Here is a 144,179-nt window from a genome sequence, read left to right as displayed (position 1 = left end):
ACACCTTGGAGGGCGATTCAAGGAGTGAAAGATGAAAAAATTATGAAAACAATATTATCTCGTGTGAGTTCAGGGGAATTATCATTAGAGGAAATGTCTGAAGAATTTCAAAAGTAAGTTTCTTGAAATATTTTTATTTATTTCTAGATTATAATTATATTTTAAATAAAACATGTTTTTCTTGGTAGTATTTGTTATACATATCATTATATTAACTTTTTGTTACTTTATCTATGCAGTCACAAAGTTTACATGAAAATTCAAGAACAAATGGTTAGATTGTTGAATGAAGATGGTTGGGATGATGTCGTACGCAACTATCCAGATTCAAGTTCTACATCAACATTACAAGCCTTTATCTTGCATTTAAAATGGTATCTTGATTTATACATTCATTTTTATTCACCTGTGTACTATTTTTAATTTATAACTTACACATATATTTGTTTATTTTATAAAAGATGAGGAAGGATGATAATGGAGTGCCAGATAGTTTCAAAACCTTTATCGAAAGAATAAAGATCGAAAGTCTGAGGAAGCAACGTATTAAGGATATTCAACTTGATCCAACTCTTAATCATTTCATTTGGAATGGGCTAGACACCATTCAATATCAAGTAATACAAGGCGATTGTGAAGACATTGCTAAACTCATACCTAAAAGGGATTATGACCTATTCATTGCAGATATTCCCCATGGTTTCAATATTCCAAACATTGACTATGATAGTGACCCTTATACTTATCAAGCTTTTATTAAAGTGGTTGCGGGATTTGTAGAAGTCACGTCATCACCATTATGGAGATTTGTTACATTTCATTCAGACACACAATTGGCAATGATATTGTCAAGCTTCAAGGGGAAAACAAATTCAAGGATGCACCTTACATGGTAAGACGTTTAAAATGTATATTTGATTAATGTTGAAAAATTTATTTATGTACAAGTTAATTTAACTTTTACTATTTCATGTTACAGGGAAAAGTCAAATCTTCTTCACTATGAATATCAACAATTTATAAATGATTGTGAGTTCATTCATATTGGTAGTTGGGCAAAAGATGATAGCCATATGTCTATTTTTTTTAATCAAGTAGACAGAAAGAGTCATAGCCAAATACTGAGTTATGATGCTGTTGTGAGAAAACTAACATATGAAGACAAATAAGCAAAAGGAGAGATAGTTAACATTTATCAAAAACCACAATTATTGATTAACTATCTTATAGACATTTGTTCAAATGAAGGAGATAGGGTTCTGGATTTATTTTCTGGTTGAGGTAAGTTTTATTATATGGAATTGAATTTCAATATGTTATTTTTTTAATTAATATGTCATTATACTAATTTAGTTCATTATTTCTTTTGTGCTTGATAATTAGGTACAACACTAGCATGTTGCCTTCAAAAAGGAAGAAATTGCATTGCAATTGAAAAAGATCTAGTACAGTGCAATCTCATTCAGCAAAGAATTAATGCTCTTCAATTTCTTCCAGATGTAATGCAAGAAATTGGGTTGAAGAAATGGGACTTTAGTGAATCACGTGTGGAAAAAAAGGCAAAGGAACCCCAACCACCATTACATGGAATGTTTGGAAAGACATACATTGGGAGTTTCACAAACATCAAAGACCCATTAGAAGAGGAAAATGAGCAAAATGAAACAAAAAATATTGTCGAAGAGGACAATGATGAAACTCTAGAGGACGAAGAGTTTGGATTACGTGAGATTGTCGATTAAATTTAAGTTATGCTTGTAAATCAAGCTTTTCAATGTTTTGACTTTGACATTATATGAGAAGAATAAACACTCAATTAGGGTTGTTATACATTCAATATTGGTAATATGTGATTTTTGCATTGATTTTTAAGTTAATCATTATTTTTTGAAAAAAAAAGTGATTTTTATTATTTTTTTGACATGAAATTCATAGAAAAAGATATTATTTAACCATTTTTAGTTAAAATTATCGTATAAAAATTGTGATTTTCACATGTCAATTCTAACAAAAAATTATCAAAATGTGTAGTTTTTTAGTTATATTTATGTTAAAAATTGTTATTTTTATGTCCATTGTTAAAAAATATTGTTTTTTAGAAACAATTATTTCATGTCGATTGAAAAATTAATTATGTATAAAAATGTAGAATATTGAAAAGTCTAAATATCGACCTTCTAATTTAAAAATGCAAAACAGTAAAAGCCTCACGAATTTTTTTTTTTTTAAATTATAATAAAAAACAAGAAAATGTGAAGAAAATGACCACTTCAAAAATGATCAAATTTACTAAATAATTATTTACATTTTATACATTAAAAAATTTAAAGCCAAAAAACAAGGCTTCTAAAAAAGGAGTGTGATGCAGAATGCTCACTTTTTAAAATCAGCATGAAAATCACTACCATTCTAAAACGTGATGTACATAAAAAAAACTAAAGTGCCAAAAACTATGCTCTAAAAAAAACATGTGTGTTCTGCATCACCCCTTTTCAAAATCAGGTCACTTTTTAGCTATCTCTCCGAAACGGGTAACAATATCAGTTCCCGTTTCAAATAGTACATTGTTTGTAGCATAAGGAAGAGATTTGAAATTCTTTGAGAATGCCTTTTAGAGTGCAATTTCACTGTATATCAGCGAAAGTTTTTTTTATCAGTAGAAGTATTTTTTACATAATGCATTCAATCATCTCTATGGTAGGAATAGTTCTCACTGGCAAGGAGAACTATCCTGAATGGTCTCGGATGATAAAACACACCCTCATCTTCAATGAGTTGTGGAAAGGAGTGTGTGTCGGAGAAGGAGACAATGACCTAGTGCAGCCTACATCAGACAAAGAGCTCGTCATTTAGGAAAATAAGAACAACAAAGCCTGTGCATTAATCGCAACATCTGTAAATGAAGAGGTGAGTCGCCATACTTCATCATATTCAACTGCCTTTGAAGCTTTACAAAAGCTGAAAGAACTCTATGACTCACATTCTGCACTTAAAGTTGTTCAGCTCATGATTAAACTCTTCACTCTTGAACTGAAAAATAATGATCCTCTTGCTCTTGCATCTGAAGTAAAGTCTATAATGCATGATATCAAATCCACTAAGGTTGAGATGGATATCCCTCTTATTGCTTTTCTCAAGGCACTCTATCATACCTACTCAAATTATCTTGAGTCTTTACAAGCAAATGGAAATCTTAAAGATATAACCTTTGACTCTCTTGTGAAAAAGTTTGCTGAAAGAGAGAAAGCCTTTGGAAAGAAGACAGCCCCTAAATCTTTTGAAGAGACTGTGTGCCTTGCTCATAAAGAAAAGAATTCTGTTCAAGATTCTATAAGAGGAAGAGGTGGACGAAGAGGAAGAGGAAGATACTTCAGAGGTGGGGGGGCAGACATTCTCAAGGAGAAAAGGCAGATCTGTATTGCATTCGCTGCAAAAGAAATGGATCACATGATGCTTCTACATGAAAGCTACCATGGGAAAAAATTGAGCAGAAAAGAAACGAGCAGAAAGGTAAAACTGATGATACAGACAAAGGTAAAGCACCTGATTCCGCTCACTATATTGAGGCACAATGTAACATTGGAGTAAATGAAGATTTGTTTAATGCTTCACTTGTTTCTTCGAAAAATGATTGGTTGCTTGATTCATGAGCAACCTGTCATATGACTCATAGAAAAGATTTTTTTGAAGATTTCACTGACAATGTTGATGGAGCAGTATACTTTGAAGATCAGTCAAAAATCAAGCCATCAGAGCTTGGCACAATCAGGCTTAAATTGCCTGGTCTTCCAGACATTCATCTGGATCATGTTCTATATCTCCCACAGCTCAAGAGAAACTTGTTGTCCTTGGTCCACATCCGCCAGCAAGGTCACTCCATTCATATGTTTGATGGCAAGCTTGAGGTAAGAAAAGCATCTGACCACTCACTTGTCATGAGGGGAATAGAAGAAGAAAGACTTCTCAAACTGCAAGGAACCTCTGCTCATGCACAACATTTCTCATATATTTCTCATCATGAAGAAGGTACACTTCCATCAAGTTTATTATGGCATGCTAGATTTGGACATTTAAACTATGATAGTCTCCTCTTATTGAAGAAAAATGGTGTTGCTGGTTTGCCTACAATTCCTAGGAAACATAAGCAATTTGATGCTTGCATTCTAGGAAAGCATAGGAAATAGTCTTTTCATGATTCACATTCAAGAGCACATAGGAAGCTTGAACTCATTCGTTCAGATTTATGTGGTCCAATGCGTATTCCTTCTGCAAATGGAAATAAATATATCATGACATTTATTGATGATTACACCAGAATGTGTTGGGTTTATTTATTGAACAACAAATCTGATGCCTTTCAAACATTCAAGAATCTTCATAAATGCATTGAAAATGATGCACAATATCATATTGGGTCTATTCACACTGATAATGGAAAAGAATATACATCAAATGAATTTGAAAACTATCTTCGCCAACATGGGATCGAACATCAAACAACTGTGCCTTATAATCCCCAACAGAATGGTGTAGCTGAAAGAATGAATAGAACAATCTTGAATATGGTATGATCCATGCTTTTCTTCAAAAATGTAAAGATAATGTTTTGGGTTGATGCTATTCTATGTGCTGCATATATAAAGAATAGATGTCCATCTAATGCTATAAGAAACAGGACTCCTTATGAATTGTGGTATGGACATGTTCCTTCGGTAAAACATCTCAGGATCTTTGGTTCCACCTGTTATGATTCGATACCAAAGGTACATAGAAACAAACTTCGTGCTAGAAGTCATAAGTGTATCTTCCTAGGGTATTCAAACACCTCCAAAGCATACCGCCTCTATGATGAAGTAAATAAAAAGTTTGTTGTATCTAGAGATGTAATTTTTCTTGAATCATCCAAATCTTACAATGTTGTTGAGCGACAACTTGATCGCTTGGATAGATTCGCAAAAACGAAATCATTTCAAGAGTTTGATAATCAGTTTCCACATCTTGAAGGGGGGATTCCTATACTAGATCAACATTTGGAATCTTCTTCTGAATAACAATCTCCTCTACATGAAACTCCAACAACGGATGATGCCTTAAGTGATGTAATTGATAGAATTGGGTGAGTCAATCTTGATTCAGTCCCAACTCAATCAACAGAGCAGCCTGGACCATCTCAGAAAGGTCCCCCAAAGTGGCTGACAAAGACACTTGAAAGTGTTCATCCTGATGAAATTGGAAAAACAGGAACCAGAAATTCAAACCAACAAAATGGAGGTGATGTAGATGACTCTAGTTCACCTGTTGATATGGATGTTACTTATGATTGTGAATTGAACTTGTCTACAGATCTTGAACCAGCTTCCTTCAAAGAAGCTGCTTCTCATGATGAATGGAAAGAAGCGATGCAAGAGGAGTATGATTCTCTCATAAAGAATGGCACTTGGAAGCTGGTTGATTCTCCATTTGGAACGAAACCAATTGGCTGCAAGTGGGTCTACAAGAACAAGTACAAAGGTGATGGCTCACTTGACAAGCACAAAGCTAGGTTTGTGACAAAAGGTTTTGCATAGAAGGAAGGGGTTGATTATGAGGAAACCTTTGCCCCCACATCAAAATGGGCCACCGTCCAGACACACTTTGCATTAGCAGCTCAGAACGGTTCGAAAGTCCATCAAATTGATGTAAAAACTGCATTCTTGAATGGAGATCTAAAAGAGAATGTTTATGTCCCAGCCTAAAGGATTTGCTGTGAAAGGACATGAACATAGAGTATGAAAACTTGTGAAGTCCTTGTATGGCCTCAAACAAGCACTGCGAGCCTGGTATGAAAAACTAACTGAGCATCTTCTGAAACTCAACTTCAATCATTTTGATCTTGATGATGTAACTTTATTTATCAATAAAGTTGGCAAAATAGTTGTGTATCTTGTGGTATATGTAGATGATCTTTTAATGACAGGGAACAATGAAAGCTACATTGCATCCATAAAGAAGGAATTGGGGAAAATTTTTGAAATGACTGATGTGGGCTATGTTCATTACTATCTTGGCATTGAAGTAACCCAACATCCAAAGTCCTTATTTCTTTCTCAAAAGAAATACATTGGAGATTTGTTAAACAGATTTGGCATGACAGAGTGCAATCCTCTTTCTACTCTAATGGAACAAAACTTAAAGCTCACATCTATTGAAGGAAAGGAATTTGAGGACGCAACAAAGTATATAAAACTTGTAGGAAGTCTCATCTACCTCACTACTACCAAACCAAACATTTCATTTACTGTTGGAATCCTCTCCAGGTTCATGCAAAAGCCTTGTGGGGGACATTGGTCTACTACAAAAAGAGTTCTATGGTACTTTAAGGGAACTCAAGACCTTGGAATCACATATACACAGGTGGACGACTTCAGCTTGATTGGATACTCTGATTCAGACTTCAATGGAGACAAAGAAACTGAGGTATCTACTTCAGGATATGCTATGAGTCTTGGATCAGGAGCTGTCTCCTGGAGATCATGCAAACAATTAGTTCCAGCATATTCCACAACAGAAGCAGAATATGTGGCAGCAGCTGAAGCAACGAAAGAAATTGTGTGGCTCACGGAAATTCTTGAAGATTTGCAGGTAAAACAAGTACAATCAACTCCACTCATGATTGATAACACCTCTGCAATAAAGTTGGCCAAGGATCCAAAGTTCCATGATCGAACAAAGCATATCAATACTAAATATCATCTGATTCGACATCATGTTAAGGCCAAAACAATCCATCTCCATCGTTTTTCCAAAAATGAGCAAATTGCATACATCTTCACCAAATCACTTGGAAAGGAAAAGCTTGAACGATTCAGAATGATGCTTGGACTCACCAACATCCCTTCAGATTAAGGGGGGGAATGTTGACACCTAATCTTTGTGATTGGGGGAATTTGTAAATAAATAAATCAGGAATGTGAACAGTCATCAAGAGATGAACTGAAAAATCGCTCCTAATGTATATAACAATAACCTACCTATGGAATAATTAGACGAATCAGTTTTACTTCCTTTGGAGAGTTACTGCTTGGCCTGAAAAATTGAATTTGTCTATAGATTTTGAACCAACTTCCTTTAAGGAAGCTACTTCTCATGATGAATGGAAAGAAACGATGCAAAATGAGTATTACGCCCTCATAAAGAATGGCACTTGGAAGCTGGTTGATCATCCATTACGAACCAAACCAATTCGCTGCAAGTGGGTCTACAAGAACAAGTATAAAGTTGATCACTCACTTGACAAGCACAAAGCCAAGCTTGTAGAAAATGGTTTTGCATAGAAGGAAGTGGTCGATTATGAGGAGAATTTTGCCCCCATAGAAAAATGGGCTACCATCCGGACACTCTTTGCCTTAGCAGCTCAGAACAGTTGGAAAGTCCATCAAATGGATGTAAAAACGGCTTTCTTGAATGGAGATCTAAAAGAGAGTGTTTTTATGTCATAGCCAAAAGGATTTGTTGTGATAGGACATGAACATAAAGCATGCAAACTTCTCAAATCCTTGTATGGCCTCAAACAAGCACCACGAGCCTAGTATGAAAAACTAATTGAGCGTCTTCTGAAACTCAATTTCAAACATTATGATCTTGACGATGCAACTTTATTTGTCACAAAAGTTGGCAAAACAGTTGTATATCTTGTGGTGTATTTAGATGATCTTTTGATGATAGGGACAATGAAAGCTACATTGCATCCATCAACAAGAAATTGAGGAAAAGTTTTGGAATGACTGATTTGGGCTATGTTCATTACTATCTTGGTATTGAAGTAACTCAAAATCCGAAGTCCATATTTCTTTCTCAAAAGAAGTACATTGGAAATCTTTTGAATAGGTTTGGCATGAAAAAATGCAATCCTCTTACTACTCCAATGGAACAAAACTTAAATACCACATTTATTGAGGGAAAAGAATTTGAGGATGCAACAAAGTATAGACAGCTTGTAGGAAGTATCAACTACCTAACTACTACCAGACTAGACATTTTGTTTGCTATTGGAATCCTCTCCAAGTTTATGCAAAATCCTTGTGAGGGACATTGGTCTACTGCAAAAAGAGTTCTAAGGTACTTGAAGGGAACTCAATACTTTGGAATCAAGTATACACAGGTGGATGACTTCAACTTGATTGGATACTCTAATTTAGACTTCGATAGAGACAAAGAAACTAGGGTATCTACTTGAGGATATGCTATGAGTCTCGGATCAGGAGTTGTCTCCTTGAGATCACACAAACAATTAGTTGCAACAGATTCCACAACAGAAGCAGAATACGTGGCAGCAGCTTCTTTTGTGTGGCTCATGAAAATTCTTGAAGATTTGCAGCTAAAACAAGTATAATCAACTCCACTCATGACTAAAAATACCTATGCAATAAAGTTGGTTGAGAACCCAAAGTTCCATGATCGAACGAAGCACATCAATACTAAATATCATCTGATTCGACATCATGTTGAGGCCAAAACAATCCATCTCTGCCATTGTTCCATGAACGAGAAAATTGCAGACATCTTCACCAAAGTGCTTGGAAGAGAAAAGCTTGAAAGATTCAGAATGATGATTCGATTCATGAACAACCCTTCAGATTAAGGTGGGGAATGTTGACACCTAATCATCAGGATTAGGTGAATAACTGAAATTGATGTAAATAAATAATAGAGAATATGAAATAAATAAATGAAATCAATGAATTGTTCACATTAGTTATTGCCTTGTCTGACAAAGCCAAGCAATTTTCTCAAGGCATTTTCAAATGTCAACACAAGAATGTTATATATATCTAAAATAGGTTCAATATGGAAAAATATAAACCAATAAAACACTTATTACAATATGAATAAAATTGAGCAAGCATGATAGGCTAGTAGTTGATCAACATTGTATAAGGGACTTGTAGGAGGTTGAATATAAAATGAAATGATGTTTCGTATGTACTTAGTTACATTCCTAAATATGCACTCTCCTAAGGACTTGCTAGAATCTTGGAAAATTACTTTTCATATGTAATGCATGTACAACTAACTAAGGATTGTGGTAATAGGTTCTGAAGACAACACAGCTAGAGGATACACAAATAGTGACTTTGATAGTAGTATTGATGATATGAAAAGCCCTTGGGCATATGTTTTTAATTGTGTAGAAGCTTGATCTCATTGCCCTGTAAACTAATCCCATTCTACCAATATCTTACGGGAACCTAAAATATGTAGCAATTGATCTCACAAGCCTCTAAAAGAATCCCATTATGTCAATATCTTCGAGAAACCCAAAATATCTAGTAGTTATTAGAGCATCATGCAAATGAGTATGGCTAAGAAGACTCTTGAAAGATAGTGCACATGTGGAGGAGTCAACTACCATATTTTGTAACAATAATTCAACAATTTCCTTGTCCAAGAACCACGTGTTTCAAGAGAAGAGAAAACATATTAACATTAACTAAAAAATCCTTTGCAACGTTCTCAACAATGATGACATTTCCCTTAAATTTTGTGGATCTAGAAATCAAATGGTAGATATCTTCAACAACCATTGGGAAGATTTTTTTTTAAATTTGAAAGATAATACTTAAGCATTGTTGATGATAAAGAATGTAATCTTTTAAAATTTCAAAGGTAACACTTAAGCATTGCTAATGATAAAGAATTTAACCATTAAAATTAATGAGTGTTCAAATAATTTAATCTCACATGGTGATTTAATATGCATAGATTAGTTATTTGGGTAAAAAGTTACTGTATGAAATATTGTTAGTTAATTAGGTAATTCTTATTGTCATATATTTCGTTAAAAAAAGGGCTAGTCATGCTATACATGAATTTTGATACCTCTCTACTTATAATTTAATAATGCTGGGCTTAAAATTAATAAAACTCATTTTTATGTATGGCCAATAAATTCATAATTTTTTTTATAAATTATTCTTTAATATGATTTATGATTTATTCACATAAAATCATTTATGTTTCTAAATATGGACTTCAAAAGTCCATTCGTATCTTCCCTTTAGTAATATTATTAAGCATATAATATCAAACTCTAACGAGTGACGGTCTAATTTTTTATTTAATTAGGGTTTTTTAACAATGAAATTATAAATATAAATTGTTATTATTATTCTTTTTAACTAGATTGAGTGTAGTACATGAGAGCATCATTGCTGAATGAAAAAAATGAAAAAAATGAATGGTTTGATTGCTTAATTTAATCACTATCGTGTGAAGCTCAATAAAGGTTTTTTATTTCACGGCAGAGTTTCTTCTCGTCAATAACTAGTTAATACCCTCAACCCCTTATCAATGTAATTTAAAACCCTGCAAAGGGTAAATCCCGAAAAAATGAACTAATTCCATTTTCATAAAAAACTAATTACATTGAATAAACCAATTAAGCCCCTTAACAAACATTAAGGAAGAAAAAATATATATATAACCATACGAGGAATGTGTGCAAAAGTCTCCGCATCAATTTTATTAAGCATAAAATACCAAACTCACAACAGCTTTAACCTCTGTTCCAATAAGGATTGCCCTCTGTTCCAATAAGGATTGCCCAGCAATCAAAAGAGAAATCTACACCATAAATTCTGGGATATTTAAGACAATTCACCTGCACCATCCTTTGAATAAAGAACGCGTTCCGTGGACTTAACTTTGGTATCCTTGGATCACCCTCAATCGAGCAGTTCACACTACGAAGACTAAGAAAAAGCATACAAAATTAATGCAACACATGGTCAACATTGTAAAACATGCGCATTTAATCGCGAAAGGGAGAAGGAGAAAATATGGCTTAGTTTATATGGTGTCGTGATGCTCCCCTTGACTTAAAGGTAGATGAGCATTACAAATTTGACACCGAAGGGGCTTCGAAAATTGACTCGAATCGAAAAAAAAAGAGTGAATAAACTGGCAGGGGCATGTCATTTCAAAAAGTGGAACTTGGAGCAGTTCAGAGAATACTACTAAAAGGTTGTAATGATTATGTTCACGAAATGTGCAGTGATAACAGCACGCATTTAAGCAAAATGTGACACTCAAAGCAAAAGAGACCCCATGGTAGGGTACCCACAACAGTGAGAAAAAGGATATAATGCGTTTAATGAAACAATTTTATTTTAAAATCCTCTAGATGAGGAGGTCCTACTTCCCAAAACGTGAGGTAGCGGGATGCGTGATGACAGAGCTACCGAGTGGCCATGAACGAACTAATGGCATTACTAACCTCTACGTAACATTCTTCGTGTTCATATAAATTAAAACGTCCATATTCGGCAATGGAGATTCAAAATCAGACAACACCGTCCAACTTCTGATTGGTCACCAGGGTTTATGCGGTTTTGCTGTCAAAGGATATTCTGAAATTTGAAATAATCGTTAGACTGCGAAAGACCAGTATCATACGTAAAAATTTTAGGAGGTCAGTGATGTCCAGCTTGCCTCGAAATTTTCTTATCGGTTATGGAATTGAACGTCCAACTGAAGGGAATCTGTAAGGAGAAGATATTGTGGCAGGACTGATGAAAAAGTCCACGGAGATATTGCACCCCTGTCCATGTCAGAATCTAGTCCCTTTTTTAGACTCTTGGCAGTGAGAATTTTGTTGGGGAGTTGTCTTAGTGTAATTTTTTAGATGTTTTTTGGATGGTTTTTTTTGGTTTTCTAAAATCTGACAAGAATTTATTGAAATTACAAAATTGATGAGTAATCTTTTCACATTTGAAGTGCCATAGAGGTTTTTCAAAGTGTTGAATCTATATAAAATCAAAAACCCATTATAAAAAACACAAATCAAGAATTTAGGTTAAATCTTTCCACCTAAAAAAAATAAAAAAAATCACATTAAGTGTATAAGTTTTTCTTAACCCTTCCTTTTGAGATTCTCTTATCTTTGTGTTCTTCTAATGTTTAATTTTCTAGCGTCCAAATATTGTTCCCATTTAATTATTTTATTAGTTGGATTAATTCATCTATTTCATTTTCATCTTATTAATTATATTGTTTTTAAATTTTTAATGACTATTTTTTATCATTTATTTTTATTAATAATATTGTTTTTAATTTTAATAGCTATTTTTTATTATTTATTTTTATAATTTTATTATAGTAATTTTTTGATATTATTATTTTTAGTGATTTTGATGATAGATGGAATCTCTATCAGTGGCGTCATTAGAAATCGTTTAGCAATCTTTTGCAAATATTCTCCATAAAAATCAAGTTTCCAAATATAACCCATAAATATTCAAATAGATGAATTTGTTTAAAAAATGTTCACATTATTTTGAAGATTAAAAAAATTAAATAATCAAATCATAAAAATTGACTACTTTTAAAATATATGTGGGTAATATAGTTACTAATTAAATAAGATAATTATTTTGTACTGGTTTGGTTTTATTGATTTAGCAAAAAATTATATAATTTTGAAAAATTGTGATTTAGGATACATTTTTTCTTTTAACATATTTTTGGCACAATATTAATGAATTTTATTAGAGAGCTTTACACTTTAAATATTTTAGGTGTGAACATTTTATTTTGTTGATTTTGGTTTTGATTTTGAAAAGTACGAGCATCAACTTTTTTTATTTACACATCTATTTTTTACACTTTAAATTTTCTAAGGTATTAAGTGTGGATATTTTTTTTTAATGTTGGTGATTTTCATCTTGGTAAGAAAAATAAAATAAAAATAAAAAACATGGAAAAAAATGTATATAAAAACAAAAAAACAAAAAACTTATAAAAATGTAAAAAGAAACCAAAATTCACTTGTAAAAAAAAAAAAAAGAATAAAAAGTTAAGTGAAAATAAAAAGAGTTTAAAAAAATTAAAGAAAAACAAATTAAACCAATTTTTTTAAGTTAAAAAAACAAATAAAAAATCAAAACCTCATTAAAAAAATAAATAATTATATAAAAATAAAATAAAATAGAAAAAAATTAAAGAAAAAAATTAAGTTAAATAAAAAAATTAAAAGTAAAAAATAAAATAAAATAAAAATTTAGGAATTATTTTCTAAATTAAAATTATAAAATATAAAAATAACATAAAATAAAATTAAATGAAAAAAAAATCTAAAAAACATAAAAAAATAAGAAGTAAATTAAAATAAATAAATAAATTCAAAACCATTAAAATAAAAAGAAAAATAAAAATTAAAAAGTAGTGAAATTAAAAAAAAAAAGAATTACTATTAAAAAAACATTAAAAAAAAATTCCCCTCTCTGGCCTTCTCAACCCACTACACTACATGCCTCCCACATCCCTTCCCCACACCCCCTCCCTTTACCCCCACCTTACCCGAGCCCCATCCTCCCTTCATGGCACACAACAGCCCCCTCACCCCCTACACCTGATGTCTTCCACTAACAACAGGCTCGGGTTTGCTTTGGCACAGGAGTTCAACCCTTCCATCGATTCTTCTTTTGACTCAGGAGCTCAACCTTTGGTTAATGTGGCTAAATGCATGGAAACCATGTATCGGTGGTATTTTCCCTTATTAAAACATTTATAAGGAAATACATACGCAAACACTCCTTTTGGCATATAAATCAGGCTTTGCACACTTACCGAGGTTAGCTTTATCGCTAATTGGCATTGCTCCCTTCAGAGATCATATTCACATATATCTTTACCCATTGGATATGCGACTATCATTTCCACATTACACTATCAACGCTTAAATCCATGCTATCATGTTTACAAAGGGGACATACTCCAAATAGGGGCAAACCCCGCTGAAATACAAATTTGGACTTCAAGTTTTATAAGCCAAACTTGTGTGTAACTTCGGATCCGCTGCACCGACCTCCAATCTCCGAACCCTCCGATGTGCGATCACCAATTATCGGCTATTGGTATCGCTACATCGCGATATCGCAAGTTGGTTTATCCTAAGGTCGATACCCCGACTTAATAAAACTCCAATGCAATATAAAACTTTGATGCGATTACACTCTCAGACCTGATATGATATTAGACCTGCTTCATAAGATTTTGGGTCCAGTCTTTCCTGTCTCCGTTTTGTGCAGATTTTGGGTGTAATTTTCGTTTCCCCTTGCGGCCCAAATTACTGAAAAACTTTGTCGATCTTATCTACACTGTTGATTTCTTAGAACTGATGGCCCCTCAATCTCACTTCTTTAGCCTTGCGTCCCTCTGTCTACAAGCCTTTTCCTTGCTTTCGTTGTGTTATGAGCAGTTTCTTTTATGGAATCTTTCTTCCTCTTTGGTTATGCCGAATTTACTTGTAAGAATATATGCATTTAGTGAAGTTATAATTTGTATTAATTTCAATCTTTCAACCATTCAAAGTCATAGAAATTGGACTTTGTGCATAAAGAGAAACAAACAAAAACACAGAGAGGTACTTTTATAGACTCAGACTCTCTCTGTGATCTGCTCACCTCACACCAGTGGCCTTCCTTACAGTCTGCCCATAGGCTTACAACTTTTCTCAATTCGGCTAACCCCCTACTCTACATTATTGTGTCCTTTTTAATACCTCAGTGGAAGTTCCTTTCACAGTTCAAGGAACTATTTTTCTAGTTTTGAGATTTTTTTCTTAACTAATCCTCATCTAAGCCTATCTTGTCTAAATCAAAGCTAAAATGGCTAATATAGCCTTTATTTTCAATAACACAAAATGAAACTAAATAAAATAGGAATTTGAGATGTCTCCCTCTCTATTTGTCAAAATAGAGTGCGAAAACGAACAACAAACAAGGACCAACTCCCAGCTATTGCCTCTTCATTCAAGTGCTACCGCATTAGGTTCCTGGGTGAATAAAATTCATGGCTCTTGTCCATGAACTCTTCAATAAAGTACCCATCATTCTGAATCTCGCCAGCATCTATCCAAGAACTATCCTCAATAGGATGACCCTTCCACTTGACTAGGTACTGCAGATATTCCTTCCGTCGAGTCTGTCTAGCCACCTGGGTATCTAGGATCTGTTCGATCTCTAGAGGCTTTCTTGTGGGAATTTTTTTAATCCGCATGTCACTCTCTTCCAAGGTGTCCCATGTTCTTCTTTCTGAACTATCTTTATCCTCTACTACAATGTAGTGGTACAGGTCTGATATATTGAAAATGGGTGAAATTCCAATACCTAGGGGTAACTGCAACTCGTAATCATTAGCAGAAAATTTCCGAAGAATCCTGCAAGGCCGAACCTTTTTCCATTTCAACTTGTTGTACTCACCTTTAGGAAACCTCTCCTTGCGTAGGTGTGCTAATACCAGGTCTACTACATTGAATTGTACTCCCTCCTCTTCAAATATGCCTTCTGCTTGTATCTTTGGCTGTTGTTCTATAATTTTAATTTCACCTGTTCATGGATATTGTTGATTTCCTTTGCGACATTGTTATGCTCTGAACCTGCAAGACGATTACTAGAATACCAAATATGCAAAGAAATATACCCTAAACATAGAATAGTGAGAAACAAGAACAAGTATTTTATTATTTAGAAAGCAATGCTCACTTGCCTCTTCGAGGGGGCAACCTCCAATAGAGCAGAGCTCGATTACAAAATAAGACATGATGCTCCTCGCAGGGAGTCTCTATCCTTTATATATGACTCATACATGCAATACCATGGATCAATACCATGGTTCTTATTAATACCATCTATCTAATACCATGGCCCATTTTCAACTAACTGTTGTCCCGTCATTAATTACAGGTTAACCACTTACAATTATTAATATGGGCTTTATTGACTCTTTACTTAACTATAACTATGACTCGATCCTACTACATAAATAAGGGGGTTAGGGTGGGACCCTAACATGCCCTCCCCCTTAAGAATAGTCTTGTCCTCAAGGCTGAAGCTGCAAAAACTGCTGAAGAATAGTGATGGTTCCCAGGTTGCATCTTCGAGAGAGGTGTCTTTCCACTTGACGAGGACTTCCCTGATCATGCGGCCATGTAGGCTCCATTATCATGTGTCTCGGACCTGTTGAGGTTGGAGCCAAATTGATCCTTCTTCATCCAATTCAGGTAGACTGGTTTGAATTCTGCAATTTCTCCAAATCACTTTCTTGAGGCATGAGACATGGAAAACTAGATGGATTTTTGCAGTGGGCGGCGAAGCTAGCTTGTAGGCCACTTCTCCAATGCGTTGAAGTACTTGATATGGTCCATAGAATTTTGGAGATAGTTTATGACAACCCTTGTCTTTGAGTGAAGTTTTCTTATATGGTTGCAACCTCAAAAATACCTGATCCCCTTCTTGAAATTGGCGCTCTCAGCGATGCTGATCTACTTGTCGCTTCATGTGGTTTGGAGCTTGATAAAGATTCTCTCTAAGATGTGTGAGCATGGTTGTGCGGTCTTGTAGGAGTTGATTGGCTGCTTGTACCTTTGAGCACCCCTTGATATAAGAAGTAGTGGAAGGAGGGAGTTGACCATAAACTGCTTCATAGGGAGTCACTTTGGTGGTGGCATGATAGTTGGTGTTATACCACCATTTAGCTCGAGGCAACCACTGTACCCATAGATGTTGTTTTTTTTAAGTGAAACACCTAAGGTAGGTTTCGAAACATTTGTTGATGGCTTCAATTTGACCATCCGTTTATGCATGATAGGAAGTACTGAGCTTTAGTTGGGTGCCTTGTATCCTGAATAGTTCCTGCCAAAAATTACTGGTGAAGATCGGGTCATGATCAGACACAATAGAAGTGGGCATGCCATGCAATTTGAAGATCTGATCCATGAAAGATTGAGCAACCAAAGTTGGTGTAAACGGGTGGGGTAGGGTGCAGAAATGAGCATACTTAGAAAGTGGGTCTGTAACCACCATGATGACTGACTTGTTTCCTGACATTGGAAGACCTGTAATGAAATCCATAGAAACCTCCATCTATATAGATGTCAGGATGGGCAAAGGTTGTAATGTACCTGGTGCTTTGACTATCTCCCCTTTGTGGCGTTGAGAGACATCGCATTCCGCTACAAAAGTAAGGATGTCCTTTTTCATGCCTGTCCAAAAAAATGATATTCTAGTGCAAGCATATGTCTTCTGAAAGCCTGGATGTCTTGCAATGGGGGATGCGTGCAATTCTTCCAAAATGCAGCTTTTGAGGGTGGATGTTGGTGATATTACGACTCTATCCTTGTACCGAAGAATCTCATCCTGCCACGAGTAACCTTTGGTGGAATTTAGATCCACCTGCAATTGAGTAATGAGTTGGGAGAGGCAGGGATGTGAAAACCATTCCCTGCGAGCCTCTTCAATCCATTCTGGAATGGGAAGGGAAATTGCGAGCAGGTTAGTTTCCTCCTCAAATTGGCGAGATAATGCATCTACTACACTATTTTTGCGCCCTTTCTTGTAAATGATCTCATAATCATATCCTAGCATTTTGGCGACCCATTTATTTTGTTGCGGGGAGGGTAGGCATTGCTTCAAAAAATATTTAAGACTGTGATGGTCTGTGCGGATTTGGAAATGTCGCCCTAGTAAGTAAGGTCGCCAAGTATCTACTGCATGTAAGATGGCCATCATTTCCTTCTCATAGGTAGAGTGTCCCAGATTCTTCCCACTTAGTTATTGGATTGCGAAGGCCAAGGGTCAACCTTCCTACATTAAGATCGTCCCAATAGACATACCTAAAGCATCACATTCAATGACAAAAGATTTGGTGAAATTGGGTAGTGCTAAGACTGGAGTGGAACACATGACATCTTTGAGAGCTTTAAATGCTTGTTGTGCATCATCATTCCAGAAGAATGAATTTTTCTTGAGGAGTTGAGTGAAGGGCTTCGCAATGCGACCATAATTGCGGACAAATTTGCGATAATAGCCCGTGAGACCCAAAAATCCTCTCAGGCTCTTCAAGGTCTTATGTTGAGGCCAATCCTGCATTGCCTGGATCTTTTTGGGTTCCACCTTGACACTTTCACACACCACAATGTCGCCCAAATACTCAACTTCTTCCATGCGAAAAGAAAATTTGGACATCTTGATAGATAATTTATGCTTGCAGAGCAGTAGCAAGAGCAGATCTACTTGCTGAAGATGTGTGGCCCAAGTGCAACTATAGATGAGGATGTAATCAACGAAGACAAGGAAAAATTTCCTGAGATATGGTTTGAGAAGGTGGTTCATTAGGCTCTAAAAAGTAGATGGGGCATTACAAAGACCGAATGGCATGACCAGGAACTCATAATGGCCTTCATGAGTTCTGAAAGCAGTCTTTGGAATGTCGACTTCCTCCATGCGAATTTGGTGGTAGCATGAGCGAAGATCCAACTTAGTGAAGAATTGAGCCCCATTGAGTTCATCCAGCAAATCATCAACAACCGGGATGGGAAATTTATCTTTGACTCTCAACTTATTGAGGGCCCTGAAGTCTGGAGACATCTGCCATTCTCCATCTTCCATGAGCACCATGACCACTGGTGATGAATAAGGACTAATGCTGGGATGAATGACACCTGCTCCCAAAGGTTCCTTGATTATTTTTCTATTTCATTCTTTTGGGTGAACAGATATCTGTATGGGCACACATTTGGTGGTTGGGCCCCTGGAACCAAGGTTATGCTATGATCATGTTCCCCTATCGAGGGTGGAAGCTCATGAGGCTTGTCAAAGACTGGCAGATGGTTATTTAAAATCTATTGCATCCTAGGATGAATCGGCAGAGAATTGGGTTCGATAGCGTGGATGGCATTAGATTGAGCTATAACTCCATGATGGTCCTTTTTTAGCAATTTTTCCATCCTATGTCAGCTGATGATAGTGGGAGCTCCCGCCTAGAGTCCACGGATGGTATGTGTGGAGTTGTTCTGCTTAAAGCTCATATATAACTCCTGGAAATCCATTGTGATTGGCCTAAGAGAGTGAAGGCATTCAGCACCGAGGACAATGTCGCACCGTCCATGTGTATGGAAAACATGTGGGTCTTCAACTCATAATCGCCCATTTGAGGTTTGACATTTTCACAGCGGCATTCACATTTCGTTGTTCCCCCATCCACAATTTGGACTTAGAAGTTAGAAACTACTCGTACAAAACAATGCACTGCTTCTGCGACTTTTTGATGGATGAAATTATGTGTACTCCCACTATCAATCAAGACTACTACTGGGCGATGTTTAATAAAACCTATGATTTTGAGAGTTTGAGGTGAAGAAATCCCTGCCAAAGCATGTAGCGAAATAACTGGTTCATTAGTGACATTTTCCTTCTGGTTGTCCTCTTCTAACCTCCTCCAGTTCCTTAAGTGGTGGGGCTTCCTCCGATGAGTTGTAATCAATGGCATCAATTTGAAAAAATTTGGGCTCCTTGAATTTATGACCTGGGGAGTATTTTTCATCATTGTAGTAACATAATCCCTACTTTCTTCTTTCGGGCATTTCAGCAGGTGACGCCTTTTGAACCTTAAGTGTTGAGTCGTGCTATGAGCCTATGGGGGTGATCGTTGGCAGTGAAATTTGGGCGAATGGACTGGGCTGCTAATGCACATTACACGGTACGAGCTACCTTACAAGCCTTCGACCATGTGGGAGAGTGGTGTAGTCAGACGTGGGATTGTATGGCCTCTTTAAGACTGTTGATAAAAGATTCCGTGTCGAACGCATCTAGGAGATCCCTAGTGCGGAAAGCTAAAGCTTAAAAGAGTGTAACATATTCATCCACTATGCCAATCTATCGGAGCTTAGTGAGATGACCCAAAAAAGCAGATTCTTGGTCAAAGCGCTATGTAGGAGATTTTTTGAAGGTGGCCCAAGTCATAAAACTTCCATTGCAACGTTGATGCCATTCCCACCATTGCCATCTTTCATTGTCCAAGTACATTCTCCCCACAATAAGTTGAGTCTCATTATCTAAGATGTTATTCAGATTGAAATATTGCTCCATTTTGTGCTACCCATGCGGCTGGGTGAGAACCATCAAATTTATGCATATCCAGCTTGGGAGGTCGCGGACAGGATTATTGGTGGGTGCCCTAGAGGCGAAGAGAGTGGCTAGACTCACCCTCACTATGTCCATTTCCAATATATGCCTCCTCGTGGGCTTCCTCCTTGCCCTTAAAGAGTGCATCAGTTAGTCTGTCAAGCTGAGCTTGGATCGATTACAAGGATTGTTGAAGTTTGTCGATCTTCGCATTGGCCATAGCTTGAGCTCTAGCTGCTACCATGCACCGACCTGATGTACTTGAAATTTGGGACTGCTCGAATTTTTTTCACTAACAATTGAATGGTACCACCTTGCTCAGCTCGTCGTCCTAATTCTATTGGCTAGATCACTAATAACCGCCCTGGGGGGTCTCATAATTTTTTTTTTTTGGAAACTCCTAATGGAGTTTAACTCCTTCCTTAGGAATACTGTAGTAGCCGAATCCTCAAAATGTCAGTGCTGCCAAAAGTCCTGGAAAATCATGCCCCGATAGAGGAACCCCGCACCACTACTCATATCTAGTGGATTTGAGAGATCTAAATGGCTGATCGGATAGCTCTAATCAGCGGAAAGATTGCTACTATGGATCTGATGGATCTAATAGATCGGAAAGGATGGTCTGCTATCTCGGAATTGCGGGATTGATGTCTACTGTTGCTGCAAACCCCCTTGCGAGATTTGATCTGGCAGAGATTATGCGTGATATAAAAGCATGTTAATGTGTCTCATTATATGGCAAAAGCAAAAAAGAACTCAAATAAAAAAAGATAAAAAAATAATATAAAAATATCAATTAAATGAGTTGAGTTTCATACTTGTTAATTATAAAAAATAAATGCTAAATTTGTAACAAAGCTAACTCACAATAAATTTTGGTAAAAGCTATAGTGAACCTATTTAATGGGTTTAGAAAATATAAATAATGTTATAAAAAGCAAATACTAAATTTGCAAATAAGTCAACTGATAGTAAATATTGGTAAAAGCTATGGTTAATCACTCACAAAATATAAGTAACTTGATGTAAAGTTAAATGAAATTCTAAAACTCTTTAAATATATATATATATATATATATATATATATATATATATATATATATATATATATAAGTAGAATTTCTAAACAAATAATTTTATATATTATATTTTGAATAATATAAAATACGGTATTATAATCATAATTAAAAATTTTATTATAAAAAATATAAAATATTTTTTAAAAAATTTCAAAAAATAATTTTAACATTTTGTTATATGTTATTTTGAATTTTCTATTAAAAAAAAATGATTTTATAAACATGAAAGGGTAGTTTCTTGGGTCGCGGTTTTATATATACGAAAATATGATCATTTTTACTAGTATTTTAATAATAATTAAAAAATATGCTTACTTTTTATTTTTAAATTTGTTTAGCAATCTTTACAATGTTTACAACACATCTCTTAAAGAAATTGGAATTAAAAGACATAAATCAATAGAGAAATGGGGGGTCGCGGTTTTGTCACTACTTAAAAATTTATGTAAAATATTAATGATACCTTTTAAAGAAAATGAATAAATTAGATAAAAATTATATATTAAATTTTAGAAAAAATATGACATGAAATTGAATTTAAATTGACATGTTTTGTCTTCTTTTACCACCACCTAGTTTTTGATGATTTTGTGAATTTAAGAGTAAACATTCCAACTCCATTTATTTTTATAAAACTTCTTTGCCACAAAAAGGGAAAAAGTGATACACATTAAGGGTTTGATATCTGTAGCACCTGACCATGTTCCCCTATCGAGGGTGGCCTCTCTATTATGTTTCCAAGCAGAGTTTTTACAACAGTGATCTTGATTCGACACTCACTAAATTGAATGATGTGAGTAGGAATGGAGTGCACAGACTCTCCTTATTGAAGCTCGAACTATGAGGGTCACAGTAGTATGAAAGGCCTATGCCGAGGAGTTTTCTTGAACCTCTCAAGCCTTCAATTGAGTACAAAGACTCTCTCACTATCTATGGCTCTGTCTGGGTTGATGTTGCCTTTAGGTCAACTCATCTTCTACTCTCTATTCTCTACTATTAGCTTCCTGCATCTAGCTAACTTTTTTCTGCCTCTCTCTATTGTTGCGTCTTCTGCTTCTATCATTTTAGGGCTTTAAAGTCAGTCTATTGTTTTGACTGTTCATTTCCACTTCCCGGACTTCCGGTTTCCTTACCTCTATCCGTTCGAATTCCTCTGCTTTGAATCACCATCACTGGGTGACGCCTCGTAGGGAGGTGGCCACCTCTTTCCCAACGAACTGGGTGTCAAATTCCTTGAATCATTTTTGAATGGTTGTTAATTCCATTTGCTTCAAGATCGCTCGTGAATCATGAATCATTTGCCAACTCATCATCCACGTCAAACATCAAATCCCCTATCATCTTTTTTTTTGACCTGTTAAATCCAATCAATCATCGTGACGTATCTCCGCCATTGATATGGGCCCCCCAAATCCTACAGTCATCCTTCATATTGGGTGATCAAGTCACACGATGTTTACCCATCCAATGCGGGTGGTTTTCTCTCTCATCCACTGGATACGTGTCACTCGATGTGTGGCATCGGGCGAGACTCAGTCAGAACTACTTACCACGTCAAGGCCTTCTAATATCCTTCCAGTTTTTGGAATCCCAAACTACAGAACTAAAATAGTTACTTTTCGATTTTCATAACGTTTTTGGGTTTGGGCACTTGGGGCTTCCCTTCACTGAGGGGGACATCTTGCGATACATGATTAACACCTTAGCATATGAGAAACCACCCTCCTTTCTTGATTTGACCTCCAGCTTTTGCAGTTTGTGCCAGTGTGCGTTACCATGGGCCAATGGTCTGCGTGCTTGACTGAGGGTCCTCGTTACTCCACTCTGGACGCAACTACAAATGTTACAAGGATTCCTTCTGATAGCTTTGATTTTTCTAGGACTTGAATCTTTTAGCATAATTTGAAATAGACACGAAAACTTAGAGAGTGTTTTAGGATCCGATTTGGATCATGGCCTTCCCACTAAAAAAGTTTTTGGACCACCAAAAGTTGGTTTAAACATCAATCAAGTGAGGGTATTTCTTCCTCGCTTGCTCAATTTCTATTCATTTCACACTGCTGGTTTTGAACCTTTGAGTCTAATCCTGAGGTACTCAACATTCCCTCTACGTGTAGTTCTTGCCTTCCTGTCCAGAACTGTATCTCCCTACAAATCACTAAGATATTTAGGTAAAAAATCATCATTAGAAGGCAATTGACTCCGCTCTTCGGGATCTTCAATTAATGAAGGTTCAAATAGTCTCAAGCTGTTTGCATTAACAACTAAGTAGATGTGAATGTAAGCTGGTAGATCAAGATGAAAAGCATTCTCACCAATTTTCTCAAGTATCTTGAAAGGCCCATACCTTATTGGCTTTAGCTTCTTAACTTCACCTTGCATTCTGTCTTTGTTGATATACAGCTAGACTTGCTCACCAACTTGGAAACTATGCTCCAACTAATGCTTGTCATCCCTTGCCTTGTACTTGGCTTGGCTCTTTTCCAGCTATTCTTGTACTACCTGGTGAATCTCTTGGATTTGTTCAATGAACTTGGTTGCCTTGTCCACATCAATGTGTCCATCAACTGCTATGTATTTACCAAAGAAAAAATCCAAGGGAGACCTTGGTGTGAAACCAAGATAGGTCTCAAAATGAGATCTCTATGTAGAAGAATGTTTAGCTCGATTGTAAGCATGTTGCACATAACATAAATGTTCATCCCAAAGTTTGGGATTCTTGCTGCAATAACCTCTGAGCAACTGGATCACTGTCCAGTTGACCACTTCTATTTTGCCATCTATTTGCAGGTGAAAAGTTGTACTCTTCTTCATTCTGGTGTCCATCGATTCCCACAAACTTGACCAAAATTTCCCAACAAATCAGATATTTCGATCAGATATTTGGAAGTGGGTAATCCAAAAAGAACCCATACATGCTGGAAGAAAAGCTTTTCAATTTGTTTAGTTGTAATTTGTTTGTTATAAGGTATTGAAATACACATTTTGTTGAACCTATCCAAAACAACATATAAATAGTCATGACCTTTCCTAGATTTAGGCTATCCTCCAACAAAGTCCATGGAAACACTTTCCCAAGGATGAGAAGGAACTGGTAGTGGAGTGTACAAGCCTAGTTTTCTATTGTTGGGCTTGCTTTTGGCACACATGGTAGACCCTATTACATATCTAGAAACCGTCTCATTCATTTTTTGCCAATAACAAAATCTTTGTAGTTGTGCAACAATTTTACACCAAAGTGACCTAATATTAGAGAAGTGTGTGCTTCTCGAATTATATTTACTCTTTAATTTGTGGAATGCATAGCTTTCCAAAATGATACAAGAGTTGGTCCTTAACATGATAATCCAATTCTTGTACCCGTTTTCCTTGACTTAAAGTTGCATATATATTTTTAAAATCTATATCCCGAGCATATTGTTCAATGTATCTCTCATCAATACTAAATTATGCTTAAGTACATTAAATGCATTTATAATTGGTCTAGATAACATATCTACAACTTTATTGTGTATTCCCTTTTTATATTTGATGACTAAATGGAATTGTTGTAGAAAACCCATCCATCTATAGTGTCTTGATTGCTCCAACTTAGTTTGGGAGTGTAGATATTGAAGTGGTTGATGATGAGTGTGTATAACTATCTCTTTTCCCATTAAGTAATGTTTCCACTTTTTCACACTCTGTACTAATGCATACAATTCTTTATTGTATGTGGGATAGTTAACTACTGCAGAAATAAATGTCTCTGAATGATAAAATATGGGTTTCCCGTGCTACACCAACACTGCTCCCGTGGCATAGTCACTGGAATCTGTTTCAATCTCAAATTGTCTCTGAAGATCGGGCAGTGCTAGTACTAGTGTTGTACTAATATTTTCTTTCAAGGTGTCGAAGGCTTTCTACTATTTGGCTCCCCACTGAAACACCTTGTTCAATCCTGTTAAAGCATGTAAAGGAGCTGCAATTAAGGAAAAGTTAGAAATAAACTTTCTCCAATATTGTGTTGCTCCTAAGAAGCTTCTAAATTCTATAGCAGATTTGGGTTTAGGCTAGTTTACAATGACTGCAAACTTAGAGGGATCTATCTTCAATTCACCACCCCTCACTATATGTCCCAAATAATTCAAAGATGTTTTCTAAAATTCATATTTTGAGAGTTTAACATAAAGATTTTCTATTTTGTAAAGATATAAAGTCTACTTAACATGCTTTAAATGTTCTTCCCACGTTTTTATAAATATAAGAATGTCATCCCAATATAAAATAACAAAATCATCAAGAAAAAGTCTGAGTACATCATTCATTATTCTCATGAATGTAGCAGGAGCATTAATGAAGCCAAAAGGCATAACCAGCCACTCATACAACACCTGCTTTGTTTTGAAAGTAGTCTTCCATGCATCTTTCTCTACAACTCTGACCTAATGATAGCCACTATGCAAGTCTAACTTGGAAAAATAAGCGACTTCTTTCAAATGATCTAATAGATCATCTGTGCGAGGAAGCGGATAACGAATCTTAATCGTTATATTATTCATTGCTCGGTAATCAATGCACATTCTCCACGAGCCATCTTTATTTCTCACCAGAACAATTGGAGACCTGCATGGTGATGTGCTAGGTCTCATGAATCCCTTATCGAGTAGCTCCTGTACCTGCTTCTTGATTTTTGCATTCTCTAAAGCAAACAACCTATACATTCCGATGTTATCCAACAGAACATCTTGCTGCAAATTAATATCATGCACTATTTATTTTTTGGGCGGCAGACCTTTAGGTTCTTGAAACAATATATCATATTTCGAAACAACTTTTTCTAAATCAGCTTGCTATTTATCATCACAACCCTCAAATACATTGGTTTTATCAGATTTATTTTCCTTTACAACCATTAGTAAAAATTGTTTGCACCAATTTACATTTCTTTTCATCTGCCCTGAGTTTATGAGAGTATAATTATTCTTGAGCTTATGAGCTTTTACAATATATTTTATTCCAACTTTAACGAGTAGATACTTTTTCTCAGCTCTATAGAAAATAGTTTTTTTATCATACAAGTAAGGACTTCCTAAACCAATTCAACCTCATCTACAAATGCTGACCCAAAACATAAGTTTACATTGTCTAGTCACTTGTAGCTTTGCTTTATCACATAACCAACCTAATGGATATGGTTTCTTATGAGGTGTGGTTAGTAATCCCAACTTCTTTACAGTTTCTTTAGAAATTAAATTTACTTGTGAGCCACTCTAAAAAATAGTATTAACCTTTTGATGATCAGAAATAACTTGACTATGAAAAATCTCAGGTCTTTTTCTCTCATTTTCTTCATTATCAGTAGATTATGCAGAATTACTAATAGATGCTTTAGAATTTTTACCTTTTATACCTTTAGCTGTGATTATTGCTTCATCTCCTGAGTCTGACCCCAAATCATTTTGAATAGTTTCAACATTGTTCTTCTTCTTGCCCTCGAACTTCTTAGGTTTCAGCTCCAGATGTAGAATTCAACAATGTTCATCATCATGCCCATCCTTCTTATAGTGAGTGCATGAAGACATTCTTTTCTTTACAGTGTTTGTCTTCCTCTCCTTCCATTTCTATTTTCTTTTCTCCTTATTTTTCCTTCCAATGGGTTTGGATGATCCCCCAACTTCTAGGTTCCCATTCCTACCTCTAGCTTCTAAACACGTAGCCTAAACGGATACCTCATCTATACTGGTGGGATTAAACATGAGGATAGTGTGCCTTTCGTAGCTGTGTAGACCACCTATATACTTCAACAAAGTCTCAAGTGAGTCTAAAGAAATTCCTAGAATCAAAGCTCTTTTCCTAAATTCTTGGGTGTAACCTTGTACACTTTGCCCTTTTAGTTGTCGAAGAGATTGCGAGCTCATCATGGCTTGCTACATGTAGGCTAGTGGATAAAATTTCTTCTTAATTGCAGAAACAAATTCACTCCAGAAAGAAAGAATCTTACCATGTTTCTTCATGTCATCTTGTGTCCTGCCTTCCCACCATACCAAGGCAGTGCCTCCAAGGCGTAGGCTGGCTAGCTGAATCTTACTCTAGTTTAAGTCAATGCTCTTGACTCTGAAATAAACATCTATCCGTCTAATACAATTATCCAACTTCTCTGTATTCAATTCTCCATCATATATTGGTAAATCAAATTTAACATCTAATTTAATCAAAGATGTTTTATTTTTATTTTCAGGGCTATTAGGAGGCGTGAGAAATTTTTCTTCTTTCCTTTTGCTTTTAGAGTGGTCATGGAGGAGAGGTTCTTCTACTCCTTTGTCTTGTTTAGAGCTTGATGAATCCTCATCTCCATGTTTCTTAAAGTCCCTATACATTTCCTCCACCATGGATCTTAGGGTCATAAAACTATCCATGAACTAGGGGTCTAATTCCAAGGGATTTTCTTCTGAAATTTTCCTCTTAGAATAGATTCTTCCGATTTCCAGGTTAGTTTCAGCCAATTCTCCTTGTCCTAATTTAATCTTTGATCTAATTATCATTCAACAAAAAAATCCAGCACAATCTTTTCTAACCTTAGTAACCTAGAGCTCTGATACCACTTGATCTGGAATTTATCCAGGACAAAGAATTAAAGGTATTACAGACTCATGTGCATGGATGTGGCTATGTTACTTATGCAATGGATCGATAAGATTGCTATAATACATAGACATTGAGGCAATCAAAGAAAAAATAACAGTCAGACATGTAAATAAAACAAGTTTAATAAGGATTTCATCGAATGCTCCTGGGCTACATCTCCTGGTCTAGCCTTTCAGTGGTGGGCTCTCTATTATGTTTTCAAGTAGATTTTTTACAACAACGAGCTCGATTCAAGACTCACTGGACGTAATGAAGTCTAAATGGAGTGCACAAACTCTCCTTACTAAAACTCGACTTCTGAGGGTCACAATAGTATTGTAAGCCTATGTCGAGGAGTTTCCTTGAACCTCTCAAGTCGTCAATGGAGTACATAGACTCTCTAACTCTCTCTGGCTTTGTTTGTCTCAATGCTGCCTTTAGGTCAACTCAGCTTCCACTCTCTATTCTCTACTATTAGCTTTCTGTGTCTAGCTAACTTTTGTATACCTCTCTCTGCTGGTGCCTCTTCTACTTCTGTCAATTTATGGCTTTAAATTCAGTCTGTTCTTTTGATCATTCATTTCTGCTTCCCGGCCTTATAGTTTCCTTACCTTTTTCCATTTGAATTCCTATGCTCTTCATCATCATCAATGGGTAACGCCTCGCATGTAGGTGGCCACTTGTTTCCCAGTGAACTAGGTGTCAGATTCCTTGAATCATTTTTGAATGGTTGTTAATTCCGTTTGCTTCAAGATCACTCATGAATCATGAATCATTTGCCAACTCATCATCCACATCGAACTTCAAATCCCCTGTCATCTTGCTTTTTGACCTGTCAAATCCGATCAGTCATTGGGACGTATCTCTGCCATGATTTAGACCCCCGAGATCCTACGATCGTCCTTCATATCGGGCAGATGAGTCACATGATGTTTACCCGTCCTATGAAGGTGGTTTTCTCTCTCATCTGCCAGACGTGTGTTTCTTGATGTGTGGCATCGGGCGGGACTCAGTCAAAAATGCCACTCGAGGCCTTCCGATATCCTGCTCGTTGGCAGAATCCCGTGCTATGAAACTGAAACAATTACTTTTCCATTTTTCATAGTGTTTTCGGGTCTGGGAACTTCACGATTTTCCTTCACTGAGGGGGATGTCCTACGATACATGATTAACGCTTTAGCGCTAATCACGTATCAGAAACCACTCCAATTTCTTGATTTGGCCTTTGATTTTTCCAGTTTGCACCAGTGCGCGTTACCATGGTCCAACGGTCTATGCACTCGATTGAGGGTTCTCGGTTCTCTACTCTGACAACAACTGCAACTGTTACGAGGATTCCTTCTGATAGCTTTGATTTTTCTAGGACTTGAATCTTTTAGCATAATTTGAAACAGTCATGAAAACCTAGAGAGTGTTCTAGGATCCAATTTTGATCAATGATGGAATCGAATCCCCATTGTGTCTTCGGCAGAACTAAGACAAAGTCTAAACTGACTAAGTCCCAAGGTCTGCTCGGAATGGGTAAGGGTGCATACAACCCTATTTTTTGGCTGTGTCCCTTGTCAAGCTGACACATTTTTCATCTAGCTACAAACATTTGTACATCTTTGTGCATCTTTAGCCAATAGTAAAAGTGGCTCAACTGATCCAAAGTCTTGTATAGGCCAAAATTCCTGACTCAACCTCCACTATGATTTTCCTAAATTAAGTTCTCTCTCATAGAGCGTTCCTGAATACATAATTTTCCTCCTTTGAACAGAAATCCTTCTTACATGTTATAGTCCAGCCATGAACTGCTATCTCTCAACAATGGATTTTTGCAAGCTTCATAAGCTTCCTTAAAATCTAGATCTACCTCATACATGTCCTTAAGATGTTTGAATCCTAACACTTGTATGGTACTTTCCTGTAGGATCAGATTCCTCCTGCTTAACGCATTTGCCACTTTGTTGTCTTGACTGCTGATATATTTCAACAAAAATGTAAAAGTCTGCAAGTACTCCACCCACTTCGCATGTTTATGGATCAACTTATGCTACTACATAATATACTACGACAAAGAATTATCTGAAAATAAGACAAATTCATTTGCCAACAGGTAATGCCTCCAATGTTTTAGTGCCTGAACCAGCGCATAAAATTCCTTGTCATAGGACGTGTATTTTTGCCCACTTTCATTTAGTTTCTCACTAAAATAGGCTACCGACTTGTCCTCTTCACTGAGTACTGCACCAATGGCTGTCCCAATGGCATCACAACAAACTTGGGAAAGTTTGTTAAAGTTCGGTAATCTTAAAATTGGTCTTTTAGTAATTTTCTTTTTAAGCAGTTGAAAACTCTTCTCTACCATTTTTGTCCAATGGAAATGCTGATTTTTTTTCTTAATGGTGTCTAGCATAGGTGCACAAATCCCACTGAAATTTTTAATAAATTTCCGATAAAAACTCGCCAATCCATCAAAACTACGTACCTCAAACAAAATTTTGGGAGATGGCCAGCTAACTATAGCTGCAACCTTTTCCAAATCCATTTCTAATTCATTCTCAACAATTACAAACCCTAAATAAATTAACTCTTTCTTGAAAAGAAGAATATTTCTTCAAATTTATCAGCAATTTATGCTACTGTAATCTTTCTAATACATACCTCACGTGTCAGAAATGTTCCTCCTTCATCTTGCTAAATAGCAGTATATCATCTAGATACACAATCACAAATTTCCAATGAACTCCTTGAGCATCTCGTTCATCAACTGCATGAATGTACTAGGAGAATTACTTAATCCAAATAACATAACCATCCATTCATACAAGCCTTCATTTTGTCTTGAAAGTTGTCTTCCACTCATCACCTTCTCGAATTCTAATTTGGTGGTACCCTCTTTTCAGGTCTATCTTTGAAAAGTATGCTGCTCCACTCAGACAATCCATCATATCATCCATTCGAGGTAATGGGAATCTGTACCTGATAGTAATGTTATTAATAGCCCAAGAATCTGTGCACATCCTCCACTCACCTCCTTTCTTGGGAGCTAAAATGGTCGGTATTGCACAAGGGCTTAAACACTCCCAAATCGGCCCTTTATCCAACAACTCCTGCGCCTGCTTATGAATTTCTTCATTATCCTTTCGACTCATTTGGTAGGTAGTCTTGTTAGGAAAAATGGCTCCTGGAATAAAATCAAGATGGTGACTAATTCTCCTCTTTGGTGGTAATTTGTTCGGTACATCATCTACCACAATATCAGTAAATTCTTGCAGCATCTTCTCTATCTCTTCTGGAAAATCAGTAAAGTTGGTATGCACTAATGTTTCTCTTGGTCTTCTCACTACCACATAACCCATTTCACTCTCTTCTATTTGTTGCAGAAACTCCTTTCCTCCCACCAGTAATGCTTTCGTTCCGCTTGTTTCTGATGTCTCCTTGCCTTCCCTGGCTTCTTTCATAGGTACCAAGGTATGCTTTATCCCATCCTTGATAAATCTGTAGCAATTTGCCACTCCGTCGTGGACTACCTTTTTATCATACTGCCATGGTCTACCCAACAGAATATTACACACATCCATTAGCATTATGTCGCAAGTCACTTTATCCTTGTACTTGCCTATCTGAAAATCTACCTCGCATTGTTCATCAACTAACAATTGGTGTCCCATCTGCAACCATGACACCCTGTATGGAGTTGGGTGTTTTAATTTCTTGAAACCGAGTTTCTCCACCATCTCCATAGCTACCAAATTATCGGTATTCCTGCTATCAATAATCAATTTACAACATTTTTCGTGTGATTTGCATATAGTCTAGAATAACGCTTTCCTCTGTGTTTAATCATCTACTTCATTAGCTAGTTTTAATAACACGTTGTTCAATACAAGGCTTCCCTGGTTTCTGGCATATTCTCCACTTCCTATGGTGGTGCCTATGCTTCATTGGGTTGAGCAACATATGCTCCCCTCTACCCAGTTTGCTGATTTTCAAGACATTCAAAGGACATGTGTCCGCACTTGTGACACTTGAAACAATGATAGGAATTTCCTTTTCCTGTGTCATTGCCTCTTCCTCACTATTATGGCCTTCCTCCCCTGGTGTTACCTTCCCTTTCGCTCTGTCACAAAGTCTTCAGACTTATACCCTCTTCATTGCTACTCGTAGTCTTACCTCTGCCAAAGGGCTTTCCTCGAACACTACCGTAACCACGTCCTCTCTTGACATTTTGTTTCCTAGCAATCTTTTCTTCTCCCTTCAGATCACTCTCATAAGCTTCATCTATGGTTTTAGGGGAAAGAATGCTAATTTCATCTAAGATATCCATCCGCAGGCAACATACAAACCTCGTTGTCTTCTCAGGAGTATCTTCAACATAACTAGCTCTCACGTTAATTTTATTAAATTCTTCTGTATATTCCTTCACAATCATCGTTCTCTATTTTAGGTTTTGTACCTACCTGTAAAGGAAAATCTGGTAGTCTTTGGGCATAAACTTACTCTTCATTTTCACAACCATCCTGTCCCACATTCTGATCAAGGGTTTGTAAAATATCCTCCTTTCTGCCTGTACACTCTCCCACCATAATGCTGCATTCCCCTTCAATTTGGTGACAACAAACCTGACCCTCTTATCTTCACCAATTTTGTCATAATCAAAATATTTATCTAATTCATTTATCGAGTCCAACAGTGCCTCTGTGGGTAAATTGCCATCATAATTAGATACCTCTGGATTTGGATTGCTTCTAGCCAACAAAACTTACTTTAAGAGCTTAATTTTTGGCCCTTCATCATTTGAACCATCTGTCATAATCACATTTTCCTCTTCACTATCATCTCCCTCTTTTGGCATTCTACGCCTCCCTGCTTCCAATGCTGCCAATCGTGTAGTTAGGTTTGTAATTTCTTCTCTTAATCCTTCATCTACTGCTCTTTTGACGACTCTTCCTTGACCCCTTCTTCCTACCTCCATCATTACTGAGATGAGGTAAAACCTACTCTGATACCAAAAGTTGATGTTGTCGATTAACAACAAGCATGGGTTTGCTTTGGCACAAGAGTTCAACCCTTGCAGCGATTCTTCTTTGACTCATGAGTTCAACCTTCGCTTAACACAGCTAAACACATGGTAAAAATGTATCAGTGGTATTTTCCCTTATTAAAACATCTATAAGGAAATGCATGCACGAACGCTCCTTTTGGCCTTCAAATCAGCCTCTGCACACTTACCGAGGTTATCTTTATCGCTAATCGGTGTCCCTCCCTTCGCAGATCATATTCACATATATCCTTACCTGTCCAATATGCAACTATTGTTTCCACATTACACTATCGGTGCTTAAATCCCCACTATCATGTTTACGAAAGGGACATACTTCAAACAAGGGAAACCCTGCCAGAATACAAATTCAGACTTCAAATTTTCTAAGCCACACTTATGTGTAACGTTGGGTCCACTGCCCCAACCTCCACTCTATGGTCCCTCCGATGTGTGATCACCGATTATCAGCTATTGATATTGCTACGTTGCGATATCGCATGTTGGCGTATCCTAATGCCAACACCCCAAGTTAATAAAACTTTGATGCTATTACACTCTCAGACACGATATGATATTAGATCCATGTCATAAGATTTTGGGTCCGCGTCTTTCCTCACTCCTTTTTTCTCCAATTTTCAGTGTAATTTGGATTTTCCCTTGTGGCCCAAATTACTTAAAAACTCTGCAAATCTTATCTACACTATCAATCTCTTAGATCCAATGAGCCTTGAGTCTCACTTCTTTAGCCTTGTGTCCCTCTATCTACAAGCCTTTTCCTCGCTTCCGCTATATTATGAACAATTTCTTTTATGGAAGCTTTCCACCTCTTTGGTCGCGCCAAATACAAAGAAGCTATAATTCATATTAATATCAATCTTTCAACCATTTGAGATCATAGATACACAATTTCTAAATTGGGCTTTGCACATAGAGAGAAACAAAGAAAATCACAGAAAGTGTTTTTTTATAGACTAAGACTCTCTCTGTGATCTACTCGCCTCACACCAGTGGCCTTCCTTACAGTTTGCCTGTAGGCTTACAACTTTTCTCAATTCGGCTAACCCCCTACTCTACATTATTGTGTCATTTTTAATACCTTAGTGGCTCTTCCTCTTGCATTTCGAGGAACTGTTTTTCCAGTTTTGAGACAGTTTTCTCAACTAATCCTCATCTAAGACTATCTTGTCTAAATCAAATCTAACAATGACTAGTTTAGCCTTCATTTACAATAACACAAAATGAAACTAAATAAAATAGGAATTTGAGATGTTTCCCTCTTTATTTGTGAAAATCGAACAAGAAAACAAACAACAAACAAGAACCAACTCCCAGTTGTCACCTCCTCATTCGGGTGCTCCTGCATCACCCACTGCACCTGAGCCCCCCCTCCTCACCTCGCCTCATCAAACCACCTCACACCTCCCTCACTCCCTGACCAACCCCTACCCCCCCCTATCCCTTCCCCTACGTTCCCCACCTCCGCCTACCACTTCCCTCCCCTTGCTCCCCTCCACACTCAAGGTGGGAGAGGGTAAGAAAGGAGTGAGTGTGGGGTGGGGTGGGATGTGGTGGGATGGGGAAGAGGGGGAGGAAGGCTAGGATGGGGCAGGTATACGATGGCAGGTTCGGGTTGGGTCAAGCAAAGAGGGGGGTTGGAGAAGGGGTGAGAGGTGGTTTAGTAGGGGGAAAGGGAGAGGGAATTCTTTTTCTATTTTAATTTTTTTAATGCATTTTTAATTTTGTTTTTATTCTTTAGTTTTTTTAATTTATTTTTTTTAAATATCTATTTTATTTTTTTTAATTTAAATAGTTTTTTATTTTTATTTTTTTTTGGTCATGAATCGTTCCCTTGCCACCCTGGTCGGTTGGGCCTCGGGATGGTGGGGGAAATTTTTTATTTTCTAAGTTTTTATTTTTTTTTAATGTTTTTTTTTGTAATTTTTTTAGTAATTTTTTTTTTTTTTAATTTTAATTTTTTATTTTCTTATGTGGTTTTTATTTTATTTTACTCTTTTCTTTTTTCTTTTTTCTTTTTTATTTCTAATTTTACATGATATGGTTATTTTTTTTTACATTTAATAGTTTTTTTTTTATGTCATTTCTATATATTTTTTCTATTTGATTTTTTGACATGTTTTTCTATGCTTTATTACTCATTATTTTATTTTTATTTTTTGTTCAATATTTGAAAAATTTTATTTTCTTTTGTATTTTTATGTTTTTTTTTTTATTGTTTTTTTATTGCAATGCATAAAGTTGTCTTAGGCTAAGACTCAAAAATCAGTAGACATTTAGCATTTAAAAATAATTACTCTTCGTATAATAACTCTTTCATTCAGGTATTCATTTTTAAAGTTTTTTTAGTCATAAATTTTTTCCATAACGTCATGCTTGAAATATCTTGAAATCTTAAGATCATTTTGTAGCCATAATCTTTGGTTTTAATTCCATGGTTGAAAAATTATCAAGATATTAATGGGTTTGTAAGTCGTAATATTTTAAATTTAATGCTATGGCTGAAAACAGTGATAAGTATTTTTTCTTAGCACCATGGTTGAAAATTGTTGTAGTTTTAAGATTTTTCAAAAAAGTAATATTTTATCTTTAATGTCATACTTGAAAATTGTTGGAAATTTAAAGTTTTTGAGAGTCATGATATTTTGTTTTTAACGTCATTATTAAAAAATGTTGAAAATGTACCCTGAAAAAAATGTTATTCTTACGTAAACACTTTTCGGTTTCAAGTTGTTTTTTGCACCAAACAAAATGATTTTTTATTGTTTTTTACTGTTATTTTTAAAAAATATTGAAAATTTAGTTGGAAAAAAATGGTGATGTAGAATGAACACTTCTTATTTTTGGATTGCTTTTTCATGTTTTCTTGGAGTTTTTGAGCTCCAACACCCATTATGTTTTCATGAATTTGACTTTCAAAATATATGTTATTATGTTTTGATGATTCTCTTTTTTTGGGTGCTCTATGCTACATTTGAATGAAGTTAAATAGATGTACAATTTTACTTTAAAAACATTTCATGCGTTTATATGAATATTTATAATTTTCAACTATATGATATAAATAATTATTTAAAAATGTAGTTAATTTTTTTTCCATAATTGCTTATTTTAATTTATTTTAAGTGGTTTTAGAATGAAACATTTTTATAGAAAAACATTTTGAAAAATAAGATATGCATATATAAAGATGCATATTTGTTATGACTCTTCATTCTAAATCAGATTTAGAAGTAGTGTTATTTCTTAAAATATAAGTTGGTGTGAATTGTGTGTTTGTTTTAAAGAGGAATTCTTGACCTTGCATATGAGTAATAGAGTGAATGTATATCCTTTTAAGTGACATGGGTGTTATTCAGAGGTTTTATGTTTTAGGGATGGGTTATAAGGTCTTGAACAGGGTCTCCAAAGGAGAAAAAATGGCCATAGGTAATGGATTCTCTGAGCTACAAACTAGGAAAACATCTTTGAATTACCACATATGACTTCTTAATTGGATCTTAGGATTCTTAGTGAGATTAAGGTGAAATTGGGAGATTATCAGTCGAATATTATGTCCTTTCAAATTTACCATGATTAGGGGAGAGCCATAGGACAATACATGAATATTTTAGTGTTTATGGACATTAATGATAGCTTAACCTATCATAGAGGATGTCTAAAATATATATTGAAACTAACACGATCATATGAAAATACTTATAATATTTATAAAAGCTATGTATGTGCATCATTAATTTGATTATGGTTAAGGGAGGAAAAAAAGCTCCTTAGGCCATAGATTATTTATCTCTTTCCCAAAGAAATGACCTCAAACAACCACACAAGCTCTCCAAACAAGATATTTTCCCACCATTTAGAATATGGTGGCCATTAGAAGGTTTTTATACACTACGGATATGTACTAGGGCCTTAATTGTTGTTTATGTATGGGACTTTAAGTATATAATGGGATTCTAGAGATCACAAGACATGGTAAAATATGTTATTAATGTTTTCTATGAACCATTACAAGGTTATGGGACATTAAATATCTATCTTAAGGATTTGGACATTTTCATACGAAGAAAATAAAGCCTTATCATGTAAATTAATATTTTAGTCTAATGGCCATGAACCCATTGACAACCATCAAAGAAATCCTTCTATTAGGGTTATTCTGAGATATTTCAAGTTCATTGAGGTTTCATGTACTAGGGATGGGTGTCAATTTGAACCATTTAAAACATAGGAAACTAAATGAATTAGACACGACACAAAATTGTATTTGCTTAATTATGCATGGATAGGAAATGAAGAAATCACACATAATGTTTGAAAGGGACATGTGTCCTTCAAGTGGGAAATAAATATCATTATGAGGTTCTACATAGTTTGGATTTTTATTGGGGTTTCGAAAATGGTCTCTAGAATAAAATAATGGATTTACGATATAAAAAAATTCACTAGGACACATGGTTGATGAAGGAGTCTTCAAACTATAAGATAATCCCTTTAAAGCCTCTCTCTACATTTTGTGTACTTATGATGGGTCTCACGGCATTCACCATGCTTATGATAGGATAGTAAGGAAATTATGCCATAAACAAATATTTTTCAACTCATGTTAGGTAAGAGGCTTTAAGCACCACTAAAATCCTATTTCTGTGATCTTTAGGCTTTTAGTGAGAAATGTGTGCCATAAAGTGGTTTATACATGTGGTGGAGGTCTTCAATCTTTGATCATGGCGAGGAGAGGATAACAAGGGTTTAATAGGGAAGTTAATAAGGGACTGTAGGAATTAAATGTATCCTTCAACCAACATAAAAGTTCTCAAGAGGGGATGTTTGGCCTCCATTTGTATATAAGTTCCATTAGAAGGTTTTATGTACAACTGATAGGTATCAAGGTATTGATTGTCCTTATGGAATGAACTAGAGAAAAATAATTTCTAAAGGAATCTTTGGGGGATATAGTCCATCAGCAATTCCTTAAATCATAAAAGAGGTATTCAAAGAGTATTTTAATCTATCTTACTGGATATGGGAATTAGTTTAATGTTTTTTGAAACAAATGTTAGTTCCTGGGGCTTAAAAATGGTTCAGAGAGGAATAAAATGACCTTATGATTATAGTTATGTTACCATGGCTCATTAACTGTGAATAAGGCTTCCAAGAACCATAAATACCTTCTAATCGATACCTTTTGAATCAAAATGTGATAGACTCACCACTAGAAGCATTTGCATGTGATTAATGACTTTTAGTCCTCAACCATGGTTGAGGAAGAAAAAAAAATCTTACACAAGAAATGATGCTTCTAGTGCTCATGAGCCATGAACAAGGATGTAAAATATTAGACATGTGTTGTGGAAATGATCGCCTCTAATTAAAGCATAGCGAAAATTATGATTATTTTAGAAACATGGGGGGGGTCTTGAGGAATTAACCATGGTCATTGAAGGAAACAAATGGTATTATCACTTAAATAATGGTCTTAAAGTTTTTCTTTTTTTTGAAGCTATGATTGGGACATACATGTCATAAGGAGTTTTCTCACACCATGGATGATGTTTAGGCTTCAAACATGGTTATGATATATCGGTAAAGGATTTTTGACCTAACGAATATTACAATGTCCATGGGCCATCATGGAAGTTTCAAACCAACACATGCACACTTTATAAAGGATTTTTTTACCCCAAAGTGAGGTCATGTACACCACTAGGAGGTTTCTTACACCATTGGTGGGTTGCAAGATCTTTGTATAATATCTTAGTATTGACCCCTCAAATGTAAATAATAATGCGCTATTTATATCATAGAATTTACTATATTAGACTCAATACACACTCTATGAGTTTTAATGACTCCATGATTTCATTTTAATAATTTAGATAATGGAGCTTAAGGTTAAGGCTTCAAAATTTAATTAATAGGAGTTAAATTGTTAAGCTAGGTTTAAAATGTGGTGGGTATATTTGCCATGATACTATCATGTGTACATAGGAATGTGTATGAAAATGGATGATAAAATTATATCTAGTAAATCAATGGATCTAGGGATAAATAAGCAGAATTTGATACAAAATGAGCATATTAGGAAAAATGGTTGTTTCTTAATTTGACATTGTCACTATTGTTTTGAAGTATTACCCTTTATTTCCCACACTTATTTACATCCTTCCCATCAATATTTTACTTCTGTGTGGCGTATACTCATTTGTCATATCTTTCATTAAGTATACAAGGAATTGTTATAATATTGTTGAACCCCTTAAATTGAATTTATATAATCAATCTAGAGACATTATTCTTTATTGAGGTATTGTGCATTATATGTGAAACTATGGTAGTACAACTTAATTTATAGACTTGAAGTGGAATATGAATCCTAAGCATAGTTTGAATATTGTTTCCGCTCTAATTTAAGTATGTTTTCTCATTATCATCTGTATCCTTGTCTAGGAGAAGTAGGAGAGGTTATAGAGTCACTTTAATGGTTACAATAAAGATATTAATAATGGATAAGTTCATGTGAGATGAGATTAATATCCCCCTCATTATCATGTCCTTTTAGTTAAATATAAGACTTTATTTCCCTTTTCCTATATAAACTATCTAGAACAAGTAATGAAATGACTCTAACACTAGGATCACATTTATTGGCTTTTGTCTCAGTTGATTTTTCAGGACGATGGGATAGTTTTATGACAGGACACATAGACTATCAAATTGAACGTTATATAGAAATATTCCATGCAACCTTCTAGTAAAGTCTACGTAAAAAATAATCAAACAAAAATGTGGAAATTAATTTAACAACAAGAAATATGCTAAATCTTGTATCTCCTATCCCTTCACCTTGAATGGTTTGTGATCTAAATCCTTAGCCCTCAATTCAAAAGCATCAACACTAGGGGATATTGTGATTGCATACCATTGTTCTATAGATGAAGGAGATAACATGAATAAGGCTACTTCGTATCCAATAATGTTAATTAATGGTCACTACAAATTTCATGAGATAAATTGAGATATTAAACATAAATAAACATGCATTGAATAGAAAAATAAAGAAGTGAAATAGAACAATTGAATTGAATAAAAATAAAATGGCATGAAGAGAATGAAATTGCTATACCAATAGAAATATATTGGATGGAAATGCAATACTTTGAAGCAAATGAGCTTGCTACCATAATTTGCATGAAATTTATACATTGAATATAGGATACTATAAAAATAAATGATAATAGTAAATATGATTCTTTTTTATAGAATTTAGTAGACCCTACTAGAGGTCTGTATGCAGACTCATAAGAAAACCACCAAATGGTTGAGATTTGAAAATACAAATTTTTCATTTGAAAAACCCTCATAACAATAGAATATTTGTTAGGTCCCTATAATAATGATATGAATTTTGGGAAAATTTGTTAATGTTATGCAAGCTCCCTCATCAGTATTAAAAAAAATGTGTTTAGAATCATCTCAAATTAACCAAAATGTGAGGAATTATGTCAAGTGTTGAGTTTCTTTTATGAGAAGTTTATGAGTTTAATTAGCTATTTAAAACACATATACAATAAGTAAATTTCAGAGAAGTAAAACACAACAATTCATAACACAAACTTGATAAAAGAGTTCACCCCTCTTGGGCTACATCTCCTTGGACCTACTTGAATGGCTAGGCCCTCTTTGGATAAATGGTCAATTATATGATTACATGAATCTGTAGTTACCCAATGGCTTTGCAACATGATACATTACATTTAGTAGACCCAAAACCCCCAAAAAAAACTATCCAAGCTCCACAATTAGACTTCAGCTAATATAGGCTTGACCTTCTCTCTCAGTGGCCCTTGGCTTCTACAAAGTTCAACGTAGTAAAATCACAAACAAAAGTTCCTTTCTACCTCTACAACCTATTTCATTGTGTTCAAAACATCCAAATCATCTAAGGATGACTCTTTTTTATCCTTAATTGGTCGCATTTATCAAAAGATATGGTCTCTTCAGGTTTCCTTAGGAAAACTCCACGAAATCGAGAGAAACTCCTGTTAGCCCCACCAAAACTGGAGCAGCGTCGGATTTATCGGTTCTACTAAAACCACCACCAACTTTCAGCTAGCACCCTATTTGTTCATCACTGGGTTGTATGGCATCCATGTAACCAAGGCTGGTCACCTTGGGCTGACCTTGTCCTCCCAACTCATTAACATTAACATTTAAATATTAACGAAAATGTTTATGGTTAACTCAAATGGTCGTGGCATTATGGTAAATCATGGGGCTTGTGTGGGTGAGGCCATGGGCTCAACTCCATCATCCTGCCAAATAACATTTTCCATTACCTTTTAGAGGGCATGTGGCGGCGTCCGAGCTTGCCACATGTAAGTGTCTGATTGGTCCACCTCAAAGGCCTTTCACCAATATCATTTTGACACTTGTCACAATCCGATTGAGCCACCTTTTAGAATATTTTGAGAATATTCAAAGGAATATTTCTTAGAATATTCTTTTTCTGACAAGCTATATAGATGCCTAGTGAGCATCCCAGTCATCCATGTACCCAAAATTTTGCCTGTTTGAAAAAGAGAACAAAAGTCTCTATCTTTCTCATACAAGCTCCCTTTTGAGAGAAATGAGTTACGTTGGGATTGTATCACTGAGATGGACGTTGTCATTCTATTTTTGAGTGATTATGAGAAGTTTGATTTCCAAGCAAATTTTTGCCCCTAATCCATATTTCGATCACTCATTCCTGCTGATAGGATTTTGGACCCACAAAATCTAGTTACTAATGAGATAAATACTCTTCTCCTTCCCAATTTTATTCTACTTTGGAAAATCTCCACGACAACCACTTCGGTTCACTGACATACCTTGCCTTGCAAATGGCTTGGTACTTCAACAAATGTTCTCCTTTTGCTGCTGACTCAATCCAATGCTTATTGACTACTTGTTGATTAAACACCCTATTGTACCAAAGCGATCCCTCGGTGCTTAGAAAGTTGACTAATGGCCTTCCCACTAAGAATCATTTTCCTCCTTTGCAACACATGTATTCAATGCAAGCTTCTCCTTGGAAACCACTTTTCCAAGTTAAACCCATTTGAGTGAACTACAACAATGATTTCCAATATCAATAATAACAGGAAAATAAATGAATATTATTTTACCACCACGATTCCAAATTCCACATCTGGAAGTCTTCCTTCACCATCTCTTTCACTTCTTGGTGTCAACACATCAAAAAGTCTATAATGGTTGCAATTGTTTTTGGAATTTTTGTCCACTTTCACTTCTTGATTCCATCATCCCCCAGCATTAACATGTTTGTCATGTCATGATTTCAAAATGAAGGTTAATCATAAGCCCCTTGCTCAAGCGTGGACCTTCCAAAATCCCATGACATCTTATTAGAAGAAACACCATTAACCTTTAAAAACACTCATGCAAGAATATAACTTTACGACCTCTCCCTTTTGCTTATTCAAAGAAACAAATGTCACATCATGTGAGCATCACCATGTACTCTTACATCTTGGTGTATAAACCATCAAATAAACACAATTTGACAAAACATGCTTCCTCAAACAATTGAATTTCGAATCAAGCAAAAGCATGTACAACAAATTGATGATTTACAACAAAAGTTTCACATTCTCATGAAATAATTCATAACATCTCCCTTACATATTTTGACACAAAATAAATTCTTCCAAGTCAATATAACATAAATGTAACAATCAATCGACCACAAAATTTGACACTCATACATGTGCAAACGATCAACTTTCCCAGATTGTAAACATACATGTTAACAATGCAATCAATCAGCACAAGTCAATCACTCATGCATCTTCAAGCACACTGAAATTATTAAAAATTCCACTGTTCACAAACACAAACTCTCATTCATGTATAACAGTTCTAAACCCTCTCACAAGTACAATCACAAGTACAAGAATCCCATTGGTATGTATGAGTACTTAAAGAACTGAAATGAACAAATTTGCTGCAATAAAGTGACTCAACATATTCCACTTTCGAACACCTTCCTGGTGTAAACATTAATGTTAAAGAATGCAACACGAATGCAAAATTGTAGTTGAAAATTTCTATCTTTTATGCATCTAAGTGAGTCAACATAACTCTACTTTTCCAACAGCTTTCTTCATGCAGTATGCAACATAATTTTAGGAGAAAAAAATGCATCCAAACAATAAGACAATAGTTTCATCAATTATCAAAATAAACGCAAGGCATTAATTGGTTAAGAAATCTAACCATGTCTTTCCAAACCATTTCAATGGCACTTCTTTTAGTTTCACTTCATTATCTGTATCATCTCGACCCACATTAATTATGAAATCCTCTTTTCCATTCTTGCCAAAATCTCTCTCCACCTTCTTCAAATGTCGTGGATGACTTTTTGGATGCAAAGTCTAACACTTGTCTACAAGATGACTATGCTTATGGAAATGAATGAAAAGTAATTGCATATTCTTTCCAACATGCTTTCCATTATCCTATGGACCTTTGGATTTCTGCTTTTTTGTTTTGAAATTTTCCTATGTATGGATATCCTCTTCTAACACCTCGAAATAGTATGGTTATTCAAACCACAAAGGAGCATGTAAATTTTCTCCAAATCTTATGTGAAGATTTACCATCTTTATCATAACCAAAAGAAACTTGATTTAAGGAAAATTTATACCTTGTAGATTCACCTTTGTCACCTTCTTGAAGAGGTCAATTTGATGAGGTAGTGGCTCTCTTCAAAAACCAACAATGGCTTCAATGACCTTACATATTTGGACATTCTCTTGCTTTCCATTTCCACTAGTTGCATTCTTATGAGCATCTTCTTGCAAAGTGGGTGTTGTAGCATCCATTGTCATTTTAATTTTATTTTCAGTTTTATTACAAAAAATGAAAAAATCAAATATTATGTTGTAGCGGAAATAAATGGAAAAGTGGAAATTTAAAAGGAAAAACTTATTTTATTTCATTGATGACTTTTGAATTTAGAAACCCGCGCGAAGATTTGGGTCGTCCAATCAACAGCTCACAGATCCAACAGTAATAGTGCGTCAACTAGAATAGGGTTTATTTTAGAAATCAGATGTGATGATGTATGAAATATAGGGTAATGCGCTGAATTTCGGGCCAATCGCAACTGTCCATTGAAAATTATGAGATCCAATGGATATCACGTCGAAAAGTAATTTAGTTTTACTTTTATAATCAGACCTGATAAATCACTAACTGGAAGTCTTATCTCTTATCATGTCCATACTGGAGTCAAAGCAGCGTTGAAAAAATGGATGCGATAAGGTTTTGTTCAACAGGTTTAAAGTTTCATGAATTCTGAGGGATCAGACCGTCCATTGAAGTGATGATCAGATGGTGATTGCGTACACTCAGGCTGAGGTGATAGGTTTATGAATCAGAGTTTTAATTCTTTTGAGTTCTGTGGTAACCAAAGGTTTGTCATATTCTATGTAAATTAATCAATTTCGATGATTTGGAAAAATAACCAAAGTTAGAGGCGGATGACTAAATCTCCAAAGAAAAGGTGATTGATCAGGTTTCTTAATGTTTCCGACAATCGAAACACTCTCGACACATATGTGGACCCATGTCCACGCACAGGGTTTTGTCAAATATAGTTTTTTGTGTTAAAACAATTTAACCATTATCAAAGCATCTACAGAGAAACTTTATCAATAGCCAAGCCACAAATATGAAAAGCAAACAATCACCATCAATTTTCTAAATTCTGTTACCTCTTTTGATTTTATTTTCTTGAGAATGAGGTGTCTTTCACCCTCTATGTAATATTATGTAATAACTTTTAGTTTAGACAGTTAGGCCAATAGTTAAGTAGTTTGACATTTTTAGTGATTACCAACTGTCTCATAATGTATAAAAAGAGGAAATTTTACAGAGAAAGGGTTCAAACTTTAGAGAACCTTGAGGCTAGGCCACTATATTCTTTATAAAACTGTTGATTAATGAAAGAACCAAAAATTTTCCAGACATTGTTGGGTATGATTTTGTGATTTCTGTGTTATGTGTCATTATATGTTTTCTTCCTTTAAGTATGGTAATGAAGCTGCAGGTATTTATTTTCTTGCGCAAATAAAGTTAAAATTTCTTAAAAGAGAGCTCCTATACTTGAAATTCCGACCTCTGCAATTCTTCTAAGTTACGGATAGTAGATTATGTGCAAGACAACATATTATATTTAACTTCTCCAAGTGTCACATATAGTAGATTCTGTGTGAAACAACATATTTCCTATGACCTCTTCAAGCTTTCTTCATTCATTATTTGTATTCAGCAATCAAATGGAATTCTAATATTTTCATCTCACCTAAGTTTTGAGAGTTCAACACCAAGTCTTTCAAGTCCTTCATTTGAGAATACAACATACCATTAAGTGAAAAACAAGTGACAATAATTATAAACATTGATGTCTTAAGAAAAATTTATACACATCCAAGAAATTGGTTTCTTAAGGGACAACATTAAATGGTACCATAGCCGGGGAGAGAAGACAAGAACACTTTTCGCTGGGTTTTCAATATTTTCCTCTGGTTGTTCAGTGAGGAGGAAATTATTTTGAACAAAATCAATAACTCTGGTTCCAAAGAGATCCCATACAAGGTCAGATACCTCGCAGCAAAAAGTTCAAGCACTTTCAGATCCTGAGAGGCTAGTTTCCAAGAGGGTTGGAAGGCTTAAAACTCCACTCACACCAAGTCCTACACTATTTGCACCATGTAGTAGTTTGTTACATCCTTCACATTCATATTTTATTGACCAACAATCATCTTCTACGTCAAATTCATTTCAAGAACCCAACTTTCAAGAATAGTCTTTAGATTCTACTTATTTTTCACTATCTACCATAGTTATTAAGCCTGAACATATAAATACATTACCACCTCTTCACACTCCATTTACTCCTCAATCACATTCCACATCTGCTGGTAATCAATGTTTAGTAATTTCAAGAGCAAATATGGTTTCACCTACATTTTTTTGAATAGGTATGTAGCGATTCAATTGCCACAACAATTGAATGAAATGGCACAAGAATACCTGAAGATTGTTCCTCATTTCACAGGGGAGGATGAATAAACAACAAAGAATCACAAATCAATATTTTGTAATTTCGCAAAAAACCTAAATGTTAAACACCTGAATGTTGTTCTAAGACTTTTTGTCCAATCCTTGGATGGAGAGGCAAAAAAATGGTTTAAATGGCTTCCTAATAACTATATTACAACATGATACGAGATGGAGTGGTTGTCCACCCAAAGATGGGGAGAAAGAAGAGACCATGGGTATTCACTCACAAAGTTTAATTCTATCAAGAAGAAATTTGATGAAGGTGTTGTTGAATTCATGAGAAGGTTCAATAAATTTTACAATAGTCTTCCAATGTGGTTTAAGCCCCCTCCTGCTAGTGCAAAAATAAATTTTACAAGGGCTTTTCAACCAAATTTTGGATTCACATTGAGGGAGAGGAGATCCCAAGCACTTGATTAGATCCAAAAATATGCATTAGAGATAGAAGCAAATCTAGTGGCTGCAGGTAAGACAACAGATACACAACCTATCCAAGATAAGGGAAAGGCTAAAGTTGAATTCTCTTAAAGTCAAACACTAGAGGATATGAGTAATGTAATTAAAACTTTGTCAAATAAATTAATTAAATTAGAGTTCGAAAGTAAGAATTGTCAAAGGCAAGCACAACAGAACACAAACTTTAATCATTAGTATAGAAGACAACCTCTGCAAATTTTGCAGAAGGAGAGAAAAGATCAAGATCATATTCAAGCACCATTGTATATAGAAGAAGATCTCGATGAAATATGGGACAATTCTAGGGACCATGATGATTAGATTTCCACGTTGTATGTAGTAGATGAAAATGAATTAGGTGTTGATGGAGAAGAATATGAATATGATTAAACATATGTCATTTATGGTGATAATGAGATTGATGAGTATTGGAAGTAATTCTTTGATTTTATGTAGGTAAAACTACATAGGAAATATGACTTGAGATCAAGGAAAAGGTATAGAAGCCAAGAAGATGAAGGTGAGCAACAAGTTCCAGCTCCCTCACAGAAGGTGACTCCAAAAGAACCACAACTTGTAAAAAAATTGAATAAAGGAAAGCATCACCAAAATACAAGTAGAAAGACTCAAATGCTTCATGGTTAGTCTTCTCAAGACAAAAGTGAAAAAATTCCTTTAGAAAAACATGTTTCCATTCCACAAGAGATTTCAGTCATGAAGAGAGGTGAAGATGAAAATGTAAAGAACACTAAACATAGTCATGTGTTCATTTTAACTAAAGGATTAGAGAAAATCAGAATTCAAGTGCCCCTAACAGAGTTAGTCAAAACACTCATTTATCATATAGAGATCGTTGAGTTTATCAATCTAAGAGAGAATGTAAATATAAATGACATTGTGAACCTACAGGAAGATAAACCAGTAGTGGTTTTTGGTCCACATGTGGAGGAGGTAGATTCTTCAACCCCTCCTTCTACATTTCTCTATTGATTGATGATTTCTGCTTGCACAATTTTATGTTTGATTCACGAGCTTCACATAATCTTATGCCATTATCAATGATGAAACAACTAAACCTACAAGTCACTAAACCTTACAGGGACTTGTATTCTATTGATTCAAATAAAGTCAAGTGTTTGGGGATCACTAAGGATATGGTGGTGTCACTAGCCCAAATCCCAAGTAGAAGCTTGGTAATGGATGTAGTGGTAGCATATATCCCTACTAGGTTTGGAATGTTGCTATCTACGTCACGGGGAGCCAAATTGGGTGTTGTTTTGAAGCTATATTTGGCATATGTTGTTATACCAATTTTTGGTGGGGAAGAAAGGAGGTTGTATAGAGAACCTAGACTTGTAAAAAGAATTACAAAAAATGGAGCAAGTAATTCACCTGTATATAGTGAAGAGAAAGACAATTTCTCTTGCTTCATGCTGCATGACAATGTAGAGTTGGACGAAGGTAACCATAGGCAGCTTACTTTATCTAGTGTAAATACAGAGCTGCAATCAGAAGAGGTGTGGAAGTGTTTCTTTTATGGAGCTTATTCTAAGGAAGGAACAAGTGCTAGTTTCCTTCTAATTGCACCTAGAGGTAATATGTTCCCCTTTTCTTTTAAATTGGAGTTTGAAGCAACAAACAATGTGGCATAATATCAGTCCTTGATCATTTCTCTCCAAACAAAAAAACAAGTGGGAGTCAACTCAATTTCTATCTTTGGAGATTCAAAGATAATTATAAAGCAACTAAAGAACCACTATCACATAAAACAACCTAGGCTTAGGGCATACAGAAACGAAGTATGGAATTTAGTTGAAAACCTTTTTGAAGCTTTCAATATTCATTTCATTCCAAGGGATGGAAACAAATTGGCCGACTCTTTCGTTGTGGCTACTAGTACTTTTAGGCTTCCTATTAATCCAAAGCTGAGATATGAGGTTGAAATGAGGTACAGGCCTTTTTTTCCTGATAATATAAATCACTAGTAGATTTTTGAAGATGATCAACAGATTAAAGAATTTTTTCTTATGATTGAAGATTATCAGGGCACATAGATTGATGAAGATGAAGATGAAGCAACTGAAGGTTCAGAGGCAAGTGGTTTTAAAAACTCTATAGTTGATCAAAAGATTATTCAATTGAAAGATAATACTCTACCAAGGGGACTTGTCCCTCTTAAAAAGATTTTCAACTCCAATGATGTAGTTGTTAGTTCAGAGAAAATTCAACATGATGAGCATATTCTAGATCAAAATATCGGAACTCAGGAGGAGCCCAGATTAGTCAAATTATTCAATGGAGTTCCACCTAGTTTTAAGGAGAGATATATTAAACTTTTCAAGAACTATGCTGATGCTTTTGCTTGGTCCTATGATGATCTTAAAAGATATGATGTAAGTATTATTCAGCACAAGATTCCCTTGAAAGAGGGGATTAAACCATTTACGCAGAAGCTCAGACAGATAAACCCTCTAATTTTACCATTGATCAAGAAAGAAGTCAAAAAGTTGCTTGATGCCAAGATTATAGTTCCACTCAAGTACTCTAACTAGGTGGCTAATTTAGTGCCTGTAAGGAAGAATAATGGAGACATAAGGCTATGTGTAGACTTTAGAAATCTCAACGGAGTTTCCTTGAAAGATAACTATCCATTACCTTAAATGGATAATGTGATGTAGAAGGTAACAGGATCATTCATGATGTCAATTTTGGATTGGTTTTCTGGGTATAACCAGGTGGTCGTGGATAAAGGAGATCAAAAGAAGACATCATTCACAACTCATTGGGGAACCTTTATGTATGCTAGAATTCCTTTTGGGTTGATGAATGCAGGTGCTGCCTTTCAGAGGGCAATGGATAATGCTTTTTTTGGAGATAAGTTTGTAGTCATATACTTAGATTACATCACTATTTTCTCGAAGTCTAACGAGGGGCATCTGGACCATCTTAAAAATGCTTTTGAGATTTATGTAGAAGATTTGGGCCTTCCTTGAACCCTAAACAATCTCTTTTTGCTTTGGAAGAGGGAAAATTGCTTGGGCACATTATTTCTAGAGATGGAGTGAAGATAGATCTAGCAAGGGTGCAATGTGTAAACAAAATTCCTTTGCCCAGGAGTAAGAAGGAAATTCAGAAATTTTTGGGTAAAATAATTTTTTTAAGGAGGTATGTGTCCAATTATGCAGAAATTGTAAAAGAAATTACTAATATGTTGAAGAAAGAGAATGAATTGCATTGAACCAAGGAAGCCAAAGAGTCATTCTCCATGATTAAAGAAACATTGCAAGCTGCTCCAGTCCTAATAAGCCCTGATTATCAAAAACCTTTACAACTTTTTTCATTTGCATCACCTAATTGAATAGGTGTTGTCTTGTTGCAGAAAAATAATAAAGAAAATGAGCAGCCAATTGTTTTCTTTAGCAAGATTCTCAGAGATGCTCAACTAAAGTATAATATTCTTGAAAAAAAGCTATATGGTTTGGTAAAAGCCCTAAAGGCCTTTAGGACTTATGTACTGCAGTCCCAAATCATTCCTTATGTGCCAAATGCTACAGTAAAGGATGTCTTAGTCCAAAGCGATGTAGAAGGCAAAAGGGGAAATGGATAGCCAAGGTCTAGGAGTATGAATTGGACATAAACCCCACAAAGCTAGTGAAAGGGTAGGGATTGGCGAAAGATGTTGAAAGAGTCAAATTCCAGGCATTGGAAATCAACTTGTAGACACCTATGAGTGAGGAGGCAATTGAAGAGGGTGAAGAGTCATATGACTTAGGTATGAAGATCAGGTATATGTTTTTATCTTTTGAATGGTACAAGCACAGTCCATTATTTGTGTTTTCTCTCTTGTCATCAATCTTTGGATGGAACAAAGTATAGAGCATTAAAGATCAAAGCTCAGCCATATGTGATTGTTGAGGGTAGATTGTATTGGAAGGGTCCTGTAGGAATTTTGTTGTCATGTTTAACAGAGGATGAATTTACAGAGACCATCAAAGATTATCATGAGAAGTTATGTGGAGGAAATTATAGTTGGAAGGATTACTACACAAGAAATCCTCTAGGAAGGGTTTTATTGGCCTACATTATTTGGTGATACATATAATTTTGTCAGAAGTTGTCAGAAGTGTCAGCTTTTTGCTAAGAGGAAGGGGTTAGCTCCCTCTCCTTTGATCCTAATCTTCATAGAGGAACCATTCGGACGATGGGGACTGGACTTTGTTGGAAATATTAACCCACCTTCAAGTGGATAGCACAAGTGGGTCCTCACTAGTACTAATTACTTCTCCAAGTGGGTAGAAGTTATACCCACTAAAATTGTAAATTACCAGGTGGTGATGAAGTTCTTAGAGGAGAATATTTTCAATAGATTTGGATGCCTTGTCAAAATCATAACAAACAATGCTCAAGTCTTCAATTCAAGTAAGTTTATTTCTTTTTTTCAAAAGTATAATGTTATTTTGTCCCATTCAACAACTTATCATCCACATGGAAATGGATTAGATGAATCCACTAACAAAAAATTGATGAAAATCCTTAAGAAAACTATTGCCGAGAATGAGAAAGACTAGGATTCTAAGTTAAAGTTTGCTCTATGGGCTGCTAGAGTGACTACAAGAGGGTCGACAGGAAAATCACCTTTTGATTTAGTGTATGGAGCTCAAGTCTATTCCCAAGCCATCTTGTGAAGCCTATGATTGCAATGATTCAGGTGTCAAAAGAAGAGCTCAATGCTCTGATAAGAAGAATGAATAAGGTAGTCGAGTCGAGTGAAAACAGGTATAAGGTAAGAGACAACTTCATCATGTATCAATGAAAGATGAACATTATTTTTAACAGAAAGGTTGGGGAGATTGATTTTAAAGTTGGAGACCTGGTATTAAGGAGGGATACTAGAAGAGAAGATAAGTGCAAACATGGAAAGTTTGACCCCCTCTGAAAGTTCGACGCCCTCTGGTATGGCCCATTCAAAGTTATAGAAGCAAGGAAAAATAATACATTCTTCCTAGAGTATCTTGATGCTGAATCTTTACTGCTTCCTGTTAATGGGCAGTACCTCAAACATTACTTCTAGTTCTGGAGCATAAGCATCCTGTTACTATAGATACCAAAGTGAAGGCATTGTGCAAATAACATAGAAGTTTAATTGGCTACGAAATATGTGAATCCATGCCCAGAGTGATGGCACTGATCTGCGGTTCTTAGTGCTTCTGTGGCAAAAGCACTATCCCTAGCTGGAGCCAAATGTTGTAGCATTCATTTTACTTTTAATTTTATTTTTCAGTTTGATTACAAAAAATGAAAAAATGAAATATAATTTTGTAGCGAAAATAAAGGGAAAAGTAGAAATTTAAAAGAAATAACATATTTTATTTGATTGACGGCTTTTGAATGTGAGAAACCCATGAGAAGATCTAGGTCATCCGATCAACAAGTCACATATTCGATGATAATCACGTGACCAACTAGAATAGGGTTTATTTCAAAAATGGATGAGATGATGTATGAAATACAGTTTGATCTGCTGAAGTCTGAGCCAATCACAGTCGTCCATTGAAAAGGATGAGATCTGATGGATATCGTGTCGAAAAGTAATCGAGTTTTATTTTTAAAATCGGACCTGATAAATCATTAATTGGAAGATTTATCTCTTATCGGGTGTGTATGGGAGTCAAAGGGGCATTGAAAATATGAATGCGATAAGGTTTTGTTCAACATGTTTAAAGTTTCATGAATTTTGAGGGATCAGACTGTCCATTGAAGGGATGATCAGACGTTAATCACATACAGCTCAAGCGGATGTGACAGGTTTATGAATTATTGTTTTAATTCTTTTGAGTTCCGTGGTAACCGAACGTTTTTCATATTTCATGTAAATTAATTAATTTTGTTGTTTTGGAAAAATAACCAAAGTTAGAGATGGATGACTAAATCTCCAAAGAAAAGGTGGTTGGTCGGGTTTCTTAGTGTTTCCGCCAATTAGAACACTCTCGATACATACGTGGGCCCAAGTCCATGCATGGGGTTTTGTCAAATACAGTTTGTTGTCTTAAAACAATTTAACCATTATCAAACCATCTATAGAGAAAATTTATCAGCAACCAATGCACAAATCTAAAAAGCGAACAATCATCATCAGTTTTCTAAATTCTGTTACTTCTTGTTATTTTATTTCCCTCAGAATGAGGTGTCTTTTACCCTCTATGTAATATTATGTAATAACTTTTACTTTATACAGTTAGGAGAATAGTTAAGTAGTTGATAGTTTTGGTTATTAGCAACTGTCCCATAATGTATAAAACAAGGAAAATTTAGTGAGAAAAGGTTCAAACTTTGGAGAACCTGGAGATTAGGCCACTGTATTCTTGATAGAACTGTTGATTACTGAAAGAATCAAATGTTCTCCACACATTGTTGGGTATGATTTTGTGACTTCTATTTTATGTGTCATCCTATTCTTTTTTCCTTTAAGAATGGTAATGAAGCTATGGGTCTTGATTTTCTTGTGTAAATAAAGTTAAAATACCTTAAAAGAGTGCTCCTATACTTGGAGTTCCTACCTTTTAAATTCCTCTAAGTTACAGATAGTAGATTCTGTGCAAGACAAAATATTATCTTTAACTTGTCCAAGTGTCACAGATAGTAGATTACGCGTGAAACATCATATTGTCTATGACTTCTTCGAGCTTTCTTCATTCATCATTTGTATTCAGCAATCAAATGACATTCTACAATTTTCATGTCACCTAAGTATTGAGGGTTCAAAACCAAGTCTTTCAGGTTCTTCATTTAAGAATACAACAAACTCTTAAGTGACAAACAAGTGACAATAATTATAAGCATTAATGTCTTAAACACAATTTCTACACAGCCAAGAAATTGGTTTCTTAAGGGGCAATAGTGGGTATAAAACTTTTTCATTCATCATGAACACAAACTTCACAAGCTTGAGGTATTGAAAATGTAATGAAAGTCCTTCTTGTAACACCTTCATGTGCCTCCTTGGCTTTGTAGCATTCTCCACCATGTTTTCTATAACCAAGAGCCAAAAACCTAGGCCTTTCCTCAATAACAATTGGCTCAACTATGCCTTGTGCATGTTTGCCTAACCCTTTACCTTCATAATCAATCTTCATCAATAATTTGGACCCTATTCCTATAGTGTGTCTTTCAAAAGAACCAAAACATTCATGTTGTGAGGAAATTGAAGATAAACATGAATTGCATACCTCATTTTCATGCACATACTTGGCTAGTGTTTCCTTCGCATCATGGAATTGAATCTCCATCTCATGCATCTTTTCAAGAACCTATTTCTTCTCCTCCATGGCCATCAAATCCTCTTGAAGTATATTTTTCGCCTTCATATCTTCATTCATCTCTTGCACCATATCTCTCATGATCATAAGCGCTTGCAACATCTATAAGTCAAAAAGTCTTGCTAAAGAGGATGGATTAGAAACATCACTTGTTGAAGCTTCCATCACACTTGTAATGCATCAAAAATTTTCACAAAGCTTCAAAAAATTTCTCAAGAAAGAAGCATCTCAGACCATCTCCCTTCTTCAACTTACACACATAAACTTCCACACAATTTTCTTATTGAGGCTTGACCTAGGTTCATAATTGTTTTAGCAAAACAAATGCCAAAACTACCAGCCCTTTTGGCAACAGTGCACAGAGCGCGGACTGAGGTCTCACTAGAGGTAGTATGAGAGGGTGGTGGAACTAGGTTTCTCCACCTTTGGGATGTCTTGATGAGGTCTGGAGAGCTTGCGAACTGGCCTTTCACACTTGTATTATTTTTTGTAGCTATCCGACCCTCGCGAAGCCCTCGTACCAAGCGCGAAGAGGTGTTGTCTAGATCCCTTAACCCTAGTATGTTTTTATTATAGATATCACTTAACTAATTCAATAGTATTTATTAATCATTCAATATTCATAAAAAGTGCACGCAAAGATAAACCTTAAGAGATGCACAAACCCATAACAGAAGAATAAACATGCAAATCTACGAGCAGATGCACAATATTTCAGAAACTTTTATCTTTTATTAATCTTCTTAGACAATACAGTCTAATTCAACCCTGCACAGTAAACTGCAGGGGTCCATGCACATAGTTGTGGACTCTACTAGGCCTCTGCGCACACAGCTACAGAGCCTCTTCTACCACTACGACCCACGAATCAGACTTACAAGCTCAGAGAAAATAACTTTCAGAAACCCATACACTTCAGATATGAACCAAAGCTACCTTCTACACTTTTAGCCTTACTCTATTTATACATTCCCATGGTCCATGGACCATGGGTAGGCCAACATCTTCTAGATTAAATTACAATATTTTATGGTGGACTATCCTTTGACTTCACTTATTACACTTCGCGCTCCGTGCACTACTCAGAGCCTTTACAATACCATTCCAAAATTGTGGGTTTTAAGCCCCAAAACCATTACATGGGGGATATGCTTCCCAACGAGCCCCCAACGCAATCATCGTGACTCATCCCAAGTCACTCGGCTGGTGCGGTGATCTTTGCACGAAGTTCATCCAGCAATCTTTGTGTGTCACTTACATCAGTATCACATTCTTCCACTATTTGTTGTACAGGTGTGTGCGTATCTCTAATGTTTCATTGTCAGGTGCAATTCCTCAATTGAGTGCATATACGCCTTGCATCTATGCCAGCTCTCCCTCGATCTTGATGGTGACCGTGAATGCTTCCTCGAGCCAAGGCTGGATGCGTCCTTTAAGTACTTCTTCTTTCTAATGTGCAGTGTCCACCCGGGCCTTTAGATCCTAGGCCTCCATCATGTTGGCCAGCTGCTGAGTAAGGGCAACTGTTTGTGCGGTCCCTCGGACATTGTCATAAGCCTCCTGCAACTCTTGTGCTTCCCTCTCCAACCATTGTATTATTGGGTATTCCTATAGTGAAGTGACGGTGTTGAGTGACTAATCTAGCAAGCCAATGCAATCCTGTATGGCACACTCTACTGATTCTAACCCTGCATGAATGGTGTAGTGTCACTACTCTCTAACTCTGGCAGTGTAGGGGGCTGTGCCTTCAGCCTCAACTTTGCGATCTACAAGTTGAGGTCCAACTCGATCCTCATTGCCTCCTCCTTCACCTCGCGGAATCCACTGGCCAATTTTTCGATCCGTATGCCAATTGGTAAGTCTACTGCAATCTTGAGCTCAAGGACATGGTGACATGCTTCCTCAATGAGTTGCTCCAACTATTAGGTCTATGCTATGACTTCATCATGTTGGAGGCTCAGCTGTTCGATGCTAGTTCATTGTTCATTGACCATCTGTACTATGCAGCATTCCCTAGCACAAAGATCTGTTGTCTTTCCATCCTGTAGTTGGTACAATATTTCCCATTGAACGGTAGCCATGTTTAATCCAAGTCCCTTGAGCCATCCTACCGTAGCTCTGTCCTCGATGTTGTATACTGTCAGTGCTCCTTCATGCAATGCGATGATATTACCCATTCTGGCCCACAACAACTGCTCGTTTGTTGATGTACCCGAAGCCCCGTAGGCGGCTACCAGTCCTTATTGTGTGGGTCACATCTGAAGTTCCTGAAGTTGGATTATGAGTGCCCCCAACACATTATGTTACTCAGACATTGCCTCCTAGAGTGACTCCCTGGTGATTTCACGAACTGTATCGCCGATGTCACATAGGTCACCCCCGGTCAGTGTAATAGGCTCCCCATCCAGCTTGGAAGCCTTGGACTTCTTTCGTGGCCCTTTTCATTTTGTCACGCACAATCATTTGAATTATAAAAGTGGTGCTTGGGTCCACGCCTTCTATCATATCAGCTACCCCATGCTCTGTGGTCAAGTTTAGGCCTCTTTCTTCCAGTGTCGTAGCAGTCCTAACTACTACTGTCTTTTTTGCAGTGGGCTTCGCTACCTCCTAGGATGCCCATAATTCTTTAGCTAGCTATTCGTTCTGCTTCTATTGCGCTAGAAACTTGGTGATAGCCTTATGCCTTTGAGTCTTCGTCTCATCATGCACCACTAGATCTGGTGTGTATTATTCCAGCGACCATGTATCTAGTACCGTGAACACAGTGTCATCTATTGCGATGAAGGGGAGCGCGGTCCACCTTTGTTCTAGATCCTTCCATGCCCTGATATACACATTGTGCATATCAGCTTTAAAGTATGCAAGATCTTTCGATTGTCCTATACCGAGGCAGATAGGCACAACTATTTTTTGATCCATAGTCGTATGCTCAACTCCATTAGTATCTAGAAGATCTTGGTTTCTTGAATTTACGTGGAATTCTTTGTCACCCATAGCGACACATATTTTCTTGCTTCTGTCTACTCCTAGTCAATAGAAGGAAACTGACTATCCTTAAGCAATTCGCCTTTAACCAACAAGATGGATAAGAGCAACCACACGTAGTGGAAGGCCTTACCCTACTCTTGGCCCTCCCTACAGTTCGTCAAGAGGTCATCGCAGAAGAACGACGCCCAATTGAACTGTACTCCTTATGCACATTACTTGTCCAACACGATGATCATTGCTAGTATGTCATTGCCACAAAATTTTCTCATCACCTTTCCTACCAACAACTAGGTAGCAACACAAACCCCTTTGTCTTGAATACTAGTAATAACGTAACCCGTTTTCTTTTTCTCCAAATTATACTTCCTTTTCATGGCCTCCATAATTGCCACATCCCCATGTGTGCTAGTTATTCCCACCGTGATGGGAATGGGCTCCTCGAGCCATAAATACCCATCGTGCAGTAGGAAAAGCAGTTGCCTGATAACAAATATCATGACTAGGGCTCCATGGAAGTGTGGAATCGATAGGAGGTGGAGTAGCCTGGCCTCCACCACCCCATGCAACCATGTTTGTCAGTGCACTGTTGCAATTGCCCCATCCATACTTTGTCCCATCAGCTCACTAGTTTCCAAATGAGGGAATCTCTCGCTATCTGCGAGGTCCTAGTCTTCAAACTTCATAGTGGATATGCAACCCACAACCAACCCTTCAAACATAACTCCCTCGTGGAGTAATGGGGTGTTGAGTGTTTTTTTAATGGTATCCAAATCTTTAGGTACCTTTACCCTCCCTTTCTGCGGAGGGACATAGTTGGGCAGCTTTGCTATGGTGCATACTTGCTAGATGTCTTCTTCCATTTCTTCTTATGTATCCATCTCTTTAACAAAGGTCAGAAGATCCTCTTCCTCAACATCACCCTCAATATTAATTTTTTGCCATTTTCTTCCATCGACAGTTTTCCAAACTGCGGATTTCGTAGAGACATATGGACTGATCCTGCTAACTGTGGGTCCTTCTTGGGCCTCAACATCTGATATGATTTAGGGATTTCTGGTGCATCCCCTACCAATGGCATAGAACTCTGCACAGCTCCATTGGTTGTTGAAATTACTCTGATTAGGGACTCATGTGTATCCTTCGGCAATGCTTCAAACCATCGACTTGATTTCACGACCTCCTCATTCATCAGGTTCATGCCCACTTGATAACGCAACAAATCTATTTGCAAAATGCCAAGGGTTGTTCAGTGGAGGGCCACCTGTGATTTATAGGCTCATTGAACTTCAAATTCGACCTTCCCCCCATTTTCTGGCTCACTAATTCTATATTGGCAGTAGATCGATTCAAATGTAGTTCTAACTTCATGTCTTAAATGCCCACAGCCTGCTCCTTTTCGCCTTAACTCAGACATCTTCTCATGAATAGTGACACTAACGGTCACTTCCTTATTTTTCCGCATAGTAGCATAGCCCCTTCTATGCGACCATGACCCTTCTAACATACTGACCCTACATACATCCCTGTTTTCGGGCAACTCCTTAATAGCTTGTGATATATTCCCACACTCTCTTTCAACTATCTAGAGCGTTGAGACTATCTCCTCTTCGGTTAGTCAAGTGGTCACACCCCCTTGTTGCACCGCTATCATGTCTTGGAGAAAAACCTATGACACAGTCTCTATTATCACCACGACACACGCTGCTAGATGTGGCATGCTCTTCTAATTTCTCTTGAGAGTGAGTCACAGCCTTAACAATGACATTCGACCAATTACCTTGCAGTCATACTCCTCCAATTCATCCTTAAGTTTGCACGTATCTGGCTACAACGTTCCATTTTTTCTACCAGGAAGTCCTCCTTTAGTTCCTTTTCCAGCCGTTTAATCTCCACATCCAACATCATTTTCTTCATTTTGAGTAGTACCCTATTTCTCTCTAATTCGCGAAGTTGTGCATTCCCTTGTCGCATGGCTTCTTGAATCCCTCATACTCTTCTTCACACGGTCTTATTTGTTCTTCAGTTTGGACTTAGTGCATTGTTCTCTTCCTTGACATTGCTACATCCACGCCTTCTGCATAGGTTCTTGAGAGACCTCAGTTCTTATATGATTATGCAACCTTTGACTCAACTTCACGGCCAGGTTCTTACATAGCATTGTATATGCTGATCTGACCACTAGGACGCATAGGTCCCCTTTTTACCTTGTATTCACTGACCCCTTTTCATGACTTCACATACCTTGGAAAACGCTTCCCCCCTGGCACTTGGTAGCGCGATCCTTTTCTTCCTCCAATGCATCCTGTTTGGGCCTATTATTGTAATACTATTGTGTGCTGGAACAGTCCCTTATATATGTCTATACTCAACATAAAAGGTGTGCTTGCAAGATCTTCTACCCTTTTCCACCAATCCACCTTAGGTGGGGTCTCCAAATTGTAAGCACATCCATCTTCTACATTCTTGCCAATTTCCAATATGCCCCCATCGTGCGGGTGTCACACACAACACCCAGTCGAGCAAATCGCACTAATGTTGTTCTGGTATGGTACTTTCAACTTTGTCTAAGGATTCATCCATTCTTGTTACCCCATCATCTGTTGGTATTTCCCTTGCTTCGGTCATCACTCGCCGTAGTGATCGAATCATCATGTTGCAATTCAGTGTTGTTACTTCATGACACTAGTTTTGCTAGCATTCTATTTCTTCATCTGAATCCGAAGTACAAGAACTGTCATGCTCCCATGAGATTCTCCCATCTTCAGCCAGGTTCACCTGATCCTCCTCTTTTGTCGTTACTTGGTAGATGCAATCCAGTTCATTTTCGTTGTCATCCTTGTGCACAAGTTCAATGTACCGCGCACCTTCAGATGGCTCTAGTGGAACTACTATGCGTAGGGACTTTTTCTCGAAAATCATTTTCTCCTTCTTCAAGTTGATGACTCGATTCATATCCCTGGCCGAGTCTATTCCTAGAAACGCGAGGTAAGGGTTACTCTCATCCACAATCTCTATTACCTAAAAGTCTGTCTACGTGCTCGCACCTTGGATATCCACTACTACCCCTTGCAATCTCCCCATGGGCAAGATCTTTTGTTGGTTTGCCATCTGTAATTGAATAGGAGACCACTGTAATGTGGGCCTACCCATGCGTTCCCATGTCTGCTTTGGTAGCACATTCGCATCCAAACCCAAGTCTAAGATTACCTGATCCATTTCATACTCATCGATCTGTGCTATCAATCTCATTTCCCTGTAGGTTCCTAGTGCATGCCTTCCTAGTTTCCAGACTACGTGCGGTTTACCCAACCCTACGCACCTAGCAATTGGCTCTTGTAGTCCTTTAGCTACCTTATTGTTGCGTAGAAACTTCATGCATGTCTCTAAATAGGTGGTAAGCATAGAAGGATCCATTCCTAGCTCTCGTTGATCCTTACTACCTAATGTAGAGGCCTCCGTGAAGCTCTTCTTAGCTTCCATAAATGCCTCCTTTGTGTGTTCCAAGTCAAACTCAAGTTCCTTTTTAGGAGCCTTGCAAACCCATGTATCTTCCTCAGGCTTCTTCCCCTTATCTTCCCTTGTGGTCATACCACTTATGAGCATCATGTTTACATCGGTGTCTTCTTCGCATGGCTCATACCTCATCATCTGGATATTTTGAGTCGGAGTAGGATGTAGTACCCCTTTCTTGCGCATTTGTGTGATCAACGTCGAAAAATCTACCATTTCATGGTCAAACTGCTCACTGTACTGATAAGATATTCTCATTGGGTTGGTACAATCGCGAGCGTAGTGCCCTGGTCCTCTACAATTGTAACAGATTAGCTGTCCACATCCCCTTCTGTGCCTCATTCCTCCTCGTTCTCGCACACGTCCTTGAAATCCATTGCACGCTATTGTTGTGGCTACATCCTGACCCTGTGCCTTGATCTACATCCTTTAGGAAGGTTTTCAATCCATCAACAATTCATAACTCCGACAGCTTCTCTCATCATGGCCCACTGATCTACAGAAATTACAAAATATCTATTTTGAATTCTGTGTATACTTCTGAAACAGGTGACAGTTGTCCGTAGTGTGCCTTCCCCCTACTTGAAAAATAGTGCACCAGAGCATGGGTACCACACTTGGCCCTATCTGTGCCTTGGGTCTCAATGGTATCTGCTTGTTATGAAACCAGCTCAAGAAAAGAGAGAAAAGATAGATCAATGCCTTAGAATTCAGCCTCTTTGAGGGGCAACCTCCTTTACATTACATAAATGAACAATTCTTCGATGAATCAAATGACAAAATATCCTTTCTATATATAGGAGTCTAAGGAGTCACAATATAACCCAGCCGACCTAACAATAATAATATAAAACCACGAAAATAACAATAGAGGGATTCTATGGGGCACAATAATAACAATATGGAGATAACAGGGGCACGACAATATTAATAAGGGGTACAACTACAATAGTAATGGGGTAATCACTAGTATTATAGGGACCCAACATTCCCCTCTCCTTCAAAAAAGTGTTGTCTTCAACGCTTGAGAAGTTCTGGATGCTTTTGTATAAAATTCTCATCCTCCCATGTGGAATCTTCAGCGGATAAGTTCTTCCACTTGATAAGATTCTCTGAAATTGATCGATTTCATAGCTGTCGAGTTCTTGTTTCTGTGTCTGCTTCCGGTTCCAATATAATTTTTCCTTCCTCGTCAAGTTCTGGCAATATTTTTTGAACTGGGAGCTTGTCGCCTATAACCTTCTTTAAACATGAAACATGGAAATCTAGGTGCAATCGAGAAGCTGCAGGAAGCTCCAATTTGTATGCCATAGTACCAATCTTTTGCAACACCTTGTATGGACCATAATACTTTGGTGATAATTTACTATCTTTCTTAGCTTTCTTGAGGGACATTTGCTTATATGGTCGTAGTTGTAGGAATACCCAATTACCTACAACAAAACTTATTTCATTGTGATGTTGATCTGCCTATTGTTTCATTCTATTTTCTGCTAACATGAGGTTATCCTTCAAGAGTTGGAGGACTTGTTGTTGATGTTCGATGTGATGTTCCAGTGCTTGAACCTTAGAATTTTCTCTTAAGTATGATGAGATGGATGACAAATGATACCCATAAAGTTCCATAAATGGGTTCATTTTTGTTGTTGTATGGAAGGAAGTGTTATACCACCATTCAGCCAGAGGCAATCATTTGACCCATAGTGTATGTTTATCAAATACAAACCAATGAAGATATCCTTCCAAACATTTGTTTACTATCTCAGTTTTACCATCAGATTGAGGATGATAAGATGAGCTATGAGCTAACTGAGTACCAAGACAAGAAAATAGTTCTGTCCAAAAATTTCCAGTGAAAATGGGATCTCTGTCACTTACAATAATCTTTTGGTTTCGATGTAGCTTTTGAATTGTTTCCATAAATGCGGTAGAAACTGTATTGGCTTTAAATGGATGTGATAATGCACAAAAGTGTGCATACTTGGTAAGTTTGTCAACTACCACCATGATGACAATCTATCCCTCAAACTTGGGTAAACCTATGATAAAATCCATTAAAACCTCCTCCCAATGTTGGCTTGGAATGGATAAAGGTTGTAATAGACCTGATGCCTTAATTGTTTCAACTTTATTTTGTTGGAAAACCAAACATTTCACCACAAAATTTCGAATATCTGATTTAAGGCCATCCCCAAAAAAACTCCTTCTTAACCCTGTGGTAAGTGTTTAAAAATCCCGAGATGTGCAATTCCATAAGAATATTTTGTTTTAGCTGGGAATTCTCATAAAGGTATAAGCGATCTTTGTACCATAACGAATCATTTTTCCAGCTAAATGTATCCGATGTACTGGAATCTTGTTGTAACTTTCGAATAAGTGCCCACACTTCTTCACATTATTCCATTCCTCCCTTGCTTCATTTATCCAATTTGGTTGGATAATAGAAATGGCGCACAACAATGCTTCCACATCCTCATCCTTTCTTGAGAGTGCATCTGCCACCACATTTTGCTTCCCCTTTTTGTAGACGATTTCAATGTCATAACCCAACATCTTTGTGACCCACTTTTGTTGCTCTTCAAAGGATAATCTTTGTTCTAAAAAGTATTTAAGGCTGTCATGATCCGTTTTTACCTTGAAGTGTCTTCCCATTAGGTAGGGTCGCCATTTTGTAAGTGCATGGAGTTCTGCCAACGTTTCCTTCTCATAAATAGCTTTGCGTAAAAACTTTCCCTTGATTGGACGAATTTCAAAAGCAATGGGTCTTTCATCTTGCATTAAAACAACACCAATTCCATTTCCTGAAGCATCACATTCCATAATAAAGGTTTTTGTGAAGTCCGGTGTAGCTAAGACAAGTGCTTGGCACATTGCCTCCTTAAGATGTTCGAAGGCCTTTGTTGCTTCTGAAATCCATTTAAATGCATCTTTCTTCAATAGTGTTGTTAAAGGTGCTACTATTCTCCAATAATTCTTAACAAACTTGCGATAATACCCTATGAACCCAAGAAATCCTCGCAGATGCTTTATGGATGTGGGGTTTTCCATTCCTTAATGGCTTTAATTTTGCTAGGGTCTACCTTAACTCCTTCATGAGATACAATATGACCCAGATATTCCACTTCTTGTACTCCAAAGAAACATTTGCATCTTTTTGCATATAATTGTTTCTCCTCCAATAGTTCTAGCACCCTGTCAACATGTTCAACATGATGCTTCCAAGATTTGTTGTCGATGAGTATATCATCAAAAAATACTAAAACAAATTTTCTAAGGAATGGTTTGAAAATTGAATTCATCAAACATTGAAATGTTTAAGGTGCATTGGTAAGGCCAAAACACATGACCAAAAATTCATAATGACCCTCATGAGTTATAAATGATATTTTTGGAATGTCTTCAGTCTTCATTCTGATTTGATGATATCCTGAACGAAGATCGAACTTGGTGAAGTAAATTTATCCATGCAATTCATCTAGTAATTCATCAATCACAGGAATGGGAAACTTATCTTTAATAGTGAGCTTGTTGAGATCCCTATAATCCAGACACATGCGCCATGATCCATCCTTCTTGTGCACCAATTCTACTGAAGCAGAGAAAGAACTTTGACTCGATTGAAGTATACCAGCCTCTAGCATTTTTGCAACCATACGTTCAATTTCACTCTTTTGGGAATAAGAATATCTGTATGGCTTGATGTTTGGAGGGAAACTTCCTGGAATTAGATGAATAGCATGATCACAATCAAAAATAGGTGGGAGTCCTTTGGGAGTCTCAAATACCTTGGAATGATTGTCCAAGACTTTTTGGAGATCTAGAGAAATAAATGATTCCAATATGTGAACATCTAGAGAACATAATTGTGAAATCACACCTATTTGTTGCTTTTTTAGAAGCTTTTTCATACCGTTAGAGTTGATTATCTTTCTTAGTTTCCTTAATAACACTTAATTCCACTTCCTTTACTTCCACAAAAACTTTCATGAAAAGCTCCTGAAAATTAAAATATATTGTACCGAAGGATTGTAGCCATTGGAATCCTAGTACAACATCAACACCTCCCATTGGAATGGAAAGCATTGGGCTAGTCAATACATATTTTCCCACGGATAGCTTGATATTATGGCATTTTCCAGAGCAATTTATTATTCCTCCATTTGCAACCATCACTTGACACTCTGGTGCTGGATATATGAAGCAATTCAATTCTTTTGCTACCTTACAATGAATAAAATTGTGGGTACTTCCTGAATCGATCAACACTATTACCTTTTTCTTCTTGATTTTTTCTTCTATCTTGATGGTTTGAGGAGTGGTAATTCCCGCCAATGCATTACAAGATATGGTTGGACTCATTTCTTCTTTATCTAGGCTTTGTTCCTAGAGTATATCCTCTTCTTTTGACCTTTCTTGCTCTTTTTCTTCTTCTTCTTCACAATCTATGTAGAATAATTTCTTCTCAGCACACTTACGACCTTTAGTGTATTTGCTAACACAACTGTAACAAAGACCTTTTGCTCTTTTTTCTTCCAATTGTTGTGGTGTCAACCTTATAGGTTGTGGAAGACTAGGGGCAACAACACTTTCATCTTTATAGTGTGAGTGGTATGTTTCCTAGTTGCCATAATTTTGCTTCCATTTTTTTGGCTAACCTGAATGCCTTCTCTAATGAATTAGGTTCCCAAAGGCAAACATCATGTTGGATACTATCCTTTAATGTCCCTATGAACACATCAATCCTATGCTCCTCTGGAATATTTTTTACCCTTATGTTCAATTTTTGGAACTCCTCAATGTGCTCCATTATTGAACCCTTTTGTTTGAGACTTATCAATTGGCTAAAAAAAGTCTTTTTTTTTGTATCCTCATAATGTGCTGTCAATTCTTCCATAAAAATTGCCCAAGTGATAATTTGTTTACGAGAGCAAAGCCATTGATACCATACAAACTGATTTGGTTCCAAATATAAAGTTTCAATATGTACCTTTTGCGTGTTTTGCACATTATTGAGATTGAAAAATTGCTCCATTTGTAATATCCATGTTGCGGGATCCTTGCCATCAAAATTCCTCATATCCGTTTTTGGAATATGGTGGGTCTTCAATCAAACATTAGGGTCTATGGAATCATGATTAACATTTCTTTTGTTGTCATCATGAATTTCCTTTACTACCCTTTCACCATTAGTGACCATTTCTTGTAGCAACTTATTCATATTTATCTTCAATTCTTCCATGTCTATCTTCAAATTTGTCTTCCAATCATCCATCTTAGCTTCCATGCCATTCATCTTAGCTTCCATGGCCTTCATCTTAGATTCGATGCCATTTATTGTAGTTTCTGTTAGCTTTTGTGAGCGTGACATTTGTTGCACTTGTTCTTGTAATTTTGGTATATCATGTAGCAATTCTTCCTCTTCTTCTTGAGTCATGCTAGGGCTTTCAGGTTCCTTACTAGGTGTTTGCATTTTCTTTCCTCAAGGCATCCCTTACTGATAATAATTTTCTACTATGCCCTTTGAATTCCTTCAAAATAAATTTTCAAACCAATCTTAAGCAAAAATTTAAAAGAATATACACACCTTTTTTCACTGTGTAGGAGCTCGATATTGCCTCTAATATATCTCTGTACTTTCAGATTATCTAGTTCTAAAATTGTGATCTGTGGTAGCCCTCTTTGTCCTCTTTTCAATGCCACCAATCTGATCCAAATTGGATTCTCCAGGGAAGAGTTATGCAAAATCTCCCGCAGTGACCTGATTATAGACTAGTTCAGTAGAGCGAACTTGTATGATGTGCCATGAGTCACTGTTTCGACCTTCGGCTTTGAAAAATATATATATAAGAAACTACAATTCGTCCTCTTTCTGTACATTCTTATGAAATTTAAATCAGATTCTCAAAGACAAATTTATGACGATTTTCTCCAGGTCACCTGTTTGGAGTGAAATTCAGGAGTCTGCAAGAAGACCAACTTCCTCAGATCATATCTCCGCAAATATAGCGCGAACAGCTCTAAAATTTGGATTTGAGATTCACCATAATTTCTGCTCAAATGGGTTTTTTTTAAGCTTCTGAAACATCATAGAAAAGAAGCTATAGTGAAAATGCCACGATGACCTATTTGAAGCAGCAAAATCCTAGGATCCAAAGTTCTGATACCAAACGTTATGAAACCAGCTCAAGAAAAGATAGAAAATATAGATCAACGCCTTAGAATTCAGCCTCTTCGAGGGGGCAACCTCCTTTACATTACATAAATGAACAATTCTTCGATGATTGAAATGACAAAACCTCCTTTCTCTATATAGGAGTCTAAGGAGTCACAATATAACCCAACTGACCTAACAATAATAATATAAAGCCACAAAAATAACAATAGAGGGATTCTATGGGGCACAGTAAGAACAATATCGGGATTATAGGGGCATAACAATATTAATAAGGGGTACAACTACAATAGTAATGGTGTAATCACTAGTATTATGCGGACCCAACATGGCTCCCATCCTGCCAAGTAGTTCGTGGATTTCGGACAATGATCCTTATCATGGCCCTGACCCTTAAATTTTATGCACCATACTTCTTTGCATGCTTCTGGCCAGGGTGCCCTATCCTACTTCAAACTCTGCATCTCCAAGCATAGGTTCTGATTTGTTGGAATCCCAACCCTGTATCTTGTATCAGTGTTTCATGCAAGCTCATCGCCATTTCGAATGCTTATGCCTGGGTTGAGAGCTTCTGTTGTGACAGTGCCGTCCTCAGATGTGGTGTTAGAGACGCCACAAACCACACACAGTGCTACGCATCTGTCAGTTTCAAGCCTCACGGATTATACTTTTTAGCCTCTGTTCCAAATCCCATGGGGCTTTTCTGGAAGCATCGCGATCTCTTTAAACCCAATGATTGACTGTGTCTCTGACTTTGGCCGGCTAAGCTCTTTGTTCAATGAATTCTAAATCTCCGTTATTCCTACATTTGGGTGATCATGAGAGTACTTGATATACCATGTCAACACGCAATATTGCAGCATGCTTACCAATGTGGCCTTCTTAATGTTGTCATTCGTAACCTCGTGTGCTTCCCACACTACTCTTACTATGAACCAAAAATGATCTTCATCTTCATTCCCTACTCCTCTGAATATAGGTAGCTTGATTGAACTTGCCATGCTGAACTGCAGGTTTGGTGGAGGTGGGGTGAATGAAGATGGAGGTGAAGTAGGTGAAGTTGGTGATGGTGTAAGTGGAGGTGATAGTTGCGGAATCCGTTGTCTTCTCAAACTGATCGCACTCCTCGAAGAATCCCAAGCGCACTCTTCCTCGCTCTCTTGCAAAGGTGAAATTGAAGGACTATTCTCTAACCCTTCGATCCCTTTGTAGATATTTCCACTCCACATTGTTGCACTCATTAATGCATTCAAATAACCCTCTTTTCACATAACAACATCTTAATCTAGGTATTCAGCGATCTGATGTACCTGCCTCGCGGTCCCTTGAGAAAACTTCGTTCTGCTTCATTGTGACTCACAGTTGTGTCTATCGCGAACTCAATGATAAACCATCCTACTATCCGGTCGAGCCAATGGTTCACAAGCCACGCAATCTTAACTTCTAATGCCTCTAGCCTGCGTACTAACTCCGAAGTCCACACTATTGATTGATAGAGCTTGCACCTTCCCTGGCTATCGACTAACCTCATGATTCGATCATATAGCTCTGAAGAGAAGGTCGTGAAGAAGATATCATGGATTTTCGTATATATGTAGGGATCCAACCACCTCATTTCAGATATCTGCGGAGTTATATTTTCAGGTATCACGAACTCATGAATCTTTTGATCCAACAAATCTTCAATTTCCTTCTTTGTAGGGTTCTAGTGTTTCGACATCAGACATCCCTTATGCAAATCCCAGTCCTAGCAACGGAACCATTTGTTGGCTTATTGGTGCCTGACCTAGGTTTGCAAGTGTTTTAGCCAAACAAATCCTAAAACTATTGGCCCTTTCGGCAACAGTCCATGGAGTGCGGACTACGGTCTCACCCGAGGTAGTATGGGAGGCTGTGGGAACTAGGTTTCCACACCCTTGGGACGTCTTAATGAGGTTAAGAGAGTTTTCTAACCAACCTTTTGCACTTGTATTGTTTCATGTAGCTATTTGACCCTCCCAAAGCCCTTGTACTGAGCATGAAGAGGCATTGTCTAGATCCCTTATGCTTAGTATTTTTTTATTATAGATATTACTGAATTTCGTAGTCTTTATTAATCATTCAATATTTGTAACAAGTGCACGCAAACATAAACCTTAAGAGATGCAAAAACCCATAACAGAAGAATAAACATGTAGATCTATGAGCAAATGCACAATATTTCGGAAACTCTTAGATTTTATTAATCTTCTGTTCTGGTACAGTCTAATTCCACCATGCGCACTCAGCTACAGGGGTCTGCGCACACAGTTGTAGACTCTATGAGGCCTCTGCGCGGAGAGCCTCTTCTACTACTACGACCCACGACCCAGGCTTACAAACTTAGAGTGGATCACTTTCAGAAACACATACACTTCAAATTTGAACCAAAGCTACCTTCTACACTTTGAGCCTTGCTCTATTTATACATTCCCATGGTCTGTGGACCATGGGTAGGTTGACACCTTCTAGATTAAATTACAATATTTTAGGGTAGACTACCGTTTCACTTTACTTATTATACTTCGCACTCTGCGCACTACGCAGAGCCTTTACAATACCATTACCCAAAATTGTGGGCTTTAAGCCCCAAAAACATTATGTTGGGGATCCGCTGCCCAACACACACAGTTAAATTCTCCTTGCAAAAATTAAAATCTAACAGCTAATTCTCTAGCTAACCTTGGTAATCCATCTAATAATTTCAATGAAGTAACAATGTTGTGATACCAACTTGATCTAAATGTTGGAGAACCTTGTTAATTGTATGTAAGATCCCGTATGAGTATTAAAAAAATGTGTTTAGGATCATCTCAAATTAACCAAAATGTGTGGAATTATGTGTCATATGGAGTGTCTTTCATGAACAATTTGTGAGGTTAATTATCTTTTTAAAACACATACACAGTAAGTCAATTGAAGAGAAGCAAAATGCAACAACTCATAACATAAATATGATAAAGGTGTTGACCCATCCTAGGCTATATCTCCTTGGACTTGCTTCAATGACTAGGCTCCCTTTGGATTAATGGTTAATTATCTCATTGCATACACCTGCAGTGCTCCAATGGCTTTGTAACTTGATCCATTGGATTTAGAAGACCCGAAAACCCCAAAAATGACTATCCAATCTCTGCAATTGGACTTCAGCAAATCTAGGCTTGACCTCCTCTCCTGGTGGCCTTGGGCTTCCTTAAACTTCAACGTAGAAACTTCACATACATAAGTACCTCTTTACCTTTGCAACCTATTGCATTGGGTTCATAACATACAAAACATCTAATAGTGACTCTTTTTGAGCAAAAATTGGTCGAATTTAGCAAAACTTATGGTCTCTTCAGTTTTCCTTGGGAAAACTCCAAATCTGGAGAAATTCCAGTTAGTCCTGCCTGTTAGCCTCCTACTGCACCAGGTATTCATTTTTCATGATTGACATTTTCACATGCCAAATATGTCCTACTTTTCAGGCTGCAGTGTTCCATATTTCCAGAACAGGCCAATGAAGATGCCATGAAAGTATCCTTGTCCAAATGCCACTGCTGTATTCCATTTTTTATCACACTTATCAGGCAGTTTTGCATTCAAAGGAGGTACTCAAGCTGGAATTCACTAACTTCCCCTTCTTCTCATTCCCCCAAGTCACTTACTAACATCCCCCAAGAGGTCAAGATCTGCTTGATCCTCTCAGGTTCATCATCTCCATGACATTCGCCTTGGTAAGGATCCACTTTACTCAAGGACGGCTCGCTCATCATCTGTGAGCCTTCTTTTCCCAAAAAAAGCCTAAGGTCTCATACCTTAGTGCCCTCTTTGCATCTCCATGTTAACTATTAACTTTATTATGTAACTCCCCTATCAGTTTTTCCCTTTCCCTATTAAAATCATGTATATAAAACTCCCCTATGTAAATACCCCTCCCTGGCAATATAGCCATATTTCCTATAAGTCTGGGGAATCACAGTCCGTCTGGGGCTGTCTTTAACCCATTCGAGTCATAGCAGGGATTAATTTGACACCTAGCCAGATTAATAACGTCCCACCTAAAACCCCTAAAAAACCTTCAAAAACCCATTTTTTGCACCTTTTTCCTACATTCTGTGAATAAAATATTAACCCGCGCCATTTTTTCACATAAAAACCCCATTCCCTATGTTTTAACCCACCGCTGCGATACATTAAAAAGGTAATATTCCCGCGAATATACCAACCCTCTAACCCGCCATCGTTACCCATCTACCGCCAGTCGTTAGATCTGGCCCACCATAGATCTATGGTGGGCGGGCTTTCCTATATGCAACACGCCAGGGCTTTAGCGTCCGGGAGTTCGGCGGTTTTGCCATCGTACTCCTACCACGTGTCAAGCTCTGGGGTGTGGCGGAGCCCCCTCCCCTGAGACCGCCTTTGCCCATAAGCGGTGTGTCACAAAATTGCTTACCGCCTGTGATGTCACATCCCACGTCACCCTCTGCCCAGTCACCGCTTGCGTCACCCCCTTTGCCCAGTCACCATGTCGAGTCACCTGCCTACGTGGCCTCCTGCCACATCACCACCACACGTTACTGCCACATCATCGTCCGTACATGATGACGTCATGCTGACGTCTCCCGCCGTATAGCGTCACGTCATGCTGACATCATCATCAACATTGTTGCTCGCAGAGGTGAAAATCGCACTTCAGAGCCCCGGAATCTGATTCTGAGGTAGTTATCGCTAGATTTTTTGGGCCTGAATGGGGAATCTTCAGGGAATCTTTTATTCTGCGGCCCCCAGCAAGCCCGAAAGACGCCGAATGAACCATTTTTCTTCATGAAGCTTGCCGGAAGGACCAGAAAACGGTTTTGAAAGAAACAGAGGCCGAGCAGCGGCCATTAAATTGTGAATAAGACTCACAGCACAACATAACAACATCAATTTATTGCCAAAGAGTATCAAAGGAGGAAGGAGAGCCAAAGAGTATCCGCCGAAGATTTTTTAGGGGCTCGAAGCACTTGAACATTGATGAGCCCCCTAGAAAGTCAAATCAAAGAGGAGTAAGCCCATCCTAGCTATCAAATCACAGTCAAAAGCATTCAATACCACCGAACAGCAATGGTGCAAAGACCAATGCACAGTTATGACAGATGTAAAGCACAGAGCCACCTGGACAGATATTAACTCATTTTGATATAGCTGCCCCCAGCACAGCTCAAAGATATTTTCTGGCATTTATTTCTAGATAAGATTAGGTTAAAGTAATCAATTTTTTGTCGGACCTGTTAGGTCAGCTGTAATAGATAATTTCAGATATATCTTCCCTATATATACGACCCTCTGTATTGTTTTAAGGGTTGGTTGGTTGATAGTTTTTCAATAGAGACTCGCATTGCATACCTGACATGTTTTATGTAATCAAAGACTGTTGAAAAGCTTGGAGGAAAGACTGTCTGCACTGTGTCTAATGGTTTCAAGAAGTGAATCTGGAATTCTTGTGCTGCAACATGACTCAATAAGTTTTCCTATCTCTGTTTTTTTTCATTGATATACTGTCTAAATAGCAGAAAGAAAGAATAGTCTAGAATTGGTTAACTACCCTCTATGCTCATTTTCTGCTGTTTCTTTATGTTTTCCTCTGGATCAGTCATGAATATGAATTCCCTTCAGCTCATATTTCCCCTAATCCATTCATCTTTGACAGTTGTCTAGGAATTCTTAATTGCTCCTAGATAGAGTTCATTCACTTTCCCCCTTTTAATCTTAATGAGAGATTCTTTGTTGCCTCTCATTCCTTATCCCTCATCCCATCCTTAAGCTTTTCAGTGTTTTTTCATGAGCAGCTACCTTGCTCCTTATTTCTCATGTGACCAAGAAACACACCAGCAGTCCCACTCCTCGACTCCACGCCCAATGGTTTGAAAACTTACCAGACTATGTCTTTCATCTCTACTTGAAATGTCTTCCTTCCCACCAAAAACAATACAAAACCCTTGTGCATCATACCTAGCCTAAAATCATCCATTAAACGAAGCTAAATCTAAAAGAGGGAGCCCTCTCTGACTGTAGGCAGGCTAGAACCTGCAGTCCAAAGTTGGTCTGTGGTTACCTCGGTCGTATCCTTTTCTGGAGCTTTAAAGGACAACCTGAGTGATAACATAATGGCGACTCCGCTCGGGACCTTCCTCAGATAATTTCACAAAGTTTCACGAAGAAAGTTGGAAAGCTCCGCTATGAGGGACCAAACCTTCGCAGCCATTCTTCAAATCTAGTTCTGATCGTTGATGGTGGATAGAGATCAGGCACTCAAAGTTAATATATCCACCTGGCGACTCCACATCATCCTCATAATAAAGGCTCCATTGGAGGAAGGAACCCAAAAGAAATGTATGAGCAGATCAGGCTTTTGACCTGGATTTTGATCCAAGAGGTCATGTTCTTTCTTTTCCATAAAATTTTGTTGTACATATTGTTTAAATTTAACTTTTATGCTTTTCCTTTAGAAAATGTTGAAGAAATCCCTCCTTGCACATTAGAACAACAACCTCTCAATGTTGTTGATGCTCACCTCATGGTCAAGGGGGACTCTTCCGTCAAATCCAATCATCCTATCCTTGTTCATACCGAACCCAATCATTTAGCCCCTGTACACAATCCCGTGCCTCGTAAGGTTCCTGATAGATATAAGCCACTCATTTTGCCTCCCGTGCTTAATCCTTTGCCCAAAAATCATCCCATATATCTCCCAAAATATGATGGAGAGAATGGAGTTATTGCCCAAAAGCATATCCAAGATTTTGAATATTATTTAAACATTTTCGAGGTAGAAGATGAGGATGTTAGTGTTAGGTTGTTTGCCCTTTCTTTGCAAAGTGAAGTTAGGACTTGGTTTAAAGCATTGCCTGAGGCAAGCATCTCAAATCTCCAGCAGCTATTCAAACTCTTCCTTGATAGATGGATGATCAAAGTCAATTTTCTCATGCTCATAGAAGAATATCAATAGTTAAAAAGGATCCCATCTGAATCTGTTCAGCAATTTTCTGACCGATTCAATCAAGTGTACCATTATATACCATTGAATATAAGACCTCCCCCTGATTTGGCCCTATTACATTATCCAGCAGCATTTGATCCAGAAATAGACTTCCATCTGAGAGAAAGGGGCCCCTCTACTATGCAACAGATGCAGAACATGGCGATAGGTGTAGAGGTTAATCTGAAAGTTAGGGAGGAGAAGTTGAAAGCATAAAAAGAGGGTAAACTGGATACCTTGCTAAGGAAAGTAGAGGGACTAAAGTAGACATTCACAATAGAAGTTGGAGGTTTAGAGCACCACAAAAGATCTGTTTTGCAAAGAGAATGTAATGGTGTTCCTTAACAAGCCTGCTACAAAACAGATGACTTATTCATGCAGCCATACATGATGGAGCAATCGCCTGATATAACACATGAATATAATAGCTTCTCTTCCTTAAATTGTCTGCCCAAATATGATCAGTATGACGATGATTATGAACCCGACGACCAAAACAGCTTCGCAGAGGAATCAGAGCCTATTTTGGTAGAAAGCACAGTTCAGGCTCATTTGCTTGAAACCAATGATCAGCAGGCCCAGTTTAGCTGTGAAGAAAAGGAGGGAAACACAGAGGGCATTGAGTTCAACGAAGGAACTTTACCATTTTGTTTCAAGTCTTTTCAGTTTATTAGGGGAAACCATCATGCCATTTATAATCGAGTATCACCATATTTTGATGTTGACCGGCTAGAGGAGAGTCCAGGCCCCGCTCTTAATGCATTAACACTAGATTTTCCGCCCCAAAGTGCCAGTGAGTTTTAGATTGCAGAAGACTCAGAAGCGGCAACATGTGACCAAAAAATCCAATTGAATTCCCTGCCTGTTGATTTTCAGCGATCTCGGATATTTGAAGAAGAAAAAGAACAGTCAACACAAATCTGTCAGGTGCCATCTGAGCAGGCTTTTAGAGAATTACAGGTTCCATTCCATGTGTTTCACAACCCATCTGAGGGCAAGTTGTGTGATGAGCTAAATCACTGCTCTTCTCCACTAGTAGGCTGCAAAGGTCAAAATCGAGTTGTGGATGATTCACCAATTTCAAAGCATGATAGCTATCCCAAACTTTTGTACAGTTCTTCAAGTCAGTCTAGCAATAATGTATATATGCTACAAGACCCTTTTGTAGAGTTTCTTGTTTCAACAAAGAAGGTCAGCAGCTTCCTGATCTTCTCAAAGATTAATAAAGCCATATCAGATTGCAAGATCTCCATTTCAGGTAATAGCAAGCATAAGCAGCAGAGTCCATTCATATTTATAATGCTTAAGTGGCTGCATTAGCTATTTCATTACACCTAACAGCAGAGAAGGTATTGGTTAGGGTAGGTAGGTAGGATTAATAAGGCAACCGACCAAGCAAATTTTGCAGAATACAGCAACAATTGAATACAAGGTAGTCTGACCTGTTGTTCTTGACTTTTCACAAGGAAAAGCCATCCCCAAGTGGAGCCACTGTTAGCCTCCTGCTGCAGCAGGTATTCATTTTTCATGATTGACATTTTCACATGCCAAATATGTCATACTTTGCAAGCTGCAGTGTTCCATATTTCCAGAACAGGCCAATGAAGATGCCATGAAAGTATCCTGGTCCAAATGCCACTGCTGGATTCCATTTTTGATCACACTTATCAGGCAGTTTTGCATTCAAAGGAGGTACTCAAGCTGGAATTCACTAACTTCCCCTTCTTCTCATTTCCCCCGAGTCACTTACTAACATCCCCCAAGAGGTCAAGATCTGCGTGAGCCTCTCAGGTTCATCATCTCCATGACATTCACCTTGGTAAGGATCTGCTTTACACAAGGACTGCTCACTCATCATCTATGAGCCTTCTCTTCCCAAACAAAGCATAAGGTCTGATACCTTAGCGCCCTCTTTGCATCTCCATGTTAACTATTAACTTTATTATGTAAATCCCCTATCAGTTTTTCCCTTTCCCTATTAAAATCACGTATATAAAACTCCCCTATGTAAATACCCCTCCCTGGCAATATAGCCATATTTCCTATAAGTCCAGGGAATCACAGTCCATATGGGGTTGTGTTTAACCCATCCAAGTCATAGCAAGGATTAATCTGACACCTAGCCAGATTAATAACCTCCCCCCTAAAACCCTTAAAAAACTTTCAAAAACCTATTTTTTGCACCTTTTTCCTACATTCTGTGCATAAAATATTAACCTGTGCCGTTTTTTCACATAAAACCCCCATTCCCTATGTTTTAACCCACCGCCGTGATACATTAAAAAGGGAATATTCCCGCGAATATCCCCACCCTCTAACCCGTCGTCATTACCCATCTACCGCCAGATGTTAGATCTAGCCCGCCATAGATCTACGGTGGGCGAGCTTTCCTATATGCAACACGCCCGGGCTTTAGCATCCGGGAGTTCGGTGATTTTGCCGTCGTACTCCCGCCATGCATCAAGCTCTGGGGTGTGGCAGAGCCTCCTCCCCCGAGACCGCCTTTGCCCATAAGCGGTGCGCCACAAAACTGCTTACCGCCTGTGACGTCACATCCCACGTCACCCTCTACCCAGTCACCACTTGCGTCACCCCCTTTGCCCAGTCACCATGTCGAGTAACCTGCCTGCGTGGCCTCATGCCACGTCACCGCCACGTGTTACTGCCACGTCATTGTCCGTACATGATGACGTCACCCTCCGTACAGCGTCACGTCATGCTAACGTCATCATCAACCTTTTTGCACGGAGAGGTGAAAATCGCACTTAGGAGCTCCGGAATCCGATTCTGAGGCAGTTTTTGACGAGCGATTTGCGCTTAGCGCAAATTGCTTATCGCTAGATTTTTTGGGCCTGAATGGGGAATCTTCAGTGAATCTTCTTATTCTGCGGTCCCCAGCAAGCCCGTAAGGCGTCGAATGACCCATTTTTCTTCACGCAGCTTGCCGGAAGGACCAGAAAATGGTTTTGAAAGAAACAAAGGCCGAGCAGTGGCCATTAAATTGTGAATAAGACTCACAGCACGACAAAAGAACATCAATTTATTGCCAAAGAGTATCAGAGGAGGAAGGAGAGCCAAAGAGTATCTGCCGAAGATTTTTTAGGGGCTCGAAGCACTTGAACATTGATGAGCCCCCCAGAAAGTCAAATCAAAGAGGAGTAAGCCGATCTTAGCTCTCAAATCACAGTCAAAAGCATTCAATACCGCCGAACAGCAATGGTGCGAAGACCAATGCACAGTTATGACAGATGAAAAGCACAGAGCCACCTGGATAGATATTAAATCATTTTGATACAGTTGCCCCCAGCACAACTCAAAGATATTTTCTGGCATTTATTTCTGGATAAGAATAGGTAAAAGTAATCAATTTTCTGTCAGACCTGTTAGGTCGGCTGTAATAGATAATTTCGGATATATCTTCCCTATATATACCATGCTCTGTATTGTTTTAAGGGTTGGTTGGTTGATAATTTTTCGATAGAGACTCGCACTGCATACCTGACATGTTTTCTGTAATCAAAGACTGCTGAAAAGCTTGGAGGAAAGACTCTCTGCACTGTGTCTAATGGTTTCAAGAAGTGAATATGGAAATCTTGTGCTACAATATGACTCAATAAGTTTTCCTATCTCTGTTTTTTTTTCATTGATATACTGTCTAAATAGCAGAAAGAAAGAATAGTGTAGAGTTGGTTAACTGCCCTCTATGCTCATTTTCGGTTGTTTATTTATGTTTTCCTCTGGATCAGTCATGAATATGAATTCCCTTCGGCTCATATTTCCCCTAATCCATTCATCTTTGACAGTTGTCTAGGAATTCTTAATTGCTCCTAGATAGAGTTCATTCACTTTCCCCCTTTTAAGCTTAATTAGAGATTCTTTGTTGCCTCTCATTCCTTATCCCTCATCCCATCCTTAAGATTTTCAGTGTTGTTTCATGAGCAACTACCTTGCTCCTTATTTCTCATGTGACCAAGAAACACACCAGCAATCCCACTCCTCGACTCCACGCCCAATGGTTTGAAAACTTACCAAACTATGTCTTGCCTCTCTACTTGAAATGTCTTCCTTCCCACCAAAAAAATTACAAAACCCTTGTGCATCATACCTAGCCTAAAATCATCCATTAAACAAAGCTAAATCTAAAAGGGAGAGCCCTCTCTGACTACAGATAGGCTAGAACCTGCAGTCCAAAGTTGGTCTGTGGTTACCTCGGCCGTATCCTTTTCTGGAGCTTTAAAGGACAACCTGAGTGATAACACTGCCAAAATTGGAGCAGCACCAGATTTATCAGGCCTACTAAAAGCGATGCTAACTTTTGGGTAGCACCCTCTACATTCAACACTGGTTCATATAGCACCCATTGAACCAGGGCTAGTCCCCTTCGACTCACCCTCTCCTCCAAACTCCTCAACATTAACATTTGAATATTAATGAAAATGTTTATGGTTAAGTCAAAGGTTGGCAGCATAGTGGTAAGGCATGGGTATTTTTTGGTTGAGGTCGCAAGTCCAACTATAGTGGCCTGCAAATAACATTTTACATGACCTTCCATAGGGCGCATGGAAGCCTATAGGGTTGCCACATGTTAGCCTCTCATTAGTCCACCTAAAATGCCTTTGACCAATATCATGTCAACACTTGTCACAATCCGATTGAGACACCTACCAAAATATTCCTTGGAATATTATTTTTAATGACTAGGCTATGCAGATGCCTAGTCAACATCCCAGTCAGCCCTGTACCCAAATTTTTACATGTTTAACGAAGTAGACATAAGTCTCTATCTTTCTCATATGAGCTCCCTTTTGAGTGAAACGAGTTGCATTGGGATTGTATCACCAATATGGACATTGTCGTTCAATTTATACGGCTTTTGAACACTTTTATTTTTGAGCAAATTTTTGCCCCTAATCATAATTCTGATCAAATACTAGTGTATTCACCTTGTTTTTTGTGTTAGTGTAACCCCTTATTGTTATTTATGTGCCCATGTATCCCCCATATGGTTATTGTTGTGCTCCATAGAATTCAATTCTTGTTATTGCTGTGCCCTTACCTTATTATTGCTATGTAGGCTCTGATTATATTATGACCCCTTAGACTCCTATATATACCAAGCACGTCTTATCATTTGAATCATCCAAGGATTATTTATCTATGTAATGTAAAGGAGGTTTCCCCCTTAAAGAGGATAATTTTTAAGTCATTGATATGTCTTTTCATATGTTTTGTGAGATGGTTGCATAATATTTTGTATCAAAGTTTGGATTCTACGGTTTCTCTTCTTCAAATACGTCATCTTGGAATTTTTGCCACAACTTAGTTTCTATGAGGCTTCATAAGCTCAACTGGAAACCATGTGGAGCTAAAATATTGGTGAACTTTGTGTATGAATTTTAGATATTGGTTAGTTATATTTTCGGAGATATGATGTGAAGAAGTTAAGGTTTTTGCAAGATCGATAATTCAATCTCAAACAGGTATCCTAGGGAAAATAGTCATAACTTTCTCTCCAAGCATTGGATTTGAATTTCATGAAAAGTGTCTGAAATTTCACAGATTATAGTTCTTTGTGTATCATTTCAGGGCTAAAGTTTGAAACAATGATATGCGGCACTCTGTGCAAGTTCACTATACTGAACAAGTAAATAATCAGGTCATTATGGGAGATTGGACATAAATTTAGCTTCAAAAATCAAATTTTGGTTTGACTTGTTGAATTAGAAAGTAGAGTGAGAGGGCTACTAGAAAAAAATAACAAACCTTGAAGAGTTGAAATTATAAATATACAATAGTCTCAATATTGAGCTCCTAAAGAGAAAGAAAAATGTGTATTTTTTTTAAATTTTTCATAAATTTTGTTTGAAAAAATAATTTGAAGTAATTTAAATGTAATAATGAAGAATATATATCATTGTTTGATTCAAAAATGCCTCAAAGAAAAAAATGCACACACCTAATAAGAAAACAAAAAGCTATACTATGATGCATGAAGAAGAGGAAGAAATGCAACATGGTGTATCTAAACTACATGACCAATTGCAAAACATGGTAAAATAAAAAGGGATATAAATGGTTTGAAGGATGGTTTAGAATGAGACATGGAAGAAATGACAAATGTCAAGATGGAATGGTTAAAGGAAGGTTTGGAAAAGTTGCTAGAGAAAAGGCTTCCCAATGGTGAGGAGGTAATCCAAGAAAACTATGATGAAGTCAAAATGAATATGAATTATGATTTTAGAGAATTTAATGTTGGATTTAAGAACCACCACATTCCAAATATCAATATGAGGAAGTTTTATGGCAACGATCTAGTAAGATGGATACTACAAATAGAGGAATATTTTGATCTCGACGATGTGCCAAACATAAAAAAAGGTATGGATCATAGATTGACATTTAGAAATGTATTAGTATGTATGATGTGGATGGATTTGTTCTTGTAAACCACTTTTTAACTGATCAATTTTTACAGAGGAAATGATAAAACATTATGAGGATGCAAATATCAACAACTTGTTTAGTTAATTGATAAATCTCAAACAAAGGGGTTCAATATGGAGAAAATTGAGGACTTCCAAAAATTGAATATCACAGTAACTGCTATTTTATAGGATCATAGGATTCATGTCTTCATAGGTAATTTAAAGGATAACATTAAACATGGAGGCATTCAGTGAAACAGGTAAATTTGAAAAAGAAATATAGCAACAAGGAAGTCTACCACTCATAACTATAAAGTTGTCAGTATTGCTTCTCCGAGCCTTCCACCACTTACAATGTTGACACCACAACGATGGGAAGAAAAAATATAAAAATGGATTTGTTACAGTTCTGATAGAATGTACACTGAAGGTCATAAGTGTGCTAAGAAGAAATTAGTCTACATAGATGGTGACGAGGAGGAGGAAATGAACCAGAAATATTAAAAGAGGAGAATATACACCAGGAACCAACCCTAGAGAAACAAGAAATGAATCCAACCATATCTTGTAATGCATTGGCAATAATTACCACTCCTCAAAATCTCAAGAGAGAGGCATATATCAAGAATAAAAAGACAATAGTTTTGATTGATTCAGGTAGTACCTAGAACTTTATTCATGGTAAGATAGCCAAGGAAGTGAATTTGTTCCTTTTTCCAACACCTGAGTGTCAAGTGATGGTTGAAAATGGAAGAAATATAAATTTCTCTCGAAATTTCCATAATGTTATGCTAACCATGGGGGAATATTTATTGAATAGTCCAATGCTTTCTATTCCAATGGGTCATGTTAATGTTGTACTAGGAGTCCAATGGTTACAATCTCTGGGGAAAATAGATTTGAATTTTCAAGAGCCTCTCTTGAAATCCTTTTGAGAAGCAAAGGAAGTGGAATGAAGGGATATCACTTGGAAAACAGGAAATATAATGAGCTATAATTCCATGACAAATCTTATGAAGAAAGAATAATGGGCGTAATTGTACAATTATGATCACTAGGGGTTGAAACATCGAAATCGTATATTTCTCTAGATCTCCAAAAGGTTTTGGAAAATCATTCCAAGGTGTTTGAGACTCCCAAAGTCCTCCCACCTATTCATCATCATAATCCTATGATTCACTTGATTTTATGAAGTGTTCCTCCAAACATTAGGCCTTATAGATATCCTTATGCCTAAAGGAGTGAAATTGAATGTATCGTTTCAAAATTGCTAGAAGCTAGTATAATTCAACATAGTCAAGGTTCTTTCTCTATTATAGGGAGCTCAACAAGATCATTATTAAAGGTAAATTTCCCATTCATGTCATTGATGAATTGTTGGATGAATTAAATGGAGAAATTTACTTAATCAAGTTGTATCTTCGTTAAGGATTTCATCAAATTAGAACGCAGACTGAAGACATTTCGAAAAGAACATTCAGGAATCGTGAGGGTCATTATGATTATTTTATCATTCCTTTTGTTGTTAGTAATGCACGTTCGACATTTCAAGGTCTGATGAATTCCACTTTCAAACCCTTCCTTAGAAAGTTTGTTTTAGTATCTTTTTATGGTATACTAATCTACAATAAGTCTTAGATGGATCACGTTCAACATGTTGAAAGGGTGCTCAAACTATTGGAAGACAAACAATTATATGCAAAAACCTCCAAATGTTTATTTGGAGTAGACAAGGTGGAATACTTGGGTCATATTGTATCTCATTAGGGTGTTAAGGTAGACCCTAACAAAATTAAAGCTATAAAGGAATGGAAAATCCCCACAACCATGAAGAATATTTGAGAATTTCTCATGTTAACAAGGCATTATCGCAAGTTTGTTAATAATTGTGGAAGAATAGTAGCACCTCTAACAACATTACTGAATAATATTCATTTTATTGGAGTCAAGAAGAAACTAAGGCTTTTGAACATCTTAAAGAGGAAATGTGCCAAACACTGGTCTTAGCTACGCGAAACATAACAAAAAACGTTATTGTGCAATGTGATGCCTCATGAAATGGAATTGGCATTGTTTTAGTGTAAGAAGGAAGACCCATTATTTCCGAAATTTGTTGAATCAAGGGAAAGTATTTAAACAAAGCTATTTATGAGAAGGAAATGTTGGAAACTCTACTTTCACTAAAGCAATGGTGACCTTACCTAATGGGAAGATACTTGAAGGTAAAAAATATGATGATAGTATTAAATACTTTTTGGAACAATGATTATCTCCAGAAGAGAAGAAAAACGAGGTCACAAAGATGTTGGGTTATGACTTTGAAATCATCTACAAAAAAGGGAAGCAAAATGTTGTTTCATATGTACTCTCAAGAAAGGATGAGGATTCTGAAGCGTTGTTTTGTGCCATTTATATTATCCAAACTGTTTGGATAATCGAAGTAAGGGATGAATAAAAGAATGATGAAGAGGTGTGGACACTCATTCAAAATTTGTAGCAAGATCTCAATACATCTAATACATTTAGCTAGAAAAATCATTCATTATGGTACAAATACCGTTTATGTATTTGTAAAAAATCCCAACTCAAACAAAGATTCTTTTGGAATTGCACACCTCCTCCTTAGGAAGGCACTCATAATTTTTAAGAACTTACTATAGGGTCAAGAAAAATATTTTTGGGATGACCATAAATCTGATATTCATAATGTTTTGGCAAAATGTTTGGTTTTTCAACAAAATAAAGTTGAGCCAATCTAGACCACGGTTCTATTACAAATTTTAGGCATTCCAAGTTAGCATTGGGAGGGTTTTATCATAGGTTTAGCCAAGTGTGAAGGAAAGAGTCAAAACATGGTGGTAGTTGATAGCCTTACCAAGTATGCACACTTTTGTGCATTATCTCATAATTTTAAAGCTAGTACAATTGCTACTGCATTTATGAAAATAACTCAAAAGCTACATGAGAACACAAATATTATTAGAAGTGATAGAGATCCCATTTTCACTCGAAATTTTTGGACGAAATTATTTTCTTGTCTTGGTATTCAATTAGCTCATAGCTCATCTTATCAGCTTGAATCTGATGGGAAAACTGAGATAATGAAAAAATGTTTGGAAGGATATCTTTGTTGCTTTGTATTTGATAAACGAACATAATGAGTCAAGTGGCTACCTCTAGCTGAATGGTGGTATACCACTTCCTTCCATACTACAGAAAAAATGACCCTATTTATGGCACTTTACAAATAGCATCCACTATCTGTGACATCATCTTTAAGAGAAAATTCTAGGGTTCAAGCAGTGGAAGATCAGATCAAGCATCAACAAGAAGTTCTCCAAGTATTAAAGGCTAAACTTAGTCTAGCGCATAATTGATTGAAACAACAAACAAACAAAGAGATTGTCCTATAACCATATAAACTAGGTATTTTTATGGCTATGACCACATAAACACATGTCCCTCAAGAAAGCTAAGAAGGATAATAAATTATCACCCAAGTGCTATGGTACTCACAACGGGCTACAACATATTGGTACTATGGCATACAAATTTGAGCTACCTACATCTTCCGGAGTACACTTAGTTTTCCATATTTCACACTTAAACAAGGTTATCAGTGACAAGATCTCAATTCAAATAGTGTTTCCAAAACTTGACAAAGAGGGAAAAATCATATTTGACCTTAAAGAAATCATGGAAACAAGAAAACAACAACTCCAAGATCGATTAATTTCATAGTATCTCATTAGGTGTAAGAAATTACCCACTGAAGATTCCACATGGGCGGATGATAATTTTATAAAGAAGCATCCGTACCTACTCAAGCACTCAGGATAACACTTTTTTGAAGTTGAGGGGCATGTGAGGTCCCTATAATACTAGTGCATCTCCTTTATTTTTATTGTTAGTGTAGCCCCTATTCTTATTGTTGTTTCTATGTATCCCCCATGTGGTTATTTTCATTCCCCATAGAATGCCATTATTGTTATTGTTGTGCCCTTACATTATTATTATTATGTAGGCTGTGATTATATTGTGACCCATTAAACTCTTGTATATAACAAGGAGTTCTTATCATTTGGATCATCCAAAAATCATTCATTTATTTAATGTAAAGGAGGTTTCTCTCTCAAAGAGGATAATTTTTAAGTTGTTCATATAACTTTTCTTCTATTTTGTGAGATGGTTGCATAAAACTATTCCTCAGCCAATTGGATGCACTAGACTCTATGAACGTACTTATGTCAAAATAAAAACTAACTAGAAACTACTTCATCCCAAATGATATTTACAGTAGAAATTTCAAACCTCCCATTAGATTACTACTTGATTCAAGGGTACCTATAACTAGGATCCCTAGTTTTAAGGATCCATTCCATAGATCAGTTTTTCATGGACCGAATATTTCTTCTTAATGTAAAATCATTCAAGTAGAAAAAATGATTGGGATTCTTTTAGTTAAATGTTTAAGTAACTAAGTACTAACACGCCTTGGATTTTATTCCAAAAAGGGTTCAAGTAGAAATTAGGAAATAGGTTTTACATTCCTATGCTTCGGGGACAAGGAGAGTGAGTGTAACCCCATGGAGTATCCACATAGATAATTTGTGACATAGCATAAGAAATCATTTGATACTAAGCAGTAACTCTAATTCCAATGGATAATGATAAAAACCTCTAGAAATTTGTTTGTTGAATCCCCTTCCTAATGCATATTTTGAATAAAACATCATTATTTGTTCTAGATATGTCATGATTTTAGCAAACAACCTTTCATATAACCTCCAATACCTATAAAAAAACCCATACACTACATCGCCCTTACCCCACCCCTAAATACCTACAACATGTTGACTCAAGGTTTCACAAATCTAAAACCCTTTTTTTAATGAATGTGAAAATGCATTAGTCAACAAGGAGAATCTCTCATGGGTATTCATCAATTTAAATTATATAAATCTGCAATGATAAAAGGCTTAGGTTGCATGGATTTTAGGCATATTCATAAGTTTGGGAGGGCTAGAACAATCATGTGTTTTTGGAGTTCCATATCTAGTAAGGGTTTTTTGTTTCAAGTTATATCCTAGATATATGTGAAACTTACTTGAATCAAATATCGTATTAGAGGTATCTATAATAGTATTTAGAATGTTACAATCACTGAAAATTTTAAGGATGGAATTTTATCTTAAAGTTAAGAAACTTTGGCGAATATTACAAGTCCCTAATATGCAAACTATAAAATTTTTGGTCATATTTTTGTAGAAATATTTATATTTCCATTGATTTTATATTAGTTTATATAAAATTTTGTCATTGTTAAAGTAAATAATATTGTATTGTAAAATTTTGGTGAAACATTTTTAGGAAAAAATGGAAAATTGATGAATTTTTTTTTTTTGGACAAAGCATGTAAAATTAACCCACTTGCCAATATTAGCCCTTAAAATTTTCTCTAGTTACAATAATATGAAAGCACATTGTATTATCTTTTATCTTAATTCAGAATTAGATGGAGTAAAGGTTTGGAAATGTGGAAAAAGAAGAGATGTGATTTAATCCTCAAATAAGATGTGCCAATGACTACAAACTTATTGAGGAACTATTTATATCCATTTAAGAGAAGGGTGGTTGTCATTATATTATATAACGTCTCTACAATTGTCCATTACCTACCCTAAATGATGGAAGCAATAAATATGGGTGAATGGCCTTCCATGTGAATTACGGGAAGGTTATATAACAAAATAGATGTGATTCATATTAGATATAAGGAGAATGAGGGTGATTTAGTATGGTATAATAATTCCACCTTGGGGTTCACCCTTGAACGTGAATTATCGGAGGGTTATATAACAAAATATATGGTGATTCATGTTATATATAAGGAGAATGAAGGTGATTTAGTATGGCATAATAATTCCACCTTGGGAGTCCACTTTTAAATAGTAAGATATAATGCTATGTTTACTAGGGGGCATAAAAATGTTCATCGGTGGTGGAAAGCACTATGAATGACTCCATAGCCTTCATATCCTTTCAAAGATACAATGTTTATGTGCACATACATAATAAATAAAGCGCTTACTTAGGATGCATTTACATGAGAAAATAGGTAAAGACTTATAATATTTAAGAATAAGGTTGAACCAATAAGTTATTTACTAATCCCCTGTTCCTACTAATGTGATTTGGGAAACTAATAATTTGGCTGGAAATAAAGGAGAATACATAAGCTTCACATCATAGACAAAACATAGTTAAAATACTTTGAACTTCTTCCTATAATATTATCCTAGACAATATGGATCTCGTAGGATGCATGTATATTTGAACACAAGAACATTCCGTCATTTCAACATGCTTCTAAGAAAACATTCATATCTTCCAATTTTAAGTCCATTCCAAAGATTTCACCTTAAAGGTGGATTTCCCATAAAGATATAGACAAAGATAGTGATTTTCATTATTTTTATGGGTCTCTATAATGAAATCCCCGGTTATGAAACAATACACGATGACTTTTATATATCTTAGTCATTTATGCAACTTCAACCTAAACTTTTTAGGACGGTTGATAATTATGATGAACTTAATTTGAAATTTCCATTAAAGTTAGCTAGTGTGAAAGGGATCTCAAATCCTTATATCTTTTGTGATGGTTATATAATGGATCAATGTGATATAGGATGCACAATTTCTGTTTTGCCCAAATTTTGAGGTGGTAAAGAGATGAAAATGGTTTTAACACCATTTTTCCCATATCTATAAAGAGACCAGATTGAATATCACTATCTCTCCGAAGAAGGATTACAAGTTGATAATAAACTCTAAAAGGTTGAAAATAGGGATTAGAAATTTCGTAAATATGGTATATTTCTATATTCATTGAATAACTCTCTTTCATTTTCAACGTACTCTTATTATTGTATTCATATGAGAAAAATTATGGCAGTTTGGTTTCCTTACTATGATTCCTATGGTTAAAAGAAATGTTGAAAGAACTTGCAAAGTTTTTTTTAAGAATTTGCTAAGAAAATTATGAGAAATATAAGAAATATTATTTTTTTTATATATCTTTTTAGTTTCGTTGGGATTGTATATTTATGAAATTGTATAAACTCTAAAAACAATTCATAGTCTGGATACGACATTAACAATGACATTGTTTTGTCTCTATCCGTGAAAACCAATATAAGGAATGGTTTTGGCTGATTGGTTGTATGCGTGCTAACGCTCCTCACGGCAGCTCCGAATGCTTGCGCTGCGGTTCTCTGCTTCTTGGCATTTGACTTCTACGGTGATCCTTCGGTTCTACGGTGAGATATCCTGCGGTTCTACGGTGATCCTTCGGTGATCATTCTCTGCAGTTCTCGCAGTTTTTTCGCAGATCTCTTCTGGTTTTTCATGCAGATCTCGCAGTTTAGATGTGATTTTGGGCGATTTTGGGCAGATCTCGCAGATTTTGGGCGATTTTTTCTTTCAATTTAGATATCTCTTCCGTAGATCTATTCCGGTTTTTCAACATTTCAGATCTCTTCCACAGATCCCGTCGGAGGCAGCGGAACGTGTGGAGGACGTAGCTTCAAAAGCTGTTCGTAATCTTTTGGAGGCAACGTAAAGTGTGGAGGACACAGGTGCTGTCCCAGCGTTCTTAGGGTCTGTGGTTCAAATATTTGCTGCTGTTCCAGCATTCTCAAATCTGGTGCAGATCTGCGTAAAATATGGCTCTGACCTTCGCAAAAATAACTGGTGGCTCATCCGCCTCTGGAGGGCAATCTCCTGCCCATATCGTGAGTGAAGCCCCAACTCCCACTATCCAAGTGGTCCAGGGCTCACTCGATGAAGCTTTGAAGTTCTCCGAAAGTGCACTAATTTGCCGGTTCAATGGTTTTTGGCCGCGGCTGATAGCACTCCACAATTGGATCTCGGAGGTATGGAAGCCTATCATTTCTGATGAAATTAATATCTACCCCTGTGCTAGAGGTTTCTTTATAGTAGATTTTGAAAATCCTGAAAGCAGACAATGTATTCTAGATTCCGGCCCTTGGTTTTGGGAAAAATCAGGCCTATTCATGAAGCCATGGAACCCATCATTCGATCCCTCTACAACAGTGATAACCTCAGCACCAGTTTGGGTGAGATTGCCAAGCCTACCCTTGCATCTCTGGAATCTCTCCTCGCTAAAAGCCATCGGAAATGCAATTGGGAAATTTTACTACAGGTGCCCAGAAACAGAGGAATATGCCAGAACCACCTATGCACGCATCTGTGTGGAAATGGATTTCAGCGCCAGATTCCCAGCGGAAATAAACCTAACAAGTAAATACTATGTGTGGAACCAGAAGCTTGATTATGAAAGTGTCCTCTTCAGATGTCGATTGTGCTTTGAGACGGGGCATCTAGCCAAAAATTGCCCAAAAGCCTCTGACAAAAATTTTGCTAGAAAAAACCATCACAGATCTACATGGTGGGAAGGAGCACAAAAAGAACACTACACTGTCATCAAAGAAGAATATTCTAGAGAAAACTCTGAGTCACAAGAAATCAAGGAAGAAGGAAACAACTCTCAAAGCAAGCAAGGAGAAAGCCCGCCCCAACAAATCAACAGTTATGAGGATCTCAATATCGCAGAAAATAAATCTTCATTTAACAACAAAGCAGATCTCCTAAACCAAACTTCTCTGACTATAGATCACGAAGCTAAGACACCAATGTCCCAAGAACCAGAAGAGATGAAGGAGATGCAAGACAAAGGAAGTTGGAAGACCGTAGAGAAAAGAAAGAAAGCTACAACACCAATCTTGCCAAGAAAGACGAGGAGCGAGACAAGTAAAAATTAAGAAAATTGTAGGTTCGATAGACCAATTTGGTCTCAGTGGACGTTAACCATCATCATCATCATCATCATCATAAATTATTTATTCTTTTAATCTCTATTGTAATTTAGTATTTGTTTCCTATTAAAAACTAAACTAAACCATTATCGATCATCGATGTTGGTTATGATGGTTGGTTGTATATAAATTATTGATTTTCTTTTGATCTCTAATGGAATTTACTATTTTTTTGCTATTAGAAACTAAATTAAACTATTATCCATTATCCATGTTGATTATGAGATTAATGGCTTAGAGCAAACTCACTTAATTTCATCACAAGCTTTTTGTACATTAGGATTATAATCTTCATCACTTTATAAGAAGAAATACTTAAATAATGATCATGATGTATTCCTTCCACTCTTACATAAGGAAGACTCCATCCACAATGTTTAAATAAGAATCAAGACCAAGTAGAAGAAAAGGTCAAGGAAGATTCCATCCACAATGTTTGAATATAAATCAAGACCATGTAAAGTATGATGTATTTATTAAGAAATGGGTTATCTCATGCAATCAATATCTTATATCTCATTGAATATTAACGACATCTTTATTTTGGATTATTCATTCACTAATGGTTACAAAATGTTAATGGATAGTTGGGTCTAGATTTTGGGTCGTCTAACATCAATACCAAATTATATCATATCTCATAAATATAAGAATTGTATCGTTACTCTTATTAATCTTAAGTTGTGATCTATGCAAGCAAGTCTTGTATATTTTAATAATTCATACATATTAATGTTAATATGTTCATTTTATTTAATATTATCTATGAACAAAAACCATATTTTACATCAACTACTTCATCTACCATCATTTTATAGGCATCATTTCGTACATCAACTATACATTCAACTCTACATTCCTTTATTTTTTATTTATGTGAAAACTTAAATCTAAATATTTTAATAATTAACCATCTAAATATTTTAATAATTAATAATTAATCACCTGGAAGAATCACATAAAAGTACCTTATAATCAATTATGATCATAACTTTCACCATCCATATATCAACGATCTGAACACCCGAATGATAATTAAAGAACACATGGTCATATTATAACTTATTTCAATATTCTAATTGAATAATGGATTGGTTCCAATGATTAACAATTATTTTCAACCATGTGAACACCCAAATGACAATTAATAAACACATTGTCACATTATAACTTGATATTTCAATATTCCCATTGAAGAATGAATTGGTTACAATGATTAACAATTAGATTGTTTGGATTAATGATTATTTATGGTAAATGTTTTGCATTTGCTTGGGGTTTTAAATGACTGTACAGTTATAGTCTTCCTTTTTATTTATTAGGTTGATACTATGTTGACAAGTATATCTATTTCAACTCAAATAGTAGATGTAGGTGGTAAAGTTTTAACTTATTTTAAAATCAATAGACGGGCTTGAATGTGAAGGGAAAGACTGTGATTTCATCCTGTGCTCTACTCTTGGACCTTACAAAACAATTAATAGATAATTTAATAATGAAATTGAAACGGTTTCAACCCTTGCTTTCCACAAACACTATTCGTTCTCGCATGTGGTTGGTTGCAGCTTCGGTTCAATGCACAAAGATTCGATTAGAACCAGATGAGATAGCGATTCATTTCGATGGACAATTGATTTCCATGAGGTCTCTATATGGGGTCTGATTAATGTTATTGCATTGTGATCAACCTCTTGTGAGAGATTACCTCTCTGATGCTTTCTCTACCCCAACCTAACCCTAAATTGGAGCAAGAAGATAACCGCTCAGAGATGGCTTTAGCTGCAATGAATGTTGCTACACCAGAATCAGACTTGCCTTCTTTGACCAAGTTGTTTCCCTGAACTTGCTTTTATTTTTTACTGTGTTTCCTGCAAAATGCTTTTCCTCTCTCGGCGTTACTTTCCGAAAAATATTAATGGATTTTGTAAACCCTACCAGCGGAGAACTGAAATTTAAAACTTCTGAATGAGTTTAGGAAAAATTAAAGTTTATATTCATATTAAAGTGTAGGAAAAAATTTCATGCTTAACTGAAATATTAAAACTATTCTATACTCTCCCTTTTATCCCTTCCATTGCTAATGAAACGCACAAAGTTTTGCACGCATGCAGCTTGGGAAATTTCAGAGAATTGACGCCAACGTGCGTCCCTGGAGTTTCGAATTATTTGAAGTAGTATTTCCTTTCGAAATAACACAATTCTATAGTCTCCTTCAACATGTTACATTTCGATAGAAATACAGCTTCATGTTCCATAGGATGGGTTGGTAGGTCTCAACTTTTTGCTTTAATATTTAACAAAATTGATTTACTTGTATGTATGAAATAACTGCAAACGTGCATGGCAAAGACTCATTAAGGAGGGAGGAATTCTCAAAATTTATTTATATTTTTAAGTTAATTTTTGATTTGGTTTTAAATTTCATTAAATTAAAAAAAATTTTATTTTTATTTAAATATATTATTATTTATATTATTATATATTATGAGCATATATCAACCACATTTATTAAATACTTGTGCAATTATAAAATGAATCATAATAATAATATTTTTTTAACAAATTTTTAAAACAATCCACCAACATTGTTTTCAATTTCCTAAAACATGTTTAATACAATATTTTTTTATAATAAATAAGAGATCTTTTGCAAACAATGAGGGAAGAAAATGCTAAGCGGCTTGTTATCCCCATTCTCAAAAACCATGTTGTTGGGCTGTTAAATTTGTTGGATTGAGCAACCTTCTTTGGTCTTCTATATTTGTCTTCGTAAAATCTTCATGAGGTCCCTTTTAACAAAACATAGTCCTTTCAACCTTCTATATTGCTTTTTAGCTTGTTCATTGATAGTATCGTGATATTTTAGTTATAACTTTTATTATTGGTTAATATCCTCAATAAAGTACATATTTTCTTAAGCACTTATCGAGTTGTTGTAGAAGCTATAATTATCCTCATTAAAACACATATTTACTTAACCAATTATGAAGTTGTTGTAAAGGTTATAATTGCGAATATCATTTTTCAATAATATGTATATGTATTTGGAATAACACTTGTAGAGGTTATAATTGTGACGATTATTCTTCAATAATATGTAGATGTATTTGGAATAATACTTACAAATATGTATATATATTTGGAATAATACTTACAAATAAGTAAGATTAGTTTATTGGCTGTTGAGAGATTTTCTCAAGAAACTATTTTTATTTGGAATCTATTTGAACTCATGGGAACTATTTATGCTACTTGCATTTTGGTTTTATGTGAGTAATATAAGAATTGTTTTGAGAGAATTTGTGCAGCATGTCTGCATATATAATTTTTAATTTGACATGAGAACTTATATGGGGTTGACTCCCTCAAGGAACTCTAATTAAGATGGAAACAAATTGAGGATTAAATCCATACTATATACCTAGAGAGTAAGCATTTCATGGATCAAGAGAGGAGACCATAACACAATCTTTTTTCATCAAAAAGCCTCCAAAAGGAACCAAATCAACTTTATAGGGGCCATAAAAGATCTTGCAAAGAACATACATACCACTAATAAGGAGATTAAAAGGGAGGGTCATAGATTTGTGGAAGATTTATACAAAGAAATAGAGGATGACTACATGCCTGAAAAAGTGAGTGTTGTTGAAATTCTTACCCTCATTGTCAAAGCTGAGGACACAATGTTGCTGGACCAATGAATATCACTTGAAGAACTAGTCCAAACCTTCATAGAGATGGCAAGGAGAAAAGCCGTGCCGATGGAGCTGTTCCTCTTCATTTTAGATATGATGGGGTCAAAACTTGTGAACATGGTGGAAGTTGTTCGAGTCTCTTGGCACATTCCATGTGCCATAAATTCCACCTTTCTTACTCTTATTCCAACGAAAATAAACTCTCTCTCATCATATAATTTGAGGCCTATTTAATTATGTAATTTTTTTTACAATATGAAATCTAAATCCCTTGCTAACATAAAGATTTTATCACCTCACATTTCTTTGGAGTAGTTCCGTATTCTTGCTTAGCACGGGGATCCAAGATGTCATTTCAATTGCACAAGAGTGTATTCATTCGACCAAGATTAAGAAACTAGAAACATGTCTCATGAAGTTTGACCTTTGAATGGCTTTTGAATATGTGGACTAGGAATTCCTCAAATTGATTTTATATAAGATCAACTTCAAGCATAGACATGTTCAATGGATTTTTGCCTACATATTATCTGTGTCTATGGTTTTCCTCATTACTCGCACACCTTTTCAATTCTTCAAAACTCATTGAGGCCTCAAACAAGGATGTTCACAATTTCCTGCTTTGTTTATATTGGCATTGGAAGAACTTATTATAGGTATCAAGAATAAAGTTGATGCATGGCCATCCTCGGATGCAAACTCACTAGAGGTTGTAACATAACCGACCTAATGTTTATGGTTGATGTGTTGTGGGCTAAAGAGTCCACACTGTCTATGTGGGTAACTTTCCACAAGATTTTTGTAGACTTCAACAAAGTTTGTGGGCTCATAATTAACCAATAAAAACAGAGCTTATTTTTGACTTAGTTGATTCCTTAGTGATTAATAAAATTGTTAAAATATTTGGGGTTCAAAATGATACACATGTTCATGGTTTCAAATATCTTGGCTACAGATTGAAGCCTAACAAGTATTCCATTTTGTACTAGGATTGGCTTATTTCTAAATTCAAGAAAAAGTTGTCTAGCTGGGATAAAAGATGCCTCTCCTTGGGTGTAAGAGTGATAATGATAAATGTTGTTTTAATAAGCATTTCTATTTACTCGATGCACCTCTTCCATATTCCTCAAGCCATCAATGCCACAATTGACTCCATCATAACTAAGTTTCTTTGGTGTAGAGTGAGTGTTGTGCGAAAGTATCATCTAAGGGGCCTATAGAATATTTCCAGGTCCGTTTTGAAAGGCTGATGGGGTATCATTGATTCCCGCAGTTTTAATTTGGCTATAATGGTGGAAAGCTTATGGAGGATTTTGTTCGTGAAAAGGTCTTGGAAAAGAATCATGTTTGGGAAATATATCAAGCAAGAAAGCATGGAGTAGTGGATTGTTGTGGGGGTCCCTTTGGCTAGCAGCCACCCAAAAGTCTAGAGCATCCTCTGGTTAGCCATTCCCTCTCTTTGCACAAATTTGAGTTGGAGGGTGGCTAATGGGATCGCCATAAATGTGGGCCTAGATACCATCGAAGCCTTAATGGCCCAGACCTTCTCCCTTTCACAATCATCAATGACCTTAAACCAAAGGGGCTAGAAACTCTTGCTAAAATTTTGGAGTGTTTGTCGTTGTTTCTGGATGCCCATTCCTGGCCACATGCCTGGCAGATCAAACTTTCAAAGTAACTGATAGTTGAATGGCAGTGTCATTCCGCGAGGTGGAGAGACAATGGAAGCTTCCAAAATCTTCTCCTATGACACTTGCCTCACTAAATTCGACCAAGGATGAGTAAGAGGCCTTCAGTCTCCAAGTGGAAGCAAGAACTGACAAAGAGAAGACACTAATCAAATCACAAGCTGACTCATCCTCCTTACACACATCTATATACGGATCCCTCATCCCAAAGATCCAGAGGCTGGAATTTTGCACATTGTAAGATATTGCTATTGGTTTTGAGACAAACATCAGGGTATTGGGTGATCTATGCTTTGTTGGAAGTGAAGAGGGGCTTCTTTGCTGGGAAGTTGATGCTGGGTCAGGAACCATCAGTTGTAACTCCTCCTGGATCTTCTTGTTTATCAATGAAAACTATTTGAGTTTTTCCTCCATGATTTTGTATCATTGATGCTTGTTACATTTGTATGGTTAACTTAAATATGATCCTAAGTTGTTTATGAATATAGATCCATGTCTTTGTATAGTGTTCTTCTTCTGTGATCTTACAGGTACTTGGTGAAGCTGGGCAAGTAAGGGAGCAGGTAGCTGGAAGCTGTCAAAGAAGAGAGGGATTGGATCAAAGGATTAGCGCAAGACACAGGTTGGTTCTTTCTATTCCTCTCTATCTATAGTTCATAAAGGAAATATGAAAGTAGTTTTTCTCTGTTTGTTTCTAATTCAGCTGTCACACCTTAGTGGGATAGAGGAGTTCTAAATAGACACTTTTCCCGGTAACAAAATGGCGACTCCGCTCGGGATGGTTGTCTAATTAGTTTGTTTGTGTATCTCTTCGTTGTTTGTTTCATAAACTTATAAGTAGCATTCAAACTGCATTTTCCATAACAAATGCAAAGTAGACATCTGCTGCTTCAATCCATTCACTGGATCTGTTTATGATTTGAACAGCTGATTCACAGACTATCTGATTGCCCTTGTGATAGCTCTTAGACCCTCCTTAGATCTACCCCTGATTGTGCAATACTAATTGCTTTTACTCGACCCAAAACCAAGGTCTAAACTACAAACTGTGACCCAGAACCCGGATAGATTCTCGTTTCTGGCCCAGCGTAGGTACTGTTAAGAGATCCTGCATTTCAACGCACTTCCCCGAAGGGCAACCTACGCTGCAATGTAGTTTCTCTTTGTTACAGGTGCGCTGATCAGACTAGCCCTGTGCAACTGAGGTTCTTGTGCTTCATTCTTTCCAGTTTTGTCTCTGAATTTTGTTGCCTGTGATCAGTGTATGTCTATTTAAAACCCCTTTTCCTTAGTGGGATAGAGCAGTTCTAAATAGACACTTTTCTGATGATATACGATTCAGGGTGGCGGTCATGAAAGAATGGAGTATAATGTATGGTAGTTGGTGGGACACAGGTGGCTTCTCTGGATGACTTCTCTTGAACATGTCGGCGACACTGATGTGATGGATTGGTAGCATTAACCCCAAATGTGGATGGTATGGTGTGACCATGGCGATGTGACCGGTGAATTAAACAACCCAACCCGACTCAGACACAGATTGGAAGTGTCATGTTCAAGAGCGACTTGCTACCAATAAAGATTCTTTGAGTTTTCTTCTGAATTTTTCCCTAGTCATTGCTGACCAGTACCTCTTTATTTTTGTCAAGATTGAGGAGGATAACATATGCTTGTTCTATAATTTTCCCTTCGGGCAAACCCATCGCTATGTTTTAACGAGCCTAGCGATAGTGAAACTCGTTCTCGTCTAAAGACAAGTTTGTCGCTATTAGTCTTTTTAACGAGTTTAACGACAAAGATAACTCGGTCCTTTTCAATTTTAGAGATTCTAAAAAGGTACGTAAAGGTAACTCCAAAATTCCTTTTTCATCATCTAATCCCTTAAGTCCGAAAAAGTATAAAACAATACAGAAGGGATGAATTTTCGATAGTTTTAACGAGCCGAACAAAACAAGTGCTCGATGTTTTTGTGCAATAATCCCTCATGTCCAAAAAGATTAAAATCTAGAGGAGGGATAGCACTTCCTGTCCCTTTAACGAGCTGGAAGGCCAAGGACTCGGCAATCTTTTCATATTTTACGAGTGAGTTGAAAAGAGCTTAAAGAAGACTCGTTTTTTGAGGAACGAGTGATAAAATGGGTAGTAGCTGATTCCAGGTAAGGTTTGGAATTTTCCAATCACGGCAGTGTCACAAGGATGGCTAGTGAAATCACTCTTCGCATCTTTTCCTCAAAATGGGTAAACAATCAAGTGGAGGTGAATGATCGGCCAATGAAAAAGTGGAGGTGACGGTGCAAACACGACCAAGGCTTTAATGGCTGAAGTACTACATTCACAGTGGTTATTTACCTAGGAATAGCTCATTTTTTAACGAGCTTAGACACGGGTGGAAACATTTTCTCGGTGCGGGTTTATTTTTTAACGAGCTTGAACCTTGCGGTAACACTGCTCGATTAATCCAGTCGTATGATAAGAATGTCTGATATAAAACGGCAACTTTTAGAGTTTTTCCCCACATCCTTTCTTTATGCAAGTTAAGAGACGACCAATCCTACGAGTTTAAAGGGTTAGAGGTCCTAAAAATTTAAAAAAATAAATAGTCACCCTTTGCTTGCACTCCAAAAGGTTTGCATGCCCCCAGGTATAAAACAGAGTTTCAAGGTCACCCTCTGTTCGAGCTGACAAAACATTTGTTTTATCAGGAAGGGTATTCCTCTTTCAGGTTACCCAAAGATTGTTCTATTCACAGTGTAAACAAAACGCTTCTCTCGCGATGTCTACCGAGATAAACAAAGGTGAGTGAAGGAGGCTACTCCACTCACATAACTTTGACAAGAGAATCTTGTTCTAGAATAACCCTCTTTTCCACTCATGGACGGGGTACAGACTATTCATATTCTCCCACGGAAACCTACCCTATACCCGAAGTTTTCCTGCCGAAGCAGACCAGGGTGCATGCCCCCTGGGTTTCAGTCATCTCCTCCTGAATCACTCGCGCTCATCGGGTGGACGGACTGGAGATTGAGACATTTCTTGCATGAAAAGACCATTTAGGGATGGTATATGAGTATTTGCTATGCGTGATCCGGGAAATGAAAGTTGGTCTACGAGCTTGACCACTCTTCCTTCGTGCAGAAAACACATTACTCTAAAGAGTGAGGAGACAATTGCTTCCATGCAATAAACATAGTCTCATCCAAGGAGTAGATTGTAATCTAGGGGTCCTTGAACTACCATTACGTTCATGGGAACTGTCTTCCTTCTCAATGTTATGGGCACATTGGGAAGGATTCGTAAAGGTTGACTGGTTCCTTTATCAAAGCCTCTCAGATTTCTCATCTCAGGCAAAAGCGATGGTGAACCAAGCGCTTTCCAAGTAGTTGAGGAAAGGATACTCACAGAAGACCCCTCATCTATGATGGTACTAGCCATAACCATTCTATCTATTTGAACGATTATTCGGAATGGTACGCTTGCTGGTAAACGGGGTCTGCCTAGTTGATTCCAGTCGAAGGAGACAACTAGGTTGCTTGGAGGTGGGACTGAATAGACGGCCGGGTACGGATCTGACGAACTTCCTTTTTGCGGTAAAGGAACGGGTAAATTGCCCCCATGTTCGTCGGAGTCTGTGTTTATGAAGATAATTTGGACGGTGTCATCCTTGTTCTCTTCAGTGACTGTATCATCTGAAGATAAAACCTTTGAAGGCAAGACCGGGTCAACAAATTACAGCCTCTCCCAGAAGTTCTCCACCAGAAACTGCTCAAAATAAGTCAAAACAGGATCATTTCAGCTACTCCACTGGCTAGGTGCGTTTCATAGAACCTAAATACACTGGCTAGGTGTGTTGCAACGCACCTAAATGCAATATGAGGGTGCGTTGGGCGAGAAATGACAAATGGCAGTGTCATTCCGCGAGGTGGAGAGATCATGGAAGCTTCCAGAATCTTCTCCTACAACACTTGCCTCACTGAATTCGACCAAGGTTGAGTAAGAGGCCTTCAGTCTCGAACTGGAAGCAAGAACTGACAGAGAGAAGACATTAATCAAATCAAAAGCTGACTCATCCTCCTTACACACATCTATATATGGATCCCTTATCCCAGAGATCTAGAGGATGGAATTTTGCACATTGTATGGAATTGTTGTTGGTTTTGAGACAAACATCAGGGTTGGATGATCTATGCTTTGTTGGAGGTGAAGAGGGGCTTCTTTGCTAGGAGGTTGATGCTGGGTCAGGAACCATCGGTTGTAACTCCTCCTAGATCTTCTTGTTTATCAATAAAAAGTATTTGAGTTTTTCCTCCATGCTTTTCTATCATTGATGCTTGTTACATTTGTATGGTTAACTTAAATCTGATCCTAAGTTGTTTATGAATATATATCCATGTCTTTGTATAGTGTTCTTCTTCTGTGATCTTACAGGTACTTGGTGAAGCTAGGCAAGTAAGGGAGCAGGTAGCTGGAAACTGTCAAAGAAGAGAAGGATTGGATCAAAGGATTAGCGCAAGACACAAGTTGGTTCTTTCTATTCATCTCTATCTATAGTTCATAAAGGAAATACGAAAGTAGTTTTTCTCTGTTTGTTTCTAAGGCAGTTGTCACACCTTAGTGGGATAGAGAAGTTCTAAATAGACACTTTTCCCGATAACAGCGGGGTCGACACTATGGGATCGTATCTCGATCAAGGAAGCATATGAACATATTAACTTCACTTCCCAAACAATGCCCTTCTCTCACATTACCTCTATGCTCAAGAATTGGGATGCCCCCTTCAAGATAAAGAGCTACTCGTGGCTTTCCATATACAGCGACATACTAACTTGGGACAATCTTCTTAAAAGACCCTTCATAGGCCATGGATGGTGCTGCATGTGTAGATAGTACTCCGAGGACTACCTCCATAGGTTTATTCGATGCCCGTTTGTTGTTGAGATTTGGGGTGGGGTAGCAACAATTTTGGGTGTCCCACATATCAACGATGGGCCCTCTATTCACAAATGTTTATGATTGTGGAATTCCATAGCTAAATCTCGTAGAACTCTTCCCCTCTATGTAGTTTGGAGGATCTGGCACACTAGGAATACTATGATTTTCGAAGGCATTCAGCGAGTGACATTGAATGCTGCCATGGAAATTGCTTCTTATTTCATGGAAATTGGTCTGGGGAATCGAAAGAACTCTCCTCAAAGTGTCATATATGTTGATTTGAATGGTTTCTACCCTATCTACTCATTTGATGGTGACTACTCTAAGGGACTTATGGATGCAGCGTCTCACTTCCTTTTGACCCCAATATCATTTCTCATTGCATGGTGGTTGGGGGGACAATTGAGGAGGTGAGTTGATTTAGTTGTGGGGGGCCCTCAAGTGCTCTTCTTGGCTAGGCATTGACAACATACTTATATCCAAGAAATCCCTTGTCTTAATCAACTAGATTCAGGGTAATTGTCCTCTTGAGTTTCACGCACTTTGCAACTAGATCGCGTAGATTGAGAACATCCTCCCCTCTTTCTCTGATGTCTCCTTGTGCCACTTATTTTAGGAAAAAAACATGAAAGTTGATGCACTTTCCAAATTTTGTCTCCCTCTGCCCTGGCTTCATGTTCTTTGGGGTTTCATGTTCTTCAAAAAAAAATTTGCTGAACAGTGTTAGAGTGTGGGTCTGGGTTTCTTTGAATTTTAACTTGCATCTCTCTTGCGGGTTTTTTGTCATAGTTTTTTTTCTTAATCCTTTTTGGGTGGGGATCCCAGAAACTCCCCTATTTTTTCTTCTGAAAATGCATAGGTTAGGTATTATTTGTTGGTGTTCCATATTTTTCAAACGAGCTCAGTCCTAATCCATCCCATGAGTCTATTGTACGCACTACATTTGAAGTTTTGTACATGAGTGGAGTTGTCAAGCCTAGTTATTTCTGGTTCCATTTTAGAGACATGTGGTGTCAACTCGTATTCAAGCCCTTTTGGTTTCCTATACACATATCCAAGCCTGATGATCAGATCAACTCAACAATGGGACATGACCTCTCTCATCACTAGGGATTTGATATCGAGTGACTTTGCCTTCCATACCTTTTTTGCCCACAATGCAATCAATGTCAGCAAGGAGAATTGACACCTCCATTATGTATGCATGGTTACTCAACGAGTACAATCAATGTCAACAAGGATAATCGAAACTTAAATTATGGATGTGGGGTTAGTCGATAGGTGGTTGCTGTGGAGGTGTAGTTATTGAACATTATCGAAGCACTTGCTAAGAGTCAAGGACCAATAGTATTGCATAGTGATTTCAATCTCTACAGTGGAATTGTCAGTATTGGAAACAACAACATCTATCGGCCTTCATGCCATTGTTTATCACCCTGTTGATGTTTGGAGTCTGTGTTTTGTGTCAAAAACCAGTAAGTCTTCACGCAGTGTCCACTAAGGAGGATATTTTACTTAGATAATCTTCTGAATTGGATGAACTACAATTTCTCTAGACATGTTTCATGCAAATAGAAATCGGGTTTTACGTTGAAGAAGTTGAGGTTGTTTTTTTAGGCATGTCCCAAATATATTCGGAAATGAGGCGGCTACAATGTTTGTTGTCCTGAGATTCGAATGCAAAATTAAACTATAGTGAGTGATGTGACCTATTTCCCAGAGGCAGAAGGAATGACCATCTAAATAGACCAAGGGAAAATTGTTTTATCAGCTTTTGTTTGACCACATAGATCAATCAAATCACAAGAAGGAATAGACTCAGCACTTGACTAAGGCTCAAACTCACAACATAACTTTATCGCAAAGCAAGAGAGGAATCCAAGGCCTTCTCCTTATTACTTTAATTTTCGCTATTTCCTCTTGACATTTATCATAGTTATTGACAAAATTATGGAATGTGGTGTGTCTCATGCAAATGCTAAATGATATGTGTATATGTTTATGTTTGAAGTTTACATGTACATTGGTAACTCTCATTTCTCCAACGATGGTTAGCTTGGTTTTCATAGCTTAGGGTCAAAATAAAAATGTGTCGTGAATATATTGCATACTTTTGGACTTTGGTAGTTGTTTTGTTTACAACTATGAGTGGTGAAATCAAATACATTATTGATTATGTGTTATCTTTATATTAGCCAATATAAATTAATTAATAGAGTAATATAATTAAATTTATGGTTCTAAATGTTTTTTGGTGTCAAGAGAACACATCACTAACTTAATTATGTGAGCCTATGATATGTTGATGGGTCTTGTTGGGATTCAAGCTTTAGGCGTTGCTTATAGGTCAATTTATGAGATCCTTGTATGTATAAAGGCCAGTTGCATAATTGACTACTCAATATGACCACTACTAAGACAACCCATCTATACAAATATCAAAAGTGTAGTCACTACATTTTGATAGATGGGAGTTTGTCTGTAGTGTGGTCTAGTATCGATATTGTCCTTTCGGAGATATAGGAGTGCCAATTATATGAACTTTATCAAATATGATAAGAGAAGTTTATGTTTTAAATGGAGTTCAAGTGATAGATCGAAGATGAGGTGGTGAAGAAACAATGGTGTTTGTGAGATTCGAGAGTGGATGTGAGTGTTGATGAAGACCAGTGACACATATGTGACTATATGTAATTTATGATTCTTGTAATAATATTTGTAATGATGTAATGTAATCATTAAAGGGGGACTTGGAATAATGCTTAGTTTAGTAAATAGGTGAGATTAGTTTGCTTGTTTTTTAGAGGTTTTGGTTTTATCTAAGTAATATAAGAATTGGTTTGAGTAAATTTGTGCACCATGTCCACTCCTCTAATTTCTAATTTATGTTAACATTTCTTCGAATGATGTAGTTATCTTATAAACATTCTTTGAGATATGTGTATGTGCTTTTTCACAGTTATTATTTTTTTCTCATTATGTTAACTATCCAAATAATATCTTAACATGTTTTATAAGAAAATATTAGGTAGGTAATCATATGTGAATTTTCCATCTTTGTGAATAAAATTCTAAGGTGGGATGCATGCTCAAGGATTAGATTGCATAGTATAAGTTATTGTTTTGAATTCATATACTTCTTGACATTTAATCTCAATGGGTACTTTAACATTCATATTTGTCTATGTTACCTAGTGATAAATAGGTCTTCCATGAAGTCATTTTAAGAAATAAGAAGGAGAGATCTACACGAGGTTGACATGATATCAATGCCAAAATTATTCACGTAAGCATTTGATTATTGGATAACATTATTTCCTCATGTATGCATATATGTAAAAATGTTAAAATATAATATTGACTAAGATCAGAGTCAAACAAATATCGTTCATAAGAGAACTCTTTATAAATTCTTGTCAGCGTGCACATTAATGGCCAATTAGGAAGTTAAAAGTGACCTAATGTAGACCCTAGACCATATGCGTGGATATATGAATCATTGTGACAATAGTATAGGAACGATAGATTTCCAACTAATGAGGATTGAGAAACAGCATAGAAACCCTCCAATGAAACTTAGAACCCTAAGAGACCTTGTGGATCCAATTTCAGTTGTGGGCTATGACTTTGATCCCCTCATGTGATGGATAGATGGGACAAGATAATGATTTTATTTTTGTAACAATTTATTTAGGTGACAAGATAGGCCAAATTCAGAGGATAGATGATCCGAACTTAGAAAGGAACACAACAAATTATAGATATCACCATAAATACAAAGATGCAGTAGAAATAACACTTCATTTCATTAATATCAAATAATTTAATATGCTTACAAATAGGATGGAAATAAGAATAGCTCGGGTGATGGTAGCTTATCTCTAAGAACAGATGTGGTGGCTACATACATTTGAACTATGTTACAATGGCGTTGAAGGTCCTATTTATTATTGAAAAATTAGGGAAACCCTAAAACAACAAAAACGCTAACCCAAGGAGATGGAACGACAAGATTTTGTGGGCTCTATTGGGGTTTGTTGGGTACCCAACTTCCTGGGGTCATAACTTTGTCATATTATCTCCATTTGGTATGTACGATACCTTGTTGGAAAGATCTCTCAAAGTACTACAAGGTTGATGGTATTCCCTTTCCAATGAAAACGAACTTATTGGGGACCTTAAAAGAAACGTTGTTTAGGGTGTCGAAATCACTTTAGAAGTTGGGGACCTAAAAAACTGCTAAAAATAGTAAATGGTGCAATAAACAAGTAAATGGATGAAAGTGACATGAGGTCTAGGTGGAATAGGTGGATCTCCACCAATATCCACCTCGATTAGTCCTCCCACCTTAAGAATCAATGGTCCCCATTGTGTGCAAAGCATCCTTGAGGTGATGAAATTTATGTTGAACGTAGTCCCTCGTGAACCACTTGCCTTGGTGAAGGAGTTGGCTTGCTTTCACAATGTTATATAGCTATATCTTCTATCGGCGAGTGTCCTGGATCTGCATGTCCATGACCTACCTAGTTGTGGCTTGCTCGATGTAATCTAGGTTTATCCCTATTGGTGTGGGGTGTTCCACAATGTCGGATGCGTCGAGCAATGGTGGAAAATATGGACAAAGGTGGTCTACATTAAACACTGGGTGCAGACCAAGGAAAGTTGGAATGTTGAGCTCAAATCCATTGCCCTCTATACTCTTAATGATGGTTTAAGGCCCGTATCAAAGTAGGTGAATCTTGCAGTGGGGTCCAATGATGAGCTCCTTCTATAAATGTAGCCAAACTTTGTCACCCACCTAGAACTTGTGTGAAACCCGAGGTTCATCATCACACTGATTATAGTTAGCATTCACTCTGTCACATATATCATGGACTTGTTCACTGATGTGTTAAATATGCTCAACGAAGTTGTTAGACGTGTTAGCTTTGCACTCGGTGTGAGTTGAATCATCCTGAGTGGCTAGAAATGGTATGACGACATCAATGGGACATAATGGTTGAAATTCCAACCCTACCTGAAAGGGGTTGCGGCCTATTGAGCTATGGAGAGCTTTGTTGTAGTTGCGTTGGACATCAGGGAGGATTTCATCCCATGTACATGAATGCTTCAAGTCTTACATGTGTAGAATGTGTACGATCTTCTTGTTGACGGCCTCAGTTTGGCCATCAGTTTGGGGTGGAAAGTTGTGGATGTAGTATGTTTGGTATCTAGCATTAGTTAGAGACTTGATCAAAATAAATTTAGGAATCGGTTATCCTGATCTAAGGCAATGGACAGTGGGATCCTAGAGTGTCCCCACAGTCGGTCAAAGAAGAGATTAGTAGTGACCTCTGCTATGAAACTCTTCTTGTAGGCTACCATAATAGCCACATTAGAGAATCTGTCAATGACGATGAATTTTTTGTGCTTAGTAGAAGGATGACTTGGCATGTAATCCATGTAGATGGATGCCCCAGGTTGGCCAGTAGTAGGGAGATGATTATATAGGCCTTTCTTCTTAATGGTTGGTTTGGATATGATATAGGAAGTGCAGGATCAAATGTACTTCCAAACATCCTAATGAAGGTTCAACCAATAAAAATACTTCTACAGTACTATCACTGTTTTCACTACACCGAAATGTCGAGCGATTCAACTGTAGTGCACCTCCCAAATCATCTTGGTATGCTTGCTTGGAGGAACACAAATGTGTCCCAACTGGAATAACAATGCATCCTAGAGGTGAAAATTTGAAACTTTTTTACCTTCCAAGAGTGTCATGTATGTGTTGCCAAATTTTAGATCACTCCTATAAAGATGTGGCTACCCTGATGTCACATGCCCATAAGAGACTAGAACAATTATCAACACCATGGCTGGTCCTTGGTTGACAAACTATGCAACATTATTATTGTTTCCCTTCTTGTACTTAATCTTCAAATGGAACTGTTGTAGGTACATGGATCATTTGTCATGGTGTTGATGGTGCTAGACCTACCAACATTCACGGGATCTCCCCAGTATGAAGTCCCAAGTAGACCTCACACTGTTTGGTGTAGGAGTCCCATCTGGTATGATGACTTGGTTGCCATTATCTTAAGTATTTTCCTTAGATCTTGCTTGTCATCACATCAGAGCGGTCTACTTTGTCTATGAAAAGTGGGGTTTGTGTGTGTGGTGAGTGCTAGAGTTAGTTCTGTCAAGGTTCATTAACCATAGAGGAAGAGGGTGGAAGTGAGTGGCAACTTGGAAGGGAAAAGTCCCAACTCTATCAAAGATAGAAAACACAACAGGACATGTGCAACTTCTGATAGAGTTCTCCACATAGATACAACAGTCACACATAGAAGAAGGAATAGCACATACAATACTTAAGGGAGTAGTCTGCGTGAGTACAGCGATTGTTGTAACAATATTAGGGAAAGGTTATGCCTGATGTATGTTGACATGGTCCATGTGGGCAGGATAACATTAACAACTTACACAACACATTTTCATAAACATATGTATTAGAACAACACAAGGAATTCAACTATTTTAACACATTTTAAAGAAACATGCATTACAAGTGTTCCAAGATTAGTCTTTCAAATAATTACAATAATTGTGTGAAAATGTGTTGGGATGTTATCAAGCTTATGAAATAAGTGAAAGTTTTGAGACCCATCGGTGCACAATACATCACTAACGTCGTAGGAGAGGCATTGGATCCATTGCTCACTCCTCAAAGAAAATATTTGTGACAGACTCCTGGGTAAATGTGCATATGAAAAAAAATAATAGGAACAAAAATACAATAAACATATTAGCCACCAAAATCCATATATACATCAATACATTTGCACATGAAAATAAAGGGAATGAATTTTTCATTAATAAATGCAATGAACCATCCGTTGATGAGACTACCTTGTTCCACCCGACCTATGCACACAAAAGAGTGAATACTTGGTAAGTCTGTCAACTACCACCATGATGACACTCTTTCCCTCAGACTTGGGTAAACCTGTGATAAAATCCATTGAAACCTCCTCCCAACGTTGGCTTGGAATGGATAAAGGTTGTAATAGACCCGATGTCTTAATTGTTTCAACTTTATTTTGTTGGAAAACCAAACATTCTGCCACAAAATTTGGAATATCTAATTTAAGGCCATCCCAAAAAAATTCCTTCTTAACCCTGTGGTAAGTTTTTAAAAATACGAAGTGCCGTCCTAAGGGAGAAGTGTGCAATTCCAAAAGAATATTTTGTTTTAGCTCGGAATTCTTACAAAGGTATAAGCGATCTTTGTACCATAACGAATCATTTTTCCAACCAAATGTATCCGATGTACTGGAATCTTGTTGTAACTTTCGAATAAGTGCCCACATTTCTTCATCATTCTTCCATTCCTCCCTTGCTTCATTTATCCAATCTGGTTGGATAATAGAAATGGCACACAACAATGCTTCCACATCCTCATCCTTTCTTGAGAGTGCATCTACCACCACATTTTTCTTCCCCTTTTTGTAGATGATTTCAAAGTCATAACCCAACATCTTTATGACCCACTTTTGTTGCTCTTCAGAGGATAATCTTTGTTCTAAAAAGTATTTAAGGCTATCATGATTCGTTTTTGCCTTGAAGTGTCTTCCCATTAGGTAGGGTCGCCATTTCTTAAGTGCATGGATTATTGCCAACATTTCCTTCTCATAAATAGCTTTGTCTAAAAACTTTCCCTTGATTGGACGAATTTCAAAAGCAATGGGTCTTTCATCTTGCATTAAAATAGCACCAATTCCATTTCCTGGAGCATCACACTCCATAATAAAGGATTTTGTGAAGTTCGGTGTAGCTAAGACAACTGCTTGGCACATTTCCTCTTTAAGATGTTCGAAGGCCTTTGTTGCTTCTGGAGTCCATTTAAATGCATCTTTCTTCAATAGTGTTGTTAAAGGTGCTACTATTCTCCCATAATTCTTAACAAACTTTCAATAATACCCTATCAACCCAAGAAATCCTCAGAGATGCTTTATGGATGTGGGGATTTTCCATTCCTTAATGTCTTTAATTTTGCTAGGGTCTACCTTAACTCCTTCATGAGATACAATATGACCCAGGTATTCCACCTCTTCTACTCCAAAAAAACATTTGGATCTTTTTGCATATAATTGTTTCTCCTCTAATAGTTGTAGCACCCTCTCAACATGCTCAACATGACCCTTCCAAGACTTGTTTTAGATTAGTATATCATCAAAAAATACTATCACAAATTTTCTAAGGAATGTCTTGAAAATTGAATTCATCAAACCTTGAAATGTTGAGGCTGCATTGGTAAGGCCAAAAGGCATGACCAAAAATTCATAATGACCCTCATGAGTTCTAAATGCTGTTTTTAGAATGTCTTCAGTCTTCATTCTAATTTGATGATATCCTGAATGAAGATCCAACTTGGTGAAGTAAATTGATACATGCAATTAATCGAGTAATTCATCAATGACAGGAATGGGAAACTTATCTTTAATAATGAGCTTGTTGAGCTCCCTATAATCTGGGAACACACACCATGATCCATCCTTCTTGTGCACCAATACTACTGGAGCAGAGAAAGAACTTTGACTCGGTTGAATTATACTAGCCTCTGGCATTTCTGCAACCATACGTTCAATTTCACTCTTTTGGGCATAGGGATATCTGTACGGCCTGATGTTTGGAGGAACACTTCGTGGAATCAGATGAATAGCATGAACATGATCATGAGTAGGTGGGAGACCTTTGTGAGTCTCAAATACCTTGGACTGATTATCCAAGACTTTTTGGAGATCTGGAGAAATAGATGATTCCAATGTGGAAACATCTAGCGAACATAATTGTAGAATTACACCCTTTTTGTTCCTTTTTTAGAAGCTTTGTCATACCGTTAGAGCTGATTATCTTTCCTGGTTTCCCTGCAATACCCCTTAGTTCAACTTCCTTTCCTTCCATAGAAAATTTCATGAAAAGTTCTTGAAAATTAAAAGCTATTGTACCCAAGGATTGTAGCCATTGAACTCCTAATACAACATCAACACCTCCCATTGGAATGGAAAGCATTGGGCTAGTCAATACATATTCTCCCATGGATAACTTGATATTATGTGACTTTCTAGAGCAATTTATTGTTCCTCCACTTGCAACCATTTCTTGACACTATGGTGCTATATATAAGAAGCAATTCAATTATTTTGCTACCTTACAATGAATAAAATTGTGGGTACTTCCTGAATCAATCAACACTCTTACCTTTTTCTTCTTGATTTGTCCTTCTATCTTGATGGTTTGAGGAGTGGTAATTCCCGCCAATGCATTACAAGATATGGTCGGATTCATTTTTTCTTCATCTAGGCTTTGTTCCTAGAGTATACCCTCTTCTTTTGACCTTTCTTTCTCCTTTTCTTTTTCCACTTCACAATCTATGTAGAATAATTTATTCTCAGCACACTTATGACCTTTACTATATTTGTTATCACAACTGTAACAAAGACCTTTTGCTCTTTTTTCTTCCAATTGTTGTGGTGTCAACCTTATAGGTTGTGGAAGACTAGGGGCAACAACACTTCCGTCTTTATAGTTGTGAGTGGTATGCTTCCTGGTTGCCATAATTTTGCTTTCCATTTTTCTTGCTAACCTGAATGCCTTCTCTAATGGATCAGGTTCCCAAAGGCAGACATCATGTTGGATATTATCCTTTAAAGACCCTATGAACACATCAATCTTATGCTCCCGTGGAATATTTTTTACCCTTATGTTCAATTTTTGGAACTCCTCAATGTGCTCCATTATTGAACCCTTTTGTTTGAGACTTATCAATTGGCTAAAAAGTATTGCTTTTTGTATCCTCATAATGTGCTATCAATTCTTCCGTAAAAATTGCCCAAGTGATAAATTGTTTACGAGAGAAAAGCCATTGATACCATACAAAATGATTTGGTTCCAAATATAAAGTTGCAATCTGTACCTTTCGTGTGTTTTGCACATTATTGAGATCAAAAAATTGCTCCATCTGTAATATCCATGTCGCGGGATCCTTGCCATCAAACTTCCTCATATCAATTTTTGGAATATGGTGCATATTAGATCCAACATTACAGTCTATGAAATCATGATTAACATTTCCTTTGTTTGCATCATGAGTTTCCTTTCCTCCCCTTTCACCATTAATAAGTATTTCTTGTAGAAAATTTGTCAAATTTGCCTTCAAATCTATCTTCAAATCATCAATCTTGGCTTCCACGCCCTTTATCTTAGATTCCACCCCATTTATCTTAGCTTCTGTTAGCTTTTGTGAGAGTGAAATTTGTTGCACTTGGTCTTGTAATTTTGATATATCATGTAACATTTCTTCCTCTTCTTCATGAGTCACGCTAGAGCTTTCATATTGCTTACTACGTGTTTGAATTTTCTTTCCTTGGGGCATTAGTTACTGACACTAATGCTCTACTATGCCCTCTGAATTCCTTCAAAACAATTTTTCAAACCAAGCTTAAGCAAAAATTTAAAAAATCTACACACCTTTTTCACTTTGTAGGAGCTCGATATTGCCTTTGATGTATCTCTGTAATTTCAGATCATCCAATTCTGAAATTACGACCTGTAGTAGCCCTCTGTGTCCTCTTTCCAATTCCACCAGTCTGACCCCAGTTGGATTCTCAAATGAAGAGTTATGCCAAATCTCCCATAGTGACCTGATTATAGACTAATTCGATAGAGCGAAATTGTACGACGTGCCACGTGTCCCTGTTTTTACCTTTGTCTCTGAAAATATATACAAGAAGCTACAGTCTATCCTCTTTCTGTAACTTCTTACAAAATTTCAATCTGATGCTCAGAGAGAAAGTTATGATGATTTTACCCATGTCACCTGTTTGGAATGTAATTCAGGAGTCTGCAAAAAGACCAGCTTCCTTAGATCATATCTCCACAAATATAGCACGCAAAACTTTGAAATTCAGACCCGAGATTCAGTGCGATGCCTTCCCAAATGGGTTTTTTTTTTTAGCTTCTGAAACATCGAAAAAAAAAGTTATAGCGAAAATTCCATGATGACGTGTTTGGAGCGGCGAAACCCTAGAATCCAAAGCTCTCATACCAAATGTTATGAAACTAGCTCAAGAAAAGGATAGAAAAGAGAGATCAACGCCTTAAAATTCAACCTCTTCGATGGGGCAACCTCCTTTACATTACATAAATGAACAATTCTTGGATGATTCAAATGACAAAACCTCCTTTCTGTATATAGGAGTCTAAGGAATCATAATCTAACCTAGCCGACCTAACAATAATAATATAAAGACGCAAAAATAACAATAGAGGGATTCTATGGGGCATAGTAATAACAATATGAGGACAATAGGGGCACAACAATATCAATAAGGGGTACAATTACAATAGTAATGGGGTAATCACTAGTATTATAGGGCCCCAATAGCTTTGTCTAGGAAAAGTGAGGATTATGTGTGTGGTGAGTGCTAGTGTTAGTTCTGTCGAGGTTCATTAACCACAGAGGGAGAGGGTGCAATTGAGTCTCAAGTTGAAAGAGGAAAGTCCCAACTCTATCAGAGACAGACAACACAACAGGACATGTGCAACTTCTGACAGAGTTCTCCACACAGATACAACAGTCTCACACAGAAGAAGGGATAGAATGTACAATACTTAACGAAGTAGTTCGCGTGAGTACAATGATCGTTGTAACAATATTATGGAAAGGATATGCTTGATGTATGGTGACGCAGCCCATGTGGGCAGGACAACATTAACAACTTACACAACACATTTTCATAATCATATGTATTAGAACAACACAAGGAATTCAACTATTTTAACACATGTTAAAGAAACATGCATTACAAGTGTTTCAAGATTAGTCTTACAAATAATTACAATAATTGTGTGAAAATGTGTTGGCATGTTATCAAGCTTCTGAAATAAGTGAAAGTTTTGAGACCCATCGGTGCACAATACATCACTAACATTGTAGGAGGGGCGTTGGATCCATTGCTCACTACTCAAAGAAAATATTTGTGATGCACTGCCGCGTAAATGTGCATATAGAAAAACATGATAGGAACAAAAATACAATAAACATATCAGCCATCAAAATCCATATATACATCAATACATTTGCACATGAAAATAAAGGGAATGAATTTTTCATTAATAAATGCAATGAATCAACCGTTGATGAGACTACCATGTTCCACCCGACCATAGATTGGCTCAGCCAGGTCACTCTTTAGCCAATCACCCTCCTGCCATATTCCAAGCGTGAATTTGGGACTCATAGAACTCATCAAAAACACTAATCAATTTGGATTCCACCGGAGTTCTTCACCTAAAAAGTGAGGAATTTGAGTGCCCCCTAGTCTCTTAGGCTTTACCGTGCATCCGCAGTCTGATCAAAGGATCACTAGGCCCTACATCGAGACATACTCTCGACGACTTACCATGCATTCGATTCCAAAATCACTAGGCCCAACGGAGAGAAAATCCACCACTTGGATTTACTGTATATCCCTCCATTCATCGATAAGGATTCCTAGGTCCACCGAGGCACACAATCTAGCTTTACCAAAACCCACAGTCCGGTTCAGGAGTTACTAGGCCAGTGGATTCTTCCATCGTGAGTCTGGTTCAGATACCACTACCACCATGTGTTTTTCAATTCGTAGATCCACGCCACTAAGCTTCGAATCCAATACGACCATCCCCCACAAAACGCATGAGAGAACCAATCTCATCAAATCTATTAGGAAACGGCAACACTAGATTGAAAATATTGTCACACATGTAAAAACCCATGCCATGGTAGAAAAGAAACACATGCAATCCCGTGCATGTCAAATTTAGCAAGGAAACTACACATGCAATTTGATACTTGCAATGAAGCATGTTGTAGTTGTTTGATCCTACCTTTCCCTGCTTGATATTAGCTTCCAAGAGTATGGGAGAGAGAGAATAGTGAGAGATATCCAAAGCTAATTTTACCAACTCCTACCCACTGATCCTCATAAGCCTTTTTATTAATGAGGCCTTAATTTTCTTCATTTTCCATTATTTTCCTTCAATTTCCTCCTCACATGTAACTTGTGACCTTTCACCTTCCTTTTCTCTTAATTTCCATTATTTTCATAAATAAATGTCCCAAAATACCTTTTTTCCTCTTTAGTGCCTTATTCATTGCCTTTGCCAATTTCCTTAGCCATAAAAACCCAAATGAACACCCTCTAGGATGTCTTTCCCACAATTTAGCTTGGAATATGTGTCCCATTATCCGTGGGTTTTATATATTTTTACATGGAATTTTCACAAGGGATTTTACAAAACCCTCCCAATGGGGGAACACCGTCCTCGGTGTTCAATGACACCAATAACCAACAAGACTACTAAAAACAAAACATACAACCCATGGATCTTTATAACACAACTCATTGCAATATTTACAATGAAAGACATGCTCAGATGAAAAATATCATGAGAACATGACAACATAACATGTAGTCGAGCTTTTAAACACATCTCATCACGATATCTACAATAATCACATATACACATATACACATATAAACATAAGAACATTTTCTAAACCAACAAATAAAAGATATGATGCGTGCAACTAAAATAAGGGAATAGAGAGACCCACACCTCCACCCTCAAATTAATACGAGGATCCACCTCCTTCCCAAGAAGTCTATAATCCACTAAATGGTAAAATTTGCATCCAATGTCCATCACTATAATCCTACACCACTTGTCCTCTCAGCGACGAATAGTTATTGGATCATTGTTCTAGGGAACACTTCCAATGTGCATCTGATTCCGTCTGGTAATGCTAATGACCAAAACAAATACATTTTTGACATTCACTTCTCTGCTACACAGTTCCTCGTGAATCCAATCACCCCTTTTGTGTAGTCAATCACCTGCCAAGTTCCACTGGCACCTCCATCATGGGCAGTCCATCCCTTGGCAAGGCTTCCTCGCATCGGAAGATATAGTAACCAAGGTATATCCCTCCCTCAACACACCATACCATTCATATCATGCTCATGGAAATCAATGGACACTCTTAGGCACCAGTGTCACACAATGGGCCTTCTCTTGAAGTGCTTTTCCAGCATACTGTTTCCTGCTTCAATTCCTTTGCTGCTGCTACTAATTGTTGCAGTCAATTTCAGCCATTCAATTGGGCATGTTCATGTATTCCTATACCAAGAACATAAATTCCATTATATTCAAAATAAATTGAAATAAATTCACATCATACCTCATTAGTAGCTCGTTAATAAGATACATTCACAATCGTGCTCACTTCCTATCTCAATAAGTCAAACTAGCATAATTGACCGAATCAAGATATATAAAGATATCACATCACGTTAGCTCAAACACAACCATCATATATCAAAATCACATTTAACCATCATAAACAAAAATCATAGATCCCATATAATAATCATATACCATATTCATAAATCACATGCATAATAAAACTGAAATAAAATGTCGATACTTATCCTTTCATGAATCCTTAGCTTCTACTTTTGTATTTATTCTGTACGCACTCTGGATCGGTTGCTACAACCAACAAACTCCAAGTGACTTCTCCTAAACCATGTGCATAGACAGATAGTTTGAATCACATACATACAACCACACGACATACCACACCATGCAATACGTGCATCTACACCTGACATACAACGCATACACCTATAGCCAGTGTATACAATATAATGCATCCATTTGGACCCAATCTGGAATACCACCCAATACATGTACCTACACAGAGTACTAGACAATGAGTACACATGCTGCAATACCATGACTACATGATGCACATACATAATACCACATACCTTGAACACAACATGTATGACATGCACACAATACCACACGTGCACCAATACCATATGTACAACATGTACATAGTACCACCTATACACTGGAATGCCTACACAACATGTGCACAAAATCACATGTACATGACACCACCTACAAAACATATACACAACACCACATGCACAGTACACCACTGTATAATGTGTACACAATACCACATGTACACAGTACGACATGCATAATGTGTACATGACACCATATGTACATAGCATCACATGAGTGACATGTACACAACACTAAATGCTCATAACACCCTATGTACAACATGTACATGACACCACATGCTCACATCACCACTTGTACAATCATGTACACAACACCATATGCACATAGCACCATATGTACAACATGCACACAATACCACATGTACATAGCACTAGATATTTGACATGTACATAACATCACTTGTACATAATAGTGCATATCCAACATGCACATAGCACCATATTCACACATGCCGCATATACATCATGAAGACAACACAATATGTATACAACACCCCATATGCAATATTCACACAACCATATTTGTGCCATCCTGTCCATAACATTGCATAAATAACATGTACACATGCTATGCATACACAACAGCATAAGTGCACATATCATAGATGAAAAATTTACAACATATACAATGTATGCACAACAATAGTACCACACAACCAAAACCATGCTGTCCTTACAAAGAAACCTTGCTTCCAGGATCTCATCGATGCTTATCCTAGTATGCTGAAAACCACACTACTTTCAGTTCACTGATGTATCCTTCCACATTTCCTATCATAACATAAACATAGGCATAATACAAGTATGCAATACCAAATAATATCCACATGATACTGACCTCATAAATTTGTGGTGACTACCCTTCCCAATTGGTTCCTCATCACCAGGAAGTCATCATGCCATTCACCTATACAGGTAATCACTCCTCAACAAGAATGATCCTCGACAACCTTGTCAAACAATGGCATAGATACATACATACATCCATATATAGTCACTAGCATAAAAAATAATCATCCTATCAGACAATGACATACACATGCACATACATGTATACATATATAAACATCAACATAATCAGGATCATAAAAAAATTGCCAGATAACATAAGGTCTAGGTTAAGAGAACTTCCATTATTTGGGCACAATATGCACAACATTGAGAATCACAGTTCCTAACTTATCGAAGACATATAACACCTCACATTGATTTACTTTACCTTCTTTGGTTACCTTTCTCATGTTTGTAATGCCATCGTCCATTTACCACAATGGACCCAACCAATCCAACTGGTTGTCATAGTTTTTCCTTCCGCAGCACTCACTCATGCACTGAGCTTCATCCATGTCTTACATTACTTGTTGGGTACCACACAAGTCTCCCTAAGATCCATTAACTTTCCTCTTTCCTAACCAATTCCCTAGACACAAAATATAAAAGACAAGAGTGAAAATAACAACATAAAAAAATCATGAAAACTAATAACATTACTCCGCAAACAAAGTGGTATGGCCATACTCTAGAAATAAACAAATCTACAAATCAAGAACAAGAAAATCACAAAAGACCAAACGTACAAGACTAACAAAAAAAAACATGACTCAATATCCATGGTTCCCAATGCATCCAACGGAAATATCAACTTGAGCCTTCTTCACGATTCATGGCAATCTCTCTTTCCATGTAACTCCCTGTATTATATTATCATTAACACATAACTACTAGTGCATAAATAAACATAACAATACACCAGTTACCTCATGTTTTTGTGCCAAGTATACTGCTTTAAACTGAACACATCCACGCCATCTCTCAAGGGACTCCAATCCTTTAACTGATCCTCCTATAGTTAAAGACTAGTTAATATACCTGTCAAGAACATGTTGATGAATATAGCATGTATCCACAAAATCTCAGACTAGATTAAGGTTAAGAAGACTTCTTGTGTGCAAAGAACTCATTTGTTCAAAATTATGGTTTCCAAACATAGCCAAAGGAATTCTTTCCCAATTCCTTTATTTTTCCTTTTTAACTTGTTGGAACTGAGGCTTACTATATGATGTCACAGTACTCAACTACTAGTTATATAGACACATCAACTATTACCTTGTCATGCTAATACCAAACATGTTACCATGCAACTGGTCACACATGTTAATGACATGTTCGAAATATCGAGACAATCATATCTATTAACTTGAAATCAATTGTTACCAAGACTAACAATCATGTTATAATCCCTAGTCAACTCATAGTCATTAGTCATAATACCACAACTATCACCTACTATACTCAAGTACATATCAACTATCTCAACACATATATTTTAGTACAATCATCTTAAGAAAAGATCATTTGAATACATACACATATTATGCAATTCATCAAGCATTCATACCATGTTAAATAAATAAACTAGATGACATAATCAATAATCAAGCAGCAAATATATTACATAAGTAACTGATACCTTGATGTATCTCAGGGGAGGTGATCTTGTCTACATAATCAATCTAGTTAGCATGATATAACTTTACAACACATCAACTCAAGCACTCATAAGATCATGATATCCATAACAATATCTAACTAGCATGCTCACATCATAAACTCATACACATATGCACAGTCAATCTAGATTATTATGACACCATCTCACAAATATGTCAGTTCATACCTAAATATCACAAGCATAACCATCTGCATAGGTCAAACCGGGTTAACACAATACATATAATATCAAGATCTCCAAGGAAATGAACATAACTATCATGCATATGGCCAATCCAAATTATAACATCAATATCTCTATGAAAATACCCTAATCATCAAGTGAATACCATATAACAACAATATGTTATATATCATACTCATAAAAAACATACAACATAATCATGACGTTATCTAATATAGAACAACAATAGCAATGCATACAACTATAGGTTACTATCATTCTTGACTATATGGCATGTCCATATAACCACACTAATCATCTAACATCTATCATGAATGTAACCATAACATCAAATACATGTTCATAAACCTAATGTATATAACCCTAACGCATATAATAATCCTTAACTTACATACATGCATTCCAAACATACCCTACATGTATGATGATCTTCTATTATCCCAAAGTCTAATGTTGCACCCTCATTATGATGATCCACATCCCTTACTCTATCTCAACTAGCTCATTAGCATCAGGATGACCTAAATTGCATACAGTGACTTCACAAGGCATGTTTTACCTACCGTACATGCATAATCATAGCCACGACCATACATGCATAACATCAACCATTACTCCTTTCATACATTTCCACATGCAACCAACAATATGCATAAGAAATGCCAAATAAACTACACCTATGCATAAACACATGTAGTCAAACATAAGTGATCAATTATTTTAATCAACCTACAAGACTGATACATGTAATCCAAATATTCAAAAATGTAACCTAACATACAAGGATGTAAGTAGGCATCATGAAATCCACATGTAAGTGACATATAATTCATACACAATCACTCACATGTTCCAAAAATCAAGACATCATGTCTATTAATTTGAAATTGGGATTCACCATACTAACAACCTATAAGCATACCCCCTTACTATCCATTGTCCACAATATGGTAGAAGGAGGAAGCTACTATAATGGCCCAATCTCCAATGTTCAATTATGGAAATGGGATCTAGAAAGCTCTACTAAATTTAACGACACTTGAAAAGAAATTGATTTTCATTTCTAATATATTTTCTATGAGACTAAGTCAAAAACATTGCACTTATTCTACTTGTAACACAATAACTAAAACATGCCACTTTTCCATTTACACAAGAAAATATTCAAATTCCTTCCATCCAAACTTTCAAATTCCCTATATGGAACTCTTAAAATTCTTTGCATGCAAATAGTCAGAGATCAACTACAGCCATATTACTCTAGTACAATACTATAATATCCAAAAAAATAACATTTTCTTTAAATAGTTACCATTCTTTTACATTTTCCTCAAACAACCGCTATACTATTACATTTGCATGTAAGCATTTCTTCTAACACTTTACATGAAAACTAATATACAAAATTATTTGCATACAAGTAAGCATATATCATCTAAAAAATGCTATTACACATCAATACTGTCCCCGGGCACAAGCAACATACTCATTGGGGCATTTTATCAAACAATTTGTATGCAATTAATCATTGAACCATTTAAACATTCATCAAACGCTATTCATGCAAACTAATATAGAAAATCATTCAATGCATTTATCCTAAAATATAGTAGTACAAGTTATGGAAACTGAACCATAGGATTAGTGGTATTTATCCCTCACTATTGTTCACGTTTAAGCTTATGATATTTCATAGAAGAAAAGTTATAACAAAATACCAACACAATCCTATTTGGTGTAAAATTCTTGGAGTATCTAGAAAGCTAGACTTCCAATGGTCATATCTCCTAAAATACAGGGAATAAATGTTTGAAATTTTTATCAAAATATCAGTGGGATGTCCCCTCATTATGAAAACAAATTCATCTCATGAGAGTTCCCAGGGGAAATATTATAAGAAAAATGTCAGCGTGACCTGTTTCAGGCTCAATTTTAGGAGCATTCAAAATGCTTAACTCCCTCTACTTATATCTCCTAAAATTTTGCGACCCAATATCCAAAATTTCTACCACATAATCAGTCATATGTCCCCTCAATATGGACAATTTTTCAGCATTTGAAAGCCTACAAAAGGCGAGTTACTGCATAAATTCCAACGACCTATTTAAAGGTGCATTCAGGAAGGTCATCTTCCTTGGATCATTATTCCTAAAGTATTCTAAACGAATATCTGAAATATTGATCAAATTATCAGTGGGATTTACCCTCAATATGGAAAAAATTTCAACTTCTAATACGGCACAGAAGAAGAGTTATAATATATATGATAGAAAGGTCTAAAATTTCACTTCACCTATGACAAATGTTCATTTCACTTAGATTTGATCCTGGAAGATATGATACACTTTGTAACACCCTCCGGGGTAAATGTGCATATAAAAAATCATAATAGGAACAAAAATACAATAAACATATCAGCCATCAAATTCCATATATACATCAGTACATTTGCACATGAAAATCAATGGAATGAATTTTTCATTAATAAATAAAATGAACCAACCGGTGATGGGACTACCACATTCCACCTGACCATATATTGGTTGAGCCAAGCATCTCATCATCCAATCAACCCCGTGCCATATTCCAAGCATGAATTTTTGACTCGTAGAACACATCAAAAACACCAATACATGTGGATGCCACCAGAGTTCTTCACCTACACAGTGAGGAATTTGAGTGCCTCCTAGTCTCTTAAGCTTTACCGTGCATCTGAAGTCTGATCCAGGTATTAGTAGGCTCTACACCAAGACATTCTCTCCAGGCTTTTCCATTCTTTCCATATCGAAATCATTAGGCTCAATAGAGAGAAAATCCACCTCTTGTCTCTACTATATATCCTGTCATTCATTGGCAAGGATTCCTAGGCCCACCGAGGCACAAAATCTACCTTTACTACAACCCATATTCTGATTCAGGGGTTACTAGGCCAATGGATTCTTATGGCCTCAGTCTGATTCAGGGACCACTACCACCATGTGTTTGTCAGTTCGAAGATCCACCCCACTCAGCTTCGAATCCAATCTGTCTGTCCCCCTCAAAATACCTGAGAGAACCCATCTAATCAAAGCTATCAAGAAATGGAAAGGCTAGGCTGAAAATACTGTAACACACAAAAAAACCCATGCCATGGTATACAAGAAACACATGGAATCCCATGCATGTCAAATCTAGCAAGGAAAATACACATGCATGTTGATACTTGGAATGAAGCCTATTGTAGCTGCATTATCCTTCCATTCCCTACTTGATCTTTTCTTCCCCTTGCTCTCTTTGACTTTCTTGATCCACTGAAAAGTGCTCCAATAAAACTCTAAGTATCCAAGAGTATGAGAGAGAGAGAGAGAATAATGAGAGATCTTCAAAGCTAAATTGACCAAGTCCTGCCCTTTGACCCTCATAAGTCTTTTTATTAATGAGGCCTCTATTTCCTTCATTTTCCATTATTTTCCTTTAATTTCCTCCTCACATGCAACCTGTGACCTTCCACATTCCCTTTCTCTTAATTTCCATTATTTTCATAAATAAATGTGCCAAAAGACCCTTTTTCCTCTTTAATGCCTTAGTCATTTCCTTTGCCAATTTTCTTAGCCATAAACAACCAAATGAACACCCCCTAGTATGGCTTTCACACCATTCAACTTGGAATACATGTCCCATCATCTGTGGTATTTATATATTTTTTCATGGAATTTTCACAAGGGTTGTTACGATATGTTAAGACCCTATATTACTAGTGTAACCACTTATTGTTATTAGTACAACCCCCTTATTATATTGTTGTACCCATGTAGTCCCTGTATTGTTACTATTATGCCCCATAGAAGCCCACTATTGTTATTATTATGCCCTTACATTATTATTGTTATGTAAGCTCTGATTATACTATGACCCCTTACACTCCTATATATAGAAAGGAGGTATTTTCATTTGTATCATCGAAGAATTTTTCATTTGTGTAATGTAAAAGAGGTTGCCTCCTCGAAGAGGATAAATTATAAGGCATTGATCTATCTTTTCTATCCTTTTCTGAGCTGGTTTCATAACATTTGGTATCAAAGCTTTGAATTTTAGGGTTTCGCTGCTCCAAATAGTTCATCATGGCATTTGCACTATAACTTTTTTCTGCGATGTTTTAGAAGCTAAAACAAAAACCCATTTTGGCCGAAATCCTTCTAAACCACAGGTAGAAATTTTAGAGCTTTGCGCGTTATATTTGCAGAGATATGATATGAGGAAGTTGGAATTTTTGCAGACTCCTGAATTACATTAGAAAAAGGTGACTTGGGGAAAATAGTCATAACTTTTGTTTTGAGCATCAGATTGAAATTTCGTAAGAAGTTATAGAAAGAGGATGGACTGTAGTTTCCTGTGTATATTTTTTAGATCTGAAGGTAAAAACAGTGACACGTGGCACTTCATACAATTTTGCTCTTCTGAAAAGGTATATAATCAGGTCATCTTGGGAGATTGTGCATAACTCTCTCTTGGAGAATCTAAATTTTATCAAACTGATGGCACTAGAAAGAGGATGCAGAGGGCTACCACAGGTTGCAATTTTAGAAAGTAAAGATCCGAAAGTACAGAGTTACAGTCATTTCAAGATCGCGCTCCTAAAATTAGGAAAAAGCAAGATGAGGAAGTTTGATGGCAAGGATCCGGTAAACTAGATACTTCATATGGAGCAATATTTTGATCTACATAGTGTACCACTGTTACAAAAGGTATGTATTGCATCTTCATATTTAGAACCAGATCAATTTTGATGGCATAAAGGGCTTTGTTCTCGTAAACAACTTGTTACGTGGTAAATTTTCACAGAGGAAATGATAGCACATTATGAGGATACAAAGAGAAACACCTTCTTTAGCCAATTGATAAATCTCAAACGAAAGTGTTCAATGGAAGAGCACACTAAGGACTTCTAAAAATTAAATATTAGGGTAAATAATATTCTAGAGAAGCAAGGGATTGATGTCTTCATAGGTACTTTAAAGGATAACATTCAACATGAGGTTTGTCTTTGGGAACCTGTTTCATTGGAGAAGGCATTCAGTTAGGCAAGAAAAATTGAAAGCGACATTATGGAAACAAGGAATCTGACCACTCACGACTATAATTATGAAAGTGTTTCTTCTCCTAGCCTTCCAAAACCTACAAGGATTACACCAAAATAATTGGAAGTAAAAAGAGAAAATATATTAAATTTTTATAAAAAACTAAATCACAATTTGGTAAATTAATTTATTAAATAAAATATAATAAATAACTTATTACATAAACTATTTCACTCAAAACAATTAATAATAACTATAATAAATAACCAAGTATGCTAAAATAAATAAATAAATAAATAAATACATAATAAAATAAATTCTAGTTAATTCAAATCAGTAAGTTGGTCGGCTCACATACTTGACATCTCAACCTTAACCTTATTTATCATTGTTGGCTCTCTCTTTTGTAAATCAAGTCCTGATGATGAGTCTTGGTCTAGACTCGAAACGTCGACAAAACAAAAATGAAAACTGTGGAATATCCGAGTGAAAATACTAAAAAACCTAACCACAGAAATCTACAATCCATCAAAATGGGCTTTGTTACAATTGTGATAGCAAATCCACTAAAGGTCATAAATTTGTTGAGAAGAAATTATTTTACATAGATTATGAAGACAAGGAAGAAAAGGATCAAGAAACATCAAAAGAAGAGGATATATCCCAGGAAGGAACCTTAAAGAAAGAAGAAATGAATCCAACCATATCTTGTAAATAATTGACAAGAATTACCACTCAAACTCTCGAGATAGAAGGACATATGAAGAAGAAAAGGGTTCAAGAAGTGAAAGATCACATCGAGAAAGAAGAAATGAATCCAACCATATCTTGTATTGAATTGGCCAGAATTACTACTTAAACTATCAAGATAGAAGGACATATCAAGAAGAAAAATGTTTAAGAAGTGAAAGATCACATCGAGCATCAAGAAATAAATCTGACCATATCTTGTAAAGCATTCGAAGAAATTACCACTCCTCAAACTCTCAAGGTAGAAGGAAATATCAAGAAGAAAAACGTTCAAGCAGTGAAAGATCACATCGAGCATCAATAACAAGTTCTCAAACTTTTAAAGGATAACTCCACTTTGGTGCAGAATCGAATGAAAAAACAAGTAGATAAACATCGCATTGAAAAATGTTTTGATGTAGGTGATTGGGTAATTTTACGGTTACATCTTAAGCAAGCTATTTATGAGACGGAAATATTGGCAATAATACATGCACTTAAGAAATTGCGACCTTAATCAATGGGAAGACACTTCACGGTAGAAATGGATCATGATAGTCTTAAATACATTTTAGAACAAATATTATCATTAGAAGAACATAACAAATTGGTCACAAATATGTTGGGTTATGACTTTGACATCATCTATAGAAAAGGGAAGAAATTTTTTGTTGCAGATGCACTCTCATGAAAGGATGAGGATGTGGAATTATTGTTTTGTGGTATTTTTATGATCAAACCAAATTGGATAAACGAAGCAAGGGATGAATGGAAGAAGGACAAAGAATTGTGGCCACTCATTCAAAAGTTCCAGAATATCCCAATTCAAACAATATTTCCATAACTTGAAGAGGAAGGAAAAATCTTCTTAGAACATGGAGCAGTCATAGAAACAAGGACCCGACAGCTAGGAAATCGATCAATTTCAGAGTATCTCATCAAGTGGAAGAACTTACCCACTGAGGGTTCCACATCGGAGGACAAAACTTTTATACAGAAGCATCAAAAACTACTCAAGCATTGAGGACACCACTTTTTGAAGGAGAGGGGCATGTTAGGACCCTATACTTCTAGTGTAACCCCTTATTGTTATTAGTACAACCCCCTTATTATATTTTTGTACCCATGTAGTCCCCATATTGTTACTATTGTGCCCCATAGAAGCCCACTATTTTTATTATTATTCCCTTACCTTATTATTGTTATGTCGACTCTGATTATACCATGACCCCTTATACTCCTATATATAGAAAGGAGGTATTTTCATTTGTATCATCCAAGAATTGTTCATTTATGTAATGTAAAGGAGGTTTCCCCCTCGAAGAGGCTGAATTCTAAGGCGTTGATCTATCTTTTCTATCCTTTTGTGAGCTAGTTTCATAACACGATATTACAAACTCTCAAGTTTACGTGGGAGGATCCAAGGTGAAAAGTATTTTACATGTACAAGTGAGGGGTATTTATAACGAAGGGTAAAAGTGGCCCTTGTGAATGTTCGACTTCCCTCATGACTGTCTGACTTCCATGAATTTTGAGATTACATGGCACTTCATATTACATGTGTGTCTCTTGGACTTCTGTGTTACATTACATTGATTTACAATAGTGTGTACCATAGCAATGATGTGGCCGATTGACTCATTAAATGACTCGACAAACTAGTGATGCTATGTTCATGATCCTGCTCATTTCCATATTGAGCTGCAATGTTGTTGAGTGATGGATGCCCTCTTGGTGTATCATAGATTCACCTCTGCATGGCAAAGTGTGCAAAGTCTTCGATGGTCTTTGAGTTCTCTTGATGTTGCATGTGCATGTATCTCTTATGCTTGTGCTTTGGCATGCTCCACATGTTTGTTTGTTTGTGAAAATATCTCTTCGCATGTTCGTTCATTCGTAAAAATATCTCCTCGCATGCATCGTCCATTTTCTAAAAACTCTCCTCACATGAATCATTAATTCACGAGAAAATCTCCTCAGATACGTCATTCTTTTATCTGTTCATGAATGAATCTCCCTACATTTTCTCTCCTTGTTCATCTTGTTCGCCATCGCGTCGTTTCTTATCCATGTAAGTACATCTACAATCAGTCATGTCAAGATGAAATCAAGCCCATAAATATCCTAGTATACCATGATGCATTGTCGTTCTCTTTCAGATCCAGGTGACAGGGAGATGGGACAAGGATATGAAATAGTGCAAGATAGATTTTAAGCTCGAATTCAGGCTCTGGGAACTGCTGGTGAAAATTGTGCAGAAGTCACTAGGAGACTAAGATGGAAAATCTAAATCAACAGTTACTATCTGAGGGATGCAGCTCAGCTGGCAAGCAGATCTATGCAATTTTTTGGAGGATGTACTGCAAGGAGCAGAGAGCCTTGGCAGTAAAAACTACGTAATTCCTCTCAGGAGCTTGCAGCGGGATGCTGGAAATTTTCCGAGAGAAAATGCACATTTTTTTCATGGGGCTGGTAGTGGGATGAAAGGGTACTACTGGTGCAAACTATGAAAATGTTGGGAGGTTTTCTTGTTGGGCATCCCATCACAGTTTTTTAGTTGAGAGGGATGTTGAGTTGTTGAACATCCCATCGCGATTTTTTTGTTGAGCAGGATGCTAGGCTACTAGACATCCCATCTCTGTTTCTGAACTGAGAGGAATGCTGGGAACCTGGATGATTGCTCATGAATACTACATAGTTTTTAGGGCGAGCAGTACGTCGACTATCGAGGTGAATGTCTAGAAAAACTGTACAATTTTTTGAGGGAGATAGGGACTGACACAAGATGTATGTCTGACATGTTGGTGAATTTTCTTTAGTCAGCAGAGCGAGGAAGGTCTAAATATTTTGAGCAAATTTTTGGGGGAGTGAGTCCTAGCCTCACTGCCTAGTCAAACTCTTTGGTTGACCAGCTAAATAGTTGGTTGGTTCATTTACGGGAAACACAGATTGAGATGAATTTCTGAGAAAATTTTGCACTCTTCTAAGTGATAATTGGTTCAGTCGATTCTAGGATTGCATAGTGCAGCCTTCCTCGGAGATCACCTCAAGCTTTAAGCAATTCTATGTAGGAGTACATGTTCACTAAGTACTGAAACTACGTAATGAAGCTCAACGAGGGTCTAGGTGTTGGAGGGTGATCCAGTCATCAGAAATTCAACAAAATGACTAAGTGTATGAGTGAGTGAACTTTTGCATATATGATCTTGAGAACACAAACTAAAGATGACTGGAGGACAAGACTCCTCAAACCATCAAGACAACATATACTTGGTGTGACTAAATGATGGTCCGAGAGACAAGCACGATGCTTGTGATATATCATTGAATGATCACAACAACGATTGTGTGACAATGCATACAACTTCATGTGTGAGTGGGATGAATGTTTACATAACAAATACAACTTGTACACATGAAGAAGGAACTTGTGCATGGCTATAACACGGGTGCAAGGGTGACGTTGTGACCAACATCAAAAAGGATGTTCGTTGAATGGTTAAGCGAGGAGGGTGCAAAGACTCAACACAATCTCAAAGGGTGAGCCCGATTTCTTGCAAAAATTAAGTAAGAACTCAAGGGAGGCTACAAAATTTGATCCAAACCAAAATTTTGGAGGTTGTTGCAGCCACTACAATAGATGGAAACCATTCCAAAATTTCCCTTATGTCGGTATGAACTATAGGGGTCCGTGGTCTATGTGGATTATTGTTTCCTTCCACATAATATAATGCTTTCATTAACACGGGGCCCACGTAATTGAATATATTTCTTTGTCATAGGTGGGATAATTTCTAAATATGTCTAAAAGTGTCTCATTGTCGTAAGCCACTCGATGCCCCTGTTGAGTAAGAATTGCACCAATAACATAGTCAAAGGAATTTATCACAATCTCAAATGGTTGTTGTAGGTCTGGTAATGTGAGAAATGGTACATAGTAAAGGCAATGCTTCATCTCATCAAACAACTTCTATTATGTTTCGAACGAAAAGAACTTTTATTTTGCTCTACCCTTGGTAACTTGAATTAAAGGAAAAGTGATATGAGACAACCCGAACATGAACCTACGATAGAAATTGGCAAGACTGAGAAAGCTACAGAGCTCTGTTACTGTGGTTGGCACTGACAAATCCTAAATGACTTGTATCTTGGCTGGGTCCACATGCAAAATCTTCTCATCAATGATGTAGCTCAAATATTGAACCCGAGTCATGTCAAATGTGCATTTCTCCAAATTGGCACACAACCTGTGTTGTCGCAGGGTGTGGAGTAATTGTGGGATACAGTGTAGGTGCTCTTTCCAAATCTTGATAAAGATCAAGATGTCATCTAAATACACCACCATGATGCATTGGTGAAGGGTCACAAAATGTCGTCCATCAATCTCATGAAGGTTGCAGGCGAATTTGTCAACCCAAAAGGCATGATAAACCATTCAAAAAGGTCCTCCTTGGATTTCAAGGTAGTCTTCCACACATTGGAGGGTTTGATAGGAACCTGGTGATAACTGAACCTCAAATCTATCTTAATGAAATATTTATCCCCTTGAGCTGGTCCAAAAGGTAATCAATCTGTGGGAATGGGTACTTATTCCATACAATGATCTTGTTCAATGCCTGATGGTAAATACAAAGTCTCTAGGTCCCATCATTCATTTGTACCAATACAATCGGGCTCGCACAGGATGATGAGTTTGATCTGATGTGCTCTTTTTGCAATACCTCCTAAATCTTCCTATCAATCTCATCATTTTTCATAATAGAGTGTCGATAGAATAGTCCATTTGGTAGTGGTGCACCTCAGGATGGATCGATGGAGTGCTTGACCTGACATTGAAAAGGCACCATCGTAGGTGAGGTGAAAATGTCCCTATACTCCTCTACAACCTTCTCCATCTGCTACTATTGTGTGGAGGAGACTTATCTAGAATCCCTAACCACAATCTCCTTCTTGCCTAGATGATAAATAATGAGGAAAACAAATTTACTAGTCTGTGAAATGAGATTACTGCATTTATTTATAGTGATCAAAGAGATCGTAGTAGGTGGGGCTACCTCTTGTATCTTATAAAAAATATTTCCTAAAGAAATAATCACATAACAAGGCCTAGTCTCATATATAACATGCCACTTCCAAAAGTATGGTTTTCCTAATAATACATCACAAACATCAAGAGGGGAAACATTACATATTACCTCACCTATGAAGGGCTTGATGCTATAGGGAAGACAACATTGCTAGATGATGAAGAGATCCTGTCCTTGGTAAAGCCACATGATGGTCTAGGGTTGTAGATGAGTTGTCATCAGTAAGCCCAACCACTTCATGACCTTTGCTAAAATGAGGTTCTTTTCACTCCTGTTTTCAACAATGAATTGTAGCAGAGAACTATTCACCCACATCTGTGAGTGGAAGAGGTGCTCCCCCTCCTCTAGATCTTCACTCTCATTCTTATTGAACTTGGTGGTGGCCACCGTGGCATTGTGCTCCGCATCAATAGTCTAAATTCATTTGTCATTACCCTTGTCATATTTTGACTTAAAGTTGGAACATGCATCTAATTCAGAAGCCTTGAGCTCGGCCACCAGTGACTACTTGGCACGACGCTCACTCATGCTGTGCATGGAGTTCTTATGGAACTCACACCATTTCCTTGTCTCCTTCTTTGTTTGCATGGTTTATTCTTTTCTTGCAGATTAGGTGGGTTTTCATGGGTCACCCCACCTTGGATTTGTCCTTTGCTCTGCGGTTTCATGGTGCCTTTCCCTTGCTTCGGATTGGCAAATCCAAATTCTCAGTTATTTTGTTTAAACTTCTAATCAATCTTGAAATCTTATCTATATGCCATGCCGAGTGAGGAGATGTCTAGGAACTCCATCTAATCTTGGATGTACCTGCGTAGGCATTCATGGTACATGAGTATTGAATTTCACTTAGAATCTTTGATACCTAACTTCGTGCGAAGGGTATGAAAAACGCTGGTAAACTCTGACACATATTGGTCCCTTCCCTGCCACAACATGGTCCACTTTATCTATTTATTACCATAGCTTCTAAAAAGGTAGTACAACTCCTTGATGGCATCCCAGAATGAATTCCAGGTGGGTGCAAATGAAAAATAGTGAGGGTGTACTTTCGTCCTTATTCTCATAGTGGGTTTCCCACTAGTCCTTGACGTGGGGGGTGACTTTGAGAAGTGCAAAAGTGATATTCTATTGGCTAGAAAAATCATGAGCATAAAAATATCATTCTAACATATTTAACCATTTATGTACGGCGTTTTCATCTATCTAACCTTCAAATATGGGAATGTCAAAATTAACTTGTACGTTAAAGCGTGTGACACTTCCAAAGTAGTTGCTGGAAAGAGATGCAACGCCTTTGGGTAGCCGATGAAGGATCTTGGAAAAATTTTCCATCATCGTATTCCTTTGTCACTCGAGGAATTCTTCAAGCAAGATTTTGAAAGGATCTCCTACACCCACTTCATTCTCCTCTTTTTCCATGGGAGGTCATCGGGATTTGCGAGGCCGACATTGCAAATGTTCGGCCAAATCAAACCCTAACTCCTTATATCTCTATATCATTGGGGACATGCAAAGAAAAAAAGAAAAAGATAAAAACACTTTGATACCATTGATCTGAGCTTAAATAAGAATGCAACAAATTATATATATAACCATAAATACAAAGATGCAACAAAAACAACACTTCATTTCATTGATATCAAATACTGAAATGTTCTTATAAACAAGATGCAAATAAAACTAACTAGGACAATGGTAGCTTATCTATGAGAAGATATGTGGTGGATACATGCCTCTAAAATATTTTATAATGAGGCTCAAGGAGCTATTTATTATTGAACAACAAGGGAAACAATAAAACAACCAAAACCCTATACCGAAGAGATGGGACACAAAAATTTTTGGGGCCCCGTTGGGGTTTGTTAGGCAGCCAACTTCTCGGGGTTGAAGCTTGGTAGTATTATCCTTGTTTGGCATGTATGATACCTTGTTGCTTAAATCACCCAATGTACTATAGGATTCGATACACAATCCTATTGCAGACCTCAAACAAATTCCGTTTAGGGGGTCAAAACTGCCTCGAAATTTCAAGACCCGAAAAATGCTAAAAATATAAATGCTCCAATAAACAATGAAATAGATGAAACTAATTGGAGTTTTAGGTGGAATCTGCGGGTGTCAATCAATTTCCACTTGGATCAATAATGTTTTTTGAAATTATTCATTTTAATTTCATATTATCTTTAATGTCCCTTTGAAAGGTACACCTTTTCCAGTGGTCCGACCTCTCTTGCAAGAAACCGTAATGATCATTTTTGAACTAGCAATGTAATTTCCTTATTTTTAAATAATCTAATTCACCTTACAGAGAAGAAAAAAGAGAAAAAAACAAAAACAAAAATAAACTTAGAAAGTTAATAAAATTAAAAACATATTTACTTAATACTCTAATAATATCTATTCATGGATCACCTCAGTTATACTGGGTGCTCTATACTTCTATGCCACTACTTATTATAATCTATCTCATAAATAAGTGTGAGTTATCACCTATTGAAATCTATATGATAAATACATGTGATTACATGTGATAAAGAAACTTCCATTTTAGAACTAAATGTTTATATTGATTAAAAATATCAAATAAAATTTAAATGTTTATATTAAACAATATATCACAATTGATATTATCATAAGAAATAACTTCTCGACCATTTATATATTAAATATTATTTTTATTTAAAATAAATTATTATTGGTAAATTATTTATAACATGTAAACAATGTTATTCTCTCATTTTCTTTCCACAACTATAAAACATTCCCACAACACACAACAATACTAAAAATAATCCATGTATTATAGAGCTATAAATAACCAGAAATTAGACCCTTCTATCTCAGAAAACTTCACATGGTAACAATCTTCTTTAACTCACCTATATTCTTTCAAGTCTCTTCATGTTACCATCTCTAAAAATGGTTATGGTGAATAAATTTTAAGAGTATCCATTCTTATTGCATCAAGAGGTGCCCTCTAAGTGAGTATAGGGAACATGTGCAGGCACAATATAAGCAACTATGTATGTTAGCATTGTTTAAATATTTGGAAAAAATATAAGTATAAAAAAAGGAAGAAAACAAAATTAAATGTTGGATTCATATGCATTATTTATTATATAAAGGAAATCCATTTTGTACTATAAAGTTGGTGAGTGGGCACATCTAATATATGTCAGTGATTCATGTGTACAAGAATTTACAAAACATTAGAAAATGAATGGAATTTAATAGTTTTCATTGGTAGAGAATACATGTAATACCATAAATGTGTAGGGTTTTTTGTGATGACCCATAGCCATTTTGAAAATTTTTAACCAATTCAAACACCATGGTGTTTTTATTAGATGCATCATCTACTAGTGACAACACTTCGATAAGTATATATCTACATAATTGTTCCATAACTGCAAGCAACACACTTCCACTTGATAAAATATCGACAAACCTTGTAGCATCCAAAAATGACTTAATTAAAGGGATTTTGCTCTCCCACTTAAAAATTTATTAAAGGGATGTCCTAAATTGTAGAAATGCATACTAGATTAATGGTCTAATTCATCTCTACATGTCCTTGTTTTACACAATGATAATTCATAATCTTATGACTGTGTGGATCTATGTCGAACTATGTGAAAGGTTACATGGTTTCATATCATATTGGTGAGCCCCCTATAGCCAACTGTGAAAAGGGATCTATTTGCATGAGACAAGAATCAAATAAATAAAAGCTAGAAAGTATAATAAGGAGAAATGGGCTAAATGAGATCAAATGGTGTAGTTGTAGGAGAGTAAATTATTAATGTTAAAAGTGAGAAACATGACTCGTAATGTAAAATTTATAAGGAGCAATAATAATACTATATGTATGCATACATAAGTTGAGAGATTGAGAAAATAATAAGAGAGAAGGAATTTTTTTAATGAAAGTAAGATAAAAGTTAAACATATTAAGGGAGGTCTGGGGGGGTGTAGAATAGATGATGATGGGTTGTGTTCGTAATTCACTTTGTGATGTGAAGGTCACTAATTCGAAACTTCGTGGGAAAGGATCCAACCATGTTAAGGGCCAGTGTGACTGAGGCTAGTGCGATCTTGGGCTATGTTTGATGCTTAGATGTCACTAGGTATAAGTTTATTAATACAAAAGTCAAGCTTGATGTAATCTCTAAAGAACTCAAACATCTTGACGAAAAAATTATTGACGGAAAAAATATATTTTAATTTTTTGCTTTAGATGATAAGGTACAAGTATTGATTAATGGAACATTTCAATGTATGTAGAAAGACAGTAAATACAAAAAAAAATGGACTTGGTTGAATTCTTTTAGGTGAAAGAGAAGAAAAATAAATAGGAAATGGATATAAAATGTGAATTGAATATGTAGGTAAAGTTATGAATATCTCTACTTTTGATTAAGGATATGAAATATAGATAAATGTGTTAATAGAAAGGGAAAAACAATGTTACTAATATTTTATATGGAAGATAATTCTAATTTTGTATCATTTAATTTTAAAGAATAATATATATTTTAGGTGTTAATAAAATATAAGGAACTAGAAGAAATATTAATATTAGTAAAAACAAATGATATAGTTGTTAATGCACAAAAAAAATATATATCATAAGTCAATTATGTTTTCATGACACTTTCTGATGTAAATTCAATATCATAACAAGTGACATGACTAGTTGGTGGATGATTCTTTCATATCAACTTCCTTATATGTTTATCTATATTTAAAATAAAAATAAAACATTATGTAGTATAAGGGGAAGAGAGAGAGAGAGAGAGAGAAAGAGAGAGAAGGCGAAGCAAGAGAGAGGAAGAGGAAGAGGGAGGGTGTAAGAGATATATATCGACATGGATTTTATATTTTTGGGGAGTGAGATAGATACAAGGAAGGAGAGAAGGAGGGAGGTATAGACATAGATGGAGGGGGTAGAGAAGGAATAAGAGATAGATAGATAGATGTGGAGAGAGAGAGAGATATATATATAAATGTGCTTGAGGGTGAGATAAAGACAAAAAGAAGTATAAATGGAGGGAGATATAGATATAGATGGTAGGCAGAGAGAGAGACAAGAAGAAATAGATATGGATAGGGAGGGAGAGGTGGAGTAAGAGAGGAGGGCGAGGGAAAGAAATAGTGAAGAAGAAACAGACATTGAGAAATATATATTTTTGATATAGTATTATATAATATTGATGATTATTAACCATGGAGGAAGAGGAAGTAAGGATTTTACAAAAGGTAAAGGAGGTTGGATTTAGAAGCCATGAATATTTTGGTTTGTCACTAATATAAACACATTGATTTAAATGTAGATTCTCATTCCTACTGCTATTTGATTGTCTGCACTAAATTCATTGATTTTAGCATAACTATTAATTTCGAATCTTATTTGACTGCCCGCACTAGATGCATTGGTTTCAATGTAAACGTTGATTTCTAATCTTATTTGATTACTTGCACTAGATGCATTAGTTTATGTGTAAATGTTGATTTTGATTCTATTTGAATGTTTGAAATAGATGCATTGATTTCAGTGTAGATGTCGATTTATGATTTGATGTAACTATATGTACGATGTACATTAATTTTAAATTAATTAGATTAATAGTGTGCATTGGTTTCATTGTAATCACAAAAATATTATTAATGATGTGCATTAATTTTTGTGTTACAATAATTCAACCATAAAAAATACATCAATTTTAAATCTAAATAAAATTTTCACTTATCTAAATGTTTTATTCTTGAAACTCTAACCTATTTGTAATTGAATGCACTCCTATTATTCCAATGTTTGATTATTCAACATTATTAGTCACATTGCATTGGAACTAGGTAATAGAAAACGACTATGATTGAAACTTACTTGTCATTTAACATTTCATAAGTCATAATGAATGACTTTAGAGAAACCTATTATTGATATTGGAGATAAAGACGAACAAGGTATTATTAATATTCTAGCTGAATTCTTTCCCTAGATGTATGGATTTTAGTGTAGAGGTTGATTTAAAATTCTATTTGAATGCTTGCACTAGATACATTTATTTTAGTTTAAATACTAATTTTTTATTTGATGTAACTATATGTATGATGAACATTAATTTCAAAGTCAGTATATTAATATTGTGCATTTATTTTAGTGTAAGGAAAAAAGTTATTGATAACCTGAAATTATTTCTTTGTTATAGTAATACAACCATCAATAAAATACTTCAATTTCTATCTTAAATAAAATGTTCACTTACCTCGAATGTTTTCTTCTTGAAACTATGAACTATTTTTTATTGATTACATTCTTATTATTGCAATTTTCCATCACAAATCATTTTTAGTCATTTCGAATTCAAACGAGGTAATAGAAAATAAATACCATTAAAACATACTTGGGGTCTAACACTATTGATGTCACGATGATAGACTTTGGAGAAAGCTACTATTAATAATGTAGAGCAAGAGATAAAAGGTATCCCATTTACTAAAATATATTGAGTTAAAGATTTTGGTCTATGATTTCAACCTCCCTTTTCATATGATCCATATGAAAATATAGAAAACTAACAGGTGTGATAATAATAACAGTAGAAGAAAATAATTTTAGATCGATCATAATAAAGAGTATTTGTAATTCACTAAATTCTTATCATTCACATGTTCTATTATTCAACACTATCACATTGTCCCATTACATTCAAAATAATTATTTGATAGTTTTTCATCATTCAAGTTATTAACAAACTCTATCATCTCAATGAGAAAACTAAAAATTAAAATGACCAGATTAATCTTAGAGATATGACCTCTAATGTTAAATTTAAAAGGAGTAAAAATAAAACTACAAGGATGCATATAAAACTTGAGAGATTAAGAAACATAATTAGGAGGAGGGAAAAAAATATAAAAAAAATTAGAGATAAGTGTTTAAAATATTAAGGAGGGAAAAAAATTATTTCAATTTATTGGTTTAGATTGTAATGTGGAAAAAATAACAAATAGAAAATTTGGAGGGGTGCATTTTGGAGGAATAGGAGGATAAATAAGTGAGAACTGGATTGTTTGGTAATTTAATTGAGTTTAAATCACTGCATAAATTATATACTAGGGCTTGTAAACTAATGAAGTGTATGAGCACCACTTTCGCTAGGATTCTTTATTAAAGGAGTAAATTTTCAAATTGAATTAGGATATTTTCATACACATGGTTCACCTATGAAATTGTCACTCTTGCAAGAAAGGAAAATAGCACACTGACATAAATACAACTAAATTAAAGTGCATATGTAAATGGAAAAGCCAAATCCAAAGTCTCTCTATGTTTGGACAAAAGAAAACTAATGTAAAATTGTAGAAATAAAATATCACACCAGCATAATTAAATCTACTTCTCACTGACAAAAATGAAACTGATCTGAAGTATGAAAATAAAATATCAAATTGGGAAATATAAATCAAACTTATAAAGTATTGGAAGAATTATACTTCTAATTACAATCAAATGATTCTACTCTTCACGTGCACAATAGATCCCTTTTCGACTTATTTCTTGTATCTTTCACATAATGAAATGATTAAAACGATAAAAGGATTCTTCAGAAGACTATGCCACAAAAATTTGTTCTCACTGTCATAACCATTAAATTAAATTCAAAACTAAAACATTAGCATATATAAATGAATGCTACAAAACTTAACATATAAATTGAAATTCTAACTCGAAATGGAATAAGACCTTATAGCTCCCAAGGGGGCCTCCTCTGAGTTGAAGGTAAGAAATGATCAATCAAATATAGAACACACATTAACAAAATGCATAGAGGATTAATAAAGCTTTTATTTTATAAATGCAACGAATTTTTTCAAAATAATAACCGGTCTATCATCATCATGTCAAGAGGTAGGTTTCATAACCTCCTTCAATAAAATATTTACAGATTTTTATGCCTATCCTAATCAAAATAAATCCTAAAAATGGCATAATATAATATGAAATATATATTCTTCATGATTTACGATATGAGAATCAAATCATGAGGCAAAATATTAGTTTCATATTTATGACCAATCTTCTCACTCCCCTGATTCATCTTAGGCTCCTTTTCTGTTGGGTTGACTTACACATTTACTTGGTGACACGACACCCTTTTCATATTTTCTATCATGAAGATGGGTGGATATCGTTATGACATTTTTCAGCTACCTATCCATATATCTCTTTCCTCAACTTGTTTTTTGAAACCTACATATTCTTCAAGTAAGCTGCAAAATTAATAATTAGTTGCAAAATTGGTGCAATTTGGTAGCTCATGCAAATATCAAATAAAATAATAAGTAAATAATGAAATATGAATAAAATATGAAACCGAGCGTGTGGACTAGTGATATAGGGTTGCGAACTTCAAAGTTGGTTCTACATCGAGGGATGCAAGGGAGGGAGCTCCACTACCTCCTTTAAGCAGATAGTGGCTAGCAGAGGCAAGAAACAAGTTGAGGAGGACAGAGATCCTTCTGAAGATATAAGGCAGAGAGATAAAGAAGAAGGGCAGAGTGGCACTAAAACCAGGAAAAGCAACTACACTGAAGAGAACGAGGAAGAAGACAAAGAACTGAATATAAAAGGCAAAGCACCAAAGGGACCATGCAAGCCCAAAACCTCAACAACGCCCAGAGTAGTGTTGAATTACCCTACGCTGCGGGCGCATAGGGACCACATGCAGATGTATGCAATAATTTCTAAATTCATGGGCTTATGGCCCACTGAAAAATATTTACAAACACAGATTAAATACAATTGGAAACCAAAAGGTAGCATAGAACTTCACCTGGGATCAAAAGGATTCTTTACTGTAGTTTTTTTGGATATTGAAGACGAGGACAGAATGTTTGAAGGAGGGCCCTACTTTTACGTAGCTACACGCCTATATATGCAATGATGGGTGATGAGTTTTGTTTCAGAATGAAAATATTTCACCTCGGTTCTGGTCTGGGTAAGACTCTACTCTTTACCTTTGGATTATTGGCAACTGGACTCCTTATCTTCCATAGAAAATAAGCTAGGTTGTTTTGTCAAAGCCTTTGAGGCCGCTAGAAAAGGAAAATAGACATCCTTTGCAAGGATATGTGTGGAGATGGACCTCTTTGGAGCTCTACCGGATGAGGTAATGTTGGAAGTGGTGGATGAAGAATGGGTACAAAGAGGGATTATGAACACATCCCTTTCAGATGTCGTAAATGCCATGAGCATGGTCAATTATTTAGATATTTCCCTCTCAGTAAAATAGGAAACACAAGTGAAACTAACACCATGAAAGATTAAGAAAGATTTCATAAGGTGGTCCAGAAAGGAAAGGGAGCAAACGGGGACTGAAACTACCTCAGACAGACAAGCATCAGGCTAGTCAAAATAGGTTTCAAGCCCTAGTAGAGGAAGAAGTGATGAGACAAGTAGCTCAAGTCGAGGGAGCCAGTCCAGTGGAGGAAGAGAAAGAAGAAAACGTGGAGCAAACAAAAAATAGAAATAAATAGAAAGAAGACATGATGAGTAACGCAGAACTGGAAATGGACCAGGAAATGTCCCAGAGTGATATGGAGATGGAGGATCACGAACTACATGAAATTCTAGATAAAGAAAATTCAGATCTAGAAGGCTTCTTGAAACAAGGAACCAAAGAAGGAGTGGATTCATTACCTCAAGAGGAGTTCCATAGAGTACAACAGTTGTTCATCTGGAAAACTCATAACAAAGGATCCGAAAAGCAAAGGAAAAATGAAAAACAGGGTAATGAAGGAGTGAAAGCTATGAAAGCCACACCAAGACTAGCACCAAGAATCCCAGGAAAAGAAAAGAGGCCGAAAAAATAGAACGAACTGTTGATGGAATGTGGGAAGCTAATGATAGATTCAAGTAATATGAAAGACCTATCCAGCTACTCCTTTACAAATCTTTGATAATGAAGTTCACTTCTTGGAATATAAGAGGTCTAGGTAGTAAAAGTGAAACAAAGATTATTAAGTAACAGAATGAAACAAACAGCTCCGGATGTGATTTTCATTCAGGAAACTAAATGTTCCATTCAAAAAGTAAAAGAGATTCACAACAAATGGCTCAACATATTTGAGTTTCTGGAAGCCAAAGCAGAGAATACAACAGGAGGAATTCTCATGCTTTGGAATCCCCAAAAGGTTGACATGATAGATGTTGAAGCATCTAGAGATTATCTTTCAGTGGTAATTCAGCCAGTGGGAGGTAAGGAAATGTACATGACCATGAGTGTGTATGGCACCCAAAGGATGGAGGGTAAACTCTTGTTTCTTGATTCATTGTAGAAGCTTAGGGAATGTCATGCAAAAATCCCCTGGATCCTAGGGGGTGATTTCAATATGATAAAAATGCTATTATAGAAAAAAAGGAGCAACCAAAATTCTAACCAAAGATTCTTGTGCTTTTCAAAACTTCATAGATAGTATGAAGCTTGTGGATAACATTATGAATAATGGTAGTTTTACTTGGAACAATAAAAGAGGAGGAGAGTCTCAAGTGGCCTCTAAATTGGATAGATTTATAATTTCAGAAGATCTTATGATAAAGGACAAGGACATAGTTTCGAGTGTTCTTCCCTTTGGAGGCTCAGATCACTAGCCAGTTCAACTGGAAATTCAGGGCATTGGCAAACCTACCAATAGACATTTCAGATTTGAGAATATTTGGATCTCCCACCGAGACTTCCATAACAACATAGCTATCTGGTGGACAGAATATTTGGAAATTCAAGGCACTGTAAGAATTTTCCTTCTTCAAAAAAGACTCAAACACATCAAACTCTAGCTCAAGGAGTGGAATAAGAAGGAATATGGCAACATTTTTGAAGCAAAAAAAAATTTTGAAGGAAAAATGTAGAAACTCAACCAAACCCTGATTGCAAAGGGTTTTGATAAGGAATAAGATGAACTGGCAACTAAATATCATCAAGACTGGGAGAACTTATGTAAACAAGAGGAAATTTTTTGGAGGTAGAAATCCAAAGTGCAATGGTTAAAAGAAGGAGATCACAAGACCAAATTCTTCCACAGATCCACTATGGCGAACAGAGCTCACAACACGATTTCTTCTATTAAGGAAAAGAAATTTAACATGCTCAGCACGCATGAAGAAATCGAAGCACTACTGGTTCAACACTTTCGGGGCATTGCTCAGGAAACCTACTCTAACAAAGATAAATCTATTAGGGATATTTCTAAACATATACCTAAGCTCATTTCCAAAGAAGACAATTTCAACCTCAACAAACCAGTGTCAAAAGAGGAGGCTAGTAAGGTCCTTAAGAGATGCAAAATGGCAAGGTACCATGTCTGGATGGGTTTAATGTACACTTCTTCAAATCCTACAGGAATATAGTAAAACAGGACATTCTGAACATGGTGGAATACTCTAGAAGGGATAAAACTATCATGAAGGCGCTTAGCACCACCTTTATCGCCCTAATACCTAAACGGGATGTGGCTCAAACTCTTGAAAGGTTTAGACCCATTTCCTTTTGCAATGTTGTCTACAAAATTATTTCCAAAGTGGTAGCCAATAGACTCCAACCCCTTCTTCCTACCCTGCTGTCAGCGGAACAATCAGGATATGTTGAAGGTAGACAAATCCTTGACAACATCATTCAATCTCATGAGGTGGTTCACTCGTTGACAAACAATAAGAAAGCTGGTATGATCATGCAACTGGACATAGCCAAAACCTATGATAAGCTAAACTTGACATACATGGGAAAAGTTGTCACTGCTTTTGGGTTTGATCATAATTGGATCAGATGGGTTATGGCCCTAGTTACTTCACCAAGTTTTTCAATCCTGGTTGATGGATCACCCTCGGAGACTTTCACTTCTTCAAGAGGCTTAAGGCAGGGAGATCCACTCTCTCCCTTTCTTTTTATACACATGATGGAAGGGTCGGGATGAAAGATCAGACATGCCAAGGTAGTGGGTTCGGTCAAAGGTCTCCAACTTTCTCAAGAGGGTCTCACTTTAACAAATCAACAATTTTTTGATGATACCATGCTGCAGGGAATCCCCACGGTCAACGAAGATCTTGCCTATAAGAAAATCGTGAGAGACTTTGCCATGGCTACATGTTTGGAGGTAAATCTCTCTAAATCTAAGATTTTTTTTCTTTAATACTCACATTGCTATTCAAAGAAATATAGCCAGAATTATGGGCTTCCAAAGGGAGCTCCTCCCCTCGAAATATTTGGGAGTTCCTCTTACAGCCAAACCATTAAACAAAAGCATATGGCAACCTGTAATTAAAAAATTGCAAGACAAAGTCAGGAAATGGACTTTTAGATCTCTAAGTTTGGTTGGTAGGTTAGTGCTAACCAAAGTTGTCCTTCAATCCATCCCTATCTTTATGCTATCTATTCTCTTAGCTCCTCAAAGTGTCTTTCATCAGCTCAGATCCATCCAAAGAGAGTTCCTTTGGGGTAAGGGGAAAGATCATAAGAAATGGGCCTTGGTAGCTTGGGATAATATCTCCAAAACTAAGAGCTTTTATGGTCTAGGTTTGGATGACCCTGACATACTCAGCTAGGTTCTAGGCACCAAATTATGGTGGCAATGGGTTAAAGAGCCAGAGGCATAGTGGGCAACTATTTGGAAAGAGAAATATGCCAGCACCTGGCATAACCATGATCTAATAAGAATGTCGGGTCACCAAAAGGGCTCGCACATTTAGAACAAGGCCTAGGATAACTGGATTTTGGTCCAAGGAAACAACTTTTGGGAAATCAGAGAAGGAAATATTATCCTCTTCTGGGAGGATAGATGGCAACAAGAACCTATTTTAATAAGCGAAGACCTAAGGGATCTCAAGGAAAACACAGATAGCAATAGACTTTCTAAGGTGAAAGACTTTTGGGGGCAAGCCAATAACAATGAAAAATGGAGAATCTTGAGGAATTTTGATTTCAGGGATAACAACACCCTGAAGGATAAAGCAGAAACTCTAAAGGAAATGTTAGATCGGAGGAAGATTCTAAAATTTTAGGGCCACGATCAACTAAGATGGGGTATAATAATGAGGGGTTTTTTAACCTCAAGGAAGCAAAGCTCATTCTCCTTGACCTTAACTCTCAATTTCGAGATAAAACCTGGCGTAACCTTTGGAGAAACGAGGGTTGCATGAAAATTAAACTATTCATGTGGCTGGTTCATCATAGAAAAATTCTAACCTGGGACAATATTAGGAACAGGGGTATTTTGGAACCATCGAGATGTCAACTCTGTGAAGCTCAAGAGAAAACTATGGAGCACCTTCTCAACGGTTGTATGTTCTCCTCTAGTATGTCGGATTCTTTTGCCTTTATTTTCCATCAGACGGATAGAGACAAAAATAATATATGCAACACCCTTACCAACTAGAGGAGAGATTTTTCAGAAAATGAAGTTCTCGCCACTGCTTGGACCCTCCTTCCGCTCTTCATTGTTTGGAATGTTTGGAAATATAGGAACAACTGAATATTCAAAGATGAAAAGAGGACTTCCCATTGCATTTTGGAGCTGATCTTAAAACAACTCAAGGAAACGGTTAATACCATAGTGTAAAATCTACTTAAGAACCCTCCTTCGGCTATTGACCTGGGAATTCTCTGTGAACTGGGCCTACAAGGCATATCTCCTCCAGGTCTGGATAGAAATATTATCTCCCTGAAGAATGCAAATGATATCTGGCATCCTCTTCCAAAGGGTTATCTAAAATACAACATAGATCGAGCTTCAAAAGGCAACCCGGGCACCGCTGGTTATGGAGGGGTGTTAAGGGATGAGAATGGCAGTGTCCTCTTCATCTTCCACTGTCATGTAGGAAAAGATACTAAGAACTTGGTGGAATTGATGGCTATGGAGCAATGTTTTGATTTCTTGAATCAAGAAAACAGGTGGTTGACTCTGAACTTATTATCAACTCAGTCAAGAAAATCAGGGGGGAACTAAGATATAAAAAGTCTCAAAAAATTTGAGACTGATTCAGGGCTTTCAATGGATTCAACACCACCTACAGAGACTTCGTACAGTTGGCTTTTAACATTTTCAAAGGTCGCCAAACAAATTGGCAGACTTGCTAGCCAACCAAGGTGTTATCAGTACAGAGAACAGAGTGGCATCAAAATGGCATGAGTTTCTCAGAGCAGGTTAAAGGCGATTTTACATGAACATGCAGAAAATGATAGTTCAGAGTTTTGTGGCAGAGCTTTGGCCTAGGAATCAAGTTGACTCGACCTTCGAAATTGATTGCCTATAGATCGGCCTTGTTTCCTTTCTGACTAATTTTTTGGTGGATGGTTCCTCCTTCATTAGCTCGGGATGGACAGGAATCTCGACTGGCACTCTCTACGGCTGCTGTCCTGGGAATTTTCTGAATAGTATCAGTAAATCTAGCTTAGGAGAGGTTTCTTGGGGATCACATACCCCACACGTGGAAAGTGGTTTTCTCATTTTGGAAATGATTCCTTTCAGGAGGCAGCACATGGCGGTGGGGTTGTTTCGAATACTGCCCCCATCGCATGCTAATGTCTGACATTCTTGGTAGGTGCAATAAGATCCATGACTGTCAGATACATTTATGTAAATCAATGGTGGTGAAAGATTGAGCAGGTTGGTGGCAATGCCAGTTAAGTGTCGTGCTTCTTTCCACTGCGATATTGTCCGGTGCTGTTGGATAGGGATCGATGGATCATCAATGTAGATTCACGAGAAAAGATTTTTTGTTGGTGGGTTATGCATGTGCCCTTCAATGTAGGCTGGTCTCTTTGGGGCACGGTTCTCTCCCTATCTTGGAGGGCCAATGGGGCCCTTTTATCTTTTTCTTTGTTCCGTCCACTGCTTAGGTTCAATTTCGGCTTATTCCTGTTTAGCTTTTATGTGTTGAAAGGCTAGTTTTTTGGGGCTGAGACTTTTTCCTTGGCTCATTCTCAGATCCTTTGGGGGGTCTCTCTCCTACGCCACTTTTCTGTGCGGTCTTTTGTAAATTTTGTACATTATTAATGTTAAAGAAGGTCCCACTCTTGCTTCAGCAAAAGAAAATATGAATAAAATATGATTAGGTACCTTATTTTTTCAATATCCTTACAAGATGACACCTTATTGGGATTATTATGATAGAAAAGGAAGAGAATGGAGTGTATGGAGTTTATGGAAAGTATAAAAAAGGAACAATTTTGGTCGTCAAGATTCCCTCATAGAAGATATTTCATGTCCTCATGCACAAAATTTCAAAATTTGTTACCCAATCTGTGACTGAGCCACCTCTAATGCTTGAGCAAGAGCATCTAAGTTAGTATTCTTTGTTTTTATAATTTTTATTTTTGTTTCCATCCTTGGCTTCTTCATTAAAACCCTACAGTACAAACCCTTGATTTTACCTTTGAGGAGTTTATTTTCAGCCTTTAACTTATTATTTTTCTTGTACCAATGGAAAAGATGTAAGAGGATATTATCATTTTCATTCCTCTGAACTTTATTTTGTAACTTCGTTGCTTCATGTTCCTACTTCAGAAACGTGTTCAACACTTCTAATTCATAAATTTCTTGTTGAAGAACATTTTGAATTATGGATTCTTCTTGAAGGTTGAAATGAATATCTTCAATCCAAATTTCTTCTTAGTTTTAGGATAAACCAATGGTTTTTTCTTGTGCTTTATGTTCTAGAGATTCTATATAGTCATAGATTTCTTGTTGAAAAGGGTTAATTTGCGGTATCTTCATTGTTGGACTTGCAATTGGTGACGGTATTCTCTCTACTTCTTCTTCTTGAAAATCAACACAATTTGGAGACTATTTAATGATCAATTTCATAAGCCGCATACTTTTTCTTGATGGTTTTTCAACAGTGAGGGCTTGCTTTTGTTTTCTAATTTTGTTTTGCTTTGTTCGTTCCTTTGAGGACCTTCATGTGTGTCAATAGATTTATTTCTTTTAAGGCTCTTTAAAACATTTGCAAGAGGGGTTTCATCATGAGATTTATTTTGTGTGTGCTCATCGTGTGGAATTTCCTATGCATGAGTTTCATTTTTTAGTTTAGGGTTTGAGGTAAGTCTTCGGCGGTTGCTTCTTATGTTACAACTAGACTCACCTTGCTCACCTTCCTTAAAGTGATTTCAAACAAGAAAATCCTCCCAATTATCCCCTTTACTCTTTAAATATGCTTCAATTAATAGTTTTACTAACTCATGATGATAGAGGGCACTTCCAATTGACAAATTTTTTCTTTGGATATTAGAGACCATTTTTCGTAAACTACAAAGCAGGAAATGTGGAAATTTGATTTCATTTCCATCAATGAAATGCATCAGTGACGGAGCATGATAAATGAACATATTCGGAAACCCGCCCTCACAGGTTATGAATTTTGAATAATTAATAACAAATTTCTCCATTTACTTTTTCGAGCTATTACTATAATTCCCTTCTCAAAAATGGAGATGTCTATACAATGTACATGGATTTTTTAGGAAGATTTCCCAATCTTTCTCTTTGATTTTTCGGTTTTTAAACCAACTTTTCACGTTTCTCAGTAATCCTGTAGCTTGTTCCATGAATGTATCTATCAAGACCAGCGTGATATATCCAATTTTCTCTTCTATCCCATCATATGCCTGAGAGAACAACTTTGTAACCTGCTTATTGTGCGCATCAAACTTTTCAAAGAAATGTAACCACTGTGCCTGCTACAATTGCTATTTCTCCTGTGGATAACCTTCAAGAAGCTTGACTCCATTTGACTTAGAACGCACACTAAG

This window comes from Pinus tabuliformis, chromosome 5_1 (genome assembly GCF_031772625.1).
Source record: "Pinus tabuliformis cultivar Carrire ecotype Pingquan chromosome 5_1, CPIR1, whole genome shotgun sequence".
NCBI lineage: Eukaryota > Viridiplantae > Streptophyta > Pinopsida > Pinales > Pinaceae > Pinus > Pinus tabuliformis.
This window is presented reverse-complemented; position numbering follows the sequence as displayed.